General features: G+C 39.8%; 3 protein-coding genes across 3 annotated transcripts in view; 2 read left to right on the plus strand and 1 right to left on the minus strand.

Annotated features, from left to right (window-relative positions):
• Window positions 1-33,977, plus strand: part of LOC109428086 (glycerol kinase) — a gene marked incomplete in the record, with an annotated part of 56,100 nt that extends 22,123 nt beyond the window's left edge. Inside the window, 6 exon segments of the mRNA XM_062858428.1 lie at window positions 11,724-11,815; window positions 25,068-25,181; window positions 25,258-25,349; window positions 25,519-25,615; window positions 33,325-33,467; window positions 33,781-33,977. Coding sequence (XP_062714412.1) covers window positions 11,724-11,815; window positions 25,068-25,181; window positions 25,258-25,349; window positions 25,519-25,615; window positions 33,325-33,467; window positions 33,781-33,875 — 633 coding nt within the window.
• A 17,270-nt stretch (window positions 33,978-51,247) lies between these two features.
• On the plus strand, window positions 51,248-106,397 carry LOC109418312 (uncharacterized). Its single transcript, XM_029864139.2, has 5 exons — window positions 51,248-51,892; window positions 67,513-67,911; window positions 68,590-69,101; window positions 76,053-76,706; window positions 105,862-106,397. Exons 1-5 carry the CDS (start codon window positions 51,769-51,771, stop codon window positions 106,276-106,278), a joined length of 2,106 nt encoding a protein of 701 aa, XP_029719999.1. The 5' UTR covers window positions 51,248-51,768; the 3' UTR covers window positions 106,279-106,397.
• Window positions 106,398-107,312: 915 nt separating this feature from the next.
• On the minus strand, window positions 107,313-113,295 carry LOC115262116 (uncharacterized). Its single transcript, XM_029864151.2, has 3 exons — window positions 113,023-113,295; window positions 109,554-110,412; window positions 107,313-108,760 (listed from the first exon to the last, which is right to left on the minus strand). Exons 1-3 carry the CDS (start codon window positions 113,268-113,270, stop codon window positions 107,951-107,953), a joined length of 1,917 nt encoding a protein of 638 aa, XP_029720011.1. The 5' UTR covers window positions 113,271-113,295; the 3' UTR covers window positions 107,313-107,950.
• Window positions 113,296-125,000: the final 11,705 nt, after the last annotated feature.

Raw genomic sequence — 125,000 nt, forward strand, 5'->3', positions numbered from 1 at the left:
ATATCTATTCCTCGCATTTTTAACGAAAAGTACCAAAATGTCAATTCCTGTAAGAGATTCTTTACTGATGGGTCTCGCATAAATGGATCCACTGGTTTCGGTGTCTTCAATGAAAATTTCACCGCCTTCCGCAAACTTCAGGAACCTTGTTCGGTTTATGTTGCTGAGCTGGCAGCAATCAATTTCGCTTTGGGGATGATTTCAAACATGCCCGTAGACCATTTCTTCATCTTCTCGGATAGCCTTAGTTCGATTGAGGCACTCCGGTCGATGAAACCTGTAAAACATCCATCTTACTTTCTTACAAAAATAAGGGAGCAGATGGGTGCACTGGTCGAAAGATCATACAAGATTACCTTTGTATGGGTCCCCTCACATTGCTCAATTTATGGCAATGAGAAGGCGGACTCTCTCGCAAAGGTGGGCGCACAGGAAGGTGAGATCTATGATAGAAGAATTTCACATGATGAATTTTTCCATTTTGTTCGCCAGAGTTCTCTTCAAAGTTGGCAAAATGATTGGCGAGATGGCCAGCTGGGACGGTGGTTACATTCCATTATTCCTAATGTTTCTTTGCGAGTGTGGTGGTATGGTCTGGATGTAAGTCGCAATTTCATTCGCGTGATGTCAAGACTTATGTCCAACCATTACTCGCTAGACGCGCATTTACACAGGATTAACCTCGCGTTGAGCAATGTTTGTACTAAGTGCGGTTCCGGTTATGATGACATCGACCACGTAGTTTGGCAATGCCCGGATAATGACGCCTCCAGAGCGCTACTTTTGGATACCCTTGAGGCCCGAGGTAGACAACCCTTTGTTCTTGTGAGAGATGTGTTGGGGACCCGCGATGTCACATACATGGGATGTATTTTCGACTTTCTTCGCTCTGCTGGTATAAAAGTTTAATTTGCTTGTGTTTTCTTCTCCAGTTTTTTTTCTCTGTTTTGTCCTCTTTGTGTTACCAAGCTGCTCCTGGCCATCCGGAAGACCAAGTCCCACAACAAGTTGGTACCAACACCACAAGGCACCGAATACGCTAGCAAGATGCGATTCACCCCCGGATGAGCAGCAGTGAAACCTTTGGCCCAATCCTTACCCTGTCCATCCCTCAAAATGTGACCTTCTAACCTCGAGCTGCCACGAGTACTCGGCTTCCAACCATTACTAACAGATATCATTAAAAAGTTATTACTCTGTATAATGTATACTATTAAGTACAAAGAAAGATCCTCGGCTCCGTAAAGCGTTATACGCGATTGAGCCCCAATTAAACGAACTAGATAAAAAAATAAAAAAACGAACCTTAGTTAGGGGCTGTCCATAAACCACGTGGTCATTGGGGACCACGGGAATTTGTATGGACTAATGACCACGGGGGGGGGAGGTGTGGTTGAAAAGTCCCAAAAAAATGACCACGTGGTTTATGGACAGCCCCTTACGACCGTTTACAAACCAAAACAACCAAAATATTTATACTGATTGTTATAAACATGTTTACTTGGAACTTATTTAGAACATAACGAAAAATTTTGACAGGAGGGATGGAAGCTGCAAAATGTGCGACAAAAGGTTTTTGAAATCATAAAAATAATTAAATGCACTATAAAAACTTAAATGTTTCCAACAAAACGAAGTCATGTACAAATAAAATGTATCGTTTTCTTCATAAAATTTTCAACATATTTTATTATTTTATTAAATTAAAGTGGTTAAAAAACTAATCGGAATTAAAACATTTTTGTTTCATTAAAAAAAATGCAAGTTCATTTTCATATTTAAACAATTGATTCATAATTAAACCATAGTTGCTCCATATTAAATTGAAATAACATCATAAACATCAGTAAATTGCTCAAAAAAGAATTCATACATTTTACCATACCTTCTTCAAACCAAGAAAAATATACAAGCACTGGTAAATGCTTCATTTGTTATGAAATTCTGCACTATTTACGTAGTACAGAACGACTGGTACCACTGAAATGATTTGAATACATGTTAGAGTCGGACTAGATAGTGGTGTGCTGAAGCTTCCTAAATAATCTGGCGAAAAGATGCAGCATTCCGTTAGCATAAATTTTGACATTTTGTCGAACTAACTTTGATTCCTAATTAGGCAAAATGTCAGATACAGCAATCCGTTTTTAAATATATGGTACGGAAGTTTTATCATCTTCTTTCGATCATTACAATGAAACAGGAGTTCTACAAGCTCTTCCACAGTTGCTAGCAGAATACTTAGATAAACTTAGAAATAGTCATAAGGTATTCGAGGGCTATCCATAAATTACGTAAAGGTGAGAGGGTATAAGTATAACACAGACAAACAGACGTAACACTCTGATATTTTGCATCGTACACCGATTTAACGGTCTATTTGAAAATTTGATAGTTGGCCAACTCAAAACCCGTGGCGCTCACATCGTTTTTGCTCGAGTTTGACGTTTGCCCACTACCGCCACCTAGTTGATGGTCGGCCAAACTCAGTCCTTTTAGCATTGGGCGAACATGTTTCCGTGACTATGATTTGATTCGAAAAATGTGCGAAGTGTTACGTCTGTTTGTCTGTGAGTATAAGATAAAGGGTATTTTATAAGCTAAGCAGCTTGTTCGAGGTTGCTCATTAGCCTTCTAAGCAACTTCATTTTTAAGTAATTTTGGAACTTGAAAGTTCACATAAGCACGCTGGATAGCCTTCTAAGCAGCTTTTGACAGAACTTTGACAAAATTCTTGCAGAAACAAAAATGTGTTTTTCAGAATCCCACCCCTTTTGGTGGGTTTGTAATTCATGTCTGGAAATTGCTTCTGATACTTATATTTTTACACATGTTGCTTAGTATAAGGTGAGAAATCTTATGCTCCGTACTAAAATATTTGGGGCTTCCAACGAAAAAAAAAAAAATAAAATGGGGAAGGGGAGGTTCAACAAATCATCTAATTCCTTTACGTAATAAATAGACATCCACTTTTTGGTTGTTTATGTCCTACCGTGTGAAGCAATGTTGTCCTAGAAATGATTTAGCAAGCAAAAATTCTAAACAAATTTTCAGCATTTTACGGGTGCATTAAATAAGCTGCTGAAATGAACTCAGTCAAAGCAATATGGCGCGTACATTTTTACTACAAATGTCTAAATTTTCACTCGCGAATTTGTAAGTCGACCATGAGTTGTATCTCGGTTGTAAATCGATTGCAAATCAGAACTCATTAACGTCCAAGTGTGTTGCTTGGGTATCAATTATATCTCTGAGGAATCATCTAGAAGATCATCTAAAGAATTCTTGAAAAATTCCAGAAAAAAATAATACAAAAAAAAAACGCTAATGATTCATTTAGAACCAGATATTCTTCCAAGAAATTACATCGGGATTCCTTAAGAGGAAGAGAAGCCCTTCTAGGGATTTCTTTAAACATTCTTCCGTTTCTTTCAGGGAATCCTCTAAATATTCCTTTGGTGATTTTCCGAGAGAGTCAAGTATTCTCCATAGATTCTTCAAGTATTTCTCAATTCTTCCCTCAAATAACTCTCTTAGATATTTCTCCAATAATTAAACTTGGAATTTCCTCAAGCATTCATAACTTATCTTAGTGTCCTTTTAAAGATTTTTTAAGAATTATTTCCTAAGATTACTTCAGAAATACCACCAAAGATTCCTTTTTTCCAAAAAAAAATCTTCAAGGATTCTTCAAAAAGTTTCTCTAAGGTTTTACTAAGAGATTCATTCTAGGATTTCTCCATTAATTAAGCAAAATCTCCAAGGATTCCCACAGAATAAAATAAATTTATTAAATTAAATTAATTAAATTAAATTTTTAGATGGACTTCTGTAGGAGTTCTGTAGGAATTCTTTTGAAAAATCCTTCTGGACTTCCACCAACGAATTTTTCAATATCCATCAATTCTAGAAGTTTTCTCAAGAGTTCCTTCAGGAGTTTTTGCTAGTATTCCTCTGGGCACTTTTCAAAAAATACTATTCCGATTTTTATGAGACTACCTTCAAAATTCTTCCAAGAAACCTTTTGAAAAATAATTCCAAGTTTCCGTCACGCATCTCAGTCAAGAATTTCTCCAGAATTTATGATTGATTCCTCCAGAATATCACTTCTAACAAATATACAAAAAAAGAAACAGAACCAAAAGCGCTTCATTCCTTTGTTTTGAGTGGGATGAAAATGGGAGCGTAAAAGGTTAAATAGTGAAGGAACAGATACCCTATCTTATCAAAACAAATAACTTCTTCATAAGTCTCTCCAAGGATTTAGGAAATGTTCTAAGGTTATTTAGAATTCAAAAGGATTCTCTCCGTAGAAGCCTTTAGAAATTGCTCCCAAAATTCCTTCAGGATTTTTTCCAGATATTTCTTTAGTAGTTCATCCAATAAATTCTCTTGCGATTTGCCCGAAGATTCGTTCAGATTTTATTCAAATATTCTCTTAGAGTTTCTTCAATTGATTTCATTCATTCATTCCTAAACTGATTTTCCCAGGTATTTTACAAATAATTTTGTACAAGAAATCTTTTGGGATCTTTTTATGCAAGGATTTCTTCATGTATTTATTTAATTACTACTGCAAGAGTTTTCCGGAGATTCTTACACAAATTTCTCCAAGAAATTTCATAGGAATTCCTCCAGAGGATGCATTGAGTGTTTTTGCTAGATTTTTTTTTAGAAATTCCGCTTCAATAGAATTTCTTGGGGGAATTTATGTGAGAATTGAAAGAATTTTTATGCAATTCAGTATCATAATTTACATTTTATTTCACTCATTTCGGTATCATAATTACCGTTTTTTTCCGAACTTGCTCGTTATACAACTGAAATGAATTGCATAATGAAAAATAGTTGTATAATGTTCATAATGCAACTCATTTGAGTTGCATTATGAACATTATGCAACTCAAATGGGTTGCATTATAAAAAAAAATCATTGCATAAAATTTTGTATGGAACTCGTTTCAAAACTCGATTTATTCAGAACTCTTCGTATTTATCCAACTCGGCAAGCCTCGTTGGATAAATGTACGACCCATGCTGAAAAAATCAACTTTTTGCAACTCGTTACATAAATAACTATTATATTTTTTAATTTGAGTTTCTAATGTATTCATTGGAGGAATTTATGAATCCTTGAATAGGCTCAAGGATTCATAAATTCCTCCAATGAATACTTTAGGAACTCAAATAAAAAAATATAAGAATTCTTTCAATTCTCACAGAAATTCCCCCGAAAAATTCTATTGAAATCTCTTCATACATTTTTAGGAAATTATTTGTGATCTCTTCTGGTAATCATCTTAATTTTTTGGAAATTCTTTTGGTAATTCTCTTGAGATTTTTCTCGGTCGTTCCGTTGTAAATTCGTTGTATTTTAAATTTGCAAAAGTGTATCTCATAGAACATCAAAAGTAATAACAGACGGAATTCTGTAAAGAATTATCAGAAGAAATTTACAGAGGAATTACTAAAGGAATTATCTGAGGAATTACCAAAGTGGCTTTCAAAAGTTGCCACTTAAATTTACAAACGAATCGACTAATTAATTTTCAAAGTACCTGTCGAATGAAGTTTGACATTGATCAATTGAAAGAATTACAAAAGCAATTGTCAGGTATATAAGCAAAGGGACTGCTGGCAGGGATGGGAACACTCACTTGGAAAGAGTTACATTCACTTGGTATTTTCTCAGTTCAGAAGCATGTTATCAAAAAAACAGTGTATGGAGCACTTTTACCTTGTGGTTTTATCTAAAACTTTGCCGAACACATCAAGGGTCGTACACGCATACCAAAGTCGTGAGAGGACTAAAGGGTGATACGGGCAAAATTTGGTCACACAATTTTTTTCATAACTTTAGACTGCGTACACCAAAACAGCTGATTTTTGGACCAGTAATGCTACATTATATGTAGCTTATACCATACAATTTTCATCAAAATCGATTGAGTATTGGTTGATATACAGACAAAACCATCGACCTACCTTTTTAAAATTTTGTACAAAGGCGCTTCATAGTAAATTTTCGGAAATTTAAGGTCAGTAAAGCACAATTTTGATTATAGAACTGCCAATACTGCTCCGATTTTTATCAAAATTTTACAGTATAGTACTATTATGGAAATACGTTCTTAGTAAAATTTTGAGCCATTTTGTATGAATACTTTCAAAGTTGTAGCAGTTTGAATATGAAAAAAACTGACCGGGTGCCACTTAAGCAAATATAACTTTGTAACGGCTGGATCAAATTGAATGAAATTTTTACACAACATTTTGATATGCATACTTAACATACAGAAAAATTTTCATTGAAATCGGTTGAGTATCTCTGGCTCTATAAATAAAACAGTAAAAATGTGTGAGTCCTCTTTGCACAAAATTTTAAAATTGCGGATCTCAGGGTTCAACAATATCTCCGCAAATACTAGACCGATTTTGATGAAAATTTTATGGTACAAGCTACATATAATGTACCATTACTGATCCAAAAATCAGCTGTTTTGGTGTACGCAATCTAAAGTTATGAAAAACATTGTGTGACCAAAATTTGACGTGACTTGACGAAATGCGACAAAATTTGACCACCTAACCAAATATAACTTTGTAACGGCTGGATCAAATTGAATGAAATTTTTACACAACATTTTGATATGTATACTTTACACACAGAAAAATTTTCATTGAAATTGGTTCAGTATTTCTGGCTCTATAAAAAAAGAGTAAAAATGTGTTCTTATTTTTTTAATCCTCTTTGTACAAAATTTTAAAATAGCAGTTTTCAGGATTCACAATATCTCCGCAAATATTAAACCGATTTTGATGAAAATTTTATGGTATAAGCTACATATAATGTACCAAAACTGGTCCAAAAATCAGCTGTTTTGGTGTACGCAGTCTCAAGTTATGAAACAAATTGTGTGACCAAATTTTGACCGTATCACCCTTTATGAAGACGAGTCTCCACGAGGTGAATGCAAATTACACTCACCTCGTGGAGAGTTGCCTTCAACGCTCTGTCACGACTTTGGTATGCGTGTGCGACCCCTACTTTATTCGGAAAAGTTTGAGATAAAACCACAAGATAAAAGTGCTCCATACACTGTTTTTTGATAGCATGCTTCTGAGATGAGAAAATAGCAAGTGAGGGTAACTCTTTCCAAGTGAGTGTTCCCATCCCTGACTGCTGGTAGAACTTTCTGAGAAATTGCTGAATCCCGTGGTAAATTTCCAAATCCAAAGACTTTCTAAAAGTTCTGTCAAAGATATTTTCAAAAAAAAAAAATAACCTAATTCAACTCGGCAATATTATTGCCGAGAAATTCCAAAAGAGTTATCGAACCAGATTGCCAAAACAGTTTTCAAAAACATTTGCAAAGAAAACCCCAAGAATACTTTTATTGTAACTTTCGGATCAAATCCAATCAAATCATTTCCAAGAATTTGCAAAAAAATCCTCCAAAAGATATTTGAAAGTTTTTTTCAGGTAACTCACAGAAAACTCGCCGAATAAATTACCAAAAAAAATGCCAAATGAATCACCCAATCAATTCCCGTAGGGATTGGCATAGAAGTTTCCAGAAAAGTGTTGAAGTTATTTCGAAAGTGATTACCAGAGGTTTTCTCAAACGAATTGCCAAAAAAAAAAATCAGTGAAAATTTGCAGACGGAATTCCGAACGAAATTTCCGTAGAAATAAAAATCTAAAGAAGTTCGTAGAAATAAAAATAAGAAGCCATTTTTGTAGCGTTTCTGAGAATTGGTTGAAGAAGTTTCCAAAGGAATTGCCTAACAATTAATCAAATTTATCGCCCAAAGAAATTTTCAGTGCAATAGCCGAATGGATTCCCAAATTAATGTTTAAAGATATTCCTTAACGAATTTGTACACGGGTTTCCGAATTAATTACTGAAAAAGATAAAAGAAAATCCGAAGAAATACTTCAAAATTGTAATAAATGATGTAAAAATTCTCACAGGAATTGCTCCAAGAGATTCTTCCAAGGTTTTTATCAGATTTTTTTTTTCTATTGATACCTTTAACGGTTCCTTTAGCGATAACACCAGTTTCGTCCGGCTTTCTTTCACGAAACTTCTATTCTCCATGTTTCTAACGATTTAATCAAGAATTTTTTCCTAAGTGCGGAGCTCCAAGAACTCTTTCTTGGATATCTTTTACAATTCAAGGATTTTTTTTTACAAATTCCTCGAAGATTTTCTGCGAAAGTTGCTACAGCGATTTCTTAGGAAACTTCTTCAGTATCATGTAATCCCAAGAACTCTTTAAAGAGTTTTATAAAGATATCCACAAACGATTCCTTTGGAACCACCCCACATGTTCTCTTCAGTATTTTTTCAGAGGAATACTTTAGAAACTCCTTCAAGATTTTTTTAGAAACTTCTATAAGGGTTCTTTTTGCACTGCCTCATACGATTTTTGTTGAAGCCCTTTCAAGGATTTCTTAAGAATTTGTTCAAGCATTCCTTTAGTAGTCATACCTGCAGGGATTTCCTCAGAAATTCCTCTAATGCTTGCTGTAGGAAATCATCCAAAGATTCCTTAGGCAATGTTTTCAAGTCCTTTTTCACAATTCGTTCAAGAATCTTTTAAGAAATTTCAGTAGAAAATTAATCTTTTCTACAAGGTTTTTTTTTCAAGTTACGTATAAAGATTGTTTCATGTATTTCTCAAAGTTTTTCTTCAGATAACCCTACAAGGATGGGCACATTCATCCCCAAAGAATTCCTGCACAAATTTCCTCAGGGGGTCTTACAGAAATTCCTCTGAGTAAATACATAGGAATTCTTTTAAAGATTGTTGTTCTTCATTTGCACCAAAGAATTTGGGATTCTTTGGGGTTTCCATCATTGATTTCTTGAGAAATTATCTAGACATTTCATAATTAGTTCTTCCAAAAATCGCTTTGCTTGCAGATTTTTTTCAGTAATCCTTTAAGTAATTACTCATAGTACTCCTAGTACTTCTAGTACTACTTCATGATACTGTAGTAAGCCTTCCAGAACATCATCAAATATACCTCCAAAATCAACAAAAAGATTCTTTCGTAATACATCTTAGAATTCATCTAGGCGATTCTTAAAGATTTTTTTAGAAATTTCTACAAAAAAAATCCTATAGACATTTCTACAAGAGTTTCTTCGGGAATACATTCAAATATCTTTGGAAAATCTCCCAAGGATCCATTCGGGTATGACTCCAAGCATGATCTCAAAAAATCATCAAATAGGGTAGAAGCTTCAGTTTTGGCCAGCTCGGAGTTTTGGCCATAGTTCGGTATTCAGCCTGTTACGATCTAAATCGGCATACATTTATTTTTCACTAGCAGATTCTAATATAATATGATGATTACATTGTAACTTATACTTATAGGAATCTTTCGCTTTTTATAGGAATCTTTCGCTAATCGCAGAACTTTATTCAAACTGGGCCCCCGAATTCAGGGGGCCACCAAATCAGGGAAGATTTATAACACTAGGCCTGCCCTGATTTGGAGGCCCCCTAAATTCGGGGGCCCGGTGCGGACCGCACCCTCCGCACCCCCCTTGCTACGCCACTGAAACTGCTTCAGCATAAATAGCCGAACAACTTTGCCAAAGACCACTTTTATGCGAATGTAAGAAAAATTGACTACCGCTCAGAATATCGACCATGTTCAAAGAAATATTTTCTCTGAAGACACCAAATGAGTATCTCGACATCTCGATGAGCTAGAGGTTTTTTCCATGTTTTTTCAGTTCTGCCCCAGTGTGTGCCGGCACATCCCAAACGTCAAATTTTCTGTAAGAGTAAGCAGGCCAGAATAAATACGTGCAGTGGTCGATATGGTCATTTTCAATGGTTGCTTGACCAAGTTTTCCAGGTGCAAACATTCTGGAGAGGCGAGTCGACATCTGTTTGTTGACGGTTTTTACTAGGTACGGAGGCTTTTTCAATCTAGTGTAGATAACAAATAGGTCCTTCAATTCGATCTCTCCCTATCTTGATGGTCTCTTCAATATCGAGATGTACAGAGTCAACTGTAGTATAATAAATGTCATTTGAGATCAAAAATTAAAAATGTTACCTTCGGTGTGAAATTGATCAGTAAGTGAAATGCCTTAGTTAGCGCTGAAAATATTCTTCCACCTAAATTAACTACCCCAGAATGCGAAAAGCTATGCAAAAATTATACAACTTTAATATTTTTTTTAATTATTCAAGTTTGAAGTTTAATAAATTACAAGAAAACGCCTGAAAGTATGCAATTTCCTTACTAAATATGTAATTACTTCCGAAAAGTTTAATTTTACGCATAAATTTGAAGATTTATAGACGTTTTGATCACGAAATCGGGTTTAGCGAATATATACCTGACAGCTAGAAAAATTCAATCGCATACCCACTGCATGTGCGATACTGCTGCCACAGACAAACAGACGTAACACTTGCGAAATTTCCATCGACCACGCTTTTAACGATCATTTTAAATTTTCATAGTTGTGGCTTTCACAGCCAGAGGCGCGCGCATCGTTTTTCTATGCGTTTGACGTTTCACACTAGCGCCTTCTGTTGACGATATTGCACAACACAGTGATTCGTGAAACTTTTCCACCAGGTGATGGTAGTGTGAACTGGGCGATGGATTTCCATGAAAATCGGTCAAGGTGTTACGTCTGTTTGTCTGTGGTATTATTCAATAAAAACGTGATTTTGTCTCGTGATTTTGTGGTCGGGTCTCCAGTTAGCCTAGTGGTTCAGGCTATGGATCGCCAATCTGGAGACGGCGGGTTCAATTCCCGTTCCGGTCGGGAAAATTTTCTCGACTCCCTGAGCATAGTGTATCATTATGCTTGCCTCACAATATACAAATTCATGTAATGGCAGGCAAAGAAAGCCCTCCAATTAATAACTGTGGAAATGCTTAAAGATCACTAAGTTGAAGCGAGGCAGGCCAAGTCCCAGTGCGGACGTAGGCCCATAAAGAAGAAGAAGAAGAAAAAGAAGAAGAAGTGATTTTGACATTAATTTTAGGACCCTCCTATTGCTTATAAAAAATAAGTAAATATTTTTGTTTAAACAAACTGTCCCGGCAAACGTTGCACTGCCAGTCTACTGAGCTTCTTGGCACGAGAAGGGGAGAACAAAAATAAATAAGGAACAAACAAATAAAAAAAAAAAACTATGAATTTAAAATAACTCAACGTACATATGTACAGATGGGTAAATTATTGGTTAAATTGGGAAAAGATTCACAGCTCAGGTGAGATTTGAACTTACGACCCTTATTCGCTAGACAAGTGCTTTACCAACTAAGCTACCGAGCCAATTAATGACCCGGCGACATATGTACGTTGAGTTATTTGAATTTCATAATTGACCACACGGATTGGTATTACCGAAAATTTGCACTTTGAGTGAAAAAAAAACTACTGAAAAATTAAAAACCATAACCGTTATTGCAAACATATTTGTCAACTATTGAAACATTGTTGCTTGAAAACATTTTTTCTATTGAAAATAGAGCAATTGGCCACAATGTTTTTTGCCCCTTCAATATTTTGCGATTTTTGAAGAGGGGGGGTTATATAGAACAAATTAAATATTTGCATCGGCCCTATTTAAATAGATTTATCCAACGCTTCGCTTTATCAAAAATTCGTAATGAAGTACTGGAATTTGACTGTGTAAATTTCATCGATCCCTCTGCCATCTGCTGTTTCTTCCAGATTGCCGGCAGCGTGTTCTCAACCGGCGATGTCTACTTTGTACCTGCCTTTACCGGTCTGTACGCGCCGTACTGGAGGAAAGACGCTCGAGGGTAAGTACCGCACCGCGTACTAGTAAATACCTATTACTTTATTGTTTGAAATCAAAGTTGCTTTTACGACGATCAACCCGTTGCTCAAACTCAAGGAGCGACAACAGCGATACGACAGCAGTCAATGGCTGTCTACAGTCACTGATTGTAAACAGCTGTAAACATTTTCGATTAAAGTTTGTGTATTGCAACAGCCCTTATCAAAAATCCGGATCCTTGAGTACACAAGGATGACATCTGAGAATGTTTCTGTCGATTGATTCTAATGTTTGTCTGAGGCTGATAGTTAAAATCACATTGTACTTACTTAAAATATGCAAATAGCTTTATAACGGCTTTAAACAATGTACCCAGAGATGTCAACTCAGTTTATTGTTATTTATATGGCTTGTTTGATAAACATGTCAATTTCGCCAGCACCTTTATGACGACGGCGTCAAATTGGACGAGCCTGCTGCGATAGCAGCACAACGGATCATCTAATCATCTCGCACCGCCTGTTTGGATCTTTAATTTATGACCAACAGCGTCGTCGTCATTGCCTTGCCTCCTCTGATGTAGATTGGGAGCAATTCGCGCGCGCAAAAAAGCCGGTTTACTGCTTTTTCTTACGTCAGTTCCAGCATGATAACACCGGCGTGCGCGCGCGTTAATAGACTGCGGCTACACCCCTCTTCGCTGTGTGTTTTATACCTATATGGATGCAACTCATTAGCGAAAAAACAGAAAGATGACGGTGGTGATCGAAAGGAATACATATTTAAAAATCCAGTTTTGACCCAGCTAATTTTGGACTTTGGGTTTCACGATTGAAAAGTTGTTTATAGTTTGGAGCCTTATCGCCACCGCAGTCGAACAACGCGGAGACATTGAAATGTGCTGATGTGCGCTCTGCTTGGGGTCAACCGGAATGAATGATGATGGTTTCTGGGAATAATCTGCTCCTCGGGGGTACATACCTCTTTAATATATCTACTAGGTTAATCGCTGTTGCCTGAGGTGATTTATTCATGTGTGCGCGAATAAGCCAAATTATCAGTTGTTTTAACGACATCAAGCAGGCAAAACAGAACCGGTGAATTTCCTCCGATCACATGGATTGCAGTTACGTGCCGAAGTGGATTGGTAACGGATGGTTTTCAGATTGTGGTTTTTACAGTGATATCAAGACAATAGTAAAATTTATGATTTCTTGGAACATTAATGTCGGTACCAGTGAGCTGCAGTGGAACATCTCAAAATAAGGTATAAGTTTGTGATATTTAGTGAGTTCCAGTTATATTACTTTCATTTGGGAATGTACCTGCCTTACCTTGTTGGCTTACTTACCTTACCGATCAGGTTAAGGCCGGGGTGGCCTCTGCTGTACGTTGCAGCTGTTGAGGATTATCTGATGTCATGGTTGACGATCACAATGAAATGATATTTGCTGTACCTTGTTCATGTTTGCTGTACCTTCAGTAAACATTGGAGCTAATGCAATCTAGTAGGCGGTGTGGTAACGTCATTCATTCGTATACATTCCTTTCTCTCTTCCTTCGCAACCAGCAACTAAAGCAGACGTGTTAAGTGTATCAGAATCAAAATCTTACAGTAGCCATTCCACTCGGTCCATGGCTGTTTGTCTCCAGTTCCGCACTCTGCGTAGGGTCCGCAGATCGTCCTCCACTTGATCGACCCACCTAGCTCGCTGCGCTCCACGTCTTCTTGTACCGGTCGGATGACTCTCGAGAACCATTTTAGTCTATCCGACATCCTGATGACGTGACCCGTCCACCGTAGCCTCCCGATTTTCGCGGTATGGACGATGGTTGGTTCTCTCAGCAGCTCGTGGTTCATTCGCCTTCTCCAAGTCCCGTCTTCCATCTGCACTCCGCCGTAGATGGTACGCATCACCTTCCGTTCGAAAACTCCAAGGGCGCGTTGATCCTCTGCACGTAGGGTCCATGTTTCGTGCCCATAGAGGACGACCGGTCTAATCAGCGTTTTGTAGATAGTTAACTTCGTGCTACAGCGAACTTAATTCGATCGTAGAGTTCTGCGGAGTCCAAAGTAAGCACGATTTCCTGCCACAATGCGCCTCTGAATTTCTCTGCTGGTGTCGTTGTCGGCGGTCACCAGTGAGCTCAAGTACACGAATTCTTCAACCGCCTCGATTTCATCACCGTTGATATAAATTAGGGGTGGCGGGCGCGGTGATTCCTTCCTGGAGCCCTTTGCCATCATGTACTTTGTCTTCGACACATTAATGACTAATCCGATTCGCCTAGCTTCACTCTTTAGTCGGATGTACGTTTCCGCCATCGTCTCAAATTTGCGAGCTATAATATCAATATCATCAGCAAAACCAAGCAGCTGAACGGATTTCGTGAACATCGTTCCACTCGCGTTTATTCCCGCTCTCCTAATTACACATTCTAACGCAATGTTGAACAGTAAGCACAAAGACCATCACCTTGCCGTAATCCTCTGCGAGATTCGAAGGGACTCGAGAGTGTCCCTGATTCTCGAACTACGCACATCACTCGATCCATCGTCGCCTTGATCCGGGAATCCGTATTCGTGCATAATCTGCCATAGCTGTTCTCGATCGATTGTATCATACGCCGATTTGAAATCGATGAACAAGTGATGTGTGGGCACGTTGTATTCGCGGCATTTCTGCAACACCTGGCGGATAACGTACATCTGGTCCGTTGTAGCGCGTTCACCCATGAATCTAGCCTGATATTGCCCCACAAACTCTCTTGTAATCGGTGATAGATGGCGGTATAAAATTTGTGAGAGTATTTTGTAGGCAGCGTTCAGTAGTGTGATCACACGGTAGATCCCGCAATCCAACTTATCGCCCTTTTTGTAGATGGGACACACGATACCTTCCATCCATTCCTCCGGTAATACTTCCTCCTCCCAAATCCAGTGTAGTGCTCTCCATCGTATTTTAGAAGCTCGCTTGGTAGTTGATCTGCTCCAGCGGCTTTGTTGTTTTTCAACCGGCCAACCTCCTCCTCAATCTCTTGGAGGTCATGGGCCGGAAGTCTTTCGTCCTGTGCACATACTCCAAGATCTGTTACCACGCCACCTTCGGTACTTGCAACGTCGCCCTTGAGGTGCTCATCGTAATGCTGCCGCCACCTCTCGACCACCTCACGCTCGCTCGTGAGAATATTCCCGTGATTATCCCGGCACATGTCGGCTTGTGGCACAAAGCCTCTGCGCGAGCGGTTCAGCTTCTCGTAGAACTTTCGTGTATCCGTAGCGCGGTACAGCCCTTCCATCGCTTCGCGATCTCGTTCTTTCTGCTGGCGCTTCTTCATCCGGAAGACTGAGTTCTGCCTGTTCCGCGCCTGTCTGTAACGTGCCTCATTCGCTCTCGTACGGTGTTGCAGCATTCTCGACCATGCTGCATTCTTCTCGTTTTTCAACTGTTCACATTCGTCGTCGTACCAGTCGTTTCTGTGATTCGGAGTCGCAAAGCCTAGTGCTGTAGCCGAGGTACTACCTATGGCGGATCGGATGTCCCTCCAGCCATCTTCAAGTGTAGCTGCGCCAAGCTGCTCTTCCGTTGGTAGGGCCACTGCTAACTGCTGCGCGTAGTCTTGAGCCACTTCTACGTTACGCAGCTGCTCGATGTTGAGTCGCGGCGTTCGACTTCGAGGCGGATAACTGTCGAAAGTTTTGAGCGCATGCATACAGCGACTAAGCAGTTATCCGAATCTATATTCGCACTGCGGTATGTGCGGACATTGGTTATATCCGAGAAGAATTTTCCGTCGATTAGAACGTGGTCGATTTGGTTTTCTGTTTGCTGGTCGGGTGATCTCCAGGTGGCTTTGTGGATAGCTTTGCGGGGGAAGAAGGTGCTTCGGACTACCATACCACGGGAGGCTGCAAAGTTTACGCATCGCTGGCCGTTATCATTCGATATGGCGTGCAGGCTATTTCGCCCGATTACCGGTCTGTACATTTCCTCCCTTTCTACCTGCGCGTTCACGTCACGCGGCGAGCAACCATCGTATGTTTGCTCTAGCTGCGCGTAGAACGCTTCTTTCTCGTCCTAAGGTCTTCCTTCGTGTGGGCAAAGGACGTTGATGATGCTGTATTTGAAGAAACGACCCTTAACTCTTAACATGCACATCCTTGCGTTGATCGGCTGCCACCCGATCACACGTTGTCGCATCTTGCCCAACACTACAAATCCTGTTCCCAGTTCATTGGTGGTGCCACAGCTTTGGTGGAAGGTAGCCACTCGATGCCCGCTTTTCCACACTTTCTGTCCAGTCCAACAAAGTTCCTCCAACGCCACGATGTCAAAGTTGTGGGGATGTAGTTCGTCGTAAATTATCCTGTCACATCCTGCGAAATCTAGTGACTTGCAATTCCATGTTCCAAGTTTCCAATGGTAGTCCTTATTTCGTCGCGTGGGTCTTTGCTATAATCGGCTATAATCGAGTCTTATTTTCTCCTATGTTATTCGCAATGGGGATTTTTACGGGTGGCTTATTGGGCCTACGCCAACACTCCTATCTCGCCGGAGGGCCATCGTGCCAGTTCTGTTTAACGTCCCAACCAACACTGGGACGACCACGCTGATGGGGCTACCACCTTGGATCTAGCTGGGCGTGGTGCAGCGTTTCTTACTCAGCCGCTGGATGCCAGAACAGACGCTGTTTGAGCCGCACCTCCTTGGTGAACAGACGCTCGGATCGTACCTCCTCAATCTAGCTGAAGTCAGAAGGACAACAGTGCCCAGGCTGCACTACCAGCTAAGCACACAACTCTTAACTGGCGGTCTTTGTCATCGCTTGACCCGTGGAAGCATGAGATAGGAACTTGTGAGGACCAGAGCTATGTGGGACGCTCTCCTTATCGACTGACCGATTTGCAGCCGTCTATTAATTACGTAAAGATTTATGAGTGTAAATCGGCTGAGTTTTTCTCATGAACTGAGCTTTTTCAATATCTGCCCCTAACAAGGATAGCGTAGACATCAACAACCATGCGCCTCCACGTGTGTCTGATTCTCCTTGGAAACACATGGCTGGTAATAATATCACCAGAAAGCCTTAATTGCAAGCACGAAAAACAATAGAAATCAAAAGATTTTCCGTGGATTTGGTGGCCTAGCTTCTGGAAGAATGTTTAATGCAAACATATCTTGACACCATTCACCTATAGTAATGAACAAATCACATTCTGGAATGATTTTATGAGTTGGGCCATTTTACCCCATCTTGGCATTATGGACTTTGTTTCCCTACATAGCTGAAACGTTAATCAGCATTAACGTGTAGAAGGGTATCCGGCCAATCGAATGTTGTTCCTTAGCTGCATTGACAAATTGTAAAGGCATATGGTGAACTATAGGTTGAAGACATTTTTCGAAGAAAACAACATTCTCGACGAACACCACAATTCCGGCACACAGTTTCTTCGAAGAGAAGAATCTTCCATTGCCCACCAGCAAGAAAATTTGCTTGGCTTCAAAGAGAAAGTGCGCCGGAATTCGCCTACAGCATAGTTCTAGATCCGGACGTGGAACGCCATCCTACTTCGCTGACTTGGTGAAATATTGGCCGAAACTGAAAAAAAAACAATACACATGCAGAGTTTGCCTTGGTTGATATTAACCTTCACGTATCCGACCCCTGCCAAATCATTTTCAAAATGCTGGCATTCAATCAATTTTCATCTGATTTTTTTGAAGTCGCCCTCAATCGATCATAAATTGGTGCTAGTTTATTATACTCATGTAGCCATGTAATATCCGGAGCCATTCCGGAGATATTCCGGATTGTACTGGAGTCAGAAGGTGGGAAGAGGGTCTTTTTTACCATATGGCTAAAAGTGATTATTTCGTGTGTTATTGTGTTTGAGAGGCCTCCGCGGAACCTGATCCAGGTGTTCCGGAGCGACCATATCAGTTGATACATACTTCAGTCTATCGTTTCTGACTTCGAAGTCATTCGAAATCATAGAGATTCATATGTCGCACGGCATGTCAACGCCAGCATTTTGAAAATGAGTTGCTGGGAGTCGGGTACGTGCAGGATAATAAATCATACGATCAAGTTTGATGCTCACATATTATGCAACAAATTGATAGCCTCAACGTCGGAAAACGTAATTCGGAGTTGTTTTAGCTACTTTCTTATGGATCGGCGTTTCAAGGTGTCCTTTGGGTTTTTTTTATCGACAGAGCGAACACAAGAAAAAGATGTTCCCTATAAAACATGACTGTTTTAGTCTATGCTGATGACATAGGGTATTTTAACCAATAGTGAACCCCTTAAGGACTGTATCGTTAATTATGAGTACACCTTTGAGGCTCTGTATTAAAAAGACTGCCTTATTTTGACAACTGCTGTGTGTCTATATGTTACTAACGTTATAAACAAACGATAACCTTCATTAAAAGTTTAAGGACAGACTTGTTAGAATCCCAAAATGGCCGCCACAATGGCCAACTTCGGCACCTACTCACGATTTTGAGGGCACAAATCTCGTTGTTAACAAACCCAGGGCACCTGAGCTTCTGATTTTAAGCTTATTACAAGTGAGCAAGAACAGAATAATAAAATGTATTGTTGTTTGAAGCTTGCTTCTTGAGATTTGTGCGTCTGAAGTTCTCATGCACTATTAAAGCGGGATGTCAAGACGTTTGTCCTTAAGTTGATGCTGGGTCATTAGGCCGAATGGTCATCAGGACGAATTGAAAGTTAGCCGTTGTTTTTACCTTTTCCAACAATTTTTGCCAAAAACTAGTTTAACAATGAAACTAGAAAGAATAGCCTATGTTTTGAAGAAGGAAAAATTTATGAATTGAATATCAGCAGTTTCAGCGCCAAAAACTATTTTAGCAATGATCTAGAAAGAACAGCCCAAGGAACAGCCTATATTAAAAAAAAGGAAAAAATCATGGGTAAAATATCAGTAGATTCAAATCAGCATCAATAAAGTATCTTCGTGCCTGTCACACGATACACACATGCAAAATGGTCATTTGCAGAGGAAGCTCTCAGTTAATAATTGTGGAAGTGTTCATAGAACACGCTGAGAAGCAGGCTTTCTCTCAGTGGGGACGTAAAGAAGAAGAAGACCCAATGACCATTCGGCCTAATGACCTTCGGTCGAATGGCCTGACACCGTTTAAGCTTTTCCTCAAGCGGAACAATACGAGGGTTTACGGAAGAGAAGCGAAAATCGATTGTGACCAAGTACCAAGTAATGAAAAATGATTCTCGCTAAGAAAGTTAGCAAAAGTTGAATGTGTTAGGGTTTTTGTGGTCCAAAATGCTATCAAACGATTCAGTATGCATAACACACTGAAAGACTCACCCGGACGCGGCAACAAAATTTGCAAAATCGTTAAAGGAAAATAGGAGGTATTCATCAGAGATTGCGCAAAAAAAGTGTGGAACGACTATTGATATGGTTCAGCGCGCCAAGCAACGTAATTTCCTGAAGACCTACCAAAAACAGAAATGTCAAAAAAGCAGTCAAATTCTAGTAGATTATGTGAAAACTCGGGCTTAAAAACTGTACCACGATGTTTTGAGCAAAAATTACATGTGAACAAGGATGGGAACACTCACTTGCAAAGAGTTACACTCACTTGCTATTTTCTCAGCTCAGAAGCGTGCAATCAAGAAACGATGTATGGACGACTTATGCGTTGCGGTTTTGTCTTAAACTTTGCCGAATAGAGTAAGGGTCGCACACGCATACCGAAGTCATGAGTAAGCTGCGAAGGCAACTCTCCACGAGGTGAATGTAAATTACACTCACCTCGTGGAGAGTCCCTTTAACAACTCTGTCACGACTTTGGTATGCGTGTGCGACCCCTTCTCTATTCGGCAAAGTTTTATAGAAAACCGCAATACAAAAGTCGTCCATACATCGTTTCTTGATTGCACGCTTCTGAGCTGAGAAAATAGCAAGTGAGTGTAACTCTTTGAATGTGAGTGTTCCCATCCCTGCATGTGCATAATCATGGATGATGAAACGTCTGTCAAATTGGAATACAAGGCACTTCCAAGGGCACAGTTTTTTCACTGTGAAGCGTGGTATGGATGTTCCGAATTGGAAGAAATTGATTTTTTGCGAAAAAGTTGGGAAGATGTGTTGGCTTGGCAAGTAATTTGTCAATGTGGAATGAAATTGTCACCTTTCTTCACCGTCCCAAGTATAAACGACGAAATATACCGGAAGAAATGTCTACAGAAACTTATTCTGCCACTCATCTGAAAGCACAAAGGTTTTGGCCGGATTTGGCATCCTGCAACTATGCGCGTGACAACCTTTGACTGGAATGAATAAAACAATGTTCAATTTGTGGAAAAGCCAACGAATCCTCTAAATTACCCGCAAAAAAGGCCCGTTGAGAGATAGTTAATTGTGACGAAAGGGAAACTACGGAGAAAGGATAGAGGAGCAGAGGACGTCAAACTGGGTCAACTCAAGCAAAACCATCGTCGGAACGGTTGTCCAAAACCTTATGTAGAACACCAAAAAGGAAGTGCGAGAGGTGGCAAGAACTACGAAAAATTGAATATACAATGATGTCATGGGCTTTTCTGATGGCCAATAAACAATGTAATTGACTTTTATTTACAAAATAAATAAAACATTTTCAAATACAGCAATTTTTAGGTGTACTCATAACACAAGTTTACAAAATAAAACGAAAGTCGTGAACTTCTGTCAACGACCAAAAATTTTCAACCACAGTCTAGTGCTGATTTCGAAACCGTAGTTCAAAAAAATTAAAGTAGAGCAGTTTTTGAGTTTTAGATCAATATCGAGTTTTACAATTTTTAAAAATATGAAATTTACTTAAATTCAAATATCTTGCGTTTTGTTCAACCAATTTTAAATCTTTTCCGTAAAATGAAAGCTGAATGTAATACCTTTCGATCATCTGAATGCAGGTTTTGCGCCAGATTGACGAAATTCAAGATATTGGCGAGTTTAAGGGACGATCTTCTCAAATTTTAGCAAAATTTCCAAAAAAATATGAAGAAATGTATTTTTTTTCAATGAGAAAAAACATTTTAAAAATTCTTTCTCAACGTTCATTTGGTATGTCACATGTAGGCGAGCTACAGTAAAAAATTCAGCTCAATCGGAGCATTGGTTACGGAGAATGAGTTGTATGAAGTGAGCGACTTTGCTTAAAAATAGAACAAAAATCGATTTCATATCATCAGACTTGTATGGAAAATCGAAAAAATTTCCGCTCTACTGTAATTTTTTTCCTTCCCGTTTTCGAACTCAGGGCATGATTCTACACCATAAATGATCATCAGCTTACTGAGTTCAAAAATGCTGTAAACTAGTGTAATTAACGATACAGTCCTTAGTAGCTGAAAATTGCTCTGATCGTAATGTACGTATTAGTTGGTTAATTTATAATCAGATTAACAATCTGGCTAGGTGGCACTAGTCTTCATGTAAACATATAATTTTCAATAACTCGGGTCCCAAAACAGTTAAAAATGTGTCGTATTCGGAAATGTTATTCAGATGCGTAAAAACAATCTGGTAATTTATCGATTAGTTGGTGAATTCGACACTAGGTGGCGCTAGTTTGCCAAGTAATGTTTCAAGCTTCAATATCTTGAGATCCGAAGCAGTTAGAAAAATCGTGTTTATTTAGAAGGATAAAATCAATTTAGTGATTTACCAGTTAGTTGATGATTTCGACGCTAGGTGGTGCAAGTTGTCATGTAAAACTTAAATTTCAATATCTCGAATTCCAAAGCCGATAGAAATGTGTTGTCTTCAGAAAAGCTATTCAGAACGACAATAACAATCTGGTTTTTCCCAATTAGTTGATGATATCGCCGCCATCGAAGACGACAAACTCGTATCTCTTATGTATTCGTACTTAGGGCCCTTTATCTAGGGTGACGATGGGTATTATCGGCAGGTTTGTTCTCTTCGTCATGGGGGGTTTTTGTCGGCCAAATTTACTGAAACTTTGTCATATAACTCAGCTTGGTTGGGAAGAATTTGAGGCCAACTCTGAGTTCAGCTGCTTTTAAGAAACCCCCCATGACGAAGAGAACAAAACTGCCGAAAATACACAATTCCCCCTATTAAAAAATCCACATTTTCAAAATTAATTTAAACGTTTTAAACGGTTTTTTTTTTTTCACCATTGCAAGTATAAGATCTTTTGAACAAGATTAGATTTGAAATCAGCTTGCGCCATTCTGAGATATTGAGTATCAATAATAAACCATTTAAAAAAAAACATAAATATTTTTATTAAATATGGGGATATACTGCCCCCACTCGCATAACAGTCCCATCTTTGCTGGGTTTCCTATTCACATGGGACTGTTATGCGAGTGGGGGCAGTATAGAAATTTGCTGTCTCCGGAAAAAAAGCATACAGTAGACGTTCGATAACTGCAACATGTTTACGTTTCACTTAGCGAACAAAATTCGATAACTGCAACATCAGACAGGCGTCAACAACCCATCAATTTACGCTAAATGAACGCGAAATTCATTCGACCGTTCATTTGGGCTAACTTGGCACACCGTTTTGACGGATAGCGGTGCGATAACTGCAAATTTGTTGCACTTAGCGGACTTGCAGTTAAACCGTTTGCACCGACCGAACGTCTACTGTATTACCTAAATGCACTAAAACTGCTCGGAACATTGCTTGCGAAAAATAAATTCTCAAAATGTTATGGAAAGAAAACTTTTTATTCGGGTGTCATCCGAATCGAAATACAGTAGACGTTCGGTCGGTGCAAACGGTTTAACTGCAATGCTTTTTAACTGCAAGTCCGGTAAGTGCAACAAATTTGCAGTTATCGCACCGCCAAACGTCAAATTGGTGCGCCATGTTAGCCCTAATGAACAGTCGAATGAATTTTTCGTTCATTTTACGTCAATTGTCGGCTTATTGACACTGTCGGGCGTTGCAGTTATCGAATTTTCGTTCGCTAAGTGAAACGTAAACATGTTGCAGTTATCGAACGTCTACTGTAGTTATTTATGTAACGAGTTGCAAAAAGTTGATTTTTTCAGCACGATTCGTACATTTACCCAACGAGGCTTGCCGAGTTGGATAAATACGAAGAGTGCTGAAAAAAATCGAGTTTTGCAACGAGTAACATACACAATTTTATGCAATGATTTTTTCATTATACAACCCATTTGGGTTGCATAATGCTCATAATGCAACTCAAATGAGTTGCATTATGAACATTATGCAACTATTTTTCATTAAGTAACTCATTTCAGTTGCATAATGAACCAGAGCAGAAAAGTTGACCATTATGATACCGAAATGAGTTATATAAAATTGAAATTATGATACTGAATTGCATAAATAATACTTTTGTAATTACGTTTCAAAAGTGCTTACTTTTCAATCGGTGAAAAGGCAGTGAAATGGTCTACTTTTCCACACTTGAACATGTGTGCCGAAAAGAACTACTTTTCGGCACTTTTGTTTGATTGGACAATTTCCTCCTAGTTTGGCTGATCTCAAAGTTAATATGCCGGATATCTATCAACTTTATGTCCACGTACGTCCTTTCAGTCACTTCCGGTATTATTTCTTCCAAAAACTTCTCCTCTTTGAAGAAAAAGTGCCAGACTGAACTGAGTGGGAGCTTGAAAATTTATGACAGCCATCTCGGTCTGTCCTGGTCTGTAGGCCTACTGAAACGGATCGGATAATATGCTAATACATGTGGAAGTCCGTTTGCATGTTTTCTCCGAATGTGTATGTGTAACCAGTTAAGGTGGTAATTGATGGGTGTTTTTCGTAGTTACAAAAAACTTGGTATGCAACACGTTGCAAAACTCGATTTTTCCAGTTCTCATTGTATTTATCCAACTCGCAAGCCTCGTTGGATAAATGTACAACTCGTGCTGAAAAAATCATCATTTTGCAACTTGTGGCATAAATAACTATTATGCAACAGATAGAACTTTTTCATGTTTTACGGTTTTTGCCCAATTTTCGTTCTACTTGTTGTGGTAAATGTCAGAGACAACGTAAACAATAGTTTGTTTGCACACATATTACAAGTATAAACAGTCCATTTGACGGATAAATATATTTGTCATTGTAGCCCGACATTTATCCAAGATTGCCATGATTCACGTTGTGTTGGTCATTTGTTGGGCTTGTTAAGCCAAATATTTGTCATCATAGCAAACAGTCTAATGACACTTTAAGGCCAGTAGTACACAGGGTCAAATATTTGACAAGGAAAGAACCTTGGAAAGAACTCAAGAAACAACATCAGTTTGACACTAATGAAAATTCGATCGAGTCAAACCCCTGAGTATTGGTTTTAAGTACGTTAAGTACGTCACGATCCTAGGGGGAGGGAGGGTTTGTGAAAATGCAACAAGCAATGTATTAAGTATAGGAAAAACCCGTACGACGGGTGGAGGGAGGGGGATCGAAGATTCCCGATTTTAGTGTGACGTACTTAATGGATGCTCCTCGAGCTGTGTTGATTGTTATACGAGACTTAATTATTCAAACTTCCTCTCAAAAATTGATTTATGTAGTGAAACGATAGCCTTTCGGTACATTGTTCAATGAAGACAAAAAGTTCGAAAAATTATTCATAATTCGTTGCAGTTATCAGCGCAATACTTTACAGCTCCAATAATAAAATCCATTTACAAATGTGGAAAATCCGTTAACTTTATGGGGACAAACAACCACGTCGTATATTCCCATATAAACCTCTTTTATGTGCTTCTATCAGAAAGGCTGCTACAGATAGAGAGCGACAAGATAGAATCGCTCCACCTTGTCGAAACGTATGTATAAGCGATAGACCGGCACACAGATCAGCGAGACACATTGCAATAATGTAATAAACGTGTCGCGTAATTCTTCAAATCGCGTCACCGCCCTTCGTCGATTTCCGTCGTCTGCTGCTCCACAATGTCAAGTGCAGTCGCAGTGGTGTCATCGGTCACCCAAACAGCCACAGACAATCGGACCCTTTGCGCACGTCTCTGAATAATTGAATGATTACCCAGTATTGCAAGTGCAAGCGCAGGGCTCCGATCATCAAATCACCGTGCTTACTGCGATGATCACGTCTGTTCGATCGGATATGGCGCGCATTCTTGGGGATGCACACGCGATCTCTATCTGTTGGTGTTCGAGCTCGGACGTGACTTGACTACTATGCTACTATCTAACGCTTCATGAATTTCCCCGTTTGATAAACGTTTTGTGCTCCCTCCGTTACAGAATCATTTGCGGTTTGACGAGCTTCACCACCAAGCATCACATCATTCGGGCCGCACTGGAGGCCGTCTGCTTCCAGACACGTGATATCATCGAAGCAATGAAAAAAGACTGCGGGTAAGTCCAAATTACACCCCCACCATATAACCAATCTACCTGGTTCTAATTAACTCACATCCGAACACACGTACAGGATCAACTTGAACAAACTGCACGCGGACGGTGTCATGACCAACAACACACTGCTGATGCAGCTTCAGGCCGACCTGGTCGGGATACCAGTTTGTAAGTGTTGTACAACCCGTTGCTTGGTTGGCGTTGTTGTACCTACTTTATGTCTTCTAATTTAATCTCAATCGAGCGAACGAATCGAACGGGTCGCAAAATAATCTGGTTCCGCGTGCGCGCTTTTTTCTTTTCTTTCCCTTTGCTTTACATAATTCCCTCCACGAAGTGAAAACGGAAGTGAGCGATCCTGCGACACTCGGTACGGCTATGGCGGCGGCACAGGCCAAGGGAATCGACCTCTACAACATGGAACCCGATAGTCGGTAAGTGGATTTTGCTTTGAGTAGGGAATTGCGGAAGTAGGCTATGATTTTCTCGTGGTCATGGAGACTCCTTGTGTTTTGTGAAAAATTGGAATTCAAATAGACATGGTTTCCACACAGCCGAACTTTTGTGGCGATAATAGTTTACAATATACCTATCATTTTAAATCTTTTTAAATTTTTATAAACACTAAGCCACTTTTCTATGAATTTCAAATTGGTTGCTATGCATGGTTGATACGATTCAGCAATTGGTCAATGCTGATTTTTGTAAATAAAAATCATTGGATTTTTTCAGTTTTCCACAGGATGCTGAAAATAAGTATACTAATTTTTAGCACTCGTTTATATTTTTAGTGTCGCAAGGACTTGTAAAGTAAATTAAACGGATAGCTTGATGACGTTTTAGTTAACAACAGGAATTAGCATTCTTAATTACATAAGAATCAGCTGAACGACGCCCATTCAGCGCACAGAGAACACAATTTTTCGACTTTATCATAACCCTTTAAATTTCAATAAGCAAATGTGTTAGTTTTTAATATTGTTTTTTTTTATTCGGAGTTGAATGTTTTTGTAAGGTTCCAGTGGATTTCTTCAAGAAATCCTTCGTGGTTTATCCATATATTTATTCCATGAGTTTTATGTGGGAGTTTCGTCTGAGATTCCTTCAAGAGCTCTTGCCAGGATTCTCCAGGAAGTACTCCCGAGATCCATCTAGAGTTTTTTTTTCTAGGATATTTTGAGGAATTCCTTCTGACATTAATTCAGGGATTCTTAGATTCCTTCATCCTTCAGGAATTCCATCATAGAATCTACTAAAAGTTTTTTTGAAATGTCTTCAGAAGTTTTTTTGCCTTTCTCGTATATTAAGTGTACTGGAAAGGCTATATGTTCACTCCAAAAATGACTTTTCGATAGAAGGCCCGGGGGCTCGACGAATTGAGGTGATGTCTGTGTGTGTATGTGTGTATGTGATCAAAGAAACTCACATCACTTTTTAGCAGTAAACCTCAACTGATTTTGATGACCGACGGTTCATTCGACGCGGAATCTGCTCCCATTGTTTCCTATTGAAAATGGTTTGGATCGGTCCAGCCGTTCCGGAGCTATGGCCGTTTAGGTGTTCCGGACCAGTACCCTTGGAAGGGGCCATACATAAAAATGTAACAAACACATACATGCGACACATCAAACTGCGGCATTTTCGATTACCTAATGAACAGTTAGCAAGAAAATAGTCTCAAACCACATGTGAACCGGTAGTGTTCCGGAACCGGTTCCGGTTGTCGCGCTGGAAGTGGCCAAATATAAATGTTGGGAGCATCACCTTTGCATGGATTAACACCTATTGACAGCAGCATTTCGGTTATGCAGCTTCAATGCTGAAATATATTTATTTAATAACAAACTATTTACTATTTACATTGTTTACAACTTACATTTAAGTGTACTAATCCGCTGTTTGCAAAGGGATTCTACTTCCAAACTGCTCACTTCATCGCCTTCTTTTCTACTACTTATCAATTTGTGCAGTGTTGCCAGTTTCACTATAAAACCGCCCCAACAATAAAAGTAAACCAAATCCATGCATGCGACATATCAAAACGTAACTTTTTTGATAACCTAATGAAAGGTTGGTATGAAAAAAGACTCAGGCCATATCTGAACCGGTTCCGGATGTCCCGTTAAAAGTGGCCAAATATAAAAGTGATCGAACCCCATGCATGCAGCACATCAAACTGCGACATTGTCGATAACCTGATGAACAGTTAGCATGAAAATAGCCTCAGACCATATCTGTATCGGTAGTGTTTCGGAACCGGTTCCGGATGTCCCGCTGGCAGTGGCCAAACATAAAAGTGACCCAAAACTATGCAAGCGACACATCAAATTGCGGCAGTTTTGATAACCTGATGAACAGTTATCATGAAAACAATCTTAGTGTTTTGGAACCGGTTCCGGGTGTCCCGCTGGAAATGGCCGTAAATAAAAGTGAGCAAAACTTATGCATGCGGCACATCAAATCACGGACTGCCAGTAGTGCAGAAACTAGTTCCGGCTTTCCCTACAAAAGCGGCTAAATATGAAATTGAATCAAACCCATGCATGCGACACAGCAAAGCGTGCCTTTTTTAATAACCTAATAAACGTTAGCAAGCAAATAGGCTCAGACTATTCAAAAGACTACCGGTAGTGTTCCGCAACCGGTTCCGGGCCGGAAATGAAACCAAACCCATGCATGCGATACCTCAAATCACGGCTTTTTAGGTAACATGATGAACAGTTGCAAGAGAATAGACGCAACCCATATCAGTGTGTTACGGAACCGGTTCCGAGTGTCCCGCCAGGAATAATCAAATGTAAAAAAGAACGAATACATGCGACATATCATTGACTTATTCAGTAACATGATAAATGGTTAGCCAGCAAATAATCTCAGACCATATTTGGGAGGACCGGTAGTGTTCCAGAACTGGTGACGAGACGAGTAACCCGCCAGAAGTTACCCGCTCAGAAAAACCATAGCGGCGTTTTTGATAATCTGATGAACGGTCAACAAGAAAATAGTCTCAGGCAACATCTAGAACTAGTAATAGTATTTCGGAATCGGTTGCGGGTGTTGCATCGGAAGGGATTAAATAGAAGTAAACCAAAATCATGCATGCGACACTTAAAATCGCAGTTTTTTTCAAAAATTTGCCGAACGGTTAGCAAGAAAATAGCCTCAGATCATTTAAATTTTCGGCTTTTTAGGTAACCCGATGAACAGTTCATAAGAACATAGTCTCAGATCATATTTGAGACAACCGGAATTGGTTCCAGGTGTCCCGCCGGAAGTGGTCAAACGTAAAATTGAACAAATCCCATGCAATCTGCACATCAAATAGCGGAATTGTAAAAGTAAACAAAATAAATGTCAAAGAAATAAATCAAATCGTGGCTTTTTTGATAGCCTGTAAACGTTGGGTAAGATTATAAGTGAAGAAATGGTTAAAGTCTTCATATATGCAAGAGAACAAAATCGTGACCAAAGCGATCCCATCAAATCACACCATTTCAGATTGCGGTGTAAATATATAGTAGGATGGATCAACGTTTTATGGTCAAATTATAATTTAATCGCATCAACAACGAATAAAGTTTTTTTTTTTAATCTTCAATCTCCTTTTGCTTCTTAAATTACAGCCCTCGATCTTCTCAATGCGATTGAAATTTGAATGAAAAATTAAATTTTCTGCATTTTTTCTCGTAAGGAGGTCATGAATCGTGTTACCAATGATAATAAAATATAGCCGAAAATGCGCTGAAAAAACTTTGTCGAAGATTACAGAGTGATCTTTGATTGTGAATAAAGTTAACCTTCTTCATGCATTAGCTGACGCTCACCCCGCTGCCGTAGTCTGATATTTTTCAGGTCTGTTTTGCTATTGAATATAACATCAGAATATGTACCATCAATAAGTTTCCCAAATCGATGACGTCACACGTCGACGGAAAGATCCTGAGTACATATTCGACGAGAATGGCACTATCACCACTAGGTGGATTGATCTGCTTTTTTTCTTACTTCCAGAAGTTATTCCTGGGAATTTCAGAAATTTTACCAGGGATTTCTTCTAGAAGTTCGCTCGGGGATTGCTTCAGGAATTCGTTCCGAGATTCCTTCAAAAACTCCTTCCAAAATTCTGTCAGGGATTCCTTCCAGAGGTTCTACACGAGATTCCCTCCGGATCCAGAGTTCTTCCTAGGAGTTCTTCAGGAATTCTTTATGAAAAACCTCCAGGAATTCCTACATGAAGTATTCTTGCACAAACTTCCTCGAGATTTTCCTTCTTCTGGAGCTCTTTCCGAGGTTCTTTCAGGAACTACTTCTTGGATTGCTTCACCGGTAATTCCACCGAGAACTTCTTCAGGGATTGCACCAAAAACCTTTTTCATAATTGGTGAAATTCCTCTTGGATTTTATTCCGGGAAGCTTTTCTTTTTCTAGTATTCATCTAAGAACTCTTTTCTGGTTTCCTCCAAGAGTTCCGTTTGGAATTCCTGCAGATCCTTCCGGATTTACTCTGGACGTTCATTCTGGATTTCTTTCAGATGTATCTGATGGAAATCCTTCAGAAGTTTATTAGGGAGAGAGTTTATTTTGAGAAATTCCACCAGAATTATTTGTTTATAAAATTTCCTATAAACTCCTACAGGATTTCCTTGAGAAAATAAGGGGATGGCCAATGTTTGGGATAGGCACCTTTTTTTCTCTCACAAAAAAGTTCAACATGCTTAGTGCATCAAAAATTCTCAGTTAACTGTTTGTCAGCCTATTATATGCGTATCATCATAGGCGCCAACTTAGGGGGGCAAGCATGGTTTCGCCCCCCCAATATTTGACGATTTTTCGATTTTTCCATACAAAAAATCAGAAAAATCAGGCTTTGGACCCCCCCCCCCCCAATAATTTGACCAAGTTGGCGCGTCTGAGTATCATGGTACAAATTTGAGCTCGATTGGTTAATCGTTCGCAAAACTAGAACCGTTCTCGTAAAACTCCTAAAATATTTTTTAGACAACTAATTTTTGAACTATCATATCTCGGAAACCAGTGAACGGAATTGAATGAAATTTTGAACGTTTATCATCACTAAATTGATACTTGATACGACGTTATAAAGTGAAATATTTTCTCAATACCGATTTGACATTTTCACCCATGTAGAGGAAAATAAGTCAAATTTACAATACCACACAAAAGCAACTAAATGTGTTCTTCCTGTAATACAAATAGGCTTTAATATATATTATTATATATATCTTGAGAACAGAAGTTGAAAATCTTTGGACATCAAAACTAAAATTCAATGACTTTGATGTAAAAAAAATTACATTTTTTCGAGAAAGATTCAAAAAGTGTCAATCCATTATTACTTTTTTCAAAATTCAAAAAGTACATATGTTTTCAAAACTTTTCAAGCATTAATATATTGTTAATAAACGTTCGAAATTTCATTCAATTCCATTCACTGGTTTCTGAGATATGACAGTTCAAAAACTAGTCGTTTGAAAAATAGTATATTACAAGATCGGTTCTACCATTTGAATTGTCATTTCTTTGCAACTGCATACTGCGATAGAAGAAAAACGGTTTCTTGAGCGATTCAGGCAAGGAATTTCCCATGCATCAAGATAGGCCGAGAAATTCCTTCTGATCTGCAAACAGCCCTTTAAGCGCTGTAGTACGCAGTTGCGTAGGAATTACCGTTCAAATGGCAGCCACCGTACAAAGTTTCTGCCAGGAATCGCCCAAGAAGTTCCTTGAGCGATTCCTGTTGAACTTGAAACGGGGCTTTAATGGTGGCGTGTTGGCACCCCTCCAAGGGTTCTTCTTAAATTCCACAGGAGTTCCATCCGGGAATCCTTCGTGGTTCCTCAATAAGTTTCTTCTGGAATTACCAGGAGTTCTTGATGAGATTCTTCCAGGGGTTTATTTATTATTACTTCAGAAATTCCCTCTGGCGTTCCTCCAGGAGTTTCTTAAGAGATTCCTAAAGAGATTCCGTCCGGGATTCCTTCAAGAGCATTGGCAATGTTTCTCCAAGAATAACTTTCAGGAGTCTTTCACAGATTCGTTCCGAAATTCCTTAGAGAATAATTTCTAAGATTACAGCAGAATTTTCTAAATTCCTTTGAACTTTCTCCAGGAATTAATTAAGAGATTTATCCGGGAATTCTTTCTAGGATTATCCCAGCATTTTTTCCTGAATTTCATCCATGAATTTCTTACGTGGTTTCCCTATGGAATCTCTGCAGCTGAATCTCTGGAGTTCTCGCAGGAGTCCCTGAAGTTGTTCCTGGAGGAATCCCAGAAAAAGTTCCCGGTGGAATTATTCTGGGATTTCCGGAAGGAATTCCATCCCAGAAAAGTTACTGAAAGAATCGCGGTAGGAGTTTCTGGAGGAATCCTGGAGAAGTTTTTGTAGAAGTACTGAAAGAAGATTCCTGAAAACTCTAAAAAAAAAAAAATCTGAAGACATCCCAGAAGAACTTCGAGAGGAGTAGCACATGGAGTTCTTGGAAGGAATCGCTGATGGAATTTTGGAAGGAGTTGCTGAAGGAATCTCGGAAGGAATTCTTGAAAAAATCTTGAAAAAAAGAACTCTTGGATAAGTTCCTTCTGGTTTATTTCGAACAGTTCCTTCCAGAATTCCATTTTATTCCATTATCTTATGAAAGTCCAAAATAACTTCTGAAGACATTCTAAAAGAGACTATCCACTTATCCGCGATCGATAATGGCGGCGGCGGGCATATCAAACCGGTTCGCAATTTGACGTTTCTTGGGGGAAAGTCAAAACAGTTTCATTCTCTTCCTCACCCCTTCACCCACCGATCGGTGGCGCCAATCGATTGCGATCCCCACGAAACGTCAAAATTCGAATCGGTTGGTTGTGCCCGCCGCCGCCATTACCGCTCGCGGATATGTGGATAAGGAGACTCTCGGAACAAGATGAGGTAGAAAACGTTACGGTGAACTTTGATAATAATATTGCAAAACCATTGAGTACCTCTGGTAAATGTCGTTGACTATCTTTGAAAAATGTCAATTGACTTTCAACATGAATATCAATTGACATTTTCTAAGATATTCGATGACATTGACATTAAATAATAAAGTGAAAAGGGGGTTTTTCGTGACTTTCTGATCTAGCCACACAACTTTATCATATACCATATTTTGATTTTAAGCTTGTGAAGTGTACTGCCCCCATTCGCACAGCAGTCCCATGTGAATAGGAAACCCAGCAAACATGGGACTGTTATGCGAATAGGGGCAGTGCAGTCGTCCACATCGTACTTAATCGAAAAATCTTTGGAAAACTCATTCGAAAAACAAAACGATGATTTGTTCCTTTATACTTCTGCATTAAAATTTCAAAGTAAAATACAACGGTTTCGACAAAAAGCTCGAATTCTTTGGTAAAATAGCTTAAGTTTTGATTAATACACTGAGGCAAAAATACTTAGGAAGAACTTAAGAATCCATTATGATTTGGCGAAAGGGAAAATTTCAATATCCAGTCACTTACGAATATCATAAGTTTTCAGTTGTGAATATCATCGGATAAAAACTATGATTATCGTATATTTTGACTTTTCTTGATCGATAATTTAAAATAAAAGGACAAGGAGCGCGTTCGATTGTTCTTTAATTGAAGTTTGCATAAGTGGGTAACATTCTGTGGCAAAGAAATGATGGTCAGATTTGCTTCTTGTCACTTTTACTTCTTCGTTAAGTTCGATTAAGAACGGCCGATCGTATTACTTACGAAATCCCTGATTTATTGTTGATTTGGTCGAAGAATTCTTGGACACTTTAGAAATTACGAAATAAAGGCAGTTTGACTTTTTATGTCCTTCAGTTCCGAATACATATCTGTGAGTAATGTGTGTTTGTTGAAGCTGTAGCTAATTGGAATCCATACCCTTCCTGTAACGATTTTCATAGTTTATAATTTTGATTTTTTCACAACCATGCCGCTTATGGCAATCGTAAGTGGTAGATATGAAACGCAAGCGCAACAACTATAAAATAAATAAGCGAGAAATGAAACAGAAAAATCGTCCATTCATAAGTTACAACTTATGCAAATCCTAAGTGTTTTTGCCTCAGTGTATTTTAAACTATTATCTATCACACATGATTTCCACTTTCAGTGACTACACGCTGCACATCACCCACGAAACATTCCTGCCCACGACGACCGAGGAGGAACGTAACGCCCGTTACACCAAGTGGAAAATGGCCGTCCAGCGCAGTTTGGGCTGGGCCGTTACCAAGAAGAGTGACGCCATGACAGGTGGGTTGCTTCGGTTTTTATACAATGAGACGCTATGGTTACAGTACAGAGCATTGAATTTGATCCAGACAATCGTCTACTTGACAATGACGACTGACAATCATTTCAGATGACACGCGCTTGGACAAATGTACCAATGTGGTATCGACGTTGAGACTTGTAAGACCCGAACTGAAATCACGACTTTGAACATTTTTGCTGCGACTGACGGCGACAGATCATAAATCATCAGTTTATATATTTTTTACTAAAGTTGTTATCCAAAATTTTAAATACACATTTTTTTCTACTTCACCATAAATCCATTCCACAGACGAACGCTACTCCCTCCTGGCGTCCATCCCGGCCGGTCTCTTCCTGTTGAGTTCGTTCGTGATGCTGGTATTCTCGCAGGCCAAACGAAGCTGAGTTGCCTAACCCGGTGGGCATAATTGTAGTCTAATCCGTTGCAAGTTTTATTCTAAAAGTGCATATTACTTACAACGTTTATTTTATTCGCCTAGTTTGTTAGGGGGAAAAAACAGTCACAACAAACTAACTGACAACTCAAACTCTGGGGGTGCTCAATTATCAAGGGTAAGTTAGGTTACGTTAGACTAGCGCCAGCACGAAGCGCTATAAAGCCTCTAGCTAAGAACCCCATCAGGTTATGGGCCCAGATTAGGACGAACGAATAGCAAACCAAAAAAAAAAACAAATCAGTGATGCTTCCATGCAGCAAACAGTATAATTGTAGATAGATAGGTAGAACAAATCAAATGACCCGAGTGCACACCGCAGTTGGTTTGACCCAGGGGCAACCCGAACGAAAAAGTACCTTTCAATAGTTAACGAAACTAAGGTAGAAAAAAAAATAGACAAAAGAAAGCACTCCATTCCTTGTAGTACACAGTCGCGTTAGCCAGCAAATTGGAAATAGCTCTATTACTATTGAAAAGAAACAAAGGGAAATTGTAACTATTAAGTACTTAGGCATTAAACTTATAGGACGCATGATAGGGGCAAAAGCAAAACAAACAAGAGATGTAATTTGTTTTACAACAAAATGTTAGGATCCCTGTGTGTAAAGAGAAGCAATTGGTACAGTCGTTGAAATGATGATATTTTTAATGTGTTTTCTAGTAAGTTTAGGAGTAGCTTTTATCAATCGATTTATTGATTTGGCAGACTATTATTTAGTGTATACTCTTAACTAAGACATTCATCAGAAAACCTATCTAAGAGTATGATTTAACTCTTTATCATCGGCAGGTTGTTTGTTTGGCGACAATTGTAAATATATAGTAGCTTTACTTTTACTGAGTAGTCCTTTAAGCAGGAAACGACGATTTTAAGACTTTTTATACAGTACTTAATGCTACGTTACAAAAGATTTTATTATACAAGATTATTTTGCAGATGAACCACCAGCAAGTTTATTTTTTATCCGAAATATTCTTTCTCAGAATTGCCTCTGAAATGTCACTAAACCCCCATGTAACGCCCTTTAAAAGCTTCTCAGATCACCCCTGAATCGCCCTCAAAGCCCCTTGAAACGTCTCTGAACCTCCTTAACCTTTACATACCCGACCCTCGACAACTCATTTTCAAAATGCTGGCATTACGTCAATTTTCATCTGATTTTTCTGAAGTCAATCTCAATCGATCATAAATAGGCGCTAGTTTATTATACTCAAGTGGCCATGCAATATCCGGAATAATTCCAGCGATGCACTATTTACGATCAAATGAGCACAGGAGCAATAAAATGTGAAGGTTTGAATTGATCCCAAAGAAAGGATGTTTTTCAAAGCATGCTTTTCAAAACTCGCGGTCGCAATGATGATCTTTGAAGACTGCTTCCTACACTGTACAGTGTCGAACCAAACGGTAGTTATACTTTCTATGAAAGTTTCCCATTAGGTTATGGGCCTTAGTTACTGAAGATCGATTGAACAGTATTCCGAAGCTCAATCAAGATGTCATATCGAGGAGAAGGAGACGTTCTGCAATATGTATGTGCAACCTGCACATTTACAGGCGAGTCACTTCATTCGAGACGAGATTCCTCACCTCGATATACGACTTCGACTTTTCTCACGTCACTCCATTCGCAGAATGAGCACAAACAGCTCACCAACTCAGAGGCTTTGGATTTGGAATATCTGAAGAATGGGTCGGTACACTTCTCCTCGATCAATACCGACCGATGATAATGATAATTCCGGAACGAAAATTACTGGTGACAGCATCAAAACCAAGCTTCTTCAAGAAATTAGTTCAAACCATGAGAAGTCAGCGTTTGGTGGAAGAAAGTTTTTCCCGTGCAAGCAGAAGCAAGGTACGAAAACTGAAGCGAAGTATGCGGGGCCGCAGAAGGAAGGGAAAGGACCGAAGTGCAAAATTTGCCGCAAATTCGGGCATATAGCAATGAAGAGAAGCTCAGCGTTCTGTACGGTACTGGCAACCAATCAAGGCGGATACAACAACCGATAGTTCTCCGATTCTGACGCGCCTGAACATTTCACGAAGAATTGTGAGCTGTTGCTGAATGCAAAAGAGGCAAGCGGTGCAGTAATTGCAGCTGATCAAGCTATCGTAGCGGAAGGCGCCGTGCAGCTGGAAGCTGAATGTTGCCCGGATAGTCCTCCGATTGAAGTCAACAACGTCAAGCAGATCCCTGGTATGTCAAACAACTTACTCTCCGTTAGCCAAATCGTTATGAGAGGTCACACTGTTTCACCGTGATGGCGTGGAGGTCATCGATCCTGGGAGAAACGTCATAGCAACCGGAGTACACGACAAGATCAGAGGTTTGTTTTGGTTTGCTGAAAACGGAAAAGCTATGGCATCATTGTTGGCATGTTACTCGAGTGATCTCAACACCTGGCATCGTAGGATGGGGCACCTAAACGTGAGAAGCTCAATGCAACTGAAGAACGGCCTGGCAAGTGGAATCAAGTTTACCGAATCAGGAACTGATGGCTGTGTTATCTGCGCTATGGGCAGCAGATCGTTTTTCACAAGCAAGGAAGCCGTGCCACTGATATCCTGGATGTGGTGCATTCGGACGTAAGCGGCCCTATGAAAGTGACATCACTCGACGGTAGCAGATATTACGTTTCGTTCACGGATGACGAGACACGGAGAAATTAAATCTATTTTCTGGCGTCCAAGTCTGGAGAGGAAATCTTGCGTACGTTCAATCACTTCCACAGCATGGCAGAGCGTCAAACTGGCCGAAAATTGAAAATCGAAAGCTAAAGCGGTGTCAGCTGCGACATACCTTGTAAACCGTTCACCAACCAAGGGACACAATCAAACATCGGAAGAAGCTTGGAGTGGCCGCAAATCAGATCTTTCCAACGTGCGTACCTTCGGAATAAAAGTGATGGCACACGTGCCGAAGCAGATAACGAAGAAGTGGGATGCGAAATCACATGGTGGGTTTCGAAGACGAAAAGAAGGCGTACAGACTATACGATCCAACAACAAAAAGGATATTCTAAAGCCGTAATGTCGTCTTAATTCAAGAACCAGTGTATTCAAAACACCAACCAGTACAGTTCGAGATGATCCAGCAAACAAAGGTGCGTGCGTTCGTTGGCCTAGATTTCGGTTTGGTAGTTCCAGAACCTATTGTCGTCGAGGATGTTGGACCAAACGTGATAGAAGTTGCACCTAACAACAAGACGTGAAGCCGGATGAGGATGATTCCAATCCGGAAGATGGTTCTGATGTATCGCAGTACTATTCCCAAGTTGAAGCTAGTGACGATGAAACATCCAGTGACACATCATGTGATGTGACAATCACAGCGAAATAATGGAGAATGGTACATGGGATATCGTGGAACTTCCCCCTGACAAGAAGGCTATCGGCTGTAAATGCAAAAGAATATTTTCGGCATTGCAGAAGACTTTCATCGCTAAAGATCTTGGAGATTTGCGTCATTTCTTGGGCATTGAGGTTGAGAAAACTGAGAGCGGTTTCAAACTGAATCAAGAGGCGTACGTGCTGAAGCTAGAGATTGAATATGGAGAACTCTAAACCATCGAAGATTCCCCTGGAGGTCGGCTACCTACAGCAGAAGGAGGAGCTGTAGGTAACTGGAGAATAACCATCAGTACCTGAGCTTGATAGGTGGTCTCCTGTACATAGCCGTCCAAACCAGACCTGACGTTTCGATTTTGACCCAAAAATCATGCTGCCCCAAACAACAAGACTTGACAGAGGCGAAACGAGTTTTGAGATACCTACGATCAACAAACAGAATCTAGGATCGTCTGAAGCTGGATTGTCGATGCACGATGATGCGGACTGGGCCGGAGATTGTCGTGACAGAAAATCGAATTCTGGTTACCTTGTGCACTTCGGCGGTGGAATAATATCCTGGGGATCAAGAAAGCAGACCTGCGTTTCGTTGAGCTCCACGGAAACAGAGTTCGTCGCCGGGAATACCTTCGAGGTGGTGGAGGAATTCGTTTACCTTATAGACACTATACACCATAGACTCGCGAAGACACGGTTGAGCAATACAATTTTAGAGTGTACCGTCTAAATATGACGTCACGCAATCCATTGTCGCTATTGAAATAGTGACGTTTTGCTCGTTTGGATACAGTTGTCTTCGTCTCCGCCAGTCTATGGTATCTATACTATAGTGTCTATAGTTTACCTCGGTTCCTAGCTAACGGCTGACAATAACGTGAGCATGGAATACGGAGGCGCATCATCAGCGGAAATCGGCTCTATAAGAAATTGCGGTCAAAATAGATGCATTCCGCACCAAGTGTACAATGTACAGGACGCTAATAAGACCGGTAGTCCAATATGGATACGATACATGGATCATGCTCGAATAGGATTTGCAAGTACTCGGAGCCTTCGAGCGACGCGTGCTAAGGACGTCTTGAGCAGCGTGCAAGAGAACAGTGAGTGACGCGAAGAACAAACCACGAGGACGCTGCGCTTTGCGGTGAGCCCAACATCCAGAAGGTTCCCAAAGTCGGAAAAATACGGTGGGCAAAGCAGGTTGCAAGAATGCCGAATAGCAACCCTGCAAAGATTTTATTCGCAAGAAATCCGGATGGCAAAAGACACGTGGAACACAGCGGACACTTCTGAAATTGAAGGAAACTTCTCTTTCCAGTTTGAAGGTTTGTAACCGGTTGGTTCCAAGTCTTAAGATTTTCGATTTTATGAGTGTTTGTTTGTGTAGAAAATTCACGTTTTTAATATATAAGATACAGTAGGCCCCACCCTAGCGAGTAACCGTACCGCTGTTAGCCTTACACGTTGCTGAAAGGAGATTGAGATCTGGTACTAAGATGGCAGTCGCTATGCGTTGAGAGGGAATATACCAGAATATGAGTGCCAATGGGCGCTGCCATCTTCATTTCTGGTAGATTGGGCAGAAATTGTTAAGGCGTCCGTGTGTACAGACTGGTGAAAGTGCAAGTTTATAACCCCCCCCCTTGAATAGGGGCTGGATAAGGGAGCTGCCTCCGTTCAGGTAATTGGGTCCAAAATCACCATTTGACCACCCTGACGGAATCCCAAAATTCCTTTTCCAATAGGACCTCGTATCCGTTTATAAAACGGTCAACACACGGCGACTCGGAAGTCAAGATGGCTTCCGAGCCAAATAGCTAAGGAACCGCCATCGTCCCATTCAGGACGATTCCCTCAGGCCGTTGGCCTTAATCGCCAAGGAGGGACCCTTCTCGGCACGGTCGTTCCGGTATCGTCCTGGGCCGTGCCGATTACGCCAAAGAAGGATGACGCCTGATCGCCCAACACCATCCAGCACCGCCCGCTGGTTCCCGTCGGCCAAGCATCGGCCCGACAAACCCGTCTTTGCATTCCCGAGCTGCCCCGGCGGCGTATTCCGGCCACACGGTAGTGCAGGAGCAGCCGTGTGGGCCAAAGCGACGAAGAAGCGTCTACACCAGCAGTAGTGAGTACCACAAATCCTAGTCCGTAATCTCGCTACACGCCACACAAAATTATACACCCACACTCACACGCCGCAGATAGGAACCAATAAATTGTTTAGAAATGTGAAATTTCCTGTTTTTCATACTTTGTCCGCGAAGCCCCTCCGATAACCGAGTAGCATGCCGGCCCTGAGACCCAGCTCGAGGGGTCTCATGCTACTGAGCTTGTCCCGGGAGTAATTGGGAGCCACTGTGGCTGCGGAGCAGCCCCATAAGTCTCCGTGGTTACAGGTTGTTTATTTAACCCTTTATAAGACCGAGAAAACTAAAAGAGGTGTCAACGCATACTAATATGGAAATGATTATATGCATGATTACATGTACAAAACCATTTTTGTTGAAAAGAAACACTCTAAAATTTAGGTGGCAGTATATATACTACACAGTTAAAAAATGTTACATCATATAAGCTGTAACAAAAGGACCCCGTCATATCGCACAGATTTTTCCATCAGTTTATAACTTTACATCTTGCTCTCAGTATGAAGCTTGCGTTCAACATTCCACACAAGAAGTTCTTTAATGTAAATTTCAGTGAAATGGAATAGAAGTTTGTACGCTGAATTTGTTTACGTCGGGTGTAAATTTCAGAAATTTTTGCTGTGTATAGTTGCCACTGCCAGTTTGGCGCACTTTGGGATTTTAGGTGGCAATATAGGGTGCCTGAACCAGTTATCGAACTACCTAAGGAAAACTATTTCTACAAAAATAAGAAGAAGACCGACGAATGTCATCGATATGTCAAATGATGGATTAGTTGTCAAGCTTTACAGGAAAAATATAGAAACTGAGCCAAATCAACTTTAAGTATTGTTAAGTGTAGAATTAGCGTGATGTTAAAATACACATAAATAAAAAAAACCAACAAACAAACTTTAAGTATTTATTACGGCCTGAGCCAATGATAGGAACCCTGTACCAGTTATGGCCACATTTGTTAATTTGGGTTCCACTTCGCACTATTTACTCTCTCTCTTCTTGGCGTAACGTCCTCAATGGGACAAAGCCTGCTTCTCAGCTTAGTGTTCTATGAGCACTTCCACAGTTATTAACTGAGAGCTTCCTCTGCCAATGACCATTTTGCATGCGTATATCGTGTGGCAGGCACGAAGATACTCTATGCCCAAGGAAGTCAAGGAAATTTCCTTTACGAAAAGATCCTGGACCGACCGGGAATCGAACCCGTCACCCTCAGCATGGTCATGCTGAATACCCGTGCGTTTACCGCCTCGGCTATATGGGCCCTTTCGCACTATTTACATGCATTTCTTATGGGATTAGCCATAACTGGTACACTATGGCAAAATAGGGTGCAAGGAAGCCGAAAAGTTAAGAAAAATGATTTATTTCTATCATAATTTGAGCAAATTGTGAAGTTTGAATGATTGCAACCATCTTTTGTGAACGTGATCTGTTGTTCATTTCACATTTTTTTTTCTTGTTGATTTTCATCATTAAAGATTGAAAATCAACTATGGCGAATTTGAGGTACTATAGCCATAACTGGTATACTAAGCCTAGTTGCCACTGCCTGTTTGGGGTACTTTTCTTCTCGAGACTGCGACAAACAGCCTGTTAGTTGTTAGCATTGTTAGTAATCCCAATTTTGTGTAAACCAAAAAATAAGTTCGAAATAAGGGGCTGCAAAACGGTGAGTCGATAAGGAGAGCGTGCAATATAGCTCTGGTCCTCACAAGTTCCTACCTCATGCTTCTACGGGTCAAACGATGACAAAGACCGCCAGCTAAGAGTTGTGTGCTTAGCTGGTTGTGCAGCCTGGGCACTGTTGTCCTTCTGACTTCAGCTAGATTGAGGAGGTACGATCCGAGTGTCTGTTCACCAAGGAGGTGCGGCTCAAACAGCGTCTGTTCTGGCATCCAGCGGCTGAGTAAGAAACGCTGCACCACGCCCAGCTAGATCCAAGGTGGTAGCCCCATCAGCGTGGTCGTCCCAGTGTTGGTTGGGACGTTAAACAGAACTGGCACGATGGCCCTCCGGCGAGACAGGAGTGTTGGCGTAGGCCCAATAAGCCACCCGTAAAAATCCCCATTGCGAATAACATAGGAGAAAATACGACTCGATACAATCGGCAAAGACCCACGCGACGAAATAAGGACTACGATTGGAAACTTGGAACATGGAATTGCAAGTCACTAGGTTTCGCAGGATGTGACAGGATAATCTACGACGAACTACATCCCCGCAACTTCGACATCGTGGCGTTGCAGGAACTTTGTTGGACTGGACAGAAAGTGTGGAAAAGCGGGCATCGAGCGGCTACCTTCTACCAAAGCTGTGGCACCACCAATGAACTGGGAACAGGATTTATAGTGTTGGGCAAGATGTGACAACGTGTGATCGGGTGGCAGCCGATCAACGCAAGGATGTGCATGTTGAGAGTGAAGGGCCGTTTCTTCAACTACAGCATCATCAACGTCCACTGCCCATACGAAGGGAGATCCGATGACGAGAAAGAAGCGTTCTACGCGCAGTTAGAGCAAACATACGATGGTTGCTCGCCGCGTGACGTGAAATTCACTGTCGGCGACATGAACGCGCAGGTAGGAAGGGAGGAAATGTACAGACCGGTAATCGGGCGAAACAGCCTGCACGCCGTATCGAATGATAACGGCCAGCGATGCGTAAACTTTGCAGCCTCCCGTGGTATGGTAGTCCGAAGCACCTTCTTCCCCCGCAAAGATATCCACAAAGCCACCTGGAGATCACCCGACCATCAAACAGAAAACCAAATCGACCACGTTCTAATCGACGGTAAATTCTTCTCAGATATAACCAACGTCCGCACATACCGCAGAGCGAATATAGATTCGGATCACTACTTAGTCGCTGTATGCATGTGCTCAAAACTTTCGACAGTTATCACCACGCGTCGAAGTCGAACGCCGCGGCTCAACATCGAGCAACTTCGTAACGTAGAAGTGGCTCAAGACTACGCGCAGCAGTTAGCAGTGGCCCTACCAACGGAAGAGCAGCTTGGCGCAGCTACACTTGAAGATGGCTGGAGGGACATTCGATCCGCCATAGGGTATTGTACCATTTGGGCAGGTGTACCTATTTTGGGCACTTGTCGCTATAACTAAGTCAATTTCAAACCGATTGATTTGAATTTTTGTACAGAGTCAGATACTGTACGTGCCTAACTCTGGACAAAATTTCAAATCAATCGGTTTGAAATTGACTTAGTTATAGCGGCAAGTGCCCAAAATAGGTACACCTGCCCAAATGGTACAAGACCCTAGGTAGTACCTCGGCTACAGCACTAGGCTTCGCGACTCCGAATCACAGAAACGACTGGTACGACGGCGAATGTGAACAGTTGAAAAACGAGAAGAATGCAGCATGGGCGAGAATGCTGCAACACCGTACGAGAGCGAATGAGGCACAAACAAGCGCGGAACAGGCAGAACTCAGTCTTGTGGATGAAAAGCGCTAGCAGGAAGAACAAGATCGCGAAGCGATGGAAGAGCTGTAACGCGCTAAGGACACACGAAAGTTCTACGAGAAGCTGAACCGCTCGCGCAGAGGCTTTGTGCCCCAAGCCGACATGTGCCGAGATAATCACGGGAATATTCTCACGAGCGAGCGTGAGGTGGTCGAGAGGTGGCGGCAGCATTACGATGAGCACCTCAATGGCGACGTTGCAAGTACCGAAGGTGACGTGGTAACAGATCTAGGAGTATGTGCACAGGACGAAAGACTTCCGGCCCCTGACCTTCAAGAGATTGAGGAGGAGGTTGGCCGGTTGAAAAACAACAAAGCCGCTGGAGCAGATCAACTACCAAGCGAGCTTCTAAAATACGGTGAAGAAGCACTGGTGAGAGCACTACACTGGGTCATTACCAAGATTTGGGAGGAGGAAGTATTACCGGAGGAATGGATGGAAGGTATCGTGTGTCCCATCTACAAAAAGGGCGACAAGTTGGATTGCGGAAACTACCGCGCGATCACACTACTGAGCGCTGCCTACAAGATACTCTCCCAAATTTTATGCCGCCGTCTATCACCGATTGCAAGAGAGTTCGTGGGGCAATATCAGGCTGGATTCATGGGTGAACGCGCTACAACGGACCAGATGTTCGCCATCCGCCAGGTGTTGCAGAAATGCCGCGAATACAACGTGCCCACACATCACTTGTTCATCGATTTCAAATCGGCGTATGATACAATCGATCGAGAACAGCTATGGCAGATTATGCACGAATACGGATTCCCGGATAAACTGATACGGTTGATCAAGGCGACGATGGATCGAGTGATGTGTGTAGTTCGAGTATCAGGGACACTCTCGAGTCTCTTCGAATCTCGCAGAGGGTTACGGCAAGGTGATGGTCTTTCGTGCTTGCTGTTCAACATTGCTTTGGAGGGTGTAATAAGAAGAGCGGGGATAAACACGAGTGGGACGATTTTCACGAAGTCCGTCCGACTAAAGAGTGAAGCCAGGCGAATCGGATTAGTCATCAATGTGTCGAAGACAAAGTACATGATGGCAAAGGGCTCCAGAAAGGAATCACCGCGCCCGCCACCCCGAATTCATATCGACGGTGATGAAATCGAGGCGGTTGAAGAATTCGTGTACTTGGGCTCACTGGTGACCGACGACAACGACACCAGCAGAGAAATTCAGAGGCGCATTGTGGCAGGAAATCGTGCCTACTTTGGACTCCGCAGAACTCTACGATCGAATAAAGTTCGCCGTAACACGAAGTTAACCATCTACAAAACGTTGATTAGACCGGTCGTCCGCTATGGGCACGAAACATGGACCCTACGTGCAGAGGACCAACGCGCCCTTGGAGTTTTCGAACGGAAGGTGTTGCGTACCATCTACGGCGGAGTGCAGATGGAAGACGGGACTTGGAGAAGGCGAATGAACCACGAGCTGCATCAGCTGCTGAGAGAACCAACCATCGTCCATACCGCGAAAATCGGGAGGCTACGGTGGGCGGGTCACGTCATCAGGATGTCGGATAGCAACCCGACTAAAATGGTTCTCGAGAGTCATCCGACCGGTACAAGAAGACGTGGAGCGCAGCGAGCTAGGTGCATAGTATATCAAATTCAGTATCAAAAAGCAAAACATGTTGTTAATTATTTTTCCTAAGTAGTTTGGATCTATATCAAGCTGTAAAAAATATAAAAATGGCGGGTATTGCCAACTTTTGTTTGGTAATAGTAGTTTACGCAACAAGGTGCAGAATGACGATTTTTACAGCACGAGTCGTACATTTATCCAACGAGGCTTGCCGAGTTGGATAATTACGACGAGTGCTGTAAAAATCGAGTTCTGCACCGAGTTGCGTACAACGTTTTTTGCAAGTTCATAAATTATTGTTTGGGGATAGTTTTTAACAAAACTTTTGCATCAAACTGCACACTGATGATCATAGTTATGTTTAAAAAAATCTGATCATAGCAGGTTATACTGTGCAGTTGTCACAATATTTCAAAACTGCGTCCAGAAATCATCAAGAAGTTGATCAAAACTGAAAACAGTGCTGTAATGGTTCATTACGCAACGCAAATCAGTGCTGTAATGAACCATTACAGCACTGTTAGTTTGGTGTGGGAAAGTAGGCCTTTTCCTGTCAGATTTGCGTGAGGTAAAACAGCCTATTACGATGAGAAATTGCAAAAAAAATATTTGTGTGAAATATGTTACGAAAAATGGCCTTTTTTTTTCAAAATCTCGCCTGGGCGACCTCTAAACGTCATTTCTGAAAGTTGCCGTCATACAAAGTTTATTTCTAACACCCTTAGCTATCATTTGCAAGGTGAGCCCCGAATTTTTTTGACTATGTGCAATTTTAGGACACCCTAACCCTAATGGGGAGACTTGATCCCTCGAGGATTACACACACATTATATATGTATGTGTAAAATAAAATTCTATTCGAAAACCTCCATTTACATACTTGGAATTCTAGTATGTTCAACGATAAAATGTGTCGGGTAATTATTATTTAGTAAAAAACTCCCCATTTTGAAAATTCGGCATATACTTAAAAAGTAAAGAAAATGTTACAATTTCAAATACACCATATTTATCAAAAATACAAGAAAACTTGAAAAGAAAATGAACAGGAAGCTTCCTGGAGTTATTTTCCCTTTAAATAAACCATATGCTTAAAGGGGGATCAAGGTCACCCATTTTTAAAAAATACATCATAAAACAGGTTGTATACCATTTCACCGAAAACCATTTTGCGGAATTATTTTTCGCGGTGTAACATTTCGCGAAAAGAATTATTTTGCCGAATACCATTTCGCGGAATGACTTTTCGCGGAATGTACTGTTTCGCGGAATACCATTTCGCGGAATTTAATATTACGGAACAACAAATTTTTGTCTCTGCTAAACTTTACTAGTTTCATCACCGATTCATGCGCAATCATAATCACCATAGTTCTGCGAATGTATTAATTGATGCTAAATCTGATACTGATACTGAAAAAAATGTTTGCCTTCTTTGATTTGTAGACTCTGCTACCAAGAATTGTGAACGTCAGAACAAATTGATTACTTTACAGAATATTTGACCTTCTTATGATAATCGGCTGTTCTACCAACTTACACTGTTGAAAATTATAGCTGACGATCAAACTGGTAACTTCATTTGCGTGGGTTTTTTGGTAGCTAGGCTGCTGACCCTACTGTTTTTTACACTTCTTTAAATCTTGAGCTGTTCTTTCGAGTTGCACTGTTATATTATTTATTGGCGGTCTCACTGCTCACTCCGTAGGAGATTTGTTCTTCTTCTTTAAATAGGCTTTTCTTTCAAACATCACTTGCTGGTGAAATAAATGATATCGCGTAAGATTTTCGACTGGAAGTTCAATGTTTTGGAGATTTTGGCTTTCTCAGTCTAGGGAATCCAAACGATTAAATTGGCATTGCCCGACGTTTCGGCCTAATTTACTTGGCCTTTTTTAAGGGTAAACTAAAAGAGAACAGTTTTACAATTAGGAACAGTTTTACAATTAGGGACAAAAGCAGTGTCTACGTCCCTTCCAAAATTATTGCAAAAAATCGCCGAAAATCCAAATGTAAGTCTACCCAGAAAACTCCCTACAAAAACTACAAAACTAAATCCCATATTACAGGTGTAGAAATGCTACAAGAAGCTCCAAAAGAAACTGTGGCAATAGTTATAAAATATAACAAAAAACGATAGACAGTGTAGGTTCCTTAAATGTTAAAATTATCTTGTACATGTCCCTAATTGTAAAAATGTTCTCTTTTAGTTTACCCTTGAAAAAGGCCAAAATAAATTAGGCCGAAACGTCGAGCAATGCCAATTTAACCGTTTGGATTCCCTAAACTGAGAAAGCCAAAATCTCCAAAAATTGATATCTACATCTAAGATCCCGACTAGAAAGTTCTAACAAAAATATAACATAATTATAACATACCATGACATTTATAACTCATTGTGATACAATCATGTTCAACATCCTTGGTGATTTTGAAATACTATAACTCAATTATAACACATTATGGTATAAATGTTGTTTGACAACTCATTGTAATATTCTTCGATATTTGGACAATAATGTTTCCAAAATTGTATCACATTTTGATAGAAACCAGAAATCCTGTCACATTCTGTTATAATTTTGATCTGATTATAACAAAATAGGTTATTATCTTGATAAGACCAGTGTGGTTTCAGTTACAATTTTAGTTATTTTAACATCATCCTGCATCTAGTTTATAACACAATTAGTTATTGAAAAATATTATAACATCATAACACAATATGATATAATCTTGATAAAATTTTCTAGTCGGGATTTTTCCTTCTTCTATGAAAAGGTTGTTTATTTATAAGTTGTAGTGCTACAGTGTTGTTTGGTGCCCCTGCAACTAACTAAATAATTCCTCTAAGATATTTCCTGCGCCTAATAATAGACAGATCTTTCAAGGCCTATTATCCAATTGGTTTAAACATCTATTCAGCCCAATGATTATTCGACCTAATGCCCATTCAGCCTAATGTCCTTTGGCCTAATGACCCAGCATCATAATTCTGGATCTGAACCTACTTCTTAGCCGCCACACTTTCACCCTTATTGATTGAAAGCATTATATCATCAAAATGTTGCTATTTGTAAACCGGGAGACAATGTAACCCTCAAGCCAAGTGACATTCCTTAGCAATAACTTTGCCAGCTTTCTCTGTTTTGATATATCTCAAGCTAGCTTATACTTGTATAATACATAATGATTCTCTGTTTTTTTATCATTCAAACATATGTTGTTATTTTTAATAGGAAGCTTTTCCTTATTTTGATCAAAGGCTACTCTTTCAAAATGTTATGCAATATTTCTTTTGTATAAAAACTGCTGAATTTATATTACCAGTGAATTTCCCTTCTTTCATAAATAGGCTGTTCTTTCAAAGTTTACTGTTCCAAAAATTGAAATATTGATATAAAACATTTCATTTTTCACTTGCTGATTAATTTTGAATCTTATCATGATTTTGTTTCTCGGTCAATTAAATTTTTCTCTCTCATCAACGTTGTTCCGCGAAACGGTTTTCGGCGAAACGGTGCATTCCGCGATACGGTACATTCCACCAAATGTCATTCCGCGAAATGTTACACCGCGAAAAGGAATTCCGCGAAATGGTTTTCGGCGAAATGTTATACAATCCATAAAATATGCCTCCATAAAAACACAGTTTTGAACAATTTAAGAATAATATAAAGGCCTTCTGTTGTGTATAAACTTGCAACAGATGTTTACCTGCCATTCTGTACAGAAAACGGATCTAGTTTTGCGTTTTCCTTAAAGTTACAGTTTAATTAAGAAAACAGGATCAAGTCTTCCCAGTCTCCCCTGAAGATGTTGAACTACATAAATGTAATGAATGATTAAATTACTTTTACTGGTCCAGTAGTCCTACCCTATTACACTCCTACCTCCCACTTGAAAGTTCTCACCGAGTTTTTGTTTTTTTTTTTTAAGATCTCACTTTTATTTTTCTCTTTCTCTCTGAGTGATCAAAAATACCGTGAACCGAGTAAAATTGAGCTTGCGATGATATGAATCTTTATACATAATACATGTTTCCGGGTAAGAAGTTCCGAATGTTTTATGAAAACAGTATTATAAGAAATTATTTATTGATTTACGGCAGCTTACGGCGGTAGATACACAGAACAATACAGCATGTTATCATCAGAAAAGGAAAACCCATTCTCCAACCATGCCGCTTTCGCAATCACCTGCGCTCAACTGAGAGAGTTGATGGGTGGTGGGTGTTCAATAGAAATCGCCCGGTCTCCCATGGTGACCCTCTCTCAGTCGGAGTGTTTGTGTGTTGATGAGTTGTTGATAACACTGCTCCTGCTTTCGCACTGTACAGTCGAGACTCTTATAAGATCACTGGTCGGGGGGCGCAATAGGAATCCGCTTAATAGGAGACTAAGAGCTTATGGGATTTCGGCATTTTGGGGGTGTGGCCTATTATCTCGGGTGTGTTAAGAGTTAACGCAATACTTTCTTCGGCAAAGTTTTAGGGCTTGATAAGATCTACCATTTAGAACTTTGGTTCATATGATTAGTTGGCAATTTGGCCGCTAGAGGGACCATCAACAGTTTGATGCTAAATTGCACTACGGGAGCCATATCAGGTTGTCAAGCAAACGTTACGATATGCGACAGCTCAAGACCCTGATAATTTGGAAGGATAATGTCTTCGGGAAAGTTGTTGGGTACGCCAATAACTTACTGACGATGAGTTGCGAAGTTCGAAATTCCTCCACTGGGCGGCGCTAGTGAGCAAGTAAAATTTCAAAACCTCATATCTCAGAATCCCGATAACTCAGGAAGATGGTGTCTTCGGCAAAGTTGATCAGTATGACATGAACTTACATAAAAATAAACACTTGTTTCGCAATTCTGCCACTAGGCGGCGCTAATGAACATGCAAATTTTAGAAATCTCATAGCTCAGAATCCTGATAACTTAGAAAGTTGGTGTCTTCGGCAAAGTTGATCAGAATGACATAAACTTACATAAAAATAAACACTTGTTTCAAAATTCTGCCACTAGGAGGCGCTAGTGAACTTGCAAATTTTAGAAATCTCATAGCTCAGAATTCTGATAACTTAGGATGTTGGTGTTTTCGGCAAAGTTGATCAGTATGACATAAACTTACATAAAAATAAACATTTGTTTCGCAATTCTGCCACTAGGCGGCGTTTACCGGGTTTTTTCGTCTTTTTTCGACTTTTTTGGCGGTTTTTCGGCTTTGCATGTTCACTAACGCCGCCTAGTGGCAGAATTGCAAAACAAGTGTTATTTTTATGTAAGTTTATGTCATTCTGATCAACTTTGCCGAAGACACCAACTTTCTAAGTTATCAGAATTCTGAGCTATGAGATTTCTAAAATTTGTATGTTCACTAGCGCCGCCTAGTGGCAGAATTGCGAAACAATTGTTTATTCTTATGTAAGTTTATGTCATTCTGATCAACTTTGCCAAAGACACCATCTTTCTAAGTTATCGGGGGGAGCGACACTAGTTTTGCTGAGCCGAAAAACCGCCAAAAAAATTTAAAAAAGACGAAAAAATCCGGTAAACTCCGCCTAGTGGCAGAATTGCGAAACAAATGTTTATTTTTATGTAAGTTTATGTCATACTGACCAACTTTGCCGAAAACACCAACTTCCTAAATTATCAGGATTCTGAGCTATGAGATTTCTAAAATTTGAAAGTTCACTAGCGCCTCCTAGTGGCAGAATTTTGAACCAAGTGTTTATTTTTATGTAAGTTCTTGTCATTCTGATCAACTTTTCCGAAGACGTCAACTTTCTAAGTTATCGGGGGGAGCGACACTAGTTTTGCCAAGCCGAAAAATAGCCAAAAATATCGAAAAAAGACGAAAAAACCCGGTAAACGCCGCCTAGTGGCAGAATTGCGAAACAAGTGTTTATTTTTATGTAAGTTTATGTTATACTGATCAACTTTGCCGAAGACACCAACTTTCTAAGTTATCAGGATTCTGAGCTATGAGATTTCTAAAATTTGCATGTTTACTAGCGCCGCCTAGTGGCAGAATTGCGAAACAAGTGTTTATTTTTATGTAAGTTCATGTCACACTCATCAACTTTGCCGAAGACACCATCTTCCTAAGTTATCGGGATTCTGAGATATGAGATTTTGAAATTTTACTTGCTCACTAGCGCCGCCCAGTGGAGGAATTTCGAACTTCGCAACTCATCGTCAGTAAGTTACTGGCGTACCCAACAACTTTCCCGGAGACACTATCCTTCCAAATTATCAGGGTCTTGAGCTGTCGCATATCGTAACGTTTGCTTGACAACCTGATATGTCTCCCGTAGTGCAATTTAGCATCAAATTGTTGATGGTCCCTCTAGCGGCCAAACTGCCAACTAATCATATGAACCAAAGTTCTAAATGGTAGATCTTATCAAGCCCTAAAACTTTGCCGAAGAAAGTATTGCGTTAACTCTTAACACACCCGAGATAATAGACCACACCCCCAAAATGCCGAAATCCCATAAGCTCTTAGTCTCCTATAACGCTCACCCCTGTCTAGTAGGAGTTCGTTTAATAGGAGTCCGTTTAATAGGAATTCGTTTAGTAAGAGACTCGACTGTATACCGAACCGTGTAGTGCCCCGCACAGATGGTGATAAAACCAAAAAGGCTGCGAGCGCATTGTCGTCTTGTCACATGACAACGACACCCGCCTGTGAGCGCTCGCGCTCTCTTTCTCTCAACCTCATCCCACAAAACACCCAGGAAATCACAGTCGCCACGCCGAACGCCAGGCCAGCCAGACGACAAGGACTTTTCCACGTTCTGTGGAATTGTCCCTCGGGCAGAGTGGTTGCAAAATCCGCACGGTAAAGGACATCGTAGCAGGCGAGCGAATAAGTCGTCGCGACGTCGGGAAAATTTTCATCGCTTTCGGTGTCGCGTTTTCCATGGCTTGCTGGGATCGAGGAAAAACTAGTTTTGGACGAAGTGATATCTGAAAGCCAGTGTTAATATTTGTGTAGTGGCAATGAAAAATACTACGTCTTCCAGTAGCCGAAGCAAAACCAGCGATATTAGATTTTACGCTCGAATGGCGATATTTTACAAGTGCGAGTAATTGTGATTGAAGTTTTTTGGTTGGTTGATTAGCTGTGATTAGTTTTTATTGACGGTGATTTTGAGTGCTAGACCGGAAAACAGTACAATTTATTCGCGAAAAATCAACTGAATTGGAAGAAAATTTAACTTTATAAGGCGAAACATTGAATATTTATTAAGCGGAAACCAAGATGGCAATATCCTGCAAGCAACGAAAGAGCACACTCATCACCATTCCGAGGAATAATACATTCACCTCCTTCACCAGCCTGTTACTCATCGTGCTCGTCCTTGGACTGCTGCTGGATCGGCACCGTAAGTGTATTCATGGCTTTTTGTGCTAAGCATTTCGGCAAACAATTGCAAAGGAAAGGAAGGGATTATAAAGGGGTCTTTTATGAAAATTCAAAGGATTCACAGACTACACCTACGTAATACCCGTATATAATGCTTTAATAGAGTCTCCTCGCATTATGAAGCGTTGTCCCTGCAGAGTAGAGTGGGAGTACGAGGGGCAGATAAACATTGTCGTCCTCACCCACGTACGAGCGCTTTATCAAAGCGAAACTGGAAAGGATTGGCTTCCTCATTGTAACCTACATTGTGTCTCCACGGGAGAGGATAAAATTAGTTGATGTGTCTGGATTCAATTCATTCCTGATGCCACGAGTACTATATGTATTGCATCTATTCATATTTATATGTATACGTTCTTACAATCATTACCAGATGAAACGATTGTAGTTGATTGTAGTAAAACGTGAATCCCTGGATATTGCTTGCCGAAACAGTCAGATTTTAATGTCTATTATTGAAGAGAAGTAGCTTCCCACTTTTTGTAGCTTTAATCACAATATTACGGATTTTTAGAAAATTTTCCACTCTGCGGTAGCCGCCGAGTTCTACCGCAGCTGTCAAAGTCCTACCGCAGCTATGAAAATCATCATATCATTGAAAAGTTTGGCCAAATCAAAGCATGCTTGCAAAGTGAAATGTTCTGAAAAGCAACAACAAACAATGATCATCGGCGTCGTATCCAAGGCTCGATCCAAGGTATCCTTGGACTGATTGATGATACCTTGGTGAAAATCATCAGTCTGACAGCTGCGGTAGCTTTTCAATCTACCGTAAAACGGAAAGTTTTCTCTAAATTAGCAATACTAGCACAGACAAACAGACGTAACACTCTTCAAAACGACTTGGCTTATGCATTTTACGACCAATTCAAATTTCATCTGATTTGCGCGATCCTTCCACCAGAGGTGCTAGTGTTCGATCGCTTTGACGTTTGCCAGTGTACACGTTGCTGAATGATGCAAACGAAAATTACAAGCGCTTTGATTAGTAGTGTGCGTGTTAGACAAACGTCAAATCAAAATCCATCATGGCCGACAGTTTCCCGCGCGGTTCTACCAACAGGTGGCAGTGTGCTCATAAAAATGACACCGGGCAAAAGTTTTTGATGAATTTCTTCTAAGACTTACGTCTATTTGTCTGTGATACTAACATCGGACGGCTTTGCGAACTTCGACAAAGTTTTTCGGTGCATTCTAGGTCAGGAGTTCTCAAAGATTTCTACGGTAATTCCACCGGGAACTTTTCCGCGAATCCTGCAGGAACAACTTACAGGATTCTTTCGAGAGCTTCATCAGGGGTTCCTCCGAAAAAAATTTCTACGCTTTTGCCAGGAATTTCTTCAGGAACACCTCCGTGGATTTTTTCGGGAACTTTTGTCTAGATTCCTCTACTTGGGATTCCTATTGGAACTCATTCTGGGAAATTCTTCTGGAATTCTTTCAGAAATTGCTTCCAGGATTACTTCAGGAATTCTTTCCAGGATTCACCTAAGAACTCTTTTCTGTATTACTTCAAGCTTCGTTTGATATTCCTGCAGATCCGTCTGAAATTCAAAGTTCAATCTGGAATTCTTTGAGATGTTTCTAAAGGAAATCCTTCAGTAGTTTATTAGGGAGTATTTTGAGAAGTTCCTCCTGAAGTTTTTGTTTATAGATTTCCTCATGAAGTTCCTAGAGGATGTCTTTGAGAAAATACCCCAACAAACACTTTTGCTGTACAAGAGTGGAACAAATCACTCCAAACTTTAGCTAAAGAAGCTGTTATTCTGCTAGTTGCTTGGTACTCTAGCACGTTCCTTCTAGATTTCATCAGAAGCTATTGGGAGAATCTCTGATGGAATTCCTGGAGGATTCCTGAAACTCCATGAGATGTCCCTTGAAGTCCCAGATGAAATTTCAGAAAAAAAATCCTAGAAGGAGTTCCTGAGATGGACCTGTTAGGAATCTCAGAAGAAACTCCTGGAAGAGCCCCAAAGGTAACTTACCTCAAAAAGAATCTTAGGTCTAGCTCCCTGAGGAATCACTTAAGGAAATCCTAGAGGTATCAAAGAAAAAAAAACAATGTGGAAAAACCACGGAAGAAATTCCTGGAATAATCTCAGGAAAAATTGTTTCGGTAATCTTGGAAGCAGTGAAGAGAATTGTCAGACAAAAGCAGCACAAAACAAGAAACAAAGAAGGCGTGACGATTACTCTTAAGAGTAAATTTATCCCTACTGGTAACAGATAATGACATGATCTCGAAAATTTTTGTTGCAGACAAAACGGAAGCTGAATTTGTTGCGTACTTTTCAACTCGTGAATAATCAATTATTACACACCCAAAGTCGAAATTGTTTGATGATAGATCTTCAGCAGAGTTGCAGTGTTTACCTACTCGAAATTACCGTTCGAAAATCGCAATGCAAGGCCGAAAAATCTCTAAACTCGTGGTGTACAATGTTTATCCTATTATTTTCAAGTTGGGACAATCTTATTGTCGCGCTTATCTTTTATTAGAGTTCTGCGGCGGTCGAACGCTCGCAAGGCATACCGCTATATGACAGTCGCGAGGCAAAACAAAAGAAAACGTGTTCCCGCCAAAAACAAAAGCACGTGCACTGAAAAACAAGAGAACCCTAATTTGAGTATTTTTAAACTCACTTTTGAGTTCTTTTTTGCATCCTGTTTCATTCGCTCTCTTTATTGTTGTCAGAGAGTGAACAGCAAAACAACTTAACTTTGAGAGGTCGATGCAGGAAGCCAAAATTGAGTAAGTGGCACAGTACCGAAAGTTGAGTAATTTTAACTGACGGTTGAGTAAAAAGAACCTTGACTTTAGGTACTTTGGCCGTATATGCCTAAATGCAAACTACCTACCTAAACATCGACTCCAGCAACATAATTGGCATAATTGGCTTCCCGCACGCAACCTCGAAGTTGGGTGGAATGAACTCACTTTTGGGTACTTTCGTTTTTCCGTGTGGGTTTCGCGAAATGACAGATGTTTTTGAATGTATTCTCAATTTAGTTGAAAATCGGAGTTTTCGACTAGCGAAGTTGGATTTTTTTTCCAAATCCATGCGTCGGACCAAACTTCGGAAGTGGTGCGCTGTATAGTAAACCTGGTCCGCTATATAGTCGAAAATTCCGGGTTTCAACTGCACGGAGACTATTTGTGACGAACGGCAAGAGTGGCTCAATGGAATGAGTGTTCTTGCTGTCAAACCCTATATAATGGAATTATATACTTTTAAATCTGGTGACTCTGTTATGATTAGTGACTGTCACGCTTATATCAGAAGCCAGAGGCAGATAATCGCCATATTCTGATTTTTTCTTGAGAGGCATAATATGTCGCATTGGGTGGATTGTCGCAACAAATACAGATCATTATTGTTGCGCGATAGTTGAATCACAGACAAACAGACGTAATACTCTGATAATTCACATCGTACACCAATTTAACGGTCTTTTTCAAAATTTGATAGTTGGCCAACTGCCCAACCGTGGCGCTCGCATCGTTTTTGTTCGAGTTTGACGTTTGCTCACTACCGCCACCTAGTTGGTGGTCGGCCAAACATAGGCCTTTAAGCATTGGGCGAATATGTTTCCGTGACTATGATTTGAATCGAAAAATGTTCGAAGTGTTACGTCTGTTTGTCTGTGGTTGAATTTTGATTCACTGCTTGGAAGGAATAATCATCACAATAATCATAGAGGAATCTTGGAGTTAATTACTAGCAAAATTTCGGAAGGAACGTATAAAAAAATCTAGGAGCTCCTGAAATACTTTCGCCAGTGCCTCCTACAACCGCAAGAGTTTCAGAAAGTATTCCTCAAGCAAACCAGGAAAGAATCTCTGGACGGATCCCGGCAATACTTCCTGGAAGAATCCTGGTAAGAGCTGTTGGAAGGAATCCCAGAAGAAACCTCTTTAGGAATCTCAGAAGAAATTCCAGGCAGAAACCCAGAGGGAACTTCCGAAGGAATCCTAAATAAACCCCCGGAAGAATCTCATCAAGAACTTCCTGGGAGTTCTACTAGATAATCAGCAAATTTTCCCTCGCATGCGCACCCCACATTTTGAATCAAATCAGATCACCCATGATAAGCTGGCGAAATTCTTCTAGTCCGAAAGCTGACGAAACTGTTCTAAGTCCGAATCGTAAACAACAAGGCAACGAAACGTCAAAGACGTTCATGTTTATCATAGCAACCCAGTGGCGTAGCAAGGGGGGTGCGATTGGTGCGGTCCGCCCTGGGCCCCCGAATTTAAGGGGCCTCCAAATCAAGTAAGGTTGGATTAAGTTCTTTAAATAGCCAAAATTTCCTATAGTATAACTTCAACACTTCGCAGAACTGCTGATAGGTATGTGAGGGCCCCTTCGTGGTTATCATGGGGCACATGGATGTCTCCAAAATTACAAAAAAAAAATGTGTTAGAAATTGAAATTGGATTTTACGAAATTAATTACCGATTGGGAGGTAAAATTTATTAGCAAAAAAACGTCCCTGATATCCTGATAACAGGACCAAATATAGTTGTTGACTCAGCTTAAGGTAGCAGCTAAAATTCAGGGGCCGCATTTATGAAAATTATAATCTAAACACATGCCAAATCAAAACCGTAATAACAGTATTTTATCGTTTTTTTGCTTTCGTATATAAAAAAGTGTAACCAACGTATTCCAACAATTTCCAAGTATTCCTTGAGGGTTTCTACTAGAATTCCTTCGGGCAAGGTAAATACTTCCATACCTTGCCTTCGGGAATATGTATTACGATTTATCTAGCAGTTACTTCAAAGACTTTTACAAAGCTTCCTCTAAGATTTACTTTAGAACTTTTTCAATGGATTGCTTTGGAAATTCTTCTAAGCATTGATTTTGGAATACTTGAATTGATTCCTTCAGGAACACCACCAAGAGTTTCTTCAGGATTTTTTTCCAAAACGTATCAAGGAATCTTTCAAAAATTCCTTCAAGAATTATTTTACCTTACAAATTATTTCAAGCATTCCTTCAGGAATACCTCTCCGGATCCTTTCATAAAGTCCTTCAAGGACCATGTCATGAAGTCCTTCAACGAATCCTTCAGATGAACCTTAAGGGATTTCTCCAAGAATCCTTTTAGAGACTTCTCAAAGAAATAATGTGGCAGGAGTTCATCATGGAAAATATCTTTGATGCATTTCTGAGATTATGCTTGATCACGTATGGCTCTTCAATGGATCCTTGTAAGATTTTTGGAGGAATGTCGGAGGATTTCCTAAAAGAATCCTTGTAGAAATGCTTGCAGGAATTTTTGGAGGAAATTTTGAAGGAATCCTCGAAGAATTTTTAAGATGAATTCTAAGATGTATTCGGAAAGAATCATTAGGTTGATTTTGAAAATATCTTTGATAACATTCTTGACTGTAGTAATAGTACTATGAAGTAGTAGTAGAGGTACTAGATGTTTTATGAGGAATAACGTAAAGGATTCCTGAAGAAATTTTGAAAGCGAAGGGAGTTCTGGAAGAATCAATTATGAAATGCCTAGATTATTTTTCAAAGATATCAATGGCATGAATCCCAAAAAAAGCCTCTCAAGTTCGTTGATGCAAATCAAAAAACAATTTTCGAAAGAATTGCCACAGATTTCAGTAGAAAAATTTCTGCTGGAAGCCTTGGGGAAATTTCTTTAAGACCCCCTAAGGGAATTTGTGCAGGAATCCTTTGGAGATGAATGTACCCTTGTAGGATTATCTGAAGGAAAACTTTGAGAAATCCCTATTTATTGGATTAATTTCTGAAGAAATCTTTGAATTTCTTGAACAATGCTTCGTAAGAAAAACTTGAAAGGGCTTGACTTTAAGAAAACCGCTTGAAGGAATTTCTAAAATAAAATCTTGGAGGAATTTGTTAAGCAATCTTTGAAGTAATTCCTTGATAAACCGTAAAAAAATCTCTTAGAGTTCCTCGTTTGGAACAAATGCTTGATGGAATCGTTAAAAAAAATCCTAAAAGCTTCGTGAAGGAAATCTGGACGAAAATGGTGTTATCGCTAAATAAATCTTTAATGGTATCAATAGAAGAATTCATTGAAAAAAATCCAATAAAATTTCTTGGAGGAATTTCTGTGAGAATTCTTGAAAGAATTCTTACAATTTTTATAAGAATTTTCCTTCCGAAATTTCTTTTGGATCTTTTTCAGTAATTGCTTTGAAAATCCGTGCAGCAATTCGTTATTTAAAAATTTATTTGGAAATTCCTTCGGCAGTTATTCTGAAAATTTCCTTCGGAAATTGGTTTGGGAATTCCTTAAGTAATTTTTTCTGAATTCATTCTTTATTATTTTTAAATAAATTGTTTGGCAATTCTTTTGAAAAAATGTCTCAGCTATTGTGTTCGCAATTCCTTTGGTAAAATATTCAAGATTTTTTTCAGGAGCTCGGTTATAAGTTTCATAGAAAATTCCTACGACAACTGTTTTGAGAAATTGTTAGGCAATTCCTTTTGAAATTTCTTTAATCAGTTAACGGAAATGCTTCAGAAATGGCTTTGCGAACTTTTTCAGATTTTTTTTTCTACGGAAATTTCTTTGAAAATTCCATTCACAACTTCTCGTGGGTTTTTTTTTTGAAAATTCGTTTGAAAAGTCCTCTGGTAATTACTTTGGGAATAACTTCAACACTCTTCTTGAATTTTCTTCCAGGAAATTCCCACGGAATTCGGTTGGGTAATTCATTTGGCATTTACTTTGAAAATGCATTCGGCGAATTTCCTGTGAGCTAACCCGTGATTTTTTTTTTGGCAAAACGTTTGGAAATCCTTTCAGCATTTATTTTAATTCCTATACGGTTATTTTTGGGATTTTCTTGCACATTTTTTTTTTGAAAACTATTTGGGCAATTTCTTCGAAATTTGGTTCGGCAACTCATTCGGAAATTTCTGGTCAATAATATCTCAAATTGATGTAGGTTTTTATTTTAGAAAATATCTACCGTCGTGCGGGGTTACTTTTGAAATGCGGGGCTACTTTGGACACTTTAGAATATGGATTTTATTAATTCAAAATATGGTTCAAATCTGTTTGATGTCTTTGGGACTATTATGAAGCAATAGTTTTCCCTTCATTTGGTTGAAAATATTTTTCAAACAGATCGTTTATTGCTTGTCAGGCCGCGAAAAAACATCGAATAAACCAATAAAATATACATAACGTATCAGAACATTTGGTCTGTAAGCATTGTTTCTACAGTTCATTAATTTCAAAGGGTTGATCAATTAATTCAAAATGTATCAACGTAGCATATACAATCGAATATTTGTATCGTTATACATTATAAACGACCGTTTCACCTAAATTAAGGATGGATGGTCCCCTTTTCAGGCTATCTATTTAGCAAAATCACGTTACTCATAATACCAAAGGTAGCATAGAACCATCTTAAAACGCATATTTTTTATTGAAATCATGTCTGATATAGTATACTACAGTGTACAAAGTAGTTTTCTAAATAACCCTGGAATTTGAAATACAGATTTGTTATAGATAAAAAAAGTCCAAAGTAGCCCCCATCCGGTTCTATATGAGATGTGTCCGATTGGTGTACACTCCCGTTCAAAAGTTTGGGGTCACCCCCTCAAAAACATGTCATTTTTTTAGGCCCATATCTCCGCCAATATGCGTCCGATTTCAAAACCCTAGGTTTCATTCAAAAGATAATAAGTCAAAGAAACTTTGAACATGATTTAAAAGAAACTTTTTCAAAAAATTTTGTATGTAAACTTAACCCAAAGTTGCCAAATTTTCTAAAAAATGAATATCAACTTACGGCAGTGTCGCTGGAAATCGGGTCGACCAAATTTTAAGATGAGAGCGGTAATATGACCCATTTTCTATTAGCTTTCAACTGCTTTTTACAGAACTTAGCTAAAAAATCTAGAAAAAAAGTTATTAAGTAAATTAATCCTTGATGTCATCGACCAAAAGTTTGGGGTCACCCCTCAAAATGCTGTATCGGCCAAAAGTTTGGGGTCACTATCGTAAACATGGAAAAGTGATTTGTTGATATCTTTGTCATCTTTCATTCAATTTTAATTCTTCTTGCCTTATTTGAAACAAAATGAATGATACTTACTGCATAGACATTGAACCACACATATTTGTTGAAATTTACATACTAAAACTTAACGTAAAGTTGCCTCATTTTTTGAAGCGTGGTAAAATGTGCTAACTTTACATAACATTTTTATATACAAAAATCGTTGAATACGTTAAGTTGAAGACATCAAACGTAAATTTAGTTAATTATCTTTGAAATGAGCCAAAAATAATTAAAATTGAACTATAGATGACGAAGATATCACCAAATCACTTTTCCATGTTTTACGAAAGTGACCCCAAACTTTTGGCCGATACATCATATTGAGGGGTGACCCCAAACTTTTGGTCGATGACATCAAGGATTAATTTACTTAATAACTTTTTTTCTAGATTTTTCAGCTAAGTTCTGTAACAAGCAGTTGAAAGCTAATAGAAAATGGGTCATATTACCGCTCTCATCTTAAAATTTGGTCGACCCAATTTCCAGCGACACTGCCTTAAGTTTATATTCATTTTTTAGAAAATTTGGCAACTTTGAGTTAAGTTTACATACAAATTTTTTTGAAAAAGTTTCTTTTAAATCATGTTCAAAGTTTCTTTGACTTATTATCTTTTGAATGAAACCTAGGGTTTTGAAATCGGACGCAAATTGGCGGAGATATGGGCCTAAAAAAATGACATGTTTTTGAGGGGGTGACCCCAAACTTTTGAACGGGAGTGTATGTACAACTTTTTTGTTTATTGATGGATTTAGTTCAAATTTTGCATACATCCTACATACATACTCACGATTATTGTGTGTAAAAATTGTGAAAATCCATTCAGTAATAATGTCATAAAGTTGAAAAACCTTGAAAAAGTGAATAAAGAAGCCCCGCACGACGGTATGCACACTCAACCCTGAATTGCCTGTTCAGCACTTTTTTGACGAAAATAGAATAGCAGAACTGTTTCGGTAGCTTCGGTATTCGATTTTAATGAGGCTCAGTACACCAACTGTCAAAACCTGGTGCAAAAGATAAACAATGCAGTATAGCTGTATACAGCTGTTCTATTTTCGAAATACTTTGGGCAACAGATTCAGAAATTTATCAGGCAACCCCCGCGGGATTCCCCTCAGCAATTTCTTTGGAAGTTTCACCGGCAGTCCCTTTGCTAATATACCTGACAATTATTTTTGTAATTCTTTCAATAGTTCCTTTCAAAATTCATTCGGCAAGTAATCTGAAAATTCTACAGTCAATTCGTTTGTAAATTGAAGCGGTAATTTTAGAAAATGTCTCCAGTAATTCTCAGAAAATTTAAGGTTCTATGAGAGATACACTCTTGCGATTTAAACAAAAACAAGAATTTACAATGGGGCTGCTGAAGATTTCTTTTTTTATATAACTTTATTATCGAGAGCCAAAAGCCGAAGAAAATCTCAAAAGAATTATCTAAGAAAAATGTTTGAAAAAATACCAGTAGAATTTCTGTGAGAATTGAAAGATTTCTCACATTTTTTTTAATTTGAATCTGTTGAATCCTTGGAGAAAGGGCAAGAGAATTCATTGGATAAACTATTAAAGAAACCTTTGCAAAAAGTCATGAAGGAAGTTTGAGAAATTTGAAGAAATATTTAAGAAATCCTTTTAGAAGATCTCCTAGAGGAATTCTAGCGAAAATTCCTAAAGAAATCCTTGGGGAAACTCCTAGAGTAGATGGATATTAAAGAACCCGTTGGAAGAAATCCAGAAGGATTTTTGGAAGGACTTTCTACCAAAGTTCCTTTAAGAATTTTCTTAGAGGAACTTCTGTAGGGATCCTCGAAGGATTTTTTAAAATTATTATCCAATGGCTTCTTTGGAAATTTCTTGGAGAATATCTAGGATGAATCTCTTAATGGTCAATTTGAATGTGCACATCGTCGTACCCGTGTATAGTTGTAGCGGTTCAGTGTGATTTCGGAGAAGAGGCCAGTTAGTGGAAGATGCTGCAGCACAAACGCACTGGACACTTCGAAGGATGTTTATTGGTGAGCTCTTTCCATTTTATCATAATAATTAATGCTAAAGGATGTATACAATTCTGCTCTGGTTTTTGTGTATTTATCTAACTAATATTGAAAAGTTCGTCACGTCATGTGTCGGCGCTAGTTTTCAATGCACATTCAGTTGATAATAAATATTTTTCGTTTATTTTTTGCATTTACACACAAATTTGAATGGTTCGTCATCTTCGGTGTCGGCATTTGTAATATTTTAGTCAAAATGAATAAATGTTTTGACTCAAGTAAAGGTTGCATGAATCAAATCACTTACCAAAGTGAATCCAAATCATGTGACTCTCCCCTCCCCACTAACAAAAACTCCTTCCCGTGACAGTCGTGGAGAAGATGAGGTGATCTCGGTCTCTAGTAGCAACGTACGTCACACTAACATTCCTTTCCTTCCTCGATGACCGTAAGGACGTGGCCGGCGCCGTTATTGACTAATAAAGTCTGGAATTCTCGAACTGTGCACATTGAGAGCGGTAGCTACTCCCAAGCTCCGTTTGTTGGTTCCTTGCGCAATTTGGATTGTTCTGGTCAATCACGGAGTAGCAACTACGAATTGTACGGTCATCTATGCTCATGCTCAATATCTAGGATGAATCTCTTAATAAAACTTTAGAGAAACTCCTTGAAGAATCCTTGCACATGTTGCACTAATTATTGGAGGAATCCTTGGAGGAATTTCTTAAGGAATACTTGGAAGAAATTCTTAAGAAATCTTCAAAGGAACGCCAAGATGAGTAATGAATGGTTGAGGAAATGTCAAGATGAATTCTTGGATGTATCTATGGAGAATGCTTGACTGCCGTGGAAAAATCATTTGAGGGATATTTGGAGGATCTCCTGAAAGAAACCATGGAGGACTGTTTGAAGAAATTCTGGAAGGACTTTTCTTCCTCTGACGGAATTCCGATGTAATTACTTAGAAAAATATCTGGTTCCAAAAAAATCATTGGAAAACTTTTATAGTGTTTTTTTTATAGAATTTCTTAAGAATTCTTTGATCTTACAGATGAATCCTCAGAGTAATTAATGAATCCCTGATGGACTTCCTGAACAAATGTTTCGAGAAATACTTGATAAAACCTTTGCATGAATCTTTCAAAGTACTCTAAAGTACTTTTGAAAACATGCTCGTAGACAACACTGTAAGAATACCTGATGGAGTGTTTAGCGATATACTGAATGACACACTTGCGTTAATCACTTGAAAGATTCTTGAAGACAAATTATTATTCAGAAAGGTTTATTTTTTTTAAGAAAATGGTAAAGCAATCTTTGAAGGACTTCCCAAGAGATTACTTGATGAAATTTCTTAATAAATTCGACATTATTCTTACAAAATAATCTAATGCCCATTGATGGAACTCCGAGATGTATCCTTGCAGAAATCCCCGAAGAAATTCATAAAAGAATATAGAAAATAATGTTTAACCTTCCGTCAGTCAGTTGGCCAGTTGGTGATACGCAAAATGTAGACTAACCCGAGCAGGAATGAATAAATGGCACATAACTGCAGCATATCAAAGTCAGGTATCATACCAAGACGAGGTATTGGTCGGTTACTCAGGATAGAAAATAACTTATTTTGGTATTATCTAGGTATTGATAAAATACCTCGATGAGTTATTAGCTTGGTGTTGAGGACTGCTTGAGGTATTATTCCATTATGAAAAAATCATTATTTGTATGGAAAAATCGCCGATTATTATTTAGGTATTGCCATACCTGAGGTCATTATTCACGTGTTATGCACAGAATATACACCAGTTATTATTTTAGGTATTTTACCTCTTATGCAGGGCTTCTTAATAACTCAATCAGGTTGTAGGTATTCGGTTTTCCATACCTGAGTTTGGTATTCTTCAGCTATTTTCTCCTGCTCGGGTAGTAACGCTGTTGGCATCAAAAAAACACTGCTGGTAACTTTATTTGCTGTTTTGTTTTGGTTCTGCGTTCCGTTTCACCCCGTTCCTTGGGCAGAATGACATTTGAACCACTTTTAGTTTGAACGATGTGCAGATTAGAGGGGGTCAAATTAAAAAGTGGTTAGATTAGATGTGGTAAAACCAACGGGGGTAGACGGTACTATATAACCCATAGTTTCCCAATCTTCGTTTAGAGACCTCCCTCCCCCCAACTGCTTGCAGACACGCTTCGATTGTTCTACGAAAAGCGGGGTGACACCAGACTGGGGGGTCGCGTGAGTCAAGGTTGGAAAACGATGATATAATCGATCATGTAAACGTATAGTCAAGGTATAGCCGAGGATGTGTCGAAAAAGTTTGTCCAAGACCGCAAAGCGATCCAATTCACGTGGAAAAGTTATACCCTTGGCTGCTAAAAATTGAAATTTCATTATTGATGTTATTCCTTTACATGTTAAATGTTAAGCACTATCAGGCGGTCAGTATGTTACCGTCTGCCCCCGTTGGTTTGAACGAGAACTTATGCAAACCAACGGGGTTCATTTTTTTAATTTGAACTTCTAGTAACCCTGTGGGCATCGAAAAACACACTGATGATAACCCTTTTTGCTGTTGTGTTTTGATTTTGCGTTCCGTTTCACCCCGTTCCATGAGCAGAATGATGTTTGAACCATTTTCAGTTTGAACGATGTGCAGATTAGCGGAGGTCAAACTAAAAAATGTTCAGATTAGATGCGATCAAACCAACGAGAGTAGACGGTGACACTTTTGTCACAAGATTTGGATCGCTTTGCGGTCTTCGGCAAACTCCGAGGCTATACTTTGATATAATCGGTTACATACTATCAGAATAATTTTAATATGTTATAAGGGAAATTCAAAAAAGTATGTTTTCCCATATAAAATCCCAAACAAATTTCGATCGCGATGTGCAAAGTGCAGGCATAACTGATCGTGCTTCCCCCTCATCGTGGACAAGCGTGGCTTCGCTCCCTCCCCGAATGTCCCCGGTGATTTCTGAAAAAGGGGTAATTTGCCAATCGTTGAACGGATAGTACTGAAAAAAATTTGTTATTTATTTTTCCGTGCATAAGTTTTCAGTAGGCTTGCTGGGTTTCATCGCCGAGGTCATATGTGAAACGTCCGGCCCCAAAAGGGTTAAGCTAGCTCATCCTAATGTTGACCGATTCTCGCTAATTGTTGAACGGTTCACTTCGGTAGTCGAAATTTTACAAATTTTCATGATTTTCATTTTCATTTTTTATCGTGTTTTCCTTGGGGCTTCTAACGAGAGTTTCAAGGACGTGTTAGAAGAGTTTCAATGTTCTTCAGGGTCTTTCAGAGAGTTCCGGAAGGATTTCCAAGGGATGCAGGGGAATTCTAGGGGACTTTTAAGGAAACTTCAGTGGATTTTCAGATAGGTTTCAAGGCGCTTCAGGGTTTTAGGTGATATTAGAGATATATTTATTCTGCAACATATGGGAAATCGCGACATTTCTGACCGACTGGATGCAAGGCGTCTTAGTAAAGGTACCCAAAAAGGGTGACCTGACTGTATGCGATAATTGGCGGAGCATCATGTTACTGTATCGTTGCAAAGTGATCCTAAACCGTATACAGGAGAAGATTGACGCAACTCTCCGACGGCAGCAAGCAGGATTCCGTGCCGAACGATCCTGTGTGGACCATATTGTCACACTCCGTATCATTCTGGAGCAAATCAATGAATTCCAAGAGTCTCTCTACCTGGTGTTCATTGATTACGAAAAAGCTTTTGACCGTCTCAATCACGGAAACATGTGGAAAGCCCTCATCGGCCTCATTCAAGCACAGTACAGGGCATTTTCGTACAGAGTACTGCACAACGGCGTTTTGTATGATCCCATCTGGGTCGTTGCTGGAGTGAGCCAAGCCTGTATACTATCACCGCTACTGTTCCTCATCGTAATCGACGAGATCCTGGTAGGTGCGATTCACCGTGAACCAAATCGTGGATTGCTGTGGCAACCCTTTATCATGAAGCACCTAATGATGACTTCGAATTGGCTGATGATGTTGCTCTTTTAGCTCAACGGCGCTCTGATATGCAGAGCAAGCTCGATGATCTTGACAATCGCTCCTCAGCGGCAGGTCCTACCATCAACGTCAACAAGACCAAATCGTTGGATGTAAACACGGTCAACCCTTCCAGCTTTACGGTAGCTGGGCAATCAGTGGAGAATGTTGAAAGCTTCCAATATCTTGGTAGCCAAATGGCGGCCGATGGCGGCACCAAGATCGACATAGGTGCACGGATCGAGAAAGCGAGGGCTGCTTTTGCGAGTTTAAGAAATGTATGGTAAACAACCAGATCAGTCGACGCACCAAAATCCGAATTTTTAACTTGAACGTGAAATCTGTGCTGCTATACGCCAGTGAAGTCGTAGCTTTGGCAAATAAAGTTCTAAATTGGGGGATTAAGGTCTGACTTTTCGACATGATTGACGTAATCCTATAATGGCCGAGAGAGAGCTCGCCTGGTCACGTCCTTTCGACTGCTGTGAAATGAACACAACATAAAAAGAAAGAACAATATAATCGTCGTCAAACATCAAAGGTTGATATTAGGCACAGTTCAATAAAATCAAACGTTTATGAGGGAAACGTCCACATTCTCGTTCTCTCGCCATAAACTGCAATAGTTGATGAGCAAAAAAGTTTGATCAATCAATGGAAATGCGACGCAAATGGATGACGACTGACTAGACTTCAAAGTTTCGCAATGTCGTTATGCCGTAATAAAAAGGACGAAATAAGACAACGAAAAATTTAAATGTGGTTACACTCGACGACCCGAATCGAATGAACCCTTGGTAGGCGACCTGCTCCTTGGGAGCAGAAGGAGGAAGCGAAAGCTTCCTACTAAATTCAAGTGGCTGTTCGGTTCGCGTTGACGGACGAGGAGTTGTTCGGAATGCAAAAACAAAGATCAAGCTGGGTTGGAGAAGGTGCTAGAGTTCTTGCGACTATCCAACCGATAGAGAAAAGCGCAAAAAAAGGACATAAAGTTTTACGCTCAAGTGGCCCATCGAGCGACCAAAATGGGGCCAAGTCTTCCACTACTGACACTGACTGAGCACTGTTTGATGTAGCGTGGTCACGAAATTTTTGCTGGTGCTTGTGGAGTTGAAAAGGGATTGTTAACACTTGAGCCGAATTGTGTGAAGAAATTTTGTTCTTTCATGTACACCTTTTTGAAGTTCTTTCTGCCGATAAGAACTTGGTCTGAAATTATCTTCAACGTTGTGTCCTTACAAAACCAACAACTGTAAATTTGGAATGAGATAATAACTTTACATTATTCAAATCACATGAACAGAATGACATTAAGTCTTTTGAACTAAGGCCGTTTGGCATAAAGTCCTTTGGCTTAATGGACATTTGACATAACCAAAACTTTGACTCTCTTTTTATGTTAAATGTCCATTATGGAAAATGACCCTATGCCAAATGACGCAAAGCCGAAAGAAAGTTCTATTACAGATCTATTTTTACCACTCTTTCCAGCGAAAGCCACCGCAGCGCGTCTAAAGTACCCGAACTACGAGGCCCGGTACATCAACGACTTCATCAACTACACCCGCCCGGCGGCGGACATCATGGAGCCCATCTTCTACGACTACGACGCGGAACCCTCGCGGAAAGCGTACAACCGTGAGTACGAAGAAGGTGTCGCCGAGCTGGGCTACCGAGTGCCACCACTTCCGTTGGCTATGGATCCACCGGAAGATGGTACTAGCAGTACTAGCAGCAGCAGTAGTAGTAGTAGTGCTGCATCGCAGGAAACGGAAGTTACCCGTCCGCCGGACATCTATCCCGATCCGGATCATATCTACGCAACGTTCCTGAACAAGAGCACTATGAAGCGGAATCGCTTCCCCGGGGAGGAGAATGTCATCAAAGTTTGTAAGTATCCCTTGAGTTAACCCTCTAATACCCAAATTTTTGATTTTGATCTAAATATCATTTTTGGTCATCTTAAATCGATTTAAACATGTTTTGGAAGATGATTCTTTTTAATTATCGATTTCATGAATTTCAGTTTTTGATTTTTCTAATTTTTGTTTTTGAACATCCCTACACTTTTATATTTTTCCTGGAAGCCAATTTGGGGAACGGATTTTTTGAGATGAAAACATTTTGAGATTTTATGATTATTGTTGAAATATTATTGTTTTAAATTTTTTTCACAGAAAATTTCATTTTCCGTGTAATTTCATGGAAAATAATTTTAAAGTGTATTCGATTCCCTTAAACTATTAAACAAGGATAGAATGATTTGGGAAAAATTTAAAATATGTTAATTGCAGCGATTCAATACAAAATAAACAATGACTTCTAAGTGGTGACTAAAACATCAATTTTTCAATGATTTTTAAAAAATATAAATACGCTTTAAAAAACACCAAAAACCATTTTTAGATATACAGAACAGTCCTAAATATCAGCCAAAAATATAAAAAATTTGATTTTCCACGAAACAAAAATTACAAAAATGCTCAAACTATACCCCGTCTAAAGGCGGGATTGGGTATTAGAGGGTTAATTCCGAGGAGTTATTACAATCCAGACTCCGTTCCGCAGATTCGGGCAAATCCCTCCGAAAGAGTCCCCAGGCACGAATCGACGACGACGGGTCGTTTGACAGTCTGAACAACGACATGAAGGGGCACGACTTCATCGACAACATCATGTACATCTACTACGGCACGAACGGAACGCTCCGGAAGGACCTGGGCGGAAACGTAATTGTGATAGGGGCCGTGTTCGCTCTGGCGCCCCAGATACTGACGGCAATAATACTGTTCCTGCGGAATCGCCGGCCCCGGCATTTCAACACGTTCTACCCGATCTGTTTGAACCTGCTGTTGAGCCTGGCGGCGTCCAACTTTGCTTTTGTACTCGGGGTGCAGGCCACGCGCAATCCGGTGAAATGCGAACTGATTGCCATTGTGCTGCACTATCTGCACCTGTGCACGAGCATCTGGTGCTTCATCTACATCTACGTGATCTACGACCTGATCGTGAACGAGTGTGGACCCAAGCTGAAGTACAACTACCTGATGGGGTATGGCGTCCCGGCGGTCTACGTTTTGGTAAGATTTTTTCCTTATACTGACATAGTTCAACGTTAGTTTTAGTTCCCCGAATTTGTGGATATTATATCTTCGAATGAACGTCTTCTCTTGGTCTTGTAGTTCTCTGGCTTTGGCTCGCAGTATCGTTACTATATAAATTACCAAATAGCCTTTTATGCGATGTATCTCATCGGGATCCTGACGTGATATTACTGTAAAATTTATCCAGCGTCGTGCGTCGTATGAAAAAGCAATGAATTGCTCTTTGCTTTGCTTAAAACGTATTGTGATTGTAATGTTCATCTGGCTAACATGCCTCTTCATGTGAACCAACATGCCTACCCAGACAACCAGAAATACGCTGTACATCGTATAAAGAACTATTTTAACTCACTATCGCATATATATATATACGGCTGAATGATAATTTTCATCGCATATGATGTTATTTTTTGAACTTATTGCGATGTATCTAGTAAAATCATATAAAAGTGCAAATTACCTTTTATAATGTAGAACTACATCGTAGTAGACGATATTCTGATGTTTTATTGCGACAAACTTTACTTATTCGCATAGGAGTTCGAGCAGACTCGCAAAGTGTAAATTGAATTCGCATAATTGCGCAGTGCGATGATTATACGACTTCGCTTGGCACTTTTCTTATTATGTCAGTGAAACTCGCATTGGTGTACAAACGAAATCGCATAAAAGTAAAAATAAACTCGTTAAAATGTGCATACAAACTCGCATAAGCTAGAATCGTTAACGTTGGTATATTGCGATGTGATATGTGAACAACAATGAAAAAGGTGCTGTTGGAGTGCCAAAAAGTTACAAGAAAGTTAACAGTCATATTTATGGTTACAAAATAAGTTATATAGTCATCATTTTTGTTTTAATGATCTGATAATTCATAATGGGTGGTGCTAGCAAGAGAGAGGTAGTGATAACTATGCGGGAAATCACATTTCGTCATGTTGAGCTCTAGATAGCGCATGGAAACCAAGTGCATTCCAACACTGAGGTGAGTTAGAAGGTCATGAGATTTAATCAGTGTGATTCATAAGTAGTGTTCGGTGTTCAGTGTGAAGTGTGGCTTGAAAATCCAAAGGTTCTTAGTTCGATACTGAGGTGGCAAGAATTTTTTTTTTCGAATTTATTAAGTCGCATAAGATGATATATTACGTCGCAATAGTTCACACCGTGCATCGCATAAGATATCGCCTGAAGTCATATAGCGTTATTATTTTTCCGTCAATGCACGTATAGCGCCTCCACTTTTGTACGCATAAGGCACTTTTACTGCATCTTATGCGATGTAACTTTACCGCATAAAAGTAGTATAACATGAATATAAACTTCATTATACGTGTAAACTGGTTGTCTGGGTACTACCAGAACGGGATTGCTTTCGCATCTTGATAACTCGAGTACGAAATAATGAATACACTGAAACCTCAATTTAGGTAAAATTCGTAACGTTACCTAAATGGAATTTGATTATGTTCCGAGCAATTGGAGTAGGTACTCAAGATAAAGTTGGTTTACGAAAAAAAAGCAGAATTAAGGGTTCAGGGTCGTTTACGGAGTGTTAAAGGGTTAAAAGTTTAAGAGTATCCGAGAACTCCCTGGAGTTTAGGCCATCTGATCTACAATCTATTGGAGCATTATGAATGAAATTTATGCTTACTCAGCCTCATGTTACTCTTTGTTATCGAGTGGTGAGTTCGTTGTCAGTTCGAGGATCTCCAAGAACTTTCTTGCGTATAGGACATCGGATCTACCAATGATTCTCCAAGAACTCCCTTGAGTATGGGTCATCGAATCTACGAGGGCTACTACTTGTATCTAAGAGCATTAAGAATGAGATTATATTCACACAGCCCCAGGCATCTATGTTCTATCAAGTGGTGGGTCCTATGATTATATACGAGTATCCGAAAACTCCCTGAAGTTAAAGCCATCTAATCTACAAGTGTTAGCAAAGATCTGTTGGAGCATTATGAATGAAATTTATGCTTACACAGCTTCATATAGCTATGTGCCGCGCACTTGATCAGTTTGAGGATCTTCAAGAACTTCCTTAAGTATAGGTCATCGGACCAACCAACGTATTTGGTTATCTCTAAGAGCTTTACGCAATAGAGGAAAAGTTAAATTGGCTTCTATATTCCCCTGAAACCACTCTGAAGACCATTGAGATGCCTTGAAACGCCTCTAGAACCCCCATGAAATCTTCATGAAATTTACCTGAGAGCCTCTAAAACCCTCTGAAACGACTCTCAAACCTCCTGAAACCCCAAGCAGCACCTGCAATATTATCCAAAATGTGGCTTTCTATGCTTTGGTCTAAATGAGTTGCACTGAAAGCACACGCAAATTCCATCTTGTCAATTAAGTTGCATTAAAACTCCAAATTTCGTAAAGTTTCGGCTATGTTACATAGAAATCACCAGATACCTCGTGTTTGATATCGATCCGTGAAGGCGGAGCTTACATATTCTCCAAAAAAAGATAACGCAGTCAGCGTGCATTAAATGTGCTATGTTACAGTCATGCAACATCTAACTCTAACTTTGTTTGTTCAGATTTTGTTCCAAATGTGTTGCGAAAAACTTGCACGTCTTTTCATTTTGACAGTTCTATCGTCTATGATACGGACAGTGAATTAATTGCACAAAGGTTGCTGTCACTGGCTTTGAAACAAGTCATGTTGCTTGGGACGCCCTGATATACATTGAAACGCTTTGAAACGCCTCCAAAATCTCTATGAAACCTGCGAGAAATCCACCTGCGAGTCTCTGAAGCCCCCTAAACCCTCCTAAAACCTCCTGGGACGCCCTGAAACGCATTGGAAATCCTTGAAACGTCTTGAAACGCTTTGAAACGATTCTAAAGCCCCTACAAAACCTCCATGAAATTCACCTGAAAGCCTCTGAAGCCCCCTAAAACTCCTGTGAAATATTCTGAAATGCTTTGAAAGGCCTCCAAAACCCCTTTAAAACTTGTGTGAAAGTCACCTGAGAGCCTCTGAAGCCCCCTAAAATCCCTGTGAAACCTCTTAAAACGCATTGAAACGCTTTGAAACGCCTCTGAAACCCCTTTAAAACCTCCGTGAAATTCACCTGAGAGCCTTTGAAGCCCCCCTAAAAGCCTTTTGAACGCGGGACGCTCTGAAACGCATAAAAACGCCTAGAAACGACACTATGAAACACCATTTGAAGCCGGATTTTTCCAAGCGTTATTATGGAGTTTTTTCTACGTTTCTCTGTAGTTTTGGTGGTCAAACGGAATGTTTTTTCCTGGATATCTTAGGTCGTCCAAACTATTCTTGAGTTTAGATCCTAAAGTCTACGGGTATAACAGTAACTTATTTCATTATACAAAGCTACGATTTGTAATCTGTCATGTCCAGTAAATGTTTTGATAGGTTATAATATCAGATCAGTCGGGATATCTTAGGGCATCCAAACTGTTCTTGAAGTCTACGGGTGCAACGGTAACTTTTTTCATTATACAAAGCTACGATTTGTAATCTATCATGTCCAGTAAGTCTTCTGAAAGTTCAATAGACAGTATCAGACCAGTCGGAATATCGTAGGTCATCCAAACTGTTCTTTAATTAAGATCTTAAAGTCTACGGATGTAACGGTAGCTTCTTTAGTTATACAAAGCTACGATTTGCAATCTATTATGCCCAGAAGCCTTCTGAAAGGTTGATAGATAATATCAGATCAGTCGGGATATCCTAGGTCACCCAAACTGTTCCTTAGCTTAGATCCTAAAGTCTACGGTTGTAACGGTTACTTCTTTCATTAGACAAAGCAACGATTTGTAATCTATCATGTCCAGTAAATATTAAGTTAATAGATAATATCAGATCAGTCGAGATATCCTAGGTAATCCAAACTGTTCTTGATTTTAGATCTTGAAGTCTACGGGGGCAACGGTGACTTTTTTCATTATACAAAGCTACGATTTGTAATCTATCATGCCCATTAAGTCTTCTGAAAGGTTAATAGACAATATCTGATCAGTCGGGATATCCTAAGTCATCCAAACTCTTCTTGAGTTTAGATCCTAAAGTCTACAGTTGTAACGGTAATTTCTTCCATTATACAAAGCTATGATTTGTAATCTATCATGCCCAGTAAGTCTTCTGAAAGGTTAATGAACAATTTCAGATCAGTCGGGATATCCTGGGTCTTTCAAACTGTTCTTGAGTTTAGATCTTGAAGTCTGCGGGTTATTATACAAAGCTATGATTTGTAATCTATCATGTCCAATTAGTCTTCTAAAACTTCAATAGACAGTATCAGATCAGTCGGGATATCATAGGTCATCCAAACTGTTCTAGTGTTAAGATCTTAAAGTCTACGGATGTAACGGTAGCTTCTTTAGTTATACAAAGCTGCGATTTGCAATCTATTATGCCCAGAAGTCTTCTGAAAGGTTGATAGACAATATCAGATCAGTCGGGATATTCTAGGTCACCCAAACTGTTCTTTAGTTTAGATCCTAAACTCTACGGGTGTAACGGTAACTTCTTTCATTATACAAAGCAACGATTTGTAATCTATCATGTCCAGTAAATCTTCTGATAAGTTAATAGATAACATCACATCAGTCGGGATACCTTAGGGCATCCAAACTGTTCTTGAGTTTGGATCTTGAAGTCTACGGGTGCAACAGTAACTTTTTTTTCATTAAACAAAGCTAAGATTTGTAATCTATCATGTCCAGTAAGTCTTCTGAAAGGTTAATAGACAGTATCAGATCAGTCGGGATATCTTAGGCCATCCAAACTGTTCTTGAGTTTAGATCTTTAAGTCTACGGGTGTAACCGTAACTTCTTTCATTAAAGGCTGCAATCTATCACGTCCAGTAAGTCTTCTGATAGTTACAGTAGTTGTTTTTATGTATCAACAAAGCTTCATAACAGTAAGAAAGCCCATAATATCCCAAAAATGTATAACAACACTACTTAACGTAGTGGCAAAAGCTATTATCACAAGTGTAGACCTGCAGCTATGGTCTTCGGAGTAGTGTTGTTGATCTAGAATATCTCAAAACTATCTTGATGAAATGACTCATGATATGCCAGGGGGATTACATATTACAGTTTAAAGTTCATTGCTACTATCGAGAGCTAAACTTCAGGATAGTTTGGACGACCTGCAAAATCCCAAAGGTTCATAATAATACATAGTAGACTTCAGGCTGGTTCAGTCACTGCAATTGATTATGAAACGTTACTTAGTATGTCAGATATAGCTGATGTTACGAGAGTAGACCTGAAGTTCTGAAGTTTGTCAGACCTGGAACATTCCCATAGTGTCTCTAAATGACAGTTGAAATTTCAAGAGCTTCGCCGAGCCCAGCAGTTTATGCAATACGATTATTTGTGACGAAAACACATAAAGTTTTTCTTGTAGATTTGAAGGACTGCATTATAGAATAGTTTGGGCGACCCTGAATGTCCCAAAGGTTTATAATAAGCTAGCAGACTTCAGGTTGCTCCGGTAACTGCGGTTGATTATACAACGTTACTCAGTATAACAGATATGGCTACTGTTACGAATGTAGACTTGAAGTTCTGAACTCCTAGTTAGTTTGGCTGACCTGGAAGATTCCTATAGTGTCTAGAAAGGACATTGTAGATGCCAAGAGCTTCACGGATTCCAGTAGATTATGCAATGCAATTATTCGTGGCGAAAATACATAAAATTATACTTGTATATTTGAAGGACTTCACTATAGGACAGTTTGGAACACCTAGAACATCCCAGAATATAAAACACCTTTTGATATTCTTAACAGAAGTTAAATGAATACATATAAACGTACCCTACATCCGATTTCAGCTTTTAGAACAACTGGTATGTCAATTTTATTTCCTTTTTCCAAATTTCATGGTGTTCAGGATGTTCTAGGTTATCAATGAAGTCCCTAGTACAAATATTCTCATTTTTTCCCCTAATAGAGGACTCAATTTGCAACAACTTCACTGAAGACAGTATTCAGTTTTATCGAATGGGTGAATTTATACAGCCGTTTCAATGTTGGGGTCACATATAACCCCTCCGACTCCAAAGGGTTAAACCCCTATTAACAACCACCGTGAAATTCACCTGAGAGCCTCAGAAGCCCCCTAAAACCCCTTTGAAACCTCCTGAAACGCATTGAAGGTGGTTACAGAACGAAGACATACCTTGAATTTTCAAAAACACAAATCTGAAATACCAAATGTAGCAAAGCGCTGAAAAGTTGATCGATTGGTCAGCCGCTGATGGTGACCAATCGATCAACTTTTCGGTGGAATCCGTCATTTGGTTCTTCACATTCTTGAAAATTCAAGTTGTGGCTTCGTCATATCTTCACCTGAAACCCTCAAGAAACCTCCATGGAATCCTTCTGAAATGCCCTGAAACTCATTGAAACACTTTGAAACGCCTCCTGAACCCCCATAAAGCCTCCATGAAACTCACCTGAGAGTTTTTGAAGCCCCACAAAACCTCTCCGAAACCTCCTGAAACGCCTGGAAACACCTTTGAAACACAAATGAAATCCATGTGAAACCATGTGCACCTGAAAGCCTGAAAGCCCCCTAAAACACCTCTGAATCCTCCTGAAACGCCTTGAAACGCTTTGGAACGCCTCTGAAACTCCCGTGAAGTTCATCCGAGAGCATATGAAGCCCCCTAATAGCCCTCTGAAACCTCCTGAAACGCTTCTGACCCCCCTCCCCCCATTTACACACGAAAGTCTTGCCCCCTCCCTATGCATATGCAAGCCACTTGCCCTTCTCAAACATCTTTGCAACCTTGAAATCCATTTAGGTAATGAACTGAATTCATTGATTTAGGTGCAAATTCTATTTGGGCAGTCCCGACTCGTTACCTAAATGGAGGTTCGGGTACGGAAAAGAATCAAACTTTCTGATCTAGGACAATATTATTCTTTCAGTTCTCCTACGCTTCGTCGATCGATACGTTCGAGGTTCGTCACTACTGCTGGATGTCGATCCAGAAGGGAATGATCGTTAGCTTCATGATCCCGATCTCGTTCCTCATCATTCTAACGACGGTGCTGGGAACGATCAGTCTGAAGAGAATCTCCAGCAAACAGACGGCAATACTGTGCGAAAGTATCGAGAGCATCATCGAAACCACCTCCAAGTGCAACGACATAATGTTCCCGCGACTGCCTTCTGTGGGAGCTCAGCTGGCGAACCGTAGCAACAGCTACCCGCAGCTGGAGCTGAAGGAGAAATGCTGCCAGGAGTACGCCAACCAAACGATGGAAAACCGCCAATCCGTCGTAACGCTACCGCAGCAGACCACCATCGGTCACCATCACGGGTTCAGCGTGAGCGGGTTCAAAAAGTCCCTCGAGTGCTACGACACCCGGATCGATTTGGGCCAGCTCTCGCTGGCGGAGCTGTCGACGCCCAGTTTGGCGTCGGACATTCAGGACTTCACCGAGTTCAAGCGGGCCATCAAGTTCGGGCTGTTCTTCCAGCCGATCTACTCCATCTGTTGGTTCCTGAGCGTGATCGCCCTGGAAAATATGCACTCGTGCGTGATGCCCGTCATCTTTGCCATCTGTTTGAACATTTTGGTGAGTACTTTGAACGTCTATGAGGAAGAATTACCTGGAAAGCACAAAAGTTTCGTGACGTGTTGAGGCGTGTGAAGGCTTAACGCTGTTAGAAATCCTAAATCCTACTTACAGAGTTAAAGATATGATTGACGCTTCCGTTCATCTGCCAGGCACGTAATTCAACAACTTTTCCATAGAAGACAATTTGAAAATATTGAGTTTGGTTGCCGTAGTAGCTCAAAATTCACGAATTTTCCGTATTATTCAATTTAAACAAACGTCATGTCAAGAGCAAAAAATCTGGGATTATTTTAATGAACTACTCCAGAAACCCCTTCACAAATTCCTCCAAGTTTTCTTCAGGAATTTCTCATTAGTGAATTCTTGCGGAGTTCCGAGAGTGATTCCTTCAGAAATGTTTTACAGCTACTTCTGTCTGCAAGGATGCATCGACGGTTTCCTCCAGGAATTTTCCAACAACTTCCTTCAGTGAATCCATCTTAAATTATTTCATATATCCCCTCAAGAATTCCGCTAAAAATTGCTCCAATATAATCTTATGGAATTAAGTATTCGAAATATTTCTGCACGAATTTCTTCTAGGAATTAATCCGGACTTCTTACCAGAAGTAAGAATTCCCGAGCAGAGGGAAAAAGCTCAATAAAAGCATATTTTGATACGGAGATCAAAAAGTGATATTTGTTTGCTTGAGATAAGAGGTAAAAGTACTGAAAAGAATATCTCAAATTTACTCCTGGAATATCGTCATAATAGCACATTTAGCTCTTGGGAAGATCTAACCAAAAGCAGTGAGCTATTCGATTGATCTTCAAATATCAAATTTTGCTATTGGTTAGATGGTTCAAGAACAAATTTTTGCTATTACTTTCAGTACTTTTACCTCTTATCTCAATCAAACCAATATCATATTTTGAACGTCAGTACTTGTCCTTTACCCGGGTTTCTTCAATATTTCGTCCAGAAACTACTGCAGACATGAATTCTGTCAGATTTTTCCAGGGATTCCTACATAAATTCTTCCAGGAATTTGTTAAGAAAGCTTTCCTGGCATTCCTAAGGAATTATTCCTCATAGGATTGCTTCCGGCATTCCTCATGGCCTGCCAACCTGTGGCAGAACAAAAAATCTTGATAAAATAAGCAGACATCAATCATTGTAACACACAATAACAACTAAACTAGAGCTGAAGTGCCCAAGAGCAAAACAATTGCCATGTAAAAAAATTGTACTGCACAAAAATTGATAAATAAAAAAGGATTTTACTACTATTCCTCATGGGGTTCCTCCAAGAATTTCTCCAGGCATTTACTCGAGAGTTCCTTCTGTTATTCTCTCAGGAAAAACTTCTAAGATTAACCTTTGCGTTGAATAAAAAAATGATTTTTTACCCATTTTTCATAAAGTTTCTACACAATCCGGTGTCATACTTGATTTTACAAATATTCATAACGATATTTGCATTCACTGTGGAGTTATTCCAATAAATGTGAAACAGTTTAAAAAAAAAACTAGTTTTCTTTCTCATCATACTAAAATTCTGAGGACATGCTGTGCATTGGCGTAGCTAGGGGGGGTTCCAGGGGTGCCTGGCACCCCCTAGAATAAATTTGGCACCCCCTAGAATTTATCCTTGACAATCACCTAAAATTTAAAAATTCATATGATTATTCCAATGTTTATAAATGGCGTATTTGAACAAAACACTAAATACGCCTGGAGTTACTTTATTACCTGTTTTATTTTTAGAGATTTGGATTGGTAAGAACAATCGGCAGACATACTTTCTGGAAATTAAGCACCAAAATAGTGTATATTCAATCCTAGCTGAGTAGTTTGTTTAGAAATCTCTAAAAGGATTTTCCTGAGACATTATATAAACTATGTGTATCTATGCTGGAGGTATTTAGGCTCAAATCGCGGATTTTTTTGTGGTTTCTCTGGGCAAATTCTCATGGTATTCGTTGTTATTCAATTCAATTCCAGCGAATTCGTTTGAATAAAGCGTGTAGTAATAAAATATTAAGTGCGTGACATCTCTAGTATTTTTTTTTCGGTCAAACAGACTAGAAGAGCTAAGTACGATGATGTAACTAAAATAGAACGTTTTTGGTTTTATGAGCGGTTTTGAAAGCCACGCTTCAAGATTAGTTGGTCTCCAAAATGTTGGTTGGGATGTGGGTTTCTCACGGTTGACTTATTCAATACAAAATATGTAGACACTTTGTCAAACAAAATTTCAATATTTTTAAACATTATAAATTTCCAAAATAAGGTTCATTTCCATACAAACGAAAGTTGCAAACTTTGGGCTGCGTTTTCTCCGATGCCTACTCCTATTGAATGTTACTCTTATGCGATTATGGGCAGTACAGGATGTTAGTATTTTCGGATCTATCACAACGTTCATAGCGACAATCTCTTTTTTATAGCTTGCACATGAAAATTATTTGCAAGAACAATTGTGAGAAGTATGAATTACAGGAACTAAAAAAACAACAAAAAATATGTGTAGTACAGAAATATTGTGTTTTCGGTTCGAACTAGACATTATTCGTAAAGCTACTATTAAATATTATTGCCCGTAAATAATTACATGAAAAATTGAATGATTTTCAAGAGAGATGAAAAACAGTAATTTTAAAAGCCTGTTATATGATATTTTCCATTTTTTTCTATACGATTGAAACTTTCTATTAAACACGATTGTTGCGATTGCAGGAGGGGATTTGAGATCGACTCTTCCAGCAGAATGAGAGACAAGCTGTATAATGACTCTCCTTCTTTGCAACGTCTGTTCGTATGAATATCAGGGTATGTCTACAGGAATGCCTATTTTATATTGCGATACAGGTTTAAATTAGAAATCACTATTGTGCGCAACAACGAACCCTCTAATTTTACTGGTACATGAAGAACGTTCAATTGAAAATTTTGTTTTACAAATCGAACTCAGCATTTCTTCGGAAATCTAGTAGGTAATTATTTAAATCATTGTGATTTTCTTTAGAAATTTCTTTGGGAATTCCATCGGTATTTACATCAGAATTACAATCAAAATTTTTGCCAACAAAATTTATATTTGTAAGTTGATTTAGTAATTCCTGTAAAGTTCCTTGATTATTGCTTTATAAATTACTTAAGTAATGCTATTGAAAATAGTGCGTCAATTCCCTTGGGATTTTTTTCGGATATATGATTGGAAATATATTAGTAAATTCCTTCAATACTTTTCCATTATTTTCATAGAGAATTTCTGTGGTAATTGCTTTTAAACTTGTTTTGGCAATTTCTTTGAGGATTTCTTCGGCAAGTTTGTTTTTTTTTTTTGAGAATTTCTGTGGTTGTTCTGTTAGACGCTGATCAGCAATATCTTTGAAATTTTATTCTGAAATTTCAACGGCAATATGTCTGAAATTCCTTTTGCAGTTCTTGTGCAAATTTCTTCGTCAATTCGAGGCCGTGTGGCTAGTGTCACCAAGTATTAAGTTGCAATGTGCTGAGGAGCACGGGTTCGATTCCCACCGCAGCTGTCAGGAAAAGTTTTCGGCTTTGCCACTGGGCGTTGCATGCTAGTCCCCTGTCTAGTGTCGTGCTTCCTTCAAAGAGCAAATAGCTCATTGGAAGCATTGAACGTATTTTTTTGTAATTCTCCATGATTTCATTAACTTTACATTTATTGCATTTGAAAATTGCTTCGGCAATTTGTTTCAAATTTTGTTTGCATATTTTAGAAAATTTATTCCGAAATTTCTTTGACAATTCCTTTGGCTATTTCATCGATAATTTTTTCAGCGGTCCTTTTGTGAGTTTCTTCACTATTTAACATTTTCCTTGAGAATTTCTTTGGCAATTTGTTTGGAAAATCCTTCAGTAATTCTTTTTTGAAATTTTCATAGGAAGCCTTTTTGGCAATTTCTCTGGAAATTCCTTAGGCCCATAATTTGGAAATTTCTCAAACAATAATTTTAGGGATTTATTTCACAATTTTTTAGGTATGTTCTTTGGGAATTCTTTTGGTATTTCTTCAGGCATTTATGTGGAAATTCTTAGACTATTCCTTTTGAAATTTAAAAAATTCTCATTTGGACTTACTCAAAGAATTTTCAAGGGAATTGCGATTTCCAAAAGAATAGCCGAAGAAATATGAAAATGGAATTATCGGATGAATTGCAAAGGAATTCTCGAAGTGATTTTCAACTACAAGAAATACCAATTTAGTTCTCCAAAGGATTTGCCGAATAAATTTCCATTAAAATTATCGAAGAAATTTTTAAAGCAGTTGTTCTAAAATGCTTTTAAGAATTTCCTAAGGAAAAAATTATGAAAATGTTTCAAAGGAAATTGGCCAAATCCAAATCCAAATAAATTGCCGACATATAAGAATTACTGAAGAAATTTTCATAAAAAAATTTGAATGTCTTTAAAACGAAATTTTCAAAGGAACTCTCGAAGAATACGCCGAAGAAGGAATTACCAAATAATTTTCCAAAAAAAAAACCATGTCAGAGAAATGTTTAAAGGAGTTGTTGGAGAAATTATCAAAGGAATCTCTGAAGGAATTTTAGAAAGAATTCCAAAAGGAATTGCTGAAAGAATTTGCATGCAAATTCTGAATTCTGACTGTAAGAGCTCTAAAAAATGCCGATGTTTTTAAAAAAATCCAGAATTTACAAAAATTACAAGAAGCTTCCCAGAGTTATAATCGGAGAGGTCTTCAAAATATTTGCCTAAGAAATTTCCAAACCAATTGCTGATGAAATTCCCATGGAAACTTTTGAAGCAAGTTTCTCCGGAATTGCTGAAGGTATTCCGAATGAACCTGCTGCAGGAATTTTCTAAATCATTACGGAAAAAATCTCAAAGAAATTTTTTAAAGAATTCTCATAAGAATTATAAAAGTAATTCACACAAAAATTTTCGAAAGAGCTCTTATTGAAATTACCGAATACCTACTCGGCATACAGGGGATTCTTAAAATAACTGGGACAGGTAAAATTTTCACTTATCAAAAAATGTTCAACTAGTTGTAATTTTTCGGAAAAGGGCATTGAATATTTTCAAATTTTTACTGTGAGTTCATCAACTAGTTGTGTGTTAGTGGCCCAATCTTGGAAAAGATCGGGCTTTTTAATGTGAAGTTGAAAAGATTCTAGAAAAAGGTATAATAATCCGATAGCCAACTTTGAGCTGTTATATCTCCGGATTCAACCGACCGAATGCAATAAAATTTTAATCATTTATGACTAATATAATGAGCCATTAAAAACTTTTGACCAAACTTAAAAATCTTTACATGAAAGAATATTAAAACGATTAGATTATTTTTCTAATATAACACCAATTTATCCGAAACTTCATCATCGTTTCAAAAGTGTATTAAGTTTCCCAAAGATTTTTTGGTTGAAATGCGAAGACGACGACTACATCTTGCTCTAGAAACAAAAAGAATAATGATTTTGTTTGTTTTGATCAAGTTTTTAGCGAAAGAGAGAGTTGACGAAGAGAAATCGATCAAGTCAGTTAGGCCCTTAAGAAAAATCATTGTCGAATTATAGTTCATTTAAATTCCCTCTAATTGACTTGAATATATTTATGTTTCGAAGGAAAGCAACCAAATTGCCGGCATTAAATTGTAATGGAATGAAAATGAAAAATAGATAAATTTACTAAATAATAATTTCAAATTAAGTCAAATTTTTTTCAAAGTTCATTATATTAGTCATAAGTGATCAAAATTTCATTGCATTCGGTTCATTGATTCCGGAGATATAACAGCTCAAAGTTGGCTATCGGATAATTATACCTTTTTCTAGAATCTTTCTAACTTCATGTAGAAAAGCCCGATCTTTCCCAAAATTGAATCAGTGATACAACTAGGTAATGAACTCACAGTGGAAATTTGAAAATATTTGATGCCCTTTTCGAAAAGTTACAGCTAATTGAACATTTTTTGAAAAGTGAAAATTGTACCTGTCCCAGTTATTTTGAGTATCCCCTGTATATAAAGAAATTCAAAAAAATACCGATGAAATTCACGATAAAAAAAAAGAATCGCCTGAGACATTTCCCAAGAAATTTTTGAGGTTGTTCTCAGAGTCATTATCGAATGATTTACCAGAAGTATCATCGAAGAGATTCTTAAAGAAATTGCCGGAAGCGTTATTATAGAAAATACAAAAAAAAAACAAATACCAAAATCATTGTTGGCATAATTAAAAAAGAAAAGCTTCAGAGACTGCAAAAAAATGGCGAAGTAGCTCACGAAGAAATGCCGAAGGAATTTAACAAAAATGCCAAATAAACTCCTACAGGAATTGCTTATGAAGTTTCCAATGTACCGATGAAATATTTAGATAATGTACCGGAAGCTGTTATGTAACAAATTCCTAACATATTACCGAAGAAATTCTCAATAAAATTGCGAAAGCGGAATCAAAGAAAGGGCCGGGGAAATTTGCTGATTCCATGGGAATTATTAAAACATTTCTAAAAGGATTTTGAATTGACAAACGAATTGCAAAACAGTTTGCAAATAAATTACCGGGAATAATCCCTAAAGAATTGTCTAAAGCACAAATTTTCCGTAGTACAGACCTGACTCGACTAGTTGGAGTCGAGTTTCAAAACCTCCCAATGTATCTTGCAAACGGAATTCTGTACGAAGCTGAAGTTTTGACCGATTTTGAATCATAATTATAAATTAAATTATAAATATAAATTAAATTTGAAACGAAAATAAATATCTCGTGTATTATGCAATTTTGTAGTTTTTAAAGCTTTAATTTCTCACAATTGCTCTGAAAATGTATTCTTGAGCACATGATTGTTTTCAATCAACAAAATAGAGGGGTTTTCGCGAAGAAAGTTAAGTTCATTAAGTGCGCGAAGGCTAGTTTTTCCCGCAACGCAGTAGTACTGGAAGCCATTGGATCTGGCACCCCCTAGGCACCCCCTAGGTAAAAATCCTAGATACGCCAATGATGCTGTGCTTTGCAGTGTACCTCTGTATGTCTGTACTCCGTTGAGATAAAATCGCTCAAAAATTCATACGAATATATATTTGCATGGTTGATGAATAAATATGGAAAACTTTGATGATTGTGATCATCTCACATTATAATGGAACTTTGAAGTATGGCGACCTTGATAAGAAAATACCACAGACAAACAGACGTAACACCTTGAACGATTTTCATGGAAATTCATCGCCCAGTTCACACTACCATCATCTGGTGGGAAAGTTGCACGAATCACTGCACAGTGGGAAAAATTGAACCCGAAACACGACTAAATTCATTTTCTCAGCTGGGTAACGGGTTCTGCCAACGGCTGAGACCATTTTCGCTTGGAAAAAGTGTGCTGAATCGATTGGTGGGGGTCTCTTTGGCCGGCGGCCTCACCCTGGCCAGCTAGAGGGCCAGAATCAACCCGAGTTCCTTACGGAAAGCAAAATCATTGTCATCCAAGAATACTTTCGCACCCGATATTTTCTTCGGAAGCCGCAAATCAGAAGTCAACCGCGCTCCGGATAATATCAGTTGCATATTATGGTCCAATTGTGGTTCCGGAACAATCCGGGACAACCCGGAACATTAGGGTGGGGCTAATTTTAAAAAATCCCTCTGAGATATGATTTCCCAAATGGAAATCGATCTACTAGTCGAAATAAGTAAGCTGTACAAAAATGAGTGATTTTGGTTGATCTTTAGGGGTGGCGCAAAGGGTTTAAGGGATTTTTTTTTCTAGAGCAAACCTTTAAAAAACATTTAAAACTAAATTTTCAAACATAATTTTTCTAGACTAAATCGGTGATTTTAGAACCCGTTTGGGCCAAATTTGTGCTCGAAATTGCCACATCTCTATTGGTTTCTGAGATATTTCAAAAAAGGCGTATTTTGGTATTTTTTGGGTTAGATACCAAAATATGACTTTTTTTTTTTCAAACATCTCGGAAAGCAATATAACGCAATTTTGAACACAACTGGGTTCTAGAATCACCGATTTAGTCTAGAAAAATTATGATTGAAAATTAAATTTGAAACGTTTTTTGAAGGTTTGCTCTAGCAAAAATTTTACTTTACCTTCTGGGATGCATGCAGAATTATTTTGGAATGCTTCTTGATTTTTTGTAGGATGTTACCAGATTCGTTCCAGGATGCTTCCAGAATCCTTCGGGTGTGCTTTCAAAATCCAACATGGATGCTTCTAGATTCCTTTATAAGCTGCTTCCAGAATCCATCAGGGATGCTTCTAGAATCCATCTGGGTTGCTTTCAGAATTCTTTGGAAATGCTTCAAGATTCATTTTTGAATGCTTTCCGAATTCTTCTGGGATGCTTCCAGAATAATTGTGGGGTGCTCCAGAGTCCTTATGAAATCAGGGTGTCTACTATTTGGAAAACACCTGAAAACCAGGAATCTTCAGGTAATTATATGTAACAGGGAAAACCTGGAATACTTAGAGAACTTCTGGGTACATTTCGTAGCGGATTAAACAAATACTAGAAACCCGTTTTGAATTTTGAAATCAATTGTTATAATTTAATCAAACATTTACAGTTTCTGAAAATTACCTGAATCTATCTCTGAAATACATTTTTCCGAAAATTCAAACAGGTATCACCTAAAGAATATCTCCAAAGCTCCACCAAAGATTCCATCAGGAGCTTCTCCGTAAATTCCTCCAAGAATTTCTCCATGAAGTTCCTCCTGAAGTTGTTATGAGTTTATGAGTTTTTATGAGAATTCCTGCCAGACTTCCTTCGGAAAATTTTCCAAAGATTCCTCCAGGAATTTCCTCAAAATTTTCCGCCAGGAGTTCTTTCGGAAATTCCTTCCATAGTTCATTGAGAAATTTCTTCAGGAATTCTCCCAGTAAGTTTCTCCAGAAGTTCCTCTGGGAGTACCACCGAGCATTCCTCAAGGAGTTCCTCCACAAATTCCTTCAGGAATCCTTCCAGGAGATCTTCTAGGAATTTCTCTAGAAGTTCTTCCAGGAATTTTGCCAGGAAGTTCCTCCTGGAGGAATTTCTGGCGGAATTCCTGCAGGAATTTCCGAAGGAACTCCTGGAGGAATTTCCGAAGGAACTCCTGGAGGAATTTCCGGAGGAATTCCTGGAGGAATTTCCGAAGGAATTCCTGGAGGAATTTCCGAAGGAATTCCTGGAGGAATTTCCGAAGGAATTCCTGGAGGAATTTCCGAAGGAATTCCTGGAGGAATTTCCGAAGGAATTCCTGGAGGAATTTCCGAAGGAATTCCTGGAGGAATTTCCGAAGGAATTCCTGGAGGAATTTCCGAAGCAATTCCTGGAGGAATTTCCGAAGGAATTCCTGGAGGAATTTCCGAAGGAATTCCTGGAGGAATTTCCGAAGGAATTCCTGGAGGAATTTCCGAAGGAATTCCTGGAGGAATTTCCGAAGGAATTCCTGGAGGAATTTCCGAAGGAATTCCTGGAGGAATTTCCGAAGGAATTCCTGGAGGAATTTCCGGAGGAATTCCTGGAGGAATTTCCGGAGGAATTCCTGGAGGAATTTCCGGAGGAATTCCTGGAGGAATTTCCGGAGGAATTCCTGGAGGAATTTCCGGAGGAATTCCTGGAGGAATTTCCGGAGGAATTCCTGGAGGAATTTCCGGAGGAATTCCTGGAGGAATTTCCGGAGGAATTCCTGGAGGAATTTCCGGAGGAATTCCTGGAGGAATTTCCGGAGGAATTCCTGGAGGAATTTCCGGAGGAATTCCTGGAGGAATTTCCGGAGGAATTCCTGGAGGAATTTCCGGAGGAATTCCTGGAGGAATTTCCGGAGGAATTCCTGGAGGAATTTCCGGAGGAATTCCTGGAGGAATTTCCGGAGGAATTCCTGGAGGAATTTCCGGAGGAATTCCTGGATGAATTTCCGGAGAAATTCCTGGAGGAATTTCCGGAGGAATTCCTGGAGGAATTTCCGGAGGAATTCCTGGAGGAATTTCCGGAGGAATTCCTGGAGGAATTTCCGGAGGAATTCCTGGAGGAATTTCCGGAGGAATTCCTGGAGGAATTTCCGGAGGAATTCCTGGAGGAATTTCCGGAGGAATTCCTGGAGGAATTTCCGGAGGAATTCCTGGAGGAATTTCCGGAGGAATTCCTGGAGGAATTCCTGGAGGAATTTCCGGAGGAATTCCTGGAGGAATTTCCGGAGGAATTCCTGGAGGAATTTCCGGAGGAATTCCTGGAGGAATTCCTGGAGGAATTTCCGGAGGAATTCCTGGAGGAATTTCCGGAGGAATTCCTGGAGGAATTTCCGGAGGAATTCCTGGAGGAATTTCCGGAGGAATTCCTGGAGGAATTTCCGGAGGAATTCCTGGAGGAATTTCCGGAGGAATTCCTGGAGGAATTTCCGGAGGAATTCCTGGAGGAATTTCCGGAGGAATTCCTGGAGGAATTTCCGGAGGAATTCCTGGAGGAATTTCCGGAGGAATTCCTGGAGGAATTTCCGGAGGAATTCCTGGAGGAATTTCCGGAGGAATTCCTGGAGGAATTTCCGGAGGAATTCCTGGAGGAATTTCCGGAGGAATTCCTGGTGGAATTCCTGGAGGATTTTCCGGAGGAATTCCTAGAGGAATTTCCAGAGGAATTCCTAGAGGAATTTCCAGAGGAATTCCTAGAGGAATTTCCAGAGGAATTACTGGAAGAACCTACGTAGAAATTCCTTGTGTTCATCTTCGAAAAATTGACCCCGGAACCACCGTAACCGATTCCCGGGAAATCCGGATACCGGTTCTAAAATGGCGAACAGTATTTCAGAAAACGCAATATTAGCCCAGAATGATGTATTTTGAAAATCACGATGTTTGAGATGCCGTATGACGGTATTGAACCATTTTCAAAACTTGGCCCCGGAACTGGATTCCGGAAAATCTGTATACCGATTCCATAATGGCCAAATGTATCCTAAGTGGTCAATCATTATAATAAAACGCCATAATTTCCAAAATCATGAAGTTTGATATGTCGCATGATGGTGTTTGTTTATTTTCGAAAATTGGGAACCACCGGAACCGATTCTCGGGAAATCCGAATACCGGTTCCAAAATGGCCAACAGTGTTTCAGACAACGCCAAAACAGCACAGAATGATGCATCTCGAAAAACCACGAAGTTTGAGGTGTCGCATGATGGTATTGAATCATATTCAAAAATTGACCCCGGAACCGGTTCCCCGGAACATCCGTAAAACGGGTTCCAAGGCACGTAGTGACCGGGATGGGCTTCTAGACAATTTTTTTCTATCATTCTAGTGCACTTAGGTCTGAAAACTGAACGGCTCTCATATCGAAAATTTACTTTTTCCAAAATGGCCAAAACGAATGACCCATTTTGATTCCGGAATAACTCCGGAACCAGGTGGCCATTTCAACAATCCCTAGCAAATCCTTAAATTAGAAGGATATCCGCTTATTGTGTCAAAATTTGGTCGAAAAATATTGTAAAACAAAAAAGTTATAACGAAAAGAGTATTTTTTCGCACTCTCGATAGGGGGGGGGGGGGGGAAAGGGGGTTGGTAACGGAAGGGTTAAAGGTTTGCTCTTGAATAAAAATCCCTTAAACCCTTTGCGCCACCCCTAAAGATCAACCAAAATCACTCATTTTTGTACAGCTTACTTATTTCGACTAGTAGATCGATTTCCATTTGGGAAATCATATCTCAGAGGGATTTTTTTAAATTAGCCCCACCCTAATGTTCCGGGTTGTCCCGGATTGTTCCGGAACCACAATTGGACCATAATATGCAACTGATATTATCCGGAGCGCGGTTGACTTCTGATTTGCGGCTTCCGAAAAAAATATCGGGTGCGAAAGTATTCTTGGATGACAATGATTTTGCTTTCCGTAAGGAACTCGGGTTGATTCTGGCCCTCTAGCTGGCCAGGGTGAGGCCGCCGGCCAAAGAGACCCCCACCAATCGATTCAGCACACTTTTTCCAAGCGAAAATGGTCTCAGCCGTTGGCAGAACCCGTTACCCAGCTGAGAAAATGAATTTAGTCGTGTTTCGGGTTCAATTTTTCCCACTGTGCACTGTGTTGTGCAATATCGTCAACAGAAGGCGCTAGTGTAAAACGTCAAACGCATAGAAAAACGATGCGCGCGCGCTTGGTTCTGAGAGCCACAACTATGAAACTTTAAAATAATCGTTAAAAGCGTGGTCGATGGAAATTTCGCAAGTGTTACGTTTACGTTTGTCTGTGAAAATACGGTTAAGTCATATGTTTCTTTGGGCTAAAAATTTTCTCAAAAATTTGGTAAACTTCTTCATTAAGTGCAAAGGTATCCGAATGAATGGAAATACCATAAGGATGTTTATATTTTGTTTTGACATGAATTTCGGTTCGGTGTAGTACTAGATTTGTAGTAATGAGCTGAGTTTTAGTATGGTGAGAAGGTCAATTCTCCGTTTCTGCAATCAAATGGTGCAAAAATCGTGGGAATTATGATTCCTTGCCTAATTTGATGCTGTTTGAGCAAAATTTTGGATAACTATGTTGTTTATGTTGTAAGAAATGGAGAAAACAACAACACTGTTGTCCAAAGTTTTGCTCAAACAGCATCAAATTAGGCAAGGAATCATAATACTCACGCTTTTTACACCATTTCATTGCAGAAACGGAGAGTTGACCTTCTCATCATACTAAAATTCAGCTCATTACTACAAATCTAGTACTTCACCGATTTGTCCTATAGGACACGATTGGTGAAGTACTAGATTTGAAGTACTGAGATGTATTTTTGTATAGTGAGAAGGTAAATTCTCCGTTTAAAGTTTCACCGATTATAAGTCGAAGTTTGCTGTTTTTTACACTTCGGATAATTCTTTATTACACCACCAAACCTAACTGTCGTAACGAAGGATGATTTCAAAAACACATCCGATCGGTACAACTTTGGTTACTAGAATCTCCTTCATCTGTATTGCTTCCAACACGCGAACCTTTTTGACTCGGCTCAATCCGATACCACTACATTCACAGTCCGTGCCTCGATCTTGACCCGTTCCATTGTCTCGTTTCAGGCCGAAGCAAACTTTCGTTAAGTTTTGCGTGTTCGCCACGTTTCTACGCTGATTCGCTAGGGATGTCCAAATCAGCACGCTATTTTCAATACACACATAATTAAATCACAATGTTTAATTTACAATTATAACTGCATCCACCACATTATCCCTCTTCTCTACTCTCCTAACGTGTACGTTTTCTTTGTTTTGTAATTTACAACTGATGATGTTGTCAAACTATATCAAAACCCTTGTGTCATACAAATTCCATTCGATTATTTTATCTTTACACGTGTTTTTTAACCATATTTTAGTATAAATTTATGCAAAAAAAAATAACCTAATTCAATCAAAATCCAATTGAAATCCAATTCAAAACCAATTATTATCAAATCTAAGTCCCATCAAAATTCAATACAAATTAGCCCAAATAATCCTATCCATCCTAAATTATTTACTTCACCGATCCCACTCCAATCCAAATCTCACTTCAAATTGAATCCAAATCCACTCAAAAATCAATTTGAAAACCTCATTCTAATCCAGTACAATCCATTCAAATTCAATCCAGATCCAATACCAATCCTAATCAAAATCCAATTCAAATCCAATGGAAACCCAATCAAAACATCTACGGACAGATCGACGGACTCGTATCTAGGAAGTTCTCGAACCGACTAGCACTGAGGGTACCGACTGAGCCTAAAACTATGACAAATCTTGAACCAGCTATGCAACTTTTTCGAAAAGTAACTACGAACGACTAGGTTTCACGAAAATACCGTAAATAGGGAAAACCTTACCGAGCAAACCACGATTCATGACGAGAGAAGACGCGAAATCCCAATTGAGACTTTCTCACACGTTTGTGAGCTGTAAATATGTAAATATTAGTTTGTTAGTTAGCCTAATTCCCTATTTCTTAAATTTAGATTAGTACTTAGCTTAAATTATTCAAATTATCAAAAACACTCACTATTTGCATTTTAGTTCGACCTTGTCGTTTTATTTCGTCTCGGTAGGAAGGCGTCTGTATATAGTCCTGGTTGCGTTGTCGTGACGTAGTCAGTGTTGTAAATATCCTAAAATTAAGAGTTGTTCAAGTTTTTGTTATTTATTTACTTACGTTATTTATTTTGCTTAGTCTTTCGTAGTTGGTTTTTGAGTCGATCATAAGTGAAATACGTTCCGTTTCTCAAATTTTGCATGTCCTTATCCGTCCTTAGTCCTTTAGATCCTTAGTTGCCAAGTTCACTCTGGCAAACACCCTTAGTAGTATATGCATCCGGAGTCGTAGTCCATAGCATCCTTGTACGATAAGTATGTTGTCCTGTTGAGCAAAATGCAGATTTTGTAGTTGATCCGATACACGGTAGGAAATGCATCGTCCAATTTGAATGTAGTTAGTTGATGTCTGGTAAGGTCTTATGTTGCTTCGCGTTCGTTTGTAGAGTTTTTGAGTATTTTGTGTAGTTTACTGGGTAGTCGGCCCGAATCCGATTTTGGATCGTTCTCTAGTCTTCCGTGGACTGGGACAGGTGGACTTTTTGGACTGGGCCCGTGAAGAAAACCCCCGCACTGGTGGCTTGTTCTCGGCCGAATATTGGAGGGATTTATTTACAATATTTCTTGAGGTTCGCTGTATCCACTCGGTAACGAGAAGTACGGCAGTCTTTTTGAGTCAGCCAGTCAGCTTACTTTCTAAGAATAGTGACCCTTCCCAAAGAAGGTCTCAAGCCGGGCAACGCACATCTCTGTTGGATGGTCTCCTTTGGAGTGGCGCATAAGCCATCCAATTACGAAAAGTAAGCGCGACAGGCTGGCCCCGTTTTATTTGGTTCACTCCAATCCGAATCCAAATGTAATTCCAAAAAGGATTACAAATCCTATCCATATTAATTCCAAATCCAACCAAGATCCGATCCATATCTATCCAAGTCCAATCCAAATCGGATTCAAATCCAATCCCAATTCCTTCAAAATCCAGTAAAAATTCAATTCCATATCCAATCGAATTTAAATTCAATCCAGATGTCATACAGAAAAAAATACAAATCCAAATTCAATCAAATATAAATCCAATCCAAATCTGATCAAAATCCAATCTAAGTCCAATCTAAGTTCAGCCCAAATCCAATCAAAATCCATTCCAAATCCAATCAAAATTCAATCCAAATTCAACCAAAATTCAACTCAAAAGCAATCCAAATCCAATCCGTATTCAATATATATCTAAATCAAATCCAAATCTGATTCAACTCCAATCCGAAATCATTCCAAATCAATTCAAAATCCATTCCAAATTCAATTCATATCCCATCCAAATCCAATTCAAATACATTTGAAATCCAATTTAAATCCAAAGAAAATCAAAAATCAATTCAGTCTAAATCACATCCAAATGTGATTCCAAACACCATTCCAAATCCTATCCATACTGAGTCCATATCAAACCAAAATCCATTCCATATCCAAGCCAGATCCAATCCAAATCAGATTCAATTCCAATCCAATTTCCATTCAAATCCAGTATAAATTCAATTCCATATCCAATCCAAATCATATCCAATCCAGATGTCATCCAAATACAAATTCAATCCAAATCTGATCAAAATCCAATCCAAATTCATTCTAAATCCGATCTAAATTAAATCCAATCCAATTCCAAATCAAATCAAAATCATTTTTTTTTTTTAGCAAGCACCGTCTTCGTTTAACATCTTTCTATTTTTTTCCAACGCATCTCAATACCCTTCTCTTTCCTTTGGCTCATCTATTTTTTTTGTCTTATCTTTTTGGCTTACCTATTTTTTTGCCAATCTATCTCAATACTCTTCTTTACTTTTCTTCGGCTTATCTATTTTTTGCCTCATCTTTTTGGCTTATCTATTTTTTTGCCAATCCATCTTACTACTCTTCTTTATTTATCTTCGGCTCATCTATTTTTTTGCCTCATCTTTTTGGCTTATTTTTTTTTGCCAGTGCATCTCGTTACTCTTTTCTTGTTTTCCGTTCATCGTTCTTTCTTAATAAAGTCTCTTTAATAAAGACAAAATCATCGTTCTTTCCATTTCTCCATCCCCCTTTTTTTTGCTTTTTTTTTACCAAGCAGCGACTTGCCTTCCATTCATCTGCTTTTCGGTTCCACATTTCCAAGCATATTTCCTCGCTCAAACTCAAACCTATTCACCGGAGCCTCCATCCTGTCATCAGTTCACCATTCCTTTCTTCTGCATCGTGCACTACAACTTTTCACAACTTCACATTAGCCGAACTTTCACTCTGAACACCGATACAAATTACTCCTTTTCTTATTTGCCACTAAATTGGATAATCTGTATGAAATCGCCTTGAATATCGCCTACCGGCTGCACCATTGTCGTAACGAAGGATGATTTCAAAAACACATCCGATCGGTACAACTTTGGTTACTAGAATCTCCTTCATCTGTATTGCTTCCAACACGCGAACCTTTTTGACTCGGCTCAATACGATACCACTACATTCACAGTCCGTGCCTCGATCTTGACCCGTTCCATTGTCTCGTTACAGGCCGAAGCAAACTTTCGTTAAGTTTTGCGTGTTCGCCACGTTTCTACGCTGATTCGCTAGGGATGTCCAAATCAGCACGCTATTTTCAATACACACATATTGTTCGTGCAGTTGGAAATCGGAATTTTTGACACGCGAAAATCGATTTTTCTCCTAAACCGTGTGTCGGACGTACGTCGGGCACAGTGCGCTGGATAGAGGGCCAGGTCCGCTGTCCAGCGCACTACGTCCGACGTTAGGTTTCACGTATGGATTTTGAGAAAATTCGATAGTCGGGTGTGGGGAATCTTCGGGTTTCAACCGCGACGACAATAATTAAATCACAATGTTTAATTTACAATTATAACTGCATTCACCACACTAACCTCAAAATGATTGACAGTTCTCAGGTCATTTTGACAGATCACACACATGCACGAAGGAGACAGAAAATATCTACTACTTTACCGACATCGCAGTCGTCCTTTTCATGCTCGTGTTACACTTGTCAAAATAGGTCAAAATGACCTGAGAATTGTCAGTCATTTTGAGGTTAGGTTCGCTAGTGTGATAAAGAATATGGGATCCTTATTTTTCACAAGTTTCTCAAGGATTTGGAAGTGTTACATAATAAGAAGAAGTGAAATGAGGATTATATGTTTAGTAGCATGTATTTATTAGCACAGAGTATTAGTGGTATTAATTTTCATAAAAAAAATAGTTCAAAAAGGGAAAAATGTCGAAAAACTTGTAAACACTGCTGTAACCAGGAAACGAATGCCACTAAGCGTTAATAAATAGTAATAATGACTACTGTAACCAACATCCTCAATAACTTTAATAAAACTGCATTTAAAAGCCTGTACCAATTTTCTAGCATAACCAATAGATGTTGTTTGTAAACAAAAATATCAGCTTGTTTGTATTTTGTCTGTACATTTTTCTAGCGCACTTCGAGATAAAAGTCATTTTTTAATGCAATTCACTGTGATTTATTCAGAAACTCATCCATTCTCTCAGGTATTCCTCCAGGAATCCCCCTAGGGATTCTTGCAGAAGTTTCTCTAGGGATTTCCCCAGAAATTCTTCCAGCAATATCACCAGGGATTCCTCCAAAATTCATCTGGGAATTCCTCCAGGTTTCCAAAATTCCAGGATTCCTCCAAGTATTTTTCTAGTGATTCCTCCGGGAATTTATGTGAGGATTCCTTCAAAAATTCCTCTGGAGATTCCTCCAGGAATTCCTACAGAGATTTCTATAGGGATTTCTCCAGGGATTCCTCTAGGCTAGTCTCCGGTCATACCTCCAGTGACTTCCCCAGGAATTCCTTCAGAAACCCCTCCAGGAACTGATCAAGGAATTCTTCCAGGAATTCCTTCAGCAATTTCCCCAGTAAATCCACCAAGAAATTCTCCGGGGATTCCTTCCGAAACTCCCCCAGAAATTCCTCCCGGAATTTATCCAGGAAATCTTCCAGGTGTTCCTTCAGGAATTCCTCCAAGAGATTCCTACCGGAATTTCTTCAGGGATTCCTCCAGGTATTCCTCCAGGAATTTCTACAGAAATACCTGCTGAAATTCCTGTAGTTCCGCCAGGGATTCATCAAATGGTTTCTTTAGGGGTTTCTCCAAGAATTCCTCCAGGCATTCCACCAGGGTTTCATCCAAAACTTTTTCTAGGGATTCCTCCTGGAATTCCTCCATGAACTCCTCCAGGAACTTTCTATGGAATTCCTCCAGGAATTCGCTTAGAAATTCCATCAGCAATTTCTTCCGAAATTCCTACAGCATTGCCTTCAGGAGTTTCTCCCGGAAATCTTCCAGGGATTCCTTTAGAAATTATTCGACGAATTTCTCCAGCAAATCATCCAGGGATTCTTCCAGGATTTCATTCCTGTAGAAATTGATCCATGCATTCCTTCAGAGCAATTTCTCAAGGCATTTATTCAGAGATTCCTCCAGGAATTGATTCAGAGATACATCCAGGAATTGCACCAGAAATTCCCTTAGGGATACAGAGAAAACGAGAAACAGGGCATATAGCATTAGCAGCGGTGATGCGCCACCGGAAAACAAAGCAAACGATCATGTTGAAATGAAACGTCCGTCTTGTAAAGTATTTTGCACGAGTAGGCTGCATCATTCGCATCCTTCCTAGACATAAAGGGTTTCGGTCGGCAGAATCGGTTGTTCCGGATTGCCACGGTGTCCGTCCGGATACGACATTAGGAATTCCTCAGGGAACTTCTCCAGGGATTCCTCCAAGAATACTTCCAGATTCCTCCAAGAATTGCTTATGGCATTTCTCCAGGAATGCCTCCTAGTGTTTCTACATGATTTTTTCCAGAAATTCCCGTAGGGATTTTTTTTAGGAATCACTCCGAAAATTCCTTCAGAAATTTCCCTCAGAATTCCTTCAGAAATTTCCCTCAGAATTCCTTCAGGAATTTCCCTCGGAATCCCTCTAGAAATTCCTCCCATAATTCCTTTACAAATTCCTCCAGGAATGCATCTAGAGATTTCTCCAGGAATTCATACAGGAATTTCTCCAGAGATTCCTCCAGGGAAATACTCCAGGTAGTCCTTCAGAAAATCCTCTACGTATTTCTCCAGGAATTCCCCCAAGGATTATATCAGGAATTTCTCCAATAATTGCTTCAGGGATTCTTCCATAAATTCCTCTAGGGATTTCTCCACGAATTTTTCCAGGGATTCCTCCAGGAACTCCTCCGAGGATTCCTCCAGAAATGCTTCCAAGGATTCCTCCAGCGATTTCTCCAGAAATTCCTCTAGGGATTCCTCCAGGAAATCTTACAGGGAAAACTTCCAGAATTTCTCTAGGGATTCCTCCAGGAAATCTCTCAGGTAGTCCTTCAAAAAATCCTCCAGGGATTCCTCCACGGTCTCCTCCTCAACTTCCTTGAGGGATTTTGCAAAAAAATTAGTCCGGAAGTCCCAGTGATTCATCCAGGAATTTCCCTAGGATTTCCTCCTGCAATTCCTCAAAAGATTTCTTCGAAATGACTCCAGGGATCCTTTCCAGAATTCCTCTAGGGATTCTTTCAGAAATTCCTCCAGGAAGTCACCCAGGGAGCTCTCTACGGATTCCTGTAAAGTTTCCTTCAGGCATTCCTGCAGGAATTCCTCTAGCACTTTCTTCAGGAATTCCTCCGGGGATTTCTTCAGAAGTTTCCCAAGGATTGCTCCAGGAATTCCTCTGGCAATTTCTTCAGAAATTTCTCTCGGGATCTCTTCAAAAGTTTATATCGGGATTTTTTCAGAAATTTTATAAATCCTTCCATAATATTTTCCTGGGATGCACCCAAGAATTTATCTAGGATAACCTGAAGATTTTTTTTTTGAATTACTTCAAGGGTTTCTATAGAAATTCTTCCAGAGATTTGCATTGGAATTCTTTCCTGTAAAGTAATTCCTTGAGAAATACTGCGAGTTTTCCAGGAATATATCATGATATCCATTTTTTCTCCAAGGAATCTTTCAAGAAGTTTGCCATTGATTTTTATTTTAGGAACTCCTCCAAAGGAGTTTTTCCAGGAATGTTTTCGGGGGTTTCCTTTAGAAAACCCTTCAGAGATCCTTCCAAAAATTTTTAAGGGACCCCTTCAGAAATTCTCCCGGGAACGCCTCAAGGGTTTCCTTCAACGATTGTTTTAGGATTTATTCTGAGGATTTCTTCAGGAACTTTATCAGAATTTTGCGTAGGGATTCCTTCAGAAATTAATCTTCGAATTTCTCCAAGAAGTTGCCTAAAATTTTTCCAGGGATTCCTTCAGGAATCCCGTCAGTAGTTTCTTCAGGAGTATATTCAGGAATTCCTTCAACAATTCTTACAATAAGTCCTCCAGGGATTCTCCCAAACAAGACACATGTCAAAGAAGAGTCACGGTAGCACAGGTTTTAGTTGCGCAGAAGTAATTGTGACTTTAATTTAAACAAATAAGAACTAACGTGCTAGAAGCTAGAAGCGCTTTCAAGTATTTCTTTAGAAATTCACACAGGGAAGATTTTTGGAATTCTCCCGAGATTTTATCCCGGAATTTCTTTAGGAAATTCAACAGGAATCCCTCTAAGAATTCTTTCTTGATTTCCTTCAGACATTTATTTTTGAATACTTCCTAGCGATTTGGCCAAGAATCCATTGAGGTGAATTACAGGAATTTTTCCTAGAATTTCATTATTTGAGAGTTCTCCGGAAGTTCTGCCAGGAAATTCTTCAAGAATTTCTCCAAGGATTCTCTACTGGGATACCTCGAGGGTTTCCTCCAGTTATAGTTTGTTTCAAGTCTTTCACGAGAATACCTTCAAGAATTTTTCTAAGGATCCTCCGGGAATACGTCATCTGCTATTTTTTATAGGATTATGCGTTGAGATGAATATTTGTAGTATATCCCAACTAACATTTTTGATGTTTAAGAGTTTAAGCGAGATTCTTCCAACAGCGTTTGCTCCATAAGCTGTTATGCAGCTACTTTTGTTAGTAGGGATGAGCATATAAAACTGTCGTCAGGGAAACTCCGGCAAAGATATACTCGCAACAACACTGCTGAAGAAAAAGAAAAGAGAAGGAAAAGAGATCCAGGACATTCCAAGGTTGCTGATAAGCATAGACAAACTGGATAACTTACTGAAAGAACTCCAGTTAGTCTTGGAAGACTTTTTAGACATTTTCAAAAACTATTCGGGCGGGTTTCCATTGTGTGTTTACCGGAGAAAATGTTAAATGAAATCATTAATCAGCACGAGTAAAGAATAATCTTCTAGAAATTGATCACCGCTACCAGCCCCACGCTGATTTGTGCGGAACAAGCGAGCTTTTTCCAATGTATTGTACAAAATACAACAGCGTGACCAAGGTAAGTAAAAGGAAGGTAATCCAATATAGTATATCATACAATCCGCCATATTGGAATTTGAAATGACAGCTGGCAAGTTTGTTTTGATTTGGAAGTTTATAAATAGTAGCAAGCCATGATCCAAAAGATGTCACTTCTGGTTGCATGCGCTTGCGAGCTAATATGGTAATAAAATCAACCAAAGAGCTTGGGCCTGATTACGAATGTCGTGCCCTAGATTAGAGCAATATTTCCCGTCCCCTCAGAAATTTCTCTGAAATCCTGTAGACCAATCTTGGCAATAGTGTGGAATACATGAGGCCTGCGCGTGAAATTCCCATTTTAAAGCTGCCGAAGCTACACCAACACGCCTACCGCAAGATTATGATCTCTTTATTCAGTTTTTCTTTTAAAATTTCGGCAATAAAGATTCGATATGCGTATGGCTAATGTTGTGGAGTTCAAAACATCCAAAAAAGTAGATTTTTCTCACTATAATTAACTTCAAATTAACAGAACTAGCAGCTGCTCGGCCTATGCGGATTTTTTTTTCACTTGTTTGGAGGTAAACAACAACCCCTAGCAACCCTAGCAACCACACAGAAACCGATAGTGTATAGCGTGTCCAGCGTACACAAACTCGCCAGCAGTCACCTCCACCACCCCCGCCATAAACCTCTCCCCGCGTCCACTGACTGCTTATATGCCAGTACCTTCCATTAAAATTACCTTGAGCGTGACTGTTGAAGGATTAATGCTTTTAGAATATAATGTTATTTTATTAAATTTCATCGTGTTACGTTTAGTTGTTGTGATACTCCGAATAGCAAATCAATAATTAAATGTATTATACTAACAAATTAATTCTTTTTATTTCTCCACTTTTGTACACACGTTAATCTCGAGTCCACTTGGTATTCTGACAGCACAACACAGCGCCGTCCCCAGACCCCATTACATCAGCATATAATATCAGGCCTGCACTCAGGCACCACATCTCCCCTTTTACAATAGCAAGACTTCATCCAGGTCACTACAACAAGTAATCTTCAAATCGAGTAGGCTTCCTTACAACACGCCGCTGTCGAGCCAAGGGACACGGCCCAGGCCCAGCCTCGAACTCTGCTTCAAGGTCAAATCCATGGAATTCATTTTCTGAATCGGAAGACTCGGGCAGTTGTTTATCATCATTGATGGGGTTCTCTTTCTCCGTTGTTGGGATCGTCTCCGTTGGGTCCACCACGCCATCGGACACTTTTTTAAGATGAGCAACATTCCGGTCGTACGATTTGCCCGTCGCTGGATCTTCGATAGTTACCCGCGGTCCGGATCGTTGCGAAATAACATACTCCTTTGGATTGAACGTCGTTGTCAACTTGTTCCCCGGCAAAAGATTTTGCATATGAGTACTGTATCACCTGCGGATAAAGACGACTTCCTAGCTCGGCGCCGGAGGTCCTCCAACTGTTTCCCCTTGTCTTTCAGAACACGGTCTCTGTCCCGAACGCCATCGTCTGTTGGTTTCGTCTCAACATCTTCCAAAGCGGGTATCTTGGATCGTATTGTTCTCCCATATAACAGTTCTGTTGGAGTTCTGCCCGTGATCGAATGAGGTGTGGTGTAATACATCATCAGATATTCACGAAGATCCCGCCGCCAGTCTCTGCCTAGTGCGTGGCTGATTTGTAGGCGTTTTAGGAGAGAACGATTCTGGCGCTCCACTAAACCGTTCTCTTGCGGCCAATACGGAGTAGAGTGTCTGAGAGTGATACCTTTCATTGCACTGTATTCTTCTAACTCGGTTCCTACAAACTGTTTCGCATTGTCCAATGTGATAGTTTGTGGATAACCAAGACGACTAAAAATTCTGTCAAGCCTTTCAACCGTCTCCTTAGCTGTTATTCTTGACATTAGCTCGACTTCCTTGTAACGACTGAAGTAGTCGATTATAACTAGTAGGTAGGTTCCACACGGCAAAGGTCCAAGGAAGTCAATTGCCAACTCAATCCACGGCTTAGCAGGCATCTCTCGACGACTCATTGGCTCCGGTTTATTCGGCATGCTCACTAGTCTGCATCCTTCACATGTCCTGACTCGTTTCTCCGTATCACGGTCCATCCCTGGCCACCACATTCGGTCACGCAGTCGCCTCTTCATTACAGATTCGCCAGGGTGGCCCTCATGAGCCAGGTCCAGCATACGCGATCTCAAGCAATCCGGTACTATCAGTTTGTTTCCTCTGACTAGCAGGTCACCAACGAACCCTAGTTCGTTCTTAAACGGAGAGAAAGCTTTGGCCTCCTGTGCTTCCCAATTTCCAGTACGTAAACACTGCTTCACGACCTCTAATGTGGCGTCAGTATTGGACATCTCCTCGAGCTGCTGGACATCAACTGCCGCTGATTCTAGAACTGCGAGTACCATGAACTTACTCTCCGCATCAAACTCTTCCGGCTGCTGCGCTTCTACCAACCGCGATAATGGATCCGCCACATTGCCAGTACCGCTACGATACTTCACCACAAATGAAAACGACTGTAGCCTGAGCACCCACCGTTCAATCCGCGAACATGGTCTAGAAGTGGGCTTAAAAATAGCTTCCAAAGGCTTATGGTCCGTTTCCAATTCAAACGTGCGTCCCAAAAGGTAGACAGAAAAGCGCTCCACCGCCCAGACCAACGCAAGGGCTTCTTTTTCTGTCTGGCAGTAGCGTTTCTCCGTCGTAGTCAGACTTTTACTTGCATACGCGATCGGTCGAGGATCATCATCAGTAGGTCCATCAAATTGTAAAAGAACCGCCCCTAGAGCCACCGGCGAGGCATCCGCGACGACCCTTGTCCGCAGTTTGTTATCGAAAAACCGCAAGTTTTGGACATTTCCTATCAGCTGTTTTAGCCTTTCAAACGATGCCTGTTGTTCTTCGCCCCAGGTGAACCGGACTCCAGAATGGGTCAATTCTCGAAGCGGAGCAGTGATCGTGGCTAAATCAGGCAGAAATCGACCAATATATGTTACCAAGCCCAAGAAGCTGCGGACTTCCTCCGAGGTAGCAGGTGCACGAAATTTTAGAAGAGATTCGACCTTACTGTGCGATGGTCTGATGCCATCTGGGGATATGACATGTCCCAAGAAATCTAATTCCAAAACCTTGAACACACACTTACTCTGATTCAACAAAATCCCATATGCACTTAACGTTGACAAGACCGCTTTGAGAACTTCATCGTGTTCTTGTTCCGTCCTGGCAAAAATAAGAACGTCATCTATGAAGCTAACTACATTCTTGCTGTGAGGACTAAGAATCTGCTCAAGGATTCTTTGGAATAGCTCTGGAGCACATGCTATGCCGTACATCAGACGCTTGTATCGAAATAGGCCCATGTGCGTTATAAACGTTGTTATATAGCGACTCTCACTGTCCAGTTCGACTTGATGAAAGGCCTCTTTAACATCGAGTCGGCTGAACCACTTCGCGGAAGTGAACCTGGGTAGGAAATCTTCTATTGTTGGCATAATGTGTCGTTCCCGCACTATTGCTGCGTTTGCCCTGCGCATATCAACGCACAAGCGAAGATCCCCATTGTCCTTTACAACAGTTACAAGAGGCGAAACCCAAGGACAATCTCCCACGACGGGCTCAATGATATCACTGGCTAACAACGAGTTCAACTTATCTTCGATTTTTGTCATCAACGCAATAGGAGGCCGTCTAGGTTGCTGGCAGACCGGGGGAACAGATTCATTTATCGGTATTTTTACCTGAAACGGAGATGAACCAGCTCATGGTTGAAAATCTCCTCAATAGAGTTAGTCAGTTCAATCCCTTACCTGAATACCTTTGATCTTGGGAAATGGCTGAATACCTGTAGAATTTATCGCGTTCACCCCGTGGGTACTCGGTAATCCGACGAACAAGACTCCCAGTGACGTGGCTGTGATCCTACCCAACAAACACTGCTGACCTCCTTTGACCACATAAAATGTAGCGGTCCTCTCGATGATTTCCCCGCCGTCTTCGATTGATACGGTTGTATCAAACTTCCCCAACAGAGTCAACGGTTTCGCATTCTCTCCGTATGGTAGAAACACTTCTTCGCAGTTCTTTGTTTGGTTCCATATCTTTGCTCCATTCGCTTTGATATAACTCCATGACCGTTCGTCGACAATGTTTTTCTTGCATCCAGAATCCACGAGTACTTGTAATACTACCAGCGGCGTCATGGTCGCAATTTTTTCGGCAGTCAAGTTCGCAGATTGTGAACAATCCTCGGTACTCACTTTACGTAATTTATGTTTAGTCCCTTACTGTCAGAGCTGTCAGATCAGTGTAACACGCTAAATAAAATTTACACAAAAGGCAATTTACACGGAAAAAAATACACGGTTATGAATATTTATTGGGTACCGGACTGGTCACCGAAAATTTGATCGTTTTCTTTGGTACATCGAGGTCTTGAAATTAGTCTATGATACTACTCCGCCTACTTTGATCCGGATCGCCTCACCGCCGTCGCTAATGCTGAACAGGAACGTTTTATCCTCCTTATCGTCCGTTGTCTCAATCTCATTAACCTGGTGTGGCTTGAACCTTTTAGCTGGCCACCGTGATTCCTGCTTCGTGAACTGTTTACGCTTCAGTGTAGGAAGTGATCGGCACTGCGCAGCAAAATGTCCGATGCGTTTGCATTTAATGCACTCTTTGGATCTCGCCGGGCAAATAGAATCGTTCGCGGAATGGCCGCTCCGTCCACAGCGTGTGCATTGTTTGCTAGGCAACTGTTTGATTTTATTGACGTTCCACGACGAACTGGGAACTGAATCGCCCCAACTTGCCCCCGGAAGACTGATGGATTGTGCCTGCGATTTGACCGACTCGTACGAGCTGACAATATTGGTGACGTCATCCAACTTCAAAACAGTCTTTTGAAGCAGCTGTTACTTGAGATCACTCGGAGCGTATAGGATTATTTTGTCAACTACACTGATGGCACGACTTTCTTCTGCATTGTTATCGAAGTTACACTTGGCAGCTTGGTCTTGACATCGGAGCATGAACTTTCCTAATGTTTCGTCCACTTCCGGCTCCAAAAAAAAAAAGTCCAAAAAATGTTCCGCTCAAACGTCTCATCACAGACAAACAGACGTAACACTCTTCAAAACGACTTGGCTTATGCATTTAACGACCAATTCAAATTTCATCTGATTTGCGCGATCCTTCCACCAGAGGTGCTAGTGTTCGATCGCTTTGACGTTTGCCAGTGTACACGTTGCTGAATGATGCAAACGAAAATTACAAGCGCTTTGATTAGTAGTGTGCGTGTTAGACAAACGTCAGATCAAAATCCATCATGGCCGACAGTTTCCCGCGCGGTTTTACCAACAGGTGGCAGTGTGCTCATAAAAATGACACCGGGCAAAAGTTTTTGATGAATTTCTTCTAAGAGTTACGTCTGTTTGTCTGTGGTCTCATGTTGTTTGGGCGAAAAATAATCATCAAGTTTGCTGATTGCGACAGCAAACGGATCGATCGTTTTCTCTTCATCTTCCTGGACATCTGCACCGGGAATAGAAACGAACACCTCCTGTAGATCTAATCCAGCTTTCACCAGAAAGATGTTTTTGATTCGTGTGCGATCAGTTTCTCCCGATGATATAATCAAGATTCCTTTTATACTTGATCCACTCGTTCCGAACGGTGTTGCGGGGAAGCGATTTGAACTTGAATTGGGGAATATCCCACTTCTCCATTTTCGTTTACTAAAACAAATAAAATCACCATTTAGATACAATCTGCAGTACTTGTTTACTGCTTCCTGTACATACCTTCTCAAATATTGCCCTCTGGCAGTTTGTTTTTGTTGACCTCTGTCTTCTATTTCGACCAATTATCACTGCATTGAAGCAGTCGCTACTCGTTGGCAGCCTATCGAATGTTTATTCCACGCTCTACAATCAGTAACGTGTCCGCCTCTGCGGCCTTTTGTGTACGTTTCCCTTTGCGATGTTTTTTTTTTGTGTTTGCCTCTGCGATTTTCTCTCTCTGTTTTTGTTTTGTTTTTCTCCGTTCATTGACTGCCTCGATCAACAGTCCACGGTACTGCGATGGCTATCTTTCTGCGACTAAGCAAGGAAAAATTTAATAAATACTTAACCTCACAAATAAGGTGGCTTCTTTGAAGCCACTGAAAATTTAAGTTTAAAACCATAAAAATACATTTGTTTCTTTACCTGCCGCAACTCCTCGTCGCCAATGTGATACTCCGAATAGCAAATCAATAATTAACCCTCTAATACCCAAATTTTTGATTTTGATCTAAATATAATTTTTCGTCATCTAAAATCGATTTAAGCATGTTTTGGAAGATGATTCTTTTAAATTCTCGATTTCGTGATTTTCAGTTTTTGATTTTTCTAATTTTTATTTTTGAACATCCCCACACTTTAATATTTTTCCTGGAAGCCAATTTGGGGAACGGATTTTTGGAGATGAAAACATTTTGAGATTTTATGATTATTGTTAAAAAATTATTATTTTAAATTTTTTTCGCAGAAAATTTTATTTTCCTTGTAATTTTAAGGAAAATAATTTTAGAGTGTATTCGATTCCCTTAAACTATTAAACAGGATAGAATGATTTGGGAAAAATTTAAAATATGTTAATTGTAGCGATTGAATACAAAATAAACAATGACTTCTAAAAGGTGACTAAAACATCAGTTTTTCAGTGATTTTTGAAAAATGTAAATACGCTTTAAAATACACCAAAAACCATTTTGAGATATACAAAACAGTTCTAAATATCAGCCAAAAATATAAAAAAATTGATTTCCCACGAAACAAAAATTACAAAAATGCTCAAACTATACCCCGTCTAAAGGCGGGATTGGGTATTAGAGGGTTAAATGTATTATACTAACAAATTAATTCTTTTTATTTCTCCACTTTTGTACACACGTTAATCTCGAGTCCACTTGGTATTCTGACAGCACAACACAGGGCCGTCCCCAGACCCCATTACATCAGCATATAATATCAGGCCTGCACTCAGGCACCACAGTTGTAAAAGACCTACACACTAAAATCAGCTCGGTATTTTTCCCATCTTTTTACTGAGTTCTCAACAGCAGATTTAACTCGGTACGCTCGGTTATTTATTTTGCGGATATTCTGTGAATGAGTTACCGAGCACAGCTCACAAACTGTCAAAAGTTACTGAAGCACGGTAAATATCGTTACTGGTGAACGGTAAATACGATTACCGAGTGTACCGAAATAAATCTGCTGTTAAAAACTCAGTAAAAAGATGGAAAAAATACTGAACTCAGTGAAAAAATTACTGAGCTGGAACATCTGAATCTTAGTGTGTAATAGGCATAAATTTGCTAAGGGTGCTCGCCCTCCCCTGACCGAAAAGCTGACTACGCCCTTGTTAAGGCGTGAAGGTTTCCTAAATCCTTCTTATAAAGTTAAAGATATGATATAACTCCCTTTCATCTGCCAGGCACGTAATTCAACAACTTTTCCATGGGAAAGACTATTTCAAAATATTGAGTTTTGGTTGCCACCGTAACTCGAAGATCAACATTTTCTGATATCGTTCTTCACTGGACAATCGTTTCGGGTCCCATAAAACTGGAAGTATTCAGCACTAAAAAATTCTGTTGTTGATGTTACTTTAGCTAGTAGCAGCACGAAAGTATCGTATCTATACTAAGAATCGTTTTCTCTTCTTACACCCCAGAACTGGTGCATGCTGGTCCGCTCGTCTAGCATCTGTCCCTTCGTGAGCGCCGTCTCGGAGGAAACCCACGAGAAGGCCAGCGGCCTGGACTGTGCTGACTCGATGCTGCACGGTCCCAACGGTGGCAGCGGTGGTCACGCAACGGACAACGAAACCACCCAGGCCAGCATCTGCACCGACACGATCCCGCTGCTGTGCGCCTCGAATCCGTCGATCATCAATACTGCTACAGCCGGTGGTGGGTTGATGCCGACCCCACTGCTCGCCAGGAAATGCTCCACCGGATCCGACCTGGACCAGCAGACGTTGAACTTCATCAGCAGTAACAACCTGAAGAACACCTGGGAATCGAGCGTGGACATCAGCGGCCATCAGCACGTGAATGCCAGCGATTGCATCAGCACAATCAGCAATTGAGGGAAAGTTCCGGATTCCGGATTTGTACATTAGCGAACGAGGGCATATCAGAAGAGAGTAGAGAAGGGAAGATTCGCGCAATAGTAATGTGATACGAGCGGAAGGCTAAGAAACCGCGTTCAACCAGATCTTTTCGAACATTTATCATAGGATCTATACCGATATGACCCACAGTAGGTCCAATATTCTTTGACATATACTCTCTATTTAGCCACATGTATATCGTAATCAGCAACATATTTTACCATACAAGTAGAAGTTCCTCATTGAGCCAGTACCGGAATGTTCAGTCTTTTAGAGCCATAGAGGTGTAATCGTACAGTTTGACTACGACTTTCAAGCGAGTCGATTGCTTATTCTAAACGATTATGGTAAAACTAATACAAGAAACTCTTTCGACGGTAGCACAAACAGATAAAACAAGAAAATATGTGATGCTATTTCAGATAAATATGAAAGTAAAAGTAGTATTTTACCTTTACCATTATATCAATCAACTAGCGGGTAGAAGTCTTGAAACATTACGGATACAGACAGATTATCAGAAATTTTACAATACATTAAAGAAGCAGCATATGTTAGGCAAAACATATTACATATAACTTCAATAACATTAATAGTACAAAAATTATCAATGCAGTGCATATTCGCTACTGTGCAGTGATTTAGATTGCAAAATGCTCCAACGCAGCAGCTTTCATTGTTGGATGAGTTGAAATTGATTCCCAGTGATGGAACAATATCACTACAGCAATAATTACCTTTAGGTAACAATTAAGAGAATAAACGTTCGTTTCAGCCTGTTAGCGCTTACTCCAATCCAACCACGTATACAGTTGTTTCAACACCGGTCTTAAAGTATTTCAGGTTACCCCTCTCGTTATCAAATAGATGTATATACATCTTCCACCCTGCGTACTATAGAGATAGCGCTTAGACATTTTCTCGCTTTCGAAGCGAACGGAAGATGTGTGTTATGTTACCGTTTTTCCAGTTCCAATATAGCAGTGTTTGTAAATTTGCGGCTTGTGCCATTCAACTCCTCTAAGCATCTGTCTCATTTCCTCCACGACATTCCAGCAGTCATAATAAAAACCTATGAAAGTAAAATTCTATGTAGTTTTTTTTTGGATTCATTGAAAGTTTGATCGCAGACAAACAGACGTAACTCCTCGAAAAAAAAAATCATCAAAATGTTTTGGTTTGAGCTTTTGTTGTAGTAGGCAATCGGCAACTAGTCTGCCTAAGAGGAACCACTTTGTTTACCAGTAATCTAAGCAACGCAGATAAACAAGACAGCAAGCTATGAAATTAGAAAGCTGCAGGTGTCACGTCCTATCCTAGGTTGTAACAATTGGTAACAGAGTTGGTTAGTGAATAAAATTTCCTATCCGTTCCCGCACAAGTTCTCAAGCGTTTATTGTGAGCTCAAGTCTTTTCCTCCGGTGATATCCGTCGTTCCAAAGCCTACTCTTAAAGGACGACTTGTATTGTCTGGAGTACAACTGGAGGGTCATCGAAAGAAAAGAAGTTCATTATTAAGATGTAAATTTGTATGCAATTCATATTGATCAGTTCAAAATTTCCATTATTTATACATGGTTTTTCGATCTTATAATCAAGGACGCCATGTTCAGTTGCTCGTGACTAGCTCAAAGCCCATCCCAAGTCGTTAATCCACCAATCCATCGTAGATCCTCAAATCCTTAATTTGCTCCAAACTACCAGCTCCACGTGTCGTCCATTCCGCGTACCGATTGTGAAAAAGCACTCCGTCAAAATTATAGAAAGGTTCCCTTTTGAATCCCAGCATGTTACCAGCCCTGTTGAATTGTTTGTAGATCTTTATGAATAGGAACGCTAGCCGGAAGGGCCGTTTGCCTAGTTTAGCTGGATACCGAACCATCTCGCAATCGTACGTTTGAAACGCTACGTCGTAAACCACCTGCAGAAGAATGTCCGCCTCGAACACTTGCAGTATGTGTTTCTCCACCAGGAAGTAGAGAGTTAGTACAGGCACTCGAAAACGCTCCGGTATGGATTTAAATTGGTGATGATCCAAGGTATCGGAAGCTATCCAGCCGAAAAGTTGCAGCTTGATGTCTTCCAGGCTTGCTTGGATGTCGTCCTGTTCCGATAGCAGATCCAACAAAGGAGGCGGTGCGATATGCTGTGGAAATTCAACCGGCAAGGTTTGGAGCGAATGGCCAACATCGTGACTCATTTTGGCGACGATCGTACGCGATGAGCTATCCGGAAGCATCTGTCTGTGGTAAAGGATGATACCCGCCTTGCGCATAACTATCGGAATCACCAAATTCGGGTACTGCTCTCCGAACTCTCCGGTTCGCATGTCTAGGAAAAATACCGTTACTTTGACGGGTCGATTGATCCAAATGTGGTACAGGAACGTGTTTTCCAATTTGAACAGCATATCGGCCACGGGATCATTGGACACGTTGATATCTGGAGTTTGGTATTCCTACGGATGTATGAGATGCTAATATAACAATATGGCCACGGACAGTGGTTCTGTTATGAAAATTTCTGGAAAATATGCATTTTTACTGAGCTTGAGTAAGACGGTAAGATTTCATAGTTTCCTAGATTCTACCGCTGTATCGCCAGATAATCTGTACTCACTCGCCCGCTCGTACACCGACCAACAAACAATCTCAATTCCAATAAGCTCTAGAGGCGTTGCGAGAACTTTCATAAAACCCTCGTGTTTTTTTTTTTGGTTTTATGATGGCTCTAAAGAGATCCTCGAGACTATTTGACATTAAATGTTGTTTGAGCATAAATAACTACCGCACTGTGTCTGCGCATGTTGAAGCGAGAGGTGAGAGTATAGTTGGCTATGCTACATGTTCGATTTCAACAGCGGATTGCCGAAATGATTACGTAAGGCGATAAATAAATACATGTGAACAATTAAAAAGAAGTAGTTCGGTGCGAGCCCATACAGCCGAAGCGCCAACAACGCGGATATAAGCAAGACCATCCTGAGGGTGACGGGTTCGAAATCCGATCGATCCAAGAACTTTCGAGAAGGAAATTTCCTCGATATCCTTCGGCATAGAGTATCTTCTTGCCTGACAAACGTTGTGTCCATGTAAAATGGTCATTGGAAGATGAAACTCTCAGATAATAACTGCGGTATTGCTCATACGTATAGTACTAAGCTGAGTAGCAGGCTACGCCCAGAAAATATTCAAACCGTGAAGCTCAAAATGCATATTTTCTTTAAATTTGCTTACTGCTAAACTACTCACCGTTTCATAGAAATCCAAACTAGCCTTAAAACGTTCCTTCAGGTCATTGTTGACGGCGGCTCTTCCAAAGACCCGTGTGAGCAATTCACTTAGAGGCGCCTCCTGATGCAGCGTGTCCGGCAGTGGTTGCTGCCGTACAAAGTCGGCCAGTCTTGGAAACTTCTCCTTGGGATGTCCAAGTTTGGAATGGAAGTGTCGAACCTCTTCATACTTGATCATGTCATTCCCGCCCAAAGTGGCCAACAAACGCATCTGCTTGAAACTCAAACCCAAGTTCCGGACCAGTGCCACGCGGTTGAACTCCATAGTTTCAAGCGTCTCGAAGTTGATGGCCTTAGCCGACCAGTACCGCCAAAAGCCCTTGTAGATCATGAAGTCCGTGTCGTTGGAGATGATGGCAATAGCTCCGACCTGGTTCGCATAGGCCGCCAATTCCTGGTCGCATTCCTTCAGAATGGAAACTTTGATTTCGCCGTACTTTGAGGCCATATGCCAGAGCGGGTACATTGTATTGCTGGGAATGGAACGCTGCATCCGGTTGGCCATCCAGTACAAGTCTGATCCGCGATCAACGGCGTCGATCACCTCGATCATGTTTTGGTACTTATCGTCCTGCCGCTGCACCCAGGTATCGTGCTTGGTGTCCTGTGTAGGTCCATCGTAGAAGAACGCCAGACGCGCGCCTAGATTGGCAAGCTTTGCAAAGAACCTATCCAGCATGTGTGCCACCTGGTTGAACCGTCCGCCACAGAGCAATCCCGGGAGGTCGGCCTGAGACACCGGATTGAACAGGGACATGAGATCGATCACGATAACGGGCGGAGTAGGGTTCGGCTCACGTGCACGGGCATTGTACTTTCTATGTGAAATAGGACAGCGTGGTAACATTAAGATATACTTAAGCTGGAGATACTTTACACGGTTGCGTTACGCCAGATTAGACTAAGGAATGAAACGGATCTGAATCCATAGAATCACTTGAATTGAAATTATGCAGATGTGAATCGCTAGGATTTGAAGTGAATCAGTTCCAAATCATTTTAAAATACTGATACAACCACAAACAACATGAACATGAAGTGAATCAGGCCAGAATCCGACATATACTGAGTGAATCAGATCTGAGTGATTTGAAAATAAGTGAAAAAAATACGAGGAAGAAGGGGATCATTGTGATGAAAATAAAATGGTCAAATTTTGGTCTATATGGTTAATGAAGGCCCCTCATAAATAATACGAGCCGGAATAAATTATCAAAGGCTCATTTTACATGCTTATTAGGTCTCACAAGCGAAAGAGTTGCGAACCAAACGATTTGCCTTTATGATGCCTACAAACTTCTGCATAACTTTGCCCAAGATTGGGCAAAGCATCACCTAGTGGTAAAAGTGCAAACCAAACTGTTTGAATTTATATGATGTCAACAACTTTCTGAACAACCTTGCCGAAGCCTTGAATTTTCTATCTTATCACTTTATCAAGATCGCAAGATAGAACAAAATACTCGTTTCTACATACTGACGACTAGCGTCACTTAGCGGCAGAATAGCGAACCAAACTGCTTGCCTTTATTGGTGCCTATGACCTTCTGAACAACATTAATGAAGACTGTCCCTTTGTACACTCAGCGAAAAAAACTAGCGAAATTTATCGAAATACCTTATGAAAATTTGCTATAACTAATTCTTATGGATGACATAAGAAAACCTTATAAAAATTGATCGTGCTTGCTATGACAAATTTCATAAGATAGACTTATGAAAAGAACAAAAAATCCTAAAATGATGCAGACTGGATTCGATCCATGAACGTCGGGATCGCCGAGCCCGTGTTTTATCCACATGGCTACCGACGCTTGAGAATACAGTCATGACTCGCTGGTTGGGGGCTTAATAGTTGGGTGACTTTTTAGTTGGGGCCCCGTTAGTTGAGCTGTCAGCCAACTAAAAAGTACCTGGATGTCATAATTCAATGTCAAACTGAAAATGACAACCAATCTGTAATTCCGAGGGGCGAGCTAATGAGTTTTTGGTTTCTTAAACTTTACTGATAATCGAAAAGAATTTCTATTTCATATTTCTTAAAAATATGTACAATTACTTCGAAACAAATGCAAAACATCGGTAATCTTTATTTTGTCGATCATTGAAAGCGTTTTGTGCTTGCATTTGGTCCGGGTGGTTTCATAAACATCTATATTTTCACTTCACCGACTAAAAATGGGTGAAAATAATTATTTCTCGCATTGGCCATATGTGTATCTTGCAAAACGTATCAGTTTTGCTCTAAATGTGAAACAAATTGAAAAATTTTCCTTTTTGCTTCCAACCTAAACATGATTTTAAAAAAACAATGCGCACGCCCCTTGTGCTGCTGTCACTTCACCCAACTAGCGAATCGAATTCGTTGGTTGGGTGGAGGTTGTGGCTCAACGAGCGGGTTCCGACTGTACCATGTTGCTAAACATGAATAAAAGCCAAGCTGTGAGACGATTTTACGTCATAGAGTGACCTTATGAAATTCATCCGAATCATTATGAATTATTTAAAGGCCGTTTCATAAGTTGGGCCTTATGGAAGACTTAAGGTTATTTGGCTGAGTGTAGTTTATCAGGATTTTGAGAGCATAAATATATAGACTCACGGAGACAAACTTCGTTCGTTTGAAACAAAAATATTCATGTTTATTCGGTAAACTGATAAAATATTCCAAACTAAAATATTAATTTTTAAAACTAACTCAATTACACATTGATTTCTACAATACCCATTGAAGAGCCCCCCGTTCCTTTGTCGAGAACATAAACAAAACTCTCAAGTTTCAGCTGCAGCACCAAACAAGATTTCCTCTTGCAAAAAAAAAGTCAAGTTTCACCAAATGTTTCCACGAAATCCCACTGATTTCGGGAGCGTATGTTATCTACATGATGTTGGCATTGAAAGTGCCACGCGGGAAGTGGGCTTTCCTAGAGAAGGAAATGACTTTGTAAATTTGTAAAAACAAACATTTCCGTAGGGCCGACCTGCCACAAAAGAAAAACAAAAAAAAATACATTTGTTTCTAACATAACCTGTCAGAAGATGCATGTTTGTTTCAAAAATGGATTGAATTTGCTTCAAATGTGACGTTCGATTTGCTCCAAACAGTTTCATTTTTGTTGCCAGAACAAATTGACAATTTATTTGAGTTTACCTGAAATATTATTGATTTTACCATGCTTTTTTCTGCGTGCTGCAGTCCTGCAAAGTTTTTTGACACAGCCAAGGCAAAACCATTTTAACGTCATCGTTTACATTACCTATAGTGTAGTTGTTTCCTTGGTGGTACTATTGACAATATATATACTCTCATGTTAATTTCAACTAAACTCCTTCAAAATTCGCCCAAAATATTGTTGCTTAGTCCCTTCTGACCGACGACAACCGTGCCTTAACTGAACAACAGCGTCTCAAGCCCTGCCGAAACTTACCTGATTTCGGCTTCGATGTTGACCCTGAAGTGACCGTTGCGTACCTCAGTGCACACATATGTCTCCAAGTGGCGAATGCCCATGATGCGACGGATTCGAAAACCAGTCCAAACTGATAATTTAAGTAATTTAATGAAAACAGCTTTAAGTTCACACAAAATTCCGCATCGCATCGGTTCTAATCTGAGACGTAAACAAAAACCAGACCAAATTTGTTGACAAACAGTGTTGTTTGTTTGATGGTTCATCAGCTGCTTCCGTGCTTTCGTGCAACTAAAGACACTATATGCTAAAGACACGAAATCTGATGATTGTTGCTGGTGATGATAATTCCCGCATCATGACGATGATGCTGCCGAGCAATGCCTTTAAATCGCATTTGACAGGTCTCCTGCTAGATTGGAATAGAGCTTGCTGACGTTTATTCACCTCTCTCTTTCAAGCATGCAGGCGTGATAGGATTTGTTTTCATCGGGAAACCTTTCCTGATGACAACAAATCCTATTCCGCCTGCATGTTTGAAAGAGAAAGGTGAATAAACGTCAGCAAGCTCTATGACATTGACATTAAATTTGGAAGTTCAATGAGCCATTTTACGAGACGTTTCGGATCAGCTGATCGCTCATTTCATGAATGAAAATTTGACAGGAGGTTGCGCCCAAGCCCGTCGTGAGTGTTAATATTGTCGGGCCGCCACCGAACCGGACTTCGCACAATCAAGTCGCGACGCGACCCAACTCGCGACGTTTTTTTTAATCATGTCAAAAGTAGTGCGCATCCTTCCCTGATTATGAAAATGTTGCTTCGTTATTTTATAAAAAAAAAATCAAAAACCAAAATATGAGGAAATGGATCCAGTTTCGCCTTAAGGACAGACTTGTTAGAATCCCAAAATGGCCGCCACAATGGCCGACTTTGGCACCTACTCACGATTTTGAGGGCACAAATCTCTTTGTAAACAAAACCAGCGCACCTGATCTTCTTAGTTTATGCTTATTACAAGTGAGCAAGAACAGATTAATACAATGCACTGTTGTGTGAAGCTTGTTTCTTGAGATTTGTGCGTTTGAAGTTTTGTTGCACTGTTGAAGCGGGATGTCAAGACGTTTGTCCTTAAAGCGCTGTTTGTTATGTTTCTTATTTTGTTTTTTTTTTAGAAGTGAGTACGCGTGATATCAATCAACGGAATCAATCGGTGCCGTAATCGCTTGTTTTCGGATAGGATAAATATGGGGGAGAGAGAGAGAGGTTACTAATATGCACCCAAAGACGTCCAGACCAAGGTCCAGACGATCCAAGGTAAATGTACACTTTTATCACACTTTTTAGGCGTAGTGTGATAATACATTGTTCAAGTTGGGGTGTAACCTGCAATATCACATCTCTTCAATTTGCCTCTTTAGTCACTAAGGTCACTAATGACGATCACGATGATGATGGTCAAGATGATGATGATAATGATGACGATGACAGTGACACAGAAACGACAGAAACGGCTGATGAGTTGTCATAAAACTGTTTATCAACTTTATTCGGTTTTTGTATATAAATACGTCCCAGATTAGAACCGATGCGATGCGCAATTTCGTGTAAATAGTTTAAAAATACAAAATATTATCGATATTATAACTTGGAATCCATCATCATGGGTATTCGCCATTTGGAGACATATGTGTGCACTGAGGTACGCAACGGTCACTTCAGGGTCAACATCGAAGCCGAAATCAGGTAAGTTTCGGCAGTTCCATTTGAGCTGAAGCTGTTGTTCAGTTAAGACATGGTCGTCGTTAAACCAGAAGGGACTAAGGTTACAAGTACACTGCACGGAGAGACGAAACTACCCAAAAGTGGGTTCTTTCCACCCAACTTCGGGGCTGCGTGCGTCAAGCCAATTTTGAGTTGATGGAATCGATGTTTTTGTTGGGTTGTTCCCGCTTGCTTCCATGTGAAAAAAATACCTAATTTTAAGTTTTTTCAACTCAACCGAAATTTTGACTAGGTTGTATTCACTCAAATTTGAGTACTGTGCTAGAAACTCAGTTTTGGCTTGACGCACGGAACTGCAAAAGTTGGGGTGTTTCTCTCTTCACTCTCTGACAACAATAGAAAGAGCGCATGAAAAGGGAGATGAAAAAGAACTCAAAATTGAGTTTAAAAGTACCTAATTTTGAGTTTTTCAGTTTCTCCGTGTGGGTCAAATATTTCACAAGGAAATAACTGAAGGGCCAACATTTGTTTGGCCAACGAAAAATTGTTCTATCATGAGCAGGGATGCCAGATGTGAAGACATGTCTTCAATTTGAAGACATTTGAACTTCTGTGAAGACATTTATTTTTGTGAAGACATCTTGAAGACATTTCAAATTATGTGAAGACTTTTAAAGACTTCTAAAAGTTGAAAAATAATATTTATATTGTTGATCCAACCCAATTATTCAAATCTTGGGATAATTTCAGATTAAATGCGTATTCATTTTTTTGTTGACAAAAACTTACAGATTTTTAATTTCTCGATTTTGTATTTGTAAATATTAAATATTTGTTAATATTATTTTTAATTTCATTCAAGAATTTTTTAAAAGTCATCAAATATTCTAAAAGAGGTTATTTAAGATTTTTTTTAGTTTCCTCTAGGAATTCATCTAGGTATTATCCTATAGTTTTACAAAAACCTCTAAAAACAGAGGTTCTTTTTAAAAGCATTACCGATGTTTTCGAAATATCTCACCAGAACTTCGGTTGAATTTCATACAGAGCTACGTCCACAATTTTCCGCAGATTTGTCCAATGAGGCCTATTGAGATTTCTCCAGTAGATCCTTCAGAATCCCTCCAGAAATTCCACGGCAATTCCTTCAGGATTTCATAAGGAATTCCTCTAGAAATTACTTCAAGAGTTTCTCGGGAATTCTTTCAGGTGTGCCTCGAAAGCTCCCCCCGAAGCTAATCGCAAATTCCGCATGGAGTTCCTCGGGAATTCCTCCAGTTGCTAGCCAACATTTTTTTCAGGAAATCGTCAGGAATTATTTCGGGAGTTCCTTGGGAATTCCTCTATAAGATCATCGGGAATTCTACAAGTTTGCTAGAATTTGCCAGTTCCTAGTTAATTCCTTTAGTAGTTCCTTGGAATTCCTCCAGTAGTTCCTCGGGAATTCATCCAGGATTTTCTCGGGAATTCCTCCTGCAGTTTCTCGGAAACTGCTCCTGGAGTTCCTCAGGTATTCGTCCATGAGATCTTCAAGAATTTCTCCAGGAGGTCATCAAGAAATCTTTTAGGAGTTTCTCGGAAATCTCATTAAGGATTTCTTGGGCATTTCTTCGGAGTTTCTCGGGAATTCCTCTAGAAGTTTGCCCAGAATTTCTTCAAGAATGCCTTGGGAACTTCTCTAGGATATCATCTGGAAATCCTCCAAGAGTTCCTAGGAAATTCCACCATGTATTCCTCGGAATTCACACAGAAGCTCCTCGATAATTCCTCTAGGAATTCCACGGGAATTCCTCCTGGAGTTCCTCAGAAATTGTTCCAGAAGTGCTTCGGGAATTCCTCCTGGAGTTCCACAAGTTTCTCGGAGATTCTTCCAGGAGTTCTTCAGAAATCTCTTCAAAAGATTCTCGCGCATACCTCTAGGAGACCCTCGCAAATTCCTTCAGGTGTTCCTCGGGAATTCCTCCAGGAGTTTGTCAAGAATTTCTTCTGGAGTTCCTCGGGAATTCCTCCATGTATTCCTCGGAATTCCTCCAGAAGCACCTCGAGAAGCCCTTCATGAGTTCCTCGGGAATTCCTCTAAGAGTTCCACGAGAAATTCTCCAGAACTTCTTCTGGAGTTCTTCCAGGAGTATCTCGGGTATTCTTCCAGGAGTTTCTTGGGAATTTCTCTACGAGTTCCGTGGAGATGCCTCCAAGTGTTCCTCGGAAATCTTTTCAAGAGGTTCCTGGGTAGTCCCTAGCTAATTTCTCCAGAAGTTCCTAGGAAATTCCTCTATGTGTTCGTCGGAATTTCTCAAGGAGTTCCTCGAGAATTCTTCCAGGATTTCCTCTAGAATTCCTTCTGGAGTTCCAGGGGTATTTGAATATTCTTGAGATATTCCTCCAGGAGGTCCATAGGAACTCTATCAGGAGTTTCTCGAAAATCCCTTTAAGAGTTCCTCGGGAATTCTTTCAGGAATTTACCGGGAATTTCCCCATAAGTTCCTCAAAAAATCCTCCAGGAGCTACTCGACAATTGCTCCAAGAGATTGCCAAAAATTTCTTCAGAAGTTCTTAGGGAATTCTTTCAGGAGTTCCTTCGGAAATTTTTCTTAGAATTTCTTGGGAAATCCTTTACTGGTTACTAGGGAATTTCTCCAGGAGATCCTCGAAATTTCGTCTTGGAGTTCCTTGGAAATTCTTCCAAGATTTCTACGGAAATTCTTCAAGGAGTACCCCAAGAATTCCTCCAGGATTACGTCGGGAATTCTTTCTGGAGTTCCTCGGGAATTACTCCACGAGTTCTTCGAGATTTCTTCCAGGGGTTACTCGGGAATTCCTAAAGAAGATCCCTGGAAATTTCTCTAGGAGCTCCTTGGGAATTTCTCCAGGAGATCCTCGAGAATCCCTCTAGCATTTTCTCGGGAATACTTCCACAAGATTGTCAAAAAATCTATCAGAAGTTTATCAGACGTTCAACTGGATGTTCCTATGGATGCCTCCAGGAACTCCTGAAGAAATTCCTGAGGAACTCCTGGAGGATTTTTTGGGAAACTTATAAAGGAATTCCCGAGGAGCTAATGGTGGAGTTCTCGTGGAACTTCTGGGGGAATTTCTGAGGCACTCCTGACGATCTCCAGGAGCAATTCCCGAGGATCTCCTGGAGAATTCCCGAGATACTTCTTTAGGAATTCCCGAGGGACTCCTGGAGGAATCCCAGATTATTTAATGGAGGAATTCCCGAAGAACTCCAGGATGAATTCTCGAGGATCTTCTGGAGAAATTTCCGGATATTTTGAGGAACACTTGGAACCATGCATTATTGCTGGAAGAGTTGTTGGTAGACATCTGAAGTAAATTTTCTGGTTGGAATTTCCGGATAATTTATGTAGCTATTTGAAAAAAAAAATACGAGAAATTCCCTGGAAAATCATGGAGAGATACTTCCACAGTTACTGCAGGAATTCTGTGGTTGCTTCTAAAGAAATTCCCGTGGTGTTCGTGGGGAATCTATGGAAGGATTCCCGTGATATTCCTGGAGCAATTCTCGTGGACTCGAGGAGAAATTTCCATGAAACTCATAAAGTAATTTCCTGGGAGCTCCCAGATACACTCTCGGGAACTTCTGTAGAAATTGCTTGGAAACTCCTGCAGGAATTTCTAAAGAACTGATGGAGGGATTACCGACGATTTCCTGTAGGAATTTCTGAGGATCTCTCAGAAAAATTCCTAAGGATCTCCTGGAGAAATTCTCGAGGAACTTTTGGAGGAACTCCCGAGGAACTTCCGGAGAAATTATAAGAATTCCCTTGGATTTCCTATAGGAATTCTAAAGAATCTGTAGGAGGAATTCCCGAGGATCTCTTGGAGGAATTCCCGAGATACACCATGTGAAGTTCCTGTAAAATTCCTGGAAGAATTCTCGAAGGTTTCCTTGAGAAATTCTCGGTAAACTTCGTGAGGAACTCCCGAGGAACTCTTGGAAGAATTTCTAAGAAACTCCAGCATGAATTCCTGAGGATTTTCTGAAGGAGTTCCCGGATTTTTTTTGTTTGTGGAACTCTTACTTCCGAGGAACTTCTTGAGGAATTTCGAAAAAAAAGGTAAATATTCGCGGGAAAATCTGAAGGAGCCATGCATTATTGCTGGAGGATTTCTTGGGAACTCTTGAAGTAAATTTTATGGAAGCTCTGGAGGGAATTTTCTGATAATTAATGTAGTTATTTCCAGTCAGTCCAGGAGAAGTTCTACCACAAATGCTGCAGGAATTCTGCGGAAGCTCCTGATATAGAATGTCATCAACAAGATCATCATTCTATATTACTTGATATAGAGCGCAGTGAGAACATAGCATACATTTGGTTTTTTATCATTAATGTTATACCAAAGTCACAATATGGAGTGTGAAGACATTTTAGCGTGCCTTGCGAAGACATTTGAAAATTGCACGTGGCATCCCTGAGAGCATGAGCATAGATGACCGTACAATTCGTAGCTGCTATTCCGTGATTGACCAGAACAATCGAAATTACACAAGGAACCAAACAAACAGAGCTTGGGGGTAGCTTCGTGCACCTTCGAGAATTCCAAACTTTATTAAGCCAACAACAGCGGCGGCCACGTCCTTATGGTCATCGAGGAAGGGAAGGAATGTTAGTGTGTGACGTGTAGCGCTGCTTACTAGAGACCGAGATCACCTCTGCTTCTTCACGTCTGTCACGGGAAGGAGTTTTTGTCGGTGGGAAGGGTGAAGGGTGATCTGGATTCACTTCGTTAAGTGATGTGATTCATGCAACCTCTATGGGGCTGTTGATAAATCCGCCCCCTCCCCCTCGTAGACTTCTGTTCATATAACAATTCTTGAACTTGTATGGAACGTAGACATCAACTATCTTCAAGAATCAATGCAATTGATATACATTATTGAAAGTTCGAAAATAACTAAATACAATGCTGCTATATTTCAAAATCCTGCCAAACGTGACCTTCCACGAGAAGAATTTGACCGCCGTTTACCACTCATCACCCATAGTCCAGATCAACAATCTTCTTTCCACATCGATTCGTTGTAATCTAAATCACAATACCGTATACAGTAGCGTGGTTCAAAAAATCGTTTTTGCTCCACACCGCTTATTCGATTCGTAACCAGATTCTATGCCTTCTCACAAAATTTGAGCTTATTTGGTTGAAAATTGAGACTGCACAAGCCCTTCAAAGTTTGTATGAGAATTACTATGGGAAAACGATGTTTTTCATTCAATCGACCATAGCATTTTCCCAAGTGCCCTAGAGGTTTAGTTGACCCTTGGTACTCCTAGATTACTCTATCAGCTACAACTTTGCCGAAGACCGCATTCAAATCGGACGCCTCATTAATTAGTTATCGATTCGTATCCAACTGGACAAACTTTAGCAATAATCCCCCAGCTTCCCAGCAGGCAACATTGCTGCATATGGCGCCAAAGATAGCACACTGAAATCATGGCTACCTGCTACTATGTTTCGCTGCAAAATGCAGTGATGCCCACTGATTAGTTTAGCCATCACGAGTAAAGATTTCGATTCTGGATAAAAATCGGTAACTAATTAATGAGGCATGCAATTTGAATGCGGTCTTCGGCAAAGTTGTAGCTGATAGAGTAACCTATAAGTCCCAAGGATCAACTAACGCTCTAGGGCAATAGGGGAAATACTACGGTCGATTGAATGAAAAACATCGTTTTTCCATAGTAATTCCCATACAAACTTTGAAGGGCTTGTGCAGTCTCAATTTTAAGCCAAATAAGCTCAAATTTTGTGACAAGGCATAGAATCTGGTTACGAATCGAAGAGGGGGTGTGGAGCAAAAACGATTTTTTGAACCACGCTAGGACGCTAGTATACAGACTGCATCTACGATACCTACGAGCGTACCAACAAGTTAACAGCATCACAAATACAGCACTTTCGTATTCCGGGCCGTTTCTACGTAGTTTCGCAACAAATGCTCTGTGTATAGGAAGGATGCTGCTCATCATCTGACTGGCCTTATAATACAGAGTACAAGGCAGATCAACACAGCAGTACTATCAAACACCCCCGCCCCCTTTCTATTATTTATCTTTATCCTCGTCTGCACTTTCCAACAATAGTGCGGCAGTAGCAGAAGAAATAGATATAATGCTAATTAGCACGATAGTTGACGACCGACTCGTACGGTCCATTTCGCACAGCGATCTGTGCCCGCGCGCGATCGCTTCGTCATTGTTCTGCCCACACTGAAAAAAAGGACATAGTAATTCTGACTGTATCGAGGGTGAAATTAAAACATCTTTACTACTTGATTTTGGTAGACCATGATTTATTTTTGAAACTACCATGTGCAGGGTTTAGTTTACCATGTTGCTTAATGTTTACATTTAATGGTGCTTTTGAATATAATTTCGTTGTTCTTTTTACCATGCGCGTGGTAAAGGGCATGCAAGAACATGGTAAGTTCAACTATCGTGAAATGGTAATAGTTACTATTAATGTGGTTCCCCCATTGGTACTGTCACGATTTTTGTTTACAATTTAAAAAAATCTGGTGAACAAATATAAATACTTTTATTGATTAAAACAATTAAATTACATTCATAAATACAAAAATATAAATAAAAATAATAACTTTCTTTCAAAACACCTGCTCGGAGATTCCTTCTTCATTGGATTTTTGAAGATGTGCAGATTGTTGTTTTCGAAGGTGGCATAAATCGATGAAACTGGGGACAGATCCGGCGCCGGAAGTTCTTTTCAAGACTCAGTTGAAGCTTCGATGATTGGATGACTGGGAACTAAAGCTGCTGGCGCTAGGGTCAATGTGCTTCCGTTGGAGGTTGCTTGTTCGAGCTTAAATTGGGAATCCTGGCAGTGCCTTCTTCATGAAGAGAGTGGCCATTCGGCCCTGTGTATTCAAAGAATACTCCTGGAAGTGTTTGCTACCTTTCCGTGTGCTGCTTGTTGATTTGCCTATGGTTCATCGTTGTATGCTTCCGCTTAGGGTTTTGGGAGATTCGGAGAAGGCAAATTGATATTTCATTACAGAGGGAATGGAATGAATGTTCATCATCAGATCTGGTGCCATCGTTGGAAACGGAGGTTTTTGCTCCATTCCTTGTCATGGGGTATTTCCTCGATTTTCGTGATGTTTCAGAAACGAAGCGACTGGTACAACTGGAGATGGAAGTTCTGCTTCTTCGGTTGAACAGATAGCAAAGGTTTCCCATTTGGAATCGGTACACCGCGGTACCTGAGATTAATGTAATTAGTGCCGAAACATTCGGGTGCCTTTAGGTTAAATCATGAGAGTTTCTGGTCTCCTACGGTGACAGTGGTAAAGGCTTCCGGAAATTCTGGCGGCCTCAAAATCTACACACTAAAATCTCGAATTCTGCCTCGGTAATAATTTTTGCTGAGTTCAAACTGTAAAAGTTAATTTATGCTGAATAATCAGTAAACTTTTGAACATTTATCCGATTTCAGTAATTAATTTTACTGATCACCCTGCAAAACAAATTATTTTTACAAATATCAGTAACTAGCTGTCCCGGCAAACTTTGTCTTGCCAGTCTTGTGGTGGTTTGACAACTGTTGAGGTTATCGCAGCAACGCACTCTAGATTGATTTTATCTCGATCACGCCAAATTTCTTCCCGGTTCATCAAAAATAAAAATTTTCTCAATTTTCACAATTTTTTAAAGGATTTTCGTAACTTTTTATACATATAAACACAGCCACCACGAATACGAATCGAACGATGCAGGGGTCATGCTGATCGGTTCACCCGTTCGTGAGTTTTGTTGCCTCAAAGGGACTTCAAACTCATTTTTATATATATAATAGATAATAGATAACAAGTACCGATTAACATTGTATATTGCATTCCTCGGTACTTCTAATGAGATCCGTAAATTAGAGTACCGTACAATCAGTAAAAAAGTGCTGAATACTCTTCAAAACCATAACCGAGGCCTCAGTTCCTGGAGTATTTATGTGACGCCATTTGAATTAATAAATGATTATGAATTAATCATGCTAGTCCGTTGTCTAGTGTCGTGCTTCCTTCAAAGAGCAAATAGCTCACTGGAAGCATTAAACGTGTCTGTGTCTTTTAAAATGATAGTCAGAGTTTGTCCCGGCATGGTGCGCTTGAACGCCATTATTTTATCAGAGTTGTTGGCTTTTAGCCCTGCTTTTAGCTGTGGTTTTGGTTCAGAAACTATTACAAAGTAATAAATAATCATTTGGTAAGCTTGCATAATCATCAATCAATGTATGTTAAAATATTTACAGCAAATTATCTTCGTTCAGTTTCAGGATTGCTGGTTGAATTAGATGTTGCTGTTACAAACTAACAGGAAAGCGCTATACATCTATAAAGACTGGAATTGCACGTAAAATACCACGTATATCTGTTCACCCGGCCGACGATCCGACGTTCTGCGGAGGGGGGAGGGGGAATTCAAAACTTCCCTAGACTGAATCCTCGCCGGAACCAGGGATTTCTGGTATGCTGCACAGAATACAAATTTTAATAAGGAATCGTGCGGTTGGTTTCGTTTCCTGGCATCAATTTAACTAAGAATTACACGTATTGATCGCTTTGTATAAATAAAAATTAAAAACCATTTCGAATATTTATTTTTTATTTAATTTTTCTCAAATTTTCCTTGCTTTTGCATCATTTGCCGATATTACGGTTAAAAATTTACGGAAATCCGTAGAATAAATACTTCCCAACTAACATTTTCAGCGCTATAAGCTCCAGTTATTTGCTTTCTGTTGTGTAACCATCGAATAAAAGCAGTCAACGCTGAATAAAAGGGAAGCTAGTCAAATATAAATCATAAGCTAATACACGGCTGTAAAACAAGCACCATACAGCTAAAAAAATCGGTGTTCAGAAATCCATTGCTTGTCACTGGGGCTGCCTTTACTCCACTCTATTCCAACTCCGGGGGATTTCCCGGAAGATGTGAAAACTTGAACAAATCGAATAGAAGTCCCCACTAACAAAACAGTTGCTACTATACAGTACAATTCGTTATACTAACAAATCCCCAAACCAGCAGCGCTTTAAAAGCCGTTATGCGATTTCATTACAGCTAGAAGTTGTAATAAAGAAACTGTTGGTTCACCAACACGGCTTATCGGATGTAAACATTATTGTCAAAACAAACTTCAAGCGGGATATATAACTACTACACAAATTCTTTACAGCTATCCATCTCTGTGCTGTGAAATTATTTGGGTTGCTTTTATTGCACTTTAATTCAATGCCGGAAGATTTGCCGGAAGATGTGCAAATCGAGTAAGAGTCCCAGCCACTACAACAGCTGCTTTTATACAGTACGTTTTGTAATGTTGCCAAACACAAAACAGCAGCGCTTCGTAGCCGTTTAAAGAACACTCTTTCAGCTAGAAGCTGTGTAGAAGAATCTGTTGGCGCAACCACACAGTTTGTTCAATGTAAACATTATTGCGTTTGACGTTTCACAAGCTTTTGCAGCAAGATGAAGTTGGGTAAGGTTTCTTGTGGCACAATGATGAAGCCTTGTCTGGAGTAAAACAAAACGGGCTATTTTCTATGCTATTTATATATAGCAGTGTGGCAGCGAGGACATTATCGGGATCAGTGGATACGGAGATCGGAAGTTCAATTCCAAGTAGCGGCAAGTACTTTGATTAATCAATTTTAAAAGTGATAATTCCGTTTCCACATGTATTGCGTCACGGTATCCATAACCTAATTATATTTAATCGTTTAATTTGGGGATGCCGTATAACTATTATTTAACAACTGCGAAAAGGCTGAAAAAGCGCCTTCTCAAGATGTTATTCAGTTAGTGGTTACATAGGAGCCGAGAAAAGAGCTATGACTTGGTGGCATAGAAGCTTCTCGCACAGCATATACATGCTGATTAAGTTCGCCAGATTCATTGGTATAGGACTTCCATAGAAGCTTCCATCTATATGTACAACACAGTAACTCAGCATCAAGCCGTATTGAGGACGCTTTGTTGACGTTTACATTCACAATAAATGTTAGTTGGGTGAGGTGCTCGGTAAATGGTAAAATCGTTGAAATTAAAAATTACTGGGTACTCGGTACTTTTTCTACAAAGTATTCAGTAATAATTTGACGAGCAGCTCAGTGATTTTTGACATTTTACCAGATATAACGTAATACCGAGTAATCGGTAGTTGAACTTGATTACCGAGGTGATCACCGAGAGCTCAGCTGTTGAGAATTCGGTAATTCGATAACTGAG

The sequence above is a fragment of the Aedes albopictus genome, chromosome 3 (genome assembly GCF_035046485.1).
Source record: "Aedes albopictus strain Foshan chromosome 3, AalbF5, whole genome shotgun sequence".
NCBI classification, from domain to species: domain Eukaryota; kingdom Metazoa; phylum Arthropoda; class Insecta; order Diptera; family Culicidae; genus Aedes; species Aedes albopictus.

Excerpts from the sequence above, each read along its gene's own strand:
- LOC109418312 (XM_029864139.2), top strand. The coding sequence starts at position 51,769 with ATGGCAATATCCTGCAAGCAACGAAAGAGCACACTCATCACCATTCCG. Across the intron at positions 51,893-67,512 it reads ACTGCTGCTGGATCGGCACC|CGAAAGCCACCGCAGCGCGT; the intron begins GTAAGTGTATTC and ends CACTCTTTCCAG. Across the intron at positions 69,102-76,052 it reads TCCCGGCGGTCTACGTTTTG|TTCTCCTACGCTTCGTCGAT; the intron begins GTAAGATTTTTT and ends TTATTCTTTCAG.
- LOC115262116 (XM_029864151.2), bottom strand. The coding sequence starts at position 113,270 with ATGAACCATCAAACAAACAACACTGTTTGTCAACAAATTTGGTCTGGT. Across the intron at positions 110,413-113,022 it reads AACATCGAAGCCGAAATCAG|AAAGTACAATGCCCGTGCAC; the intron begins GTAAGTTTCGGC and ends TATTTCACATAG. Across the intron at positions 108,761-109,553 it reads GTTTGGATTTCTATGAAACG|GAATACCAAACTCCAGATAT; the intron begins GTGAGTAGTTTA and ends ATACATCCGTAG.